The 144,179-nt window shown below is 35.4% G+C and overlaps 5 protein-coding genes, 2 long non-coding RNA genes and 1 pseudogene across 14 annotated transcripts in view; 3 read left to right on the top strand and 5 right to left on the bottom strand.

The window, feature by feature from the left end:
- Positions 1-25,818: 25,818 nt before the first annotated feature.
- Positions 25,819-32,635, bottom strand: LOC130469790 (uncharacterized). The gene is made up of 9 exons (XM_056839268.1): positions 32,620-32,635; positions 32,501-32,508; positions 31,949-32,387; positions 31,610-31,875; positions 28,620-28,838; positions 28,444-28,545; positions 28,252-28,350; positions 26,249-26,299; positions 25,819-26,163 (listed from the first exon to the last, which is right to left on the bottom strand). Exons 1-9 carry the CDS (start codon positions 32,633-32,635, stop codon positions 25,864-25,866), a joined length of 1,500 nt encoding a protein of 499 aa, XP_056695246.1. The 3' UTR covers positions 25,819-25,863.
- A 536-nt stretch (positions 32,636-33,171) lies between these two features.
- On the bottom strand, positions 33,172-35,439 carry LOC130469791 (uncharacterized). The gene is made up of 3 exons (XM_056839269.1): positions 34,580-35,439; positions 34,385-34,472; positions 33,172-33,843 (listed from the first exon to the last, which is right to left on the bottom strand). Exons 1-3 carry the CDS (start codon positions 35,437-35,439, stop codon positions 33,172-33,174), a joined length of 1,620 nt encoding a protein of 539 aa, XP_056695247.1.
- On the bottom strand, positions 35,439-37,184 carry LOC110801212 (uncharacterized). The gene has a single exon (XM_022006541.2). The coding sequence runs from the start codon at positions 37,182-37,184 to the stop codon at positions 35,439-35,441; it is 1,746 nt and encodes a 581-aa protein (XP_021862233.2).
- Positions 37,185-48,921: 11,737 nt separating this feature from the next.
- LOC110801211 (uncharacterized) lies at positions 48,922-54,270 on the bottom strand (annotated as a pseudogene).
- On the top strand, positions 54,066-63,344 carry LOC110801194 (26S proteasome non-ATPase regulatory subunit 4 homolog). Of its 3 annotated transcripts, XM_022006521.2 has the most exons (11): positions 54,122-54,280; positions 54,365-54,478; positions 54,594-54,699; positions 55,479-55,593; positions 55,671-55,880; positions 55,974-56,280; positions 58,151-58,274; positions 62,414-62,526; positions 62,692-62,760; positions 62,892-62,960; positions 63,057-63,344. In XM_022006521.2, the coding sequence occupies exons 1-10, from the start codon at positions 54,269-54,271 to the stop codon at positions 62,931-62,933; spliced, it is 1,212 nt and encodes a 403-aa protein (XP_021862213.1). In that variant the 5' UTR covers positions 54,122-54,268; the 3' UTR covers positions 62,934-62,960; positions 63,057-63,344. The 3 variants fall into 3 exon arrangements, with proteins under 3 accessions (XP_056696480.1, XP_056696481.1, XP_021862213.1); XM_056840502.1 differs by having other exon boundaries at positions 54,066-54,280; positions 62,892-63,344; XM_056840503.1 differs by having other exon boundaries at positions 54,116-54,271; positions 62,892-63,344.
- A 17,397-nt stretch (positions 63,345-80,741) lies between these two features.
- Positions 80,742-86,251, top strand: LOC130469122 (uncharacterized). Its single transcript, XR_008929495.1, has 4 exons — positions 80,742-80,839; positions 80,927-81,162; positions 82,120-82,387; positions 85,823-86,251. It is a non-coding gene; the product is annotated as an uncharacterized lncRNA (long non-coding RNA).
- Positions 82,488-85,408, bottom strand: LOC130469123 (uncharacterized). Its single transcript, XR_008929496.1, has 3 exons — positions 85,114-85,408; positions 84,346-84,495; positions 82,488-84,153 (listed from the first exon to the last, which is right to left on the bottom strand). It is a non-coding gene; the product is annotated as an uncharacterized lncRNA (long non-coding RNA).
- Positions 86,252-139,592: 53,341 nt separating the features above from the next.
- LOC110801202 (alpha-mannosidase) overlaps positions 139,593-144,179 on the top strand; it is a 13,939-nt gene continuing 9,352 nt past the window's right edge. The window contains exons 1-12 of one of the 6 annotated variants that reach the window (XM_056840504.1): positions 139,593-139,737; positions 140,883-140,966; positions 141,732-141,820; positions 141,912-142,086; positions 142,212-142,331; positions 142,421-142,507; positions 142,590-142,661; positions 142,785-142,898; positions 143,064-143,164; positions 143,346-143,439; positions 143,693-143,860; positions 143,996-144,085. In XM_056840504.1, the coding sequence (XP_056696482.1) occupies positions 141,928-142,086; positions 142,212-142,331; positions 142,421-142,507; positions 142,590-142,661; positions 142,785-142,898; positions 143,064-143,164; positions 143,346-143,439; positions 143,693-143,860; positions 143,996-144,085 (1,005 nt within the window). In that variant the 5' untranslated portion in view covers positions 139,593-139,737; positions 140,883-140,966; positions 141,732-141,820; positions 141,912-141,927. Of the gene's footprint in view, positions 139,738-140,059; positions 140,772-140,882; positions 140,967-141,731; positions 141,821-141,911; positions 142,087-142,211; positions 142,332-142,420; positions 142,508-142,589; positions 142,662-142,756; positions 142,899-143,063; positions 143,165-143,345; positions 143,440-143,692; positions 143,861-143,995; positions 144,086-144,179 lie in introns of those variants that run through there. The other 5 variants (XM_022006530.2, XR_008930665.1, XM_056840506.1 and 2 more) reach the window with 5 other exon arrangements.

Raw genomic sequence — 144,179 nt, forward strand, 5'->3', positions numbered from 1 at the left:
TAAAACTATCAACTTCAGCAGCAAGGCTTTGTTTATCTTGCATTAACCCTAATATGACATTTGTTTGCCAAGTTGTGGGTTCTTGTTCATGAATCCATCTAAAAAATATGCAACCCCTTCTATTTAGTTCAACATCATAATTTGGACAAGCAATGAACCTCTTTCCAGGATTTTCTTTTGTCCATGCCCTTTGAATGGACACTCTCAGTCCACAGTAGCACCTCTTAGGGTGTGAATTATCACCATTGGTGAACAAAGATATAGACTTGTTCATCATACGACAAATAAATTACTGTTTTAATTATTTATTCCTAAATATGTTCAAGTATTGTTAAAATAAGCTAACTTAAGATTCACAAAAAATGGCAGAAAAATACCTTTTTTTGTTGAGAAGAGTCAGCTATGGTGGAGCAACAGAGAAAGAACATAGAGCTGAAGATGGAGAAGAAAGATTTTTTTTTTTTAAGTGTTTAGTTGTCGTTGTGTGCATGGAATGTTAAATACTCTGTTTTTTGAGAGCTCAAACGACTATTTTTTTGTAAAAAAGCTAACTTAAATGGGTTTCCCTTTATTTAATTATTGTTAAAAGGTAAATGTAACTGTTTTTTTGTCGTTTGTGGCTTTTATTTAGTTTCCCTCTAATTTTAATGCATTTTAACGTCCGTTAGCGACGGAAAACAAAAAGCAGCATTTTCCATCCATTTTCAGGGACCTAAATGCTCCTTTTGAAACTTGAGGGACTAAACTGCACCTTTTGGCAAAGTTTAGGGACCTTCAGATTACTTTAATAATTTTTATTTTAATAAAAAAAATCACTAATAATGTATAAAATTATTCATTTAACCATTAAAAATGTTTACCTATCAACTTTTTTTTAAAATGACACTCCCTCCGTATTTTAGAAAGAGATACACTTTAACCGGCACATAGTTTTAGGAGAGTGAGTTGAATTTATTAAAATAAGATGAAAGTGGGGTAGTGGGTGAATTATTTATTATAGTAAAAAGATGATGTGAGTAAGTGTGGGCCACAAGAAAGAGATAAATATTAATATAATGGAAGTGGGGACCAAAATATGTCAAAAGAGGAAAGTATATCTCTTTTTAAAATACAGCCGTTTAAGGAAAATGTATCTCTTTTTTAAAATACAGAGGGAGTATAAAAGTTAGAGAAAAACTGAATAAAAGTTATGATGGTGTACAATAAATTTAGTGTACACCTTGAGCGTACAAGAACTTTTATCAGAACAATCCCTTGATAAAAAAAATTATAAAAAAAATTAATTATAAAAGAGATTGTATATTTTGACAATTTATTTACGAAAATACCCCTTGATATGATTTGCTCGCCAACCATGGAGATTGATTGGGCGGAGCTCCGCTACATTTTGAGGCGGTTTACACTGTGCATTTGAGGAGAAACTTACCGGGGGTACTTCAGAGCAGTAACAAAGTAGAGGGAAAAGTTATCCCTATATAACAGCAACAGCTACCCCATACGTACATACTCTAACCTACGCCTGGCAAAACTTACCGAACCCGAAAAACTTATCCGATTGATCCGATCTGTAACCTGAATTTGACCCGAAACGACGGCTAAATTTAAATTGAAATCAAGGAGATCCGACATGGAAGTGATTTGACCTGCAATGACCCGATACCAAAACGACCCAAACCAAAGTCACGCTAACCGATCTTCATCCAAAACCGAATTAGCCCGAACGGAAAATTATATAATTTAAATCAACCCAGTCAATCTAAACCGAAGACCCAAAACAATTTTGAACCAACGAGCAACTCAAATTTAACAATAATATACAAGTTTTTTATGTTTTTAATATTATTATTATTATTATTATTAATTTATTATTTTATTGTTGTTACCATTATTTTCTTTTTATTAACTTATGACCTTTTGTATTATAGGAAAAATTCTTGATGATGTTACGATAGTCGATCTCCATGTAAAAATACATAAAATGATATGTTAGTCTTGTAATTCCTATCTTTTTTTTTTTGGCTCATTTAAATAAAAATCATTCAACAAATGTAAAAAACAATAATGAAATCGAAACCAATATTAGCACATAGTAAATAAAACTAGTATAGCAAACTCCGTGAGATGCACGGTTTACAAATTATAACAAATATCTTTACATAGATTTAAACAACATATTATATTTAATGTGTAAGACTGGACATCTTTACATTAACATATCTCTATTCTATAAGGGAAAATGATATTTCAGTAATCACACTTTTGGTGTTCCCCAATCTAAAAGACTAAATTCCTTTGACATCCTCTTATCCTAGCAACCGTAGATTAAAAAACTGATTTTGTTTATCAAACCGAATTAACTTTAAAAAAAAAACTGATTATTTAATGCTAATTACCAATCAAGAAAATCAAACACATAATCCACGCAATTATTCCATTTGACATCAAAAAATGTCAACAAAAATTTAATCTAATTGTGTTTATCAAATTGATTTAATTTAAGAAAAATGATTATTTAATGCTAATTACCAATCAAGAAAATCAAACGCATAAACCACGCAATTATTCCATTTGACATCAAAACGTGTCAACAAAAATTAATCTCTGCTGCAAGTGAGAAAGCAAATTAAAAAGTCAAAAGTTTGTGAAATTCATCCGTTACAAACCTCTCCATAAAAGAAGCAATTATAATCCTACAATTCTCCTACAATCTCTCTTATTTTCTTGAAAAAAGAAATTATACAATCATTGTGAAATTCATCCGTTACAAACCTCTTCATAAAAGTCAAAAAAATAATATCCCAAAATTCATTAGAATTGTCAAAATCTAAAAGTTTAAATAAGGAGAATACAAATTAATCTTCTTACTTTTGCCATTCAATTTATTGTATTCTTCCATCTTCCCCTTTCTCTTTTCCGATCCAAACCCAGAAATTAAGTAACACCCATCAACCAAAAACTCAAAATGCACATTGAACAAAAAAAAAAAATTAAAGCCCAAGAAATTATACATCAAAAGGGAGATTAAATATTATAAATTCAATTACAATCTTACCACCGTTATCATCAGCGACGAAACAACGGCAGAGGCCCCAATAAATTGTTAAAAACCAATAAGAAAAGTAAAGAGTATACCCGGGCTTCAAGATTTGACTTTCGGATTCCAGATCTGGTACAAAATCTCACTCTAATCAAAACACCATCAGCAAATTGATTGGCGATGCGAAATGATGTGGGATACGATAGATTATTCGCTTAGCAAGCAATTTTCCGACAAACAGAGAAGAGAAAGTGAGATAAACATGGGAGGAGCCGAGGGAGAGTGAGACACTAGTTGAGAGGGAGTGTAGGGGGACTGGGGGAGTAGCGAGATGCAAACATAACTTAATTTTTATTTTTCAAGTAATTTTTGGGAGTGTAGGGGGACTGGGGAGTAACGAGATGCAAGTAGTTTTCATTTTTCAAAGATCATAAGTTAAGAAATACCAACTTGGCAAATTCTAGAGTACTCCCTACTCTTAAATGTTTTTTTATGGGATTAAATATTTTTTTGAGTTAATTTGTTGGTAAAATAATACTTTGTAGTTCTGTAGTAATTCGTATTTCATAGTAGTATTTTGTATTTTGAGATATAGTATTGTCATTATGAAATAAATTCAAGATTATATTGTTAGTAAAATAATATGTGTAGCTTTAGAGTTTTATAGGTTATTAATTCGACTTACTATATTTGATAAAAATTGATAATTTGAGAGTAACAATACTACATGACCTCCCATTTTAGACGACTTGACCCATGATATAAAATTAGTACCTCAACAAGTTTCATATCTACTATAACTAAATACTCTTCTGATTTAATTTAGCTCATATCATAACACTTATAAAAGCATGAACTTAGTTTACTATTCATGGAACAGTTAAATTACTATAATGCCCCATATTCTTCATTGTTTCACGCCTCGTGTAGGGGTTTACAGTTAAATATATAACATGATAGCGGAATAACCCCAAAGTTAGGAAACATGTATAAAGTACAGATTAAGCATAGCTTATATTTATAGCGTGTTTTCCCTTAGTTCAACTAACACGGACAAGAACTCCAATTGTTGTTCCTCCACTTGGTTTACCGACACGTTCAGATCCGTCTTGAGATTGATGGCTTAGATATCTTTCAAGATAGTTTGCTTTTGGGAAGAACACTCTAATGGAGGTATAGAGATAATTAGGGTTCTCTATTGCCTTAGGTTAGAATGAATAATGTAATTAGGTTAGGAAAACATAGGTATTAGGTTATTAAAATAACCTTGTAACCAACCAAGCTAACCGGCCAAAGCCAAGGGGCCTCGGCCGGCCAGCTTGGCCCAACGAAGCAAAGCATGCAGCGAGCAGGCTGCTGGGCCACGGGCCACAGCGCTGCTCCTGCTGCTTCAACACGCGCGGCCAAGGCATCCAAGGCCATGGGCCAGCGCTGCGCCCATGGGCCTTGGCCTCTTATTCTTGGCTCGTGGGTTTGCTTTCGTGTTTATGATTAAATTATCCTTCGAAAATTCATTTATCGTTTCATACTTAGACGATCCAATGTCGTACGATACGATTATTCTTTTCGCCTAGCTTACAAATATGCGCAACACGATGTACGATTTCACGATCCAATGTTAAATCGTATACTTATATTTTCCGAACTAATTTCCCGAAAAGCTATTAAATGAATTTTCGATTCATTTAATCCGGTGATCTGTTACATGCCAATGGTGTGACCTTATAGGTTTAGTCAAGAGTAAGTTGTGAGCCTAATTAGGATTAGAACTCACTGATCGGAAGCATTGCTCCAACCAGCTGTTCCGATCACTTGGTCTCAGCCAAAGCATTCCAATTCCTTTGTCTCTTAGTTTTACTTACTGAACATAAGGTAAGATCCAAGCCATCCTTATTAGGTCCAAAAGCGTTTCTCGAATTACTAAGTTCAATTGTTAAACTTTTACAGAAAGTCAAGCCTTAACCATTCTGAGCACGGCCATGCATTTTCACAGTATCTAACTCTTTGAGAGGCCTTGTACAACAACAACACCATATCCTATCAAAGATAGGAGGACAATGCCTTCCTGTAACTTATGAACAACTTACTTTGATTCATAGCTATCCCAAGTATTGCTTTTATAGTCTTCTTTTACGTTGCGACGTTTAGCGAGCATCAAAGCGAACTAATTCTCAAACAAGCATCCCTAACTACTCAGGTTTTGAGGAATAGGTTCCAATCACCATTAATGAAAACGACTTATGACATGACTTTAATTTCTTAAAGTGTTCTCATGGTAAATCCGATATGAATTCCAATAAGTATCTATGCAAATGATTTCCGACATCCATGTCCATCTAGTTCAAGAAACTGAACTGTAAATCAACTTGTAATATAATCTTCATTAGTCATTGTTCGTCCAACCATTCAATGACCTGGATTAGGGATCCTTTTGTGATTCAATATTCAAGTTCAATTATTTGTGTTTCTTTCTCAAAGAATCCATCTTGCGTCCCATTTGAATTTTTTGAATCACTTGGACTTCATCATTTAATACTAAACCAAGATTAAATGAAATATGAAATATAATTTCATAAATGATAAATATTGAAACCAAATGCTTACCAATTTGTGGGCCTCTAACCCAAATTAAGCATTTTAATGTTAAAGATATAGGCCTTTCACCCAATACTTAAAACATTCATGGAACTCAAACTTGAATCCATTTCTGGATATGAGTGTTGTATCTCATTTGATGCAGAGGTTTAGTTTATCATACGTTGCTATTCTAAGCATCTTTTTTATCGAAAGCGTTTCGATGTAAGATGAAAAGATCTTTGAATATATTTATAGAATGATCTAGTCTTTCATTTATTTTAGAATGATTCTCATATTTAAAATAGAAAACCATCCAGATAACAGACTTGTCATCAACCCGAGTTCATTGGAGAACTCCAAATATAAACAATTCCCCTTTATTGCTTACTGGACAATAATGAATTCATTTCAATAATGTAGAATTTGCAAATGATGTTTTCTTTTGGAGTACTCTAACTAGTTCACAGAGATGTGGGAGACACATCTTTCAGCCGAGAACTTGGAAACTGATCATTGATTCAGTTTTCCTTGCATCACATAGGGTTTTGAACCTATGTACCACCTTTTTATCACGACACCTAATTTCCCATGTATGTTTGTGGTTTGCCTAACAACAAGATCCAACTTTTGTTTAGGATATGCATGTAGCATCAAAACTTTAGTTCATCTTTATTTCCTCTTATCAAGTGCTCATCCTACATGTCCAACTGTATTGGATGTTTTTGACATTATTCTAATGACCTTTGATCTAGATCAAGAGAGATTGGTATAAGCTCGTCATAATCCAACACTTACGAGTTATCTTGGAGATCTATATATCACACTGTACATGATTGATTGTAATGCAAAAACCATTCACATTTTAAAATTTATCCATGTAATTTTAGCTTATTCAGTTTCACGAGATACCGAATTTTGCTAACATCTTGGCATTTCCATGTGATATAAAGTGAAGGTTCTTCTTCAAGTCCTTCATGTTTAACTTTAGTAATAACAACTTAGCTTTACACTTGGTTATAACATTCATTATTTAGATTTACTCATATGGGTTAGGAGTCTCTTTTGAGTATCTCAATTATGTTTGATTTAGTAATTACTTTTACAGAATCCAAACAACGCTTTGGATCTTATCCAATAGATCTTTAAACCAGTATGTTCTAAGTTTCGCCATGGTTCTAACATGGACAAATACGTTCAAATCTAACCATTTAGAATTTGAATGTCATTTTAAATAGAGAGATATGTATCTCATATATATAGAACCAATAAACTTGACTTGGCTCCCACTAAACTCCTCATCTACAAGATGATTCATATTTTCATAAAGCTATGATTGCTCAATAGCCTTGTTGAAAAATATGTGAAGGAAATATGTCCTTCACCCAAGGTGCATTAAGTCTAATACCAAGGTTCAAATTAATTGCGAACAATTAATTCAGTGAGATCAAGTGATCAGAACAGCTAGCTGGAGCAATGCTTCCGATCAGTGAGTTCTAATGGATATTGAACTCACAACTTACTCTTGACTGAACCTACAAGGCCACACCAATGACACGTAACAGATCACCGGATTAAATGAATCGGAAATTCATTTAATAGCCTTTCGAGATTTAAGTTGGAAATGTATTATACGATACGACCTTGCATCGGAATCGTATATCGTATCGCGAATATTCGTAAGCTAGGCGAGACGAATAAATCGTATCGTACGACGGTGATTCGTCGTATACGAAACGATAAATAATATATCGGAAATATATTTAATTGCGAATACGAGGAGCGGCCCACGAGCCGAGTGCACGAAGCACTCAAGGCCCATGGGAGCGCGCACGACTAGGCGAGCAAGCAAAGCAAACGCAGCAGCAGCGAGGCCCTTGTGGGCGGATCTGTGCGCGTGCGTGCGGGCCGAGACCACGACACAGCAGCAGCGCGGCCCACGACCCACTGGCTGTGCGTGTCCGTGTGTTTGGCGTGCGGGTTTGCTAGCCGGCCTTGCCTCATGGCTTGGTCGGTTAGTAAGGTTATGTAAATAACCTTATAACCTATTTTCCAACTTAGCAAAATCATAACACAATACACACAACCCTAGAAGAAAACAGAGAACCCTACGATAATCAAGACGGATCTGAACGTGTCGGTGAACCAAGTAGAGGAACGAAAAGTGGAGTTCTTTGTTCGTGTTCGTTGACATATTATTGTGGAAAACACGCTTCGAATGTAAGTTTGCTTAATCTGTGCTTTATACATGTTTCCTGGCTTTGGGGATTGTTCCGCGCATGTTATTATGTTTAACTGTATTCCCCTACAGTGGTATCATGAGGCTTATGTATTCAAAGAATGAATTAGTATGATTATTATTGTTTTTGCATCTGTCGAAAAATTTGGAATTTTTGTTGATTTTTCGGAATTTTTACGAATTATGGGATGAATTGCGTAGTTGGCTGTTCCGAAATAAAAAATATTCGCTTTTTTGAATTTTAAAACCCTAATCTGATGGAAATCGATTTTTTAAGATCAACTCATGAGTATAGAATTGCAAAAACAGGTCTCGAAGTATCGTTTTTTGGGCGTTTTTGTTAATTTTTTATAAAAATTAAATGTGTCGGACAGTAATTCAATTAAAAGGTCGACCTAAACTACTCGGAATTGCTTGAAATTTTGACACAATCTTGCTGGGTATGTTCTTGATCTATGGTATCAGATTTTGCCTTTCCCCAATTCGTAAAATTTGAAACCCTAATTGAATTTTAATTAATTTTGGTTTAATAATTCGGTTAATTGGGAAAGGGGATATAATTTCATGGGCCAGTGGCTAATTTTAAAAAATTATTGGATTAAAATTTTGAATGGTTTCGTTAATTTTAATCGCACTTAAACCAAATTATTAAAAATCTGAAATTTAATTGCTTCGGATGCACACTTGTCTGAATGACAAGTGGGAGATTGAAGGAAATATGTCCTTCACCCAAGGTGCATTAAGTCTAATACCAAGGTTCAAATTAATTGCGAACAATTAATTCAGTGAGATCAAGTGATCGGAACAGCTAGCTGGAGCAATGCTTCCGGTCAGTGAGTTCTAATGGATATTGAACTCACAACTTACTCTTGACTGAACCTACAAGGTCACACCAATGACACGTAACAGATCACCGGATTAAATGAATCGAAAATTCATTTAATAGCCTTTCGGGATTTAAGTTGGAAACGTATTATACTATACGACCTTGCATTGGAATCGTATATAGTATCGCGAATATTCGTAAGCTAGGCGAGACGAATAAATCGTATCGTACGACGGTGATTCGTCGTATACGAAACGATAAATAATATATCGGAAATATATTTAATTGCGAATACGAGGAGCGGCCCACGAGCCGAGTGCACGAAGCACTCAAGGCCCATGGGCGCGCGCACGACTAGGCGAGCAAGCAAAGCAAACGCAGCAGCAGCGAGGCCCTTGTGGCGCGGAGCTGTGCGCGTGCGTGCGGGCCGAGACCACGACACAGCAGCAGCGCGGCCCACGGCCCACTGGCTGTGCGTGTCCGTGTGTTTGGCGTGCGGGCTTGCTAGCCGGCCTTGCCTCATAGCTTGGTCGGTTAGTAAGGTTATGTAAATAACCTTATAACCTATTTTCCAACTTAGCACAATCATAACACAATACACACAACCCTAGGAGAAAGCAGAGAACCCTAATTCTCTTTGTGCCTCCATAGTGTGTTCATCCCAAAAGGCAAAGTATCTTGATCGATTGTCTAAGCTATGTCTGAACTTGTCGGTGAACCAAGTAGAGGAACGACAAGTGGAGTTCTTTGTTCGTGTTCGTTGACATATTATTGTAGAAAACACGCTTCGAATGTAAGTTTGCTTAATATGTGCTTTATACATGTTTCCTGGCTTTGGGGATTGTTCCGCGCATGTTATTATGTTTAACTGTATTCCCCTACAATATGGTCCAATTTCCACTTGCATGCTTTAATCTATGAACAAATCTCTTAAGCTTGCTCTTTTATCTAGCATCCAAAACTTTCACATTGTGTAATGTACACAATTCTTTTCTACAAGTCCAATCGAGGAAGGTGTTTTGTTTTCCAATTGCTATATTTCCATATGCAATGATTGCTAGATTTATCCAAAATAGTTCAAGCATTTCAACTTGGTGAAAAATATTTCAACATTATCAACATCGTGAAGTTATTTATAATCTATAACCACCAATGTAGCTTTTCTTTTGTATGTGTATACAATATCATCCTTGTATGTTCTGAAAACATGTTTGTAACCAATGGAAGTGAACCCTTTATGCAAATCAACCAAATCATAGATTTGATATCTTTAAGATGAAGATATTTCAGATTTAATGGCCTCGAACCATTTTATATGGTCTCGAGCCATAATTATGTTTCTAATGGCCTCAAACCATACTTGGGAATTTTTAATTCGTCGCAGCTAACCTGTAAGTCGTATGTTCTTGAAGCTCTTCCAAAGTCTTCATAGGTTAATTTAAGTCCTCAAGATATCTATGTATTTATCTTGGTTGAATTCTATTCCTTATACGATTTACCTAGGTGTTGAACATCAAACGTTAGTGTCTATAAAGACATTACTCAAGTCCTTTGAGTATTAAGTTTCTCTTTAAGCCCTTCCAAAGTCTTCTTGAAGCTTTCCCAAAGAATTTATGGGGGGAGCGCTTCCAAAGGCTCCTAAGTATCCTACATTTGTTTGTTGCTTGACTCGAAGTTATTTTGAGGTGACTTCGAGGTCGTATTTCTCCCACTTACCTTTTTGGAAATATGATGGTTTCCTAAAAGACACTACTCTAGAGAAACAACCATGTGTTCCCAGATTTATGGTAGAATCAATACCTTTTGTTTCTATGAGTCGCTTATAAAGAAACATATATCTAATCTTGAGTTCATTTGATGTAAACACCAACTCCCACTGGGTTTGATAACCCTAGATATATACACTGAAAAGATGTACTGAACTGAAGATCACTCCTTATGACATCTTATCTTTAGCTTTGACAACTTTTTTTAGTGTGATAGTCATTTGAGAGTATCATTTAGAAACTATATAGGAAAGTATTCGTGATTATCGTTCATTGAATAGATTTCTATTCCTCCATTTGGACATACCATATTTTTATGGAGCTTTGTTTGTTATAATGCCATATAAACAATCTTGATAATCATTCTTGGCTCATGCAAGCATCACCTTGACCCAGTCTAGATGTTCCAAAATTCTTGCCAAGTTAATTTTATACCCTTTTGTGAATTGCATTGAAGCATTTCACATATTTCACCTTGAGTAAATATAGCCATATTTTCTCAAATTATTGTGAAATAGGTAAGTCATAAAATCCATCTTTGGAATATGAAAGTAATTGTCTAGAACCTTCTAACAATAGTCCATTTCTATGTCATGTTCAACAAACAAGACCATGTGTCTTAAATTAGTCAACTTTCAAAAATCCATGCCATGGAATCTTAGAATATCGCCTTGTTGATATGGTCGTATGACATTACCAAATATATGTGGAACACAAATCAAAATATTTGATTTGAACCTTCTGAAGTTTGAATGTGAAGAGATTTGTTTGTTTATTAATCAATCATATGACTCAACCCATGAATGACCATTTCATTCAAATAAACAATCAACTATTGTTTTTGTTTACTTTGAATGTGAGTCTTTCAGTGTCCAAACAGAAAATTGTTTATGATGATTAATGGAACAAAATGCCATTAAGTTCCAGCCTTTTGAAGGACTTTAAAACAAACAGATGACCCTACAGCTAATGTAGCACAACTTTGCTTCATTTCCCACTTGTAGGTCAATAACCAGACTTATCTCCCGGAATTTGAGTTATTAACAAAAGTTAGAACCTCAAGCGGTAATCCAATACCATAGGAGTTTGTTTGCTAAGTCGTTTCTCTTAAACACAAGGTAGAAATAGAATTATGAATTCATTTCTTTTGTTCCCATTTCCTATCCTTTCTAGTACATTTTCTTATAGTCCAAAAGATTTTACTCTTTGCTTGATCTTCTTAATTTGTTACGTTTACAAAGTCCCTTTCCTTTTATACAATTTGAATGACCACATCCAATGAGTCTAGTTCATTATTGAATCAAAAGGAACTTGGTTGTTAACCATTGGTAATACACGAGTCTTTAACTCAATACTTAATTATTCCAAAACTACCCAATATTCTGAATATATGAGGTCCAATTAGTCTACCATTCATGTTTTAGTTTGAAAACAACCATGAAAATCACTATAAGAAATAGCATCCAAGATACGCTCTCAGTCTCCTTTCCTTTGAGAATTGCTCTCAAATTAGTTACCAATCGATCAAGGAAATATCGCAGTTCTATTATCCGAACGCAATAAAATTGAAGATATGTACTATAATTCATATTATAGAAAATGAAATAGCAAAGAAAACATTTATCATACTTTAATAACTTGAAATAAAAGTATTCATGCAATCATTAAAGCTCTTAAACATTTCATTCATGCAATAAAACATGGTCCATAATGAATGAAACGATTCCAAGACCCTAAAAGTCTCTAAGTCTTAAGCATGCTTTGGCTTGTCTTAAGTCTTTTAAGATTCTAGGTAAGAAAGAACCAATTGCTAGTAATTTCCAAACTGCTCTTGGTTAATAAATTAATTCCATAATTTATTCCATTGCCACAGCATATACCAATATTGTTTGAGTTGAAACCACAATCAACGTGTTCCTTTGGGATACCTGACCATCTAAGAATACTAAAATAACCCTCGCTTTGGCAAAAACCTACTATCTTAGGTTCTAAGATTATTGTAAGTGCTTGATTTGGAAGGCAATTTTTAAACTCAATATTACTTGGACCTAATTGTTTCTATGCTGGTTTGATTATTTAGTGAACTAAATCCTTAATCAAACATACAAACAACGCCTTCATGCATAATATACATTCATCAATATATAATAGCATAAATATATTTGGTGAACTAGTATGGCCCAAAAACTTGGTCTTGAAACATCCAATCTTCCCTTCACCTTGTTAGCTTGGCATCGTCTTGAACTCCATTCAAAAGCTAACTTAAAATTTTAAATAATCTAAAAGAACTTGAACCTAATAATCTAATTATTACATCAAAACTTCAATGGTACACAGACCATATTTAAAACTTTACAGTCAAAGATAAAACGGTACACAAACCGTAATTAATTCTCCTAGATTGGCCATACTAGTCACCTTCAATACCTGCAATACATAAAAATAATATCTATGCATTCATCCATTCATGTCCTAAAACGAATGGCCCAAGTAAAATTTGCAAGTATTTACATGATTAATTAAATCACTTTCATGTAAACGCGTCCTAAAAGATTAATCAATTCCAAATTATTAGTCCTTAGAAATATTCTAATCAAAAATTAATTTAATTAAAATAAATTTTCCTACGAAAATTAATCAAAATTAACTAATTTAAATAATTTCATTTAAACGGCTTCCACTCAAACCAATATTTAATTTGGATCTTTCAATTTTAAATATTTAAACTAGCTGCCCGACCCAAGTCAAATAAAATAAACTAAAGAAAAAGTCCACCGTTAGCCCTTTCTTGCAAATATGTGCCCAAAGCCAAAAAATTAGGCCTTGATTGTAACCGAAGCAAAAGTGCACAAATCGATGCAACGAGGCATGGGCTTGCGCCTAGCCATCGCTGCCCTGTGCAGCTCGTTATCATACGAGTATCAACCCTCTAGGCCCAATGTATGCGTTGCTTGATTGTGTAGCATGGCCATATGGACGCAGACTTTGTGCCACACGCAACACTGTGTTATCCAAGCATTAGCGTGCGCAACAATTGCAACAACAACATTAAGCCTTACCGCAACTCACTGCATAACCATGCCTGGTACGAGCGAGCGTTTCCTCGCCAATATCCCTCGCTGGCTCGCTAGCATATCACAAGACCATTGTACGCGCCAGCAACACCTACGTTCCATCGCTTGAGTGAGCGTGCGCTGGCTCGCCAAGCTCCCTCGCTGGCTTGCTATCGCTGCTCATTGACGAAGCATCCCTCGCTGGTGCGCGGGATCGCTCGCTGGCACTGCGTGCACACCCTTCCCTTCGTCTCGACCAGCTCGCACAACAAGCAGCCCCATGGCCCTAGCCTATGTGTTGTGTGATATCGGACAACAGCACTCGCCCAAAGGCGATATGTTTGCTCGTCCACACCAACCAAAATCCAAATTGTTTTCGAGACGAAAAACTATACGAATTATAATTTCATAAATTTAACAAAATCCAATCGTCAAAATTACGAAAAATAATTAAATAGGGCGACTTATAAAAATTTCACACAATTCAATTCATGAAAATAATAAATCTAGGCTAACTATTATTCAAATTCAATGAACGATAAACATCAAAAAAAATTTGAATAACTTTGATAATCCAATCCAAACATTTAAATCGTTCTAAACATTTAAATTTCAGATTTTTATCAAATTTGGTATAGGTGAACGATTAAAATTAACGAATCCAATCAAAATTTTAATCCATGAATTTTTAAATATGCCATTTAAACATGAAATCATATTCCCCTTCTCACCTAAATAAATTTTCAGATCTAACCAATTAATAAAATTAATTTTTGATCTAAAATCCACTTATCTAAGATAAATTAATATTAGGGTTTTTAATAAACATTCATGAACCAAAAAATTACCATATGTTCATAATATTATTAATGACAGTAGGACAAAAGTTCAATTAATTACGAGTTGATTTGGTCGAACAATTAATTGAAAAACATACCAAAATTAATGTTTTAATTCATTAATTAACAAAAACACCCAAAAAATTAATGTTTTTGAGTTGATTTTAAAACGCCATTTTCAATCAGATTAGGGTCAGAAAAGTCGAATTTCCGACACTTAACGAATTAAGAATTACTTTCTACGACTTATCCAATAATCCAGAAACAATTCGAAAATTCACGAAAAATTCAGAATAAATTTGACAATGATACAAACATGTAAATATTCTAATAAATACTTTAAATATATCACTACTAGAAAAATGACATTTATTTCGTCGTTAAAAGCCTTAATTTATGTCTTTAAAACCTTTAACGACGGCCATGATGTTCGTTGTAACAGGTTCCGTCGTTATTGGCTTTAACGGCAATGTTCGTCGTTAATAATTAATTTTTCTTAACGACGAATTACTGTTTCGTCGTTAAGTATTAACGACGGATTATCGTTCGTCGTTAACAATTAACGACGGATTATTGTTTCGTCGTTAACTTTTAACGATGAAATCATAATTCGTCGTTAAAAATTAACGACGAAGTTAGAACTTCATCGTTAAAAGTTAACGACGAAACAATAATCCGTCGTTAATGCTTAACAACAAAACTGTATTTCGTCGTTAAATGCTTATTCACTATGATCAATTAAACAATAACAACCAACATATCCCTTGTAAAATGTCCTTTGCAACGGGCCAAAAATTTGAATTTTGGCAATAACGACCTGTTAGGTTATGATACATATGACAATTCATAAATCATGCGGAAAAACCATAAAGCCAGGAAAGCATATTATTTACACATAATCATTTAGCATAGTTTAGATGCATACTCTTTGTTGCGTGCCTTCCTTAGCTGCGCCCGAACCGAACAAGAACAAGTCTTTAGGACTCCAAGTGTCGTCCCTCCGTAGATAGTCCACATCACGTCCGGATCCGCCTTAAGCTTGACCAACTAGGATCGCCCTTAAGGTACTTAGAATTTTCGGCACTTATTAGGCAATTGTATGACTGAATTTTTGCTCTCAAAAATCACTTTGAATACTTGAATACACTATGTAAATATGTGACCCTAGGCACCTATTGATAGAGTTATGGAAAAGGATTTGGAATCCTATTAGGATACTAATTTATTTAATTATAATCCTACTAGGACTCTAATTAAACAAACTAAATCTTTTAGGATTAGATTTAATCATATGACAAATCCCGGTAGCCTTAGGATTCGAGTAACACACTTCGAGTGATACGCTAGCACCGCACGCAGGCCTTGCGGCCCACGCACAGCGCCAGCCCACTCGTCGTAGCCCCGCGCGCGCGCCAAGGCCATTGCTGGGCCTGGCCTTGCGCTGGACCGGGCGTGGCTTGGCAGCGTGTTTTTGGGCGCTTGGGCTTGCTGAGCGTAGGCCTGGCTTCGTGCTGGGCCTTCGTCTAGCAAGTCTCGTCCGATGCTAATTCGTACGACGCGCTTCCGATTAAATTCCCGATTCCGGAATTTATTTCCGATACGAACAATATTTAATATTTCCGATTCCGGAATTAATTTCCGTTTCGAACAAATATTTAATATTTCCGTTTCCGCAATTATTTTCCGATTCCGATAATATTTCCGATTCTGACAATATTTCCGTTTCCGGCAATATTTCCGATTCCGGCAAAATTTCCATTTCCGATAATATTTTCCGATACGTACCATGTTTCCGTTTCCGGCAACATCTACGACTTGGATAATATTTACATTTCCGATACGATCCATATTTCCGTTTCCGGTAATATCATCGTTTCCGGAGCATTCTTTTCTTGCCTGTGACGATCTCAGCTCCCACTGAAACCAAGATCCGTCGATTCCGAATATCCATAGATGGAGTATTTAATGCCATTAAATACTTGATCCGTTTACGTACTATTTGTGTGACCCTACGGGTTCAGTCAAGAGTAAGCTGTGGATTAATATCATTAATTCCACTTGAACTGAAGCGGCCTCTAGCTAGGCATTCAGCTCACTTGATCTCACTAAATTATTAACTTGTTAATTAATACTGAACCCCATTTATTAGACTTAACATAGAATGCATACTTGGACCAAGTGCATTATTTCCTTCAGTCTCCCACTTGTCCTTAGGGACAAGTGTGCATTTCCTAATTCCTTTGTCGCTCGATGCTTGCTCTTGAACATAAGGTAAGAGTTGTCATCCTTATTATGTCCAGAGGTGTTCCTCGGTTTCAGAGTTCAACTGATCAAATAAACAGATAATCATAGCCTATGATTCATCCGAGCACGGCCATGCATTTCACAGTTTCTAGCTCTCCGAGTGGCCTTGTACAACTTTTAAGCATCTCATCCCGATTTATGGGAGGACAATCCCAATCTTGCGATCTTGAGATTAGACTTCGTTTGATAGGTGATTACCTGAGCGTTGCCTTTATAGCCTCCTTTTACGGTGCGACGGTTGGTCAACGTCAAAGCAACCAGTTCTCAAACAAGTAATCTCAAATCACTCAGGTATTGAGGATTTAGTGTCTAATAATTTTAATGAAATTTACTTATGACAGATTTTCATCTCTTACAGTAAAGTTTCATAGGTCTTGTCCGATACTAGTCTTCCCAAATTAAGTATCTATGCAAATGATTATGACATTGCCATGTCCACATAGTTCAAGAAACAGAACTATTAGTCATCTTGCATTCTAGTCGTCTAACGTTTTTCTATGCGTCCAATTTTATAGAAAACTCCGACTAGGGACCATTTTCAACCTTTGACATTCAAGTTCACTTGATAGACATTTCTTAGTCACAGGACTGGTCCTGACAGTCTATCTTGAATACATTGTTAAATTGAAGGGACTCATCATTTAATAAACCACAAATTAAATGGAAAAATGAATTCTCTTCATTTATTGTGAATGATTAACCAATAATGTTTTACAAAGATTTAAACTCTAAAACTTTAAAACATTAAACAGGGATATCAAAGCCATTCTCCAATATGCTTGATTCCCATAGCTGCAGTGTGCGAGTTGTGCTTCGCCTGCGGCAGAGGTTTAGTTAATGGATCTGATATGTTGTCATCAGTTCCAATCTTGTTTATCTCGACTTCTTTTCTTTCAATGAACTCTCGTAGAAGGTGAAATCTACGAAGTACATGCTTGACTCTCTGGTGGTGTCTAGGCTCCTTTGCCTGTGCAATAGCTCCATTATTATCACAATACAGGGCTATTGGTCCTTTAATGGAGGGGACTACACCAAGCTCACCTATGAACTTCCTTAGCCATATAGCTTCCTTTGCTGCTTCATGTGCAGCAATGTACTCCGCTTCAGTTGTAGAATCCGCAATGGTGCTTTGCTTAGCACTTTTCCAGCTTACTGCACCTCCGTTGAGGCAGAAGATAAACCCTGACTGTGATCTGAAATCATCTTTGTCGGTTTGGAAACTTGCGTCCGTATAGCCTTTAACAATTAATTCATCATCTCCACCATAGACCAGGAAGTCATCTTTGTGCCTTTTCAGGTACTTCAGAATATTCTTGGCAGCAGTCCAATGCGCCTCTCCTGGGTCTGACTGGTATCTGCTCGTAGCACTGAGTGCGTACGCAACATCCGGGCGTGTACATATCATAGCATACATTATTGAACCAATCAATGATGCATATGGAATCCCATTCATTCGTCTACGCTCATCAAGTGTTTTTGGGCACTGAGTCTTGCTTAGAGTTATTCCATGAGACATGGGTAGGTAGCCTCGCTTGGAGTCCGCCATCTTGAACCTATCAAGCACCTTATTGATATAAGTGCTTTGACTAAGTCCAATCATCCTTTTAGATCTATCTCTGTAAATCTTGATGCCCAATATGTACTGTGCTTCTCCTAGATCTTTCATCGAAAAACATTTCCCAAGCCAAATCTTGACAGAGTTCAACATAGGAATGTCATTTCCGATTGGTAATATGTCGTCGACATATAATACTAGGAAAGCAATTTTGCTCCCACTGACCTTCTTGTATACACAAGATTCGTCTGCGTTCTTGATGAAACCAAAGTCACTGACTGCTTCATCAAAACGTATATTCCAGCTCCTGGATGCCTGCTTCAATCCGTAGATTGACTTCTTTAGCTTGCATACCTTTTTAGCATTCTTTGGATCCTCAAAACCTTCAGGCTGTGTCATAAACACAGTTTCTGTTAAAACGTCGTTTAAGAAAGCATTTTTGACATCCATCTGCCGTATTTCGTAATCGTAATATGCAGCGATTGCTAACATTATCCGAATAGACTTTAGCATTGCAACTGGTGAAAAGGTTTCATCGTAATCCACACCGTGGACTTGCCTGTAACCTTTTGCAACCAATCTAGCTTTGAAAACTTCAAGTTTCCCATCCTTGTCCTTTTTCAGTTTGAAAACCCATTTGCTTCCAATGGCTTGGTAGCCATCTGGCAAATCGACCAAATCCCATACTTGGTTTTCAGACATGGAGTCTAATTCAGATTGCATGGCTTCTTGCCATTGCTTGGAGCTAGGGCTCGTCATAGCTTGTTTGTAAGTCGCAGGTTCATCACTTTCAAGTAATAGAACGTCATAGCTCTCGTTCGTCAAATACCTAAGTACCTTTCCGGTTGAGATCTATATCTTTGCGATCTACGCGGGGTAACATTTCTAGATTGACCATGATTCTCACCAGATTCTTCTAAAGATCTCTGAGTTTCATCCTGAATGTCATCTTGAGCATTCTCTAGAGTTTGTTGTTCGACTCGAATTTCTTCGAGGTCTACTTTTCTCCCACTTGTCATTTTGGAAATGTGATCTCTCTCCAAAAAGACACCATCTCGAGCAACAAACACCTTGTTCTCAGATGTATTGTAGAAGTAATACCCCTTTGTCTCCTTTGGATAGCCCACAAGGATACATTTGTCAGATTTTGGATGAAGTTTGTCTGAAATTAATCGTTTGACGTATACTTCACATCCCCAAATCTTAAGAAAAGACACATTTGGAGGCTTTCCAAACCATAATTCATATGGAGTCTTTTCGACAGCTTTAGACGGAGCTCTATTTATAGTGAGTGCAGCTGTATTTAGTGCATGTCCCCAAAATTCTAATGGAAGTTTGGCCTGACCCATCATTGACCTGACCATGTCCAGCAAGGTTCTGTTCCTCCGTTCCGACACACCGTTCCATTGAGGTGTTCCAGGAGGAGTCAATTCTGATAGAATTCCACATTCTTTCAGATGGTCATCAAATTCATAGCTCAGATATTCACCGCCTCTATCAGACCGCAGTGCCTTAATCTTCTTGCCTAATTGATTCTCTACTTCACTCTGAAATTCCTTGAATTTGTCAAAGGATTCAGACTTATGCTTCATTAGGTAGACATAACCATATCTACTGAAGTCATCAGTGAAAGTGATAAAGTAGCTGAAACCACCTCTAGCATTTGTACTCATTGGTCCACATACATCTGTATGGATTAAACCCAATAGTTCATTTGCTCTTTCTCCAACTTTAGAGAAAGGTTGCTTTGTCATTTTACCAAGTAAACATGATTCGCATTTACCATAATCCTCTAAGTCAAATGGTTCTAGAATTCCTTCCTTTTGAAGTCTTTCTAAGCGTTTCAAGTTTATATGGCCTAATCGACAATGCCACAGATAGGTGAGATCTGAATCATCCTTTTTGGCCTTTTTGGTATTTATGTTATATACTTGTTTGTCGTTATCTAATAAATAAAGTCCATTGACTAATCTAGCAGATCCATAAAACATCTCTTTAAAATAAAACGAACAACTATTGTCTTTTATTAAAAAGAAAAATCCCTTAGCATCTAAGCAAGAAACTGAAATGATGTTTTTAGTAAGACTTGGAACATGGAAACATTCTTCCAGTTCCAAAACTAGCCCGGAGGGCAACGACAAATAGTAAGTTCCTACAGCTAATGCAGCAATCCGTGCTCCATTTCCCACTCGTAGGTCGACTTCACCCTTGCTTAACTTTCTACTTCTTCTTAGTCCCTGTGGATTGGAACATAAGTGTGAGCCACAACCTGTATCTAATACCCAAGAAGTTGAATTAGCAAGTATACAGTCTATAACGAAAATACCTGAAGATGGAACGACTGTTCCGTTCTTCTGATCTTCCTTTAGCTTTGGACATTCTCTTTTGTAATGGCCTATTCCATCACAATAAAGACAGCTTGATGTGGACTTGTCCTGCTTTGATTTAGCATCGCCCTTGGACTTTCCACTTTTCTTGAACGGTCTCCTTCTAGCCTTGAGTAAATCTTTGGCTTCACAGTCCAGTATTATTTCAGCCTTTCTGACAAGGTGAACAAATTCTGCAACTGTTTCTTCTCTTGGTTCACTTAGGTATAGTTGCTTGAAGCGACCAAACCCACTGTGTAGTGAATCGAGCAAGATAGAGACTGCCATCCTTTCGCTTATTGGTGTTCCTAGTAGACTTAGGCGATCAAAGTATGAACGCATAAGATCCACATGGAACCTTAGTGGGACGCCTACCCTCTGTTTAGTGCGAAGGAGCTGAACATGTGTTTCTTGGACTTCCATCCTATAACACCTGTTGGGAGAACTAACCTTTAGACCAGACATTGATTCAATCAACTCATGGATGTTCAGGTCCCTGTCCTCCGTGCTTCCACGACAGATATCCCTCAGATTCTTGATGAGCGTAAAAGGTTCATAGGCTACAAACCTTCTAGCCCAATCATCAGGGATATTGTTCAGCATGAGACTCATAACCTTTTTGAGATCCGCATCCCAGGCGTAAAATCTCTCAGGGGTCATGTCTCTGGCATAGTAGCTTGGCATGGGATGTGATAGTACATACTCAAGTCCATTGAGTTTGACTATTTCAACTAGCTTAGCTTCCCATTCAAGAAAATTTGCTAGGTTCAGCTTGACCATAAGCTCAGAACCCATGATGATGTTTTGATTGTTGTTTGCCATATTTAAAACTACAATTGAAAAGAATAAACAAATAAATAACCATTCACAGTTTCTCTTAATAGACTTAAATTCTAGCATACATGCATAATTTAATGTTCATTAAGCATTTTATTCAAGTTATGTGTTCCGGCAGGTGTGAATAAAATGATTCCAAGATCTTAAAATCATTGAAGAACTAAGCACAGTTTGTCGACTTAATCCTAAAACATTTTAGGTAAGCAAAAACCTTTTGCTAATAGTCTAGAAACTATTCTTGGTTGATAGGTACGTCTAAGAACTTATTAGGTAAACCTATCGATTTTGCCACGACATAAAAGGACTCCTTACTTATATCGTTGAGTTTCACCAAAACTAACATGTACTCACAATTATTTGTGTACCTTGCCCCTTTAGGACCAATAAGTAACACCTCGCTGAGCGAAAACTATTACTAGATTGATGTAAAGGATATCCAAGCAAGTGTATATTTTGGCATGGCACCTTTTAACTCAATTTTTAAGTTTGGAACTTAAGGCTCTTACTATGTTGGTTAGATTTTAAGTGAACTAAAATTCTTAATCATGCAACATAATCAAGCTTTTGATCTCATGCATTTTAAGACATATTTAAAAGCAATAAATAACTTAAAACATGCATAAGATAAATGTGATCTAGTATGGCCCGACTTCATCTTGAAGCTTTAACTTCAAAGTCCGTCTTGAAAATCTCCGTGGGAGGCACCATTTTCTTCAAATAGAATAAGCTATAATTAAAACTAATTACAACTATTTGATGGTACGCATACCATATTTGAATTGAAAAAACAACTTTGGTACTTTAGACCAATTACATTCAAATTAATGGTACGCAGACCATATTTTCTATCCTATTTAGGCCATACTAGTCACTTCATAACTTGCAAAACAGTACATATACAATATATATACCATTCACCCATTCATTATCATGAATGGCCCATATAGCTGGTTAGTAAAACACATTATGCATCACATAAACATTTGCAGCAATTAATCAAGGGCACCAATAATCTACAAATTATTCAGTCCTTATTAATTCTAATCAAGTTGTTTTAACCTTAAGGATTTGTAGACCTAATCAAGAGTATATGACTAAAAAGGGCTCCCACTTAAACCAATAAATTCATATGCTTTACTAATTTTAAACATAAAAATGTATTTCTAGTCTAACCGGAAACATACAAATTTAATTAAAATTTAAAGCTCATATAAATTTATAATTGAATCCAAAATGTTTAATTTAATTTCAGTCGTATTTAAATTAATTCATGATTTTAATTTTAGTAAAATAATTAGAATAAATAAAATTTATTAAAATTACAATATTCAAAATTAAAATCCAAGAAAATAATTTAAATTATTAATTTTAAAATTAATTAAAATTACGTAAACTGAAAATTTCAAATCAAAATTTCAAAACGATCTAATCGCAACGCAACAATCCCACGCAACGCACGCCCATGGGCCACACGCACACAGCCATCGCTGGCCATGTGCGCGCAGCCCATGCGCTGCCTCGCATTGCTGCTGCTCACCATCGCAAGGCATCACGCGAGCTGGTGCTTGCTGCGCGCGCAAGCGCTCGACGCACGAGCATGCTGCCGCAGCCCATCGCTGGGCGCAGCGCTCGTCGCACGTCGCAACACGCACTCGCACGCCATCGCTGGGCGCAGCGCTCGTCGCACGTCGCAACAAGCACTCGCACGCCATCGTTGGGCGCAGCGCTCGTCGCACGTCGCAACAGCGCTCGCTGCCCGCGAGCGATTGATGCTTGGCGCAGCACTCGTGGCACGCGAGCTTACGCTCGCTGCGCGCGAGGCTCCGCACGCTTGCGCGAGGTAGTGCGCGCTGTGGCGCAGCTTGCTTGCTGCCCACACGCGACTGCTCGTGCCTTGCTCTCGCCCTCGCCCATTCGCCCATTGCACACAGCCCAAGACACAAGGCAGGGCTGCTGCCTTGTGCTCGTGCACCATGGCCTTGCTCATTGCATTAGTACCGCATGGGCGACGAGATCCCTTGCTCGTCGTCACATGCCCGCACTATACAACACCCCTTAAGGGTAACACGTAGCGTCCATTGCTTTGTGCGTGCAAGTTATACGAGCGAATCGCATAAAAATTTAAAATTTATATTCAAAATTAATGACAAATTAATAAATAATATTAATTTCATAATTTTAGGGCGAAAAATCGAAAATTTATTATTCAATTGATTTCCGATTAACATGGATTCAAGTCTAGGTCATAAAAATTTAAAATTTAACATAAATTTACAATTTTTATGGTGGTTTTTAATCATAGGTATCTAATTAAATTATAACTAATTATGAAAATCAAATTAATTCTAAATTATTCCAATTTTCAACAAATTAATCATAATTACAAATTAGATTGCATAATTAACAAGGCTAGGCATTCAAACTTGTTAAACATATACAGTAGGTCAATCAAAAATTCAAGATTTATCAACAAGAATCGCAAATATTTAATTTAACATCTTAAATTTACGAAATTTTGCATTCGAAAAACTAAAACCTCCGAAAAGTCATAGTTAGGCTTCGAATTTGAGAATTCTGGGTTCGGCCGAAAAAGATTATTTTTGTCAAAATTTTAGAATGCCTTTTACATGCGGAATTGACACAAAAATCACTCGATGTGGATGAGTAACGAAGAAACTGCCGAAAAACTACGTACGTATAATTAAAAAAACGCAATTTGCAATTAATTAACAATTACGAAAATTAATCACCCCTTTTAATTCTTGCAAATTTGTAATATTTAACCATGTTCATGCAATTTAGATTATGAAAATAATAAGAGGCTCGTGATACCACTGTTAGGTTATGATACATATGACAATTCATAAATCATGCGGAAAAACCATAAAGCCAGGAAAGCATATTATTTACACATAATCATTTAGCATAGTTTAGATGCATACTCTTTGTTGCGTGCCTTCCCTAGCTGCGCCTGAACCGAACAAGAACAAGTCTTTAGGACTCCAAGTGTCGTCCCTCCGTAGATAGTCCACAGCACGTCCGGATCCGCCTTAAGCTTGACCAACTAGGATCGCCCTTAAGGTACTTAGAATTTTCGGCACTTATTAGGCAATTGTATGACTGAATTTTTGCTCTCAAAAATCACTTTGAGTACTTGAATACACTATGTAAATATGTGACCCTAGGCACCTATTTATAGAGTTATGGAAAAGGATTTGGAATCCTATTAGGATACTAATTTATTTAATTATAATCCTATTAGGACTCTAATTAAACAAACTAAATCTTTTAGGATTAGATTTAATCATATGACAAATCCCGGTAGCCTTAGGATTCGAGTAACACACTTCGAGTGATACGCTAGCACCGCACGCAGGCCTTGCGGCCCACGCAGAGCGCCAGCCCACTCGTCGCAGCCCCCCGCGCACGCCAAGGCCATTGATGGGCCTGGCCTTGCGCTGGACCGGGCGTGGCTTGGCAGCGTGTTTTTGGGCGCTTGGGCTTGCTGAGCGTAGGCCTGGTTTCGTGCTGGGCCTTCGTCTAGCAAGTCTCGTCCGATGCTAATTCGTACGACGCGCTTCCGATTAAATTCCCGATTCCGGAATTTATTTCCGATACGAACAATATTTAATATTTCCGATTCCGGAATTAATTTCCGTTTCGAACAAATATTTAATATTTCCGTTTCCGGAATTATTTTCCGATTCCGATAATATTTCCGATTCTGACAATATTTCCGTTTCCGGCAATATTTCCGATTCCGGCAATATTTCCATTTCCGATAATATTTTCCGATACGTACCATGTTTCCGTTTCCGGCAACATCTACGACTTGGATAATATTTACATTTCCGATACGATCCATATTTCCGTTTCCGGTAATATCATCGTTTCCGGAGCATTCTTTTCTTGCCTGTGACGATCTCAGCTCCCTCTGAAACCAAGATCCGTCGATTCCGAATATCCATAGATGGAGTATTTAATGCCATTAAATACTTGATCCGTTTACGTACTATTTGTGTGACCCTACGGGTTCAGTCAAGAGTAAGCTGTGGATTAATATCATTAATTCCACTTGAACTGAAGCGGCCTCTAGCTAGGCATTCAGCTCACTTGATCTCACTGAATTATTAACTTGTTAATTAATACTGAACCGCATTTATTAGACTTAACATAGAATGCATACTTGGACCAAGGGCATTATTTCCTTCACGACCAACTATTCTGTCGTTAATATTGCAATCATAATAATACTATTTGCGCTTTTCAAAGCACCTACATTTTCCCTGTCCAACAATATAAATAACTATAAATCAATTAAACAAATTAAAATTTCATTACTCAAAATATTTTTGACAATAGAATTTCAAGTTATGTTAAATCAAAAATCACATCCCTTGTCTTTAAATTCTAAAAAAGCTAAAAGATAAGTAATTCTTGTTCAATCTAAAAGAACAAAATAAAAATCTAACTAGTTGAAACATTCTGTCTTGGAGTGCCATCTTTTGAAAAGCGTTGTAAGAACACTTCTTTAAATGCATTAAGCTCTTCTTCAACTGAACTCATGCGACTCTTAAGTGCATTGTTTTCTTCTTGTACCGTATCCACGCGATTGGTAAGAACATGATTTTGTTTGTTTGCCTCATTCAACTTAGATTGAAGTTCCACCCTACTAGGTTGTGGTCCTGATAATTCTTTAAGTGTTATTCCTCCTCCAAAACCCAAAACCCGATCACGAGACATCGACTTAAACACCTTTTGTGCTACCTATATAAAGAATCAAAAAAGTTAAATATCATGGCATGGGAAAGTAAAAGTAAAACCAAAAAACATATAAATGAAGAAAAAGTACCTGTACATGGGAAAGTGTTTGTTCTTCTTCCATTATTTTCTGAATTTCCTCCTACAACACATGTAACCATCTCAATTAGTATCATACACGGGTGGCTCTAATTAAAGGCCAATTGTCAAAGTTCTAATCTATTAGGTAAATTTCAAGATCCAACAATATTTTGTTTTGACATATCCAACAAATCCCGCACCCCAACAGGGCACCTCTCACTTTTTCTAATTCGTATATTTTCATTCAAAAGCTGTAAAAAACATGGAAAAGAAACTTCAAGAAATCACATATTCATGGAAAAGCCGGCTGCAGTTTGCTGTATTATATTCAGATTGTTAACAAGCAAAGTATAGGGTAATTTGAATTTTGAGTGTTGGTTTGGCTTGGTCTGATATGTTCGGCTGCCTTGTTTCAGCTCGAGTGTATTTTCTAAGTTCTTGCAGTTCTGTGGGAATCGAAACACTCACCCTTTAGTCCTCTCCCCTTCGAGTGGTGGCGAGCCTGGTGACTCACTAGACCACTGGTGATTCCCAAAGTTGTGTCACCCTATCATAAGCCTCTTATATACCTACCTTTTATTGGGGCTCGATATAGGTGTAGGTTTGTAGGAGGATGGAGGCTTGTGCTCTAGGTTACTCTATGAGCCTATGACCTTTGATTATGTGCTTTCTGTGAAGTTGGTATCCTGCAAACCTAATAGGGTATCCAGAAAAGACTAAGCATTACAATGCCAGGTTCTTTTAATTTAGTTCATTACTTTTGATGAGTCTGAGTGACAAAATTTAGGGTCATTATTTACCAACCTGTTCTTATAAGTTGTCTCGTTGTATAACAAAACAAAAATTTACCGGGCAACACGAAAGAATGAAGAAGCTGCCAAGAATGCAATGCAGCTTATATCCAAAGCTCAGCTCTTGGACGAAGCCAACGACGTTGTGAAAAAGCAAGATATTGAAATTCAGGAACTCGGAAATGTCCTTCACGAAAAACAACAAGAGATGGAAGAATTGTTATGTACGCAATAACTTGAAGGAGAGAAGTTAAAGGATGCGGAGACCAAGTTGGAGAAACAGACAATGGAGTGGTTGCAAGCACAGGAAGACCTCAAAAAGCTTGGTGAGGAGGCATCCAAGCACGTAGATGAGAGCAAGGAAACTATGAAAGATTTTCGGAGAGTTATAAGGCTTCTTGCTGATGTGAGATCTGAGTTGGTCTCATCCCAAAAGTCATGGGTTACCTCAAAACAGAAAATGGAGGAACAAGAGCTGGTTCTTGAGAAGCAACAGCTGAAACTAGATGATCAACAGGAAAAAATTGTGTCTTACATGAGTAGTCGGAAAAGTGCCCAACTAGAAATAGAAAGTGAAAGAGGAAAGCTCAGAGTTGCAGAGGCTCTGAATAAGGAATTTGAGCTTGATCTATCATTGAAGAGGGGTCTATTGCAGAATCTACTGGGGGAATTGGATGAGGAGAAGTGTTGTTTGCAAAAAGTAACCAGTGAAGTGTCTACTCTTCGAGAGGAGCTGAATATGAAGAGTAGTGAATTTGAAGAAAACAACAATCTTTTGGAAGTGAAGGAAAAAGAATTGGTAGAAGGCAGCATTGTTAGATAATTACAATTCTCTTCAAGAAATACAGTACCTTATTCAATATTATACTCCAACAATAGTATATAAATGATTGCTAACCCACTATAATAACAGTTTTATGTAAACCACATTCAATATTGATCAGGAATACCTTTAAAGCATCGTCAGTGAATATATAGCTTAAGGCTTTCATAACTACTCATTCCATTTAGCTCATGCTATTTTGATACAAAATTTTCAGTTATAATGTTGTAGCATGTAATCCACTAACCAGTCTACGGAATATATCTAACTATTAGCAGTTTGCAAAGCTTGGAAATCAATAATCACATTATATCTAACTATTAGCAGTTTGCAAAGTTTATTCTAATGAAAACGTAGTTTATTTCACCATAAACCTAACATAGGTGAGAAAAGACATACGTATTTTTGTGTCGTTTCTGCATTTGGGAGGTTAGTGCCTTTCTTGCGAGTTGCGTGGAATACATCTACCAAAGTTGGTTTTTTCCCCTTATTCGCTCCCTTCCACAAAATAACAAAGCACCAATAGTCAAATATGCTTTATCCACATATATCTCAAAAAACACAAAATAATACTTTAATTATCTTTCTCACCAATTCATCCCAAATGATTTGTCTAGTAGGCTTGCTCCCTGTTCGATGCATTAGCTCTTTTGCATAACTGCGCCTATTTTCAGAGTTCCTTGCACTCCTTTCCTGTAATTTATTTAAGTATTATCATCATTGCATATATAAGAAAAAAAGCATATCATGTAGTTAAGTGAATTTACCTTAAACTTTTCGTCAGAATAAACCTCCTTTATAAGCCACTTCCAATCCTTATCGTCATGTCCACTAGGTGGCTCACCTTTGTATGCAGCTTCTAAGGTGATTCCCTTTTTAGTGACATTATTCCTTAACAAGTCTGACCTCCAATTTGTCCATAACTCTCTCATATGGCCAAGGACATGTTGCTTGTAAATGTCCATGCTTTCATTAGTGAAGACATCCTAATGTAAAAGAAGTTTCATCATCATCATCATCAGTAAAGAAACAAAAGAACAAGAAGAAGAAATTTGTGCAATCTGTATCCAAATCTGCAAAACCTCCAAAACCTGAATCAGTTGGTGTGTTCATATTTGTGGAATGCAAAACCTTTCACGAAAAATAAGCTCTAATTTATCAGAAATTAAGTTAGTTTAGCAAAAATAAGTTCAGTTCAGTATAAAGTATAAACCATTTGAAATAACAATCTCTGATAATTGTTAAGTCACTGCACTCAGCTCATCACAGGCAGCTTCCACAGAAACTTAGTCAGTTAGCTTATTCCACATCACCAGAGTAATAGGTCGAGTATACAGAAGTAGGTTGTTAGCTTGGTATATGTGATTTGCGTAGAAGCTAATTAGGAAGAAGATTAATATTTGTCTACATTTGCATTGGGTTCAGAATTGGACTTCCAAATTCAAACCCGCATGACTTTTGGCTTGAATAAACAGTCTAATTAAAAGCTCTGAGCTAATATTGTTTCTTCACAAACAACACACACCTCTCTCAATTATATTCTCTAATGTACCAAAGTCTCAATCTTCCCGTCAGACAATCATTGCACTAGCAGCGTTACTCCCGACAAACAGGTAGCCTAGGGTACTACTGGGCACACGTGGGGAGTGCAAGAATAAACAACGAGAACATAGACATGCAAGGGGAAAGGTGAGGTACTGGCTATTCAAGTAAAACTTCAGATCAACTTTGTTATTAGCATTTTTGTTATTTATGGGTACATAAGGCACAAAAAAACAGATAATCAGTTTAAACACATTTGAAAAAAATACTATTGTAGAAGTACCAGGCTTCACTATATTGAAAATTAGTACAAGTGTAGCCTCTTTACATATGTTATTTAGCTGAGGAAGTGAGACAGCACGCTCCCCGAGAAAGCTTAGGGGAATATTCGAGAGAAAGAACTGCTAGTTGGGTGGAGGTAGACAGGAGGGGGAGTTTGGTGACTTTGATGGCATGGAGTAAAGATCAGAATGAAAAAGGAGGTCTTACTTATTAAAGACAAGAACCTTAACGCCAGTGACTCAGATAGGTGAAAAAACAGAACAGAAAGAGAGAAGAGATAACTAGTGAAAACACAAGAACCTTAACGCCATTAACTCAGATAGGTGAAAAAACAGAACAGAGAGAGAGAAGAGAGAACTAGTGGACAAGATGCCCTCAAAAAAATACATAAAGTCGTACTATGAAAAATCTTTCTTACGATAATGATCCCTATGCTAAACAAGAAGAATTGGAAAAAGAAGTTAAATAACTCTAACACCTTATGACAACTGGTTAAGCATTGCGATTGTGAAGTTAGGGTTTAGACGTATTTTACATTTACCTAATTGCTAGAATTAGGGTTTCGTAATTAAGGTTCATGCATACTACTCAAAGTTTCTGAGTTTTTAGGTTAGTTTTTTGGGAAAAATAAAACAAAAAGAAAAGGTAGTTGTTTCCCCAAGTGCATATCTAATACGAAGTAGGTAGTTTATGTCAAAAAATATCCAACTAACCATGACTAGTTCACCAGTCGCAAAGGCTTTTGAACCTGCTTTAAATACAAGAAAATTCTTTGTACCATATCTTTTTGTCCACCAAAAATAAGCACAAAGCAACGCCGGAGTCATAGAGTAAGATCTAGAAAACTACAAGTCATATCCAGTAACAAATGTCCTTCAACAAGTACTGTAACTGAAAAATTATAAAATTTATTCAAATGTTTAGAAACTTTGACAGGCTAACTGTAACTAAATGAATTTTTGGTATCTCTAGGTCTATGAATGGATGAGTAACAGAATAGAAAGGTTCAGAATAACCAGCAGTGACACAACTATCCAACTAGACCTAATTGCCAAAGTTCATGGAGTTTCGAGTGCGGAAGATTATTTTGTGAGGTTACCTGACACACTTAAAGACAACCGAATATTTACCTGACCAAGTTGAGAAGCTGGTTTCTGAAATGAAGCAGAAAAGAATCCGGCATGATTTATACTCCTACAATATTTGGCTATCTGCACGAGGCTCTTACGGTTCTGCTGAAAATATGGAGCAAGTTTTTGAAGAAATGAAGTTGGAACCAACAATTGTTCCTAATTGGACTAGTTTCAGCACTGTAGCTTCTGTTTATGTCAAGATAGGGATGCTTGAAAAAGCAGAAGAGTCCCTTAAAGACCTTGAGATGCGAATCACTGGGCGGGACAAGATGCCATATCATTATCTTATAAGTCTTTATACACAAACCAGCAGATGACAAAAAACCGATACCAAAGTTACACCTCCATGGATGTAAGCTTCTAATATAAGCCATTTTTAAATTTCATATAGTTTACAGCTTTGAAACATATATTTCTGTCAGGAAAAAACAAAAAACAAAAAACTGATTCATGTTATTCTTTTTGAATGAATATCAGGAATTGATGGGATTGGAGATTTGTGGGAATGGAGATGAAGAGTGCTTGAAGAGAAGACTGGTTTCAGAAGTTCACTTGGACTACATTTACACACAGCATCAAAACCCTTAATTTAAACCAGGACACCTTATTTCAAATGAAGAAAACAAAGTCTGATCTCAAACCTGAATAGGAATATCTAATATAAGAACCAAGTGATATAAATACTCTCAGTCGCTAACAAAAGATTTGACACCACTCTAGGCCAACAAGTTAAGAACAGTAATTCACATGATTTATAAGCAGGCCCAAACTGAAAGTTACATATCTAATTAAATTCTTACCGTGACGGCACTCCACATGTGTTCCTTTTCTTTATCTCCAACATCATCCCATTTGCGCACTCTCACCGGGCAGATGTTTGTATCTCGCACTATGATCCCCAAATGTCGTGCAAATACTTTATGATTTGTTCCAACAGCTCTATTGTTGTAGAAAGTAATCTCCAACTTCTCATCGGGTTTAAGCTTGGCAATTTCCTTGCATTTGTTTCTTCCCCTCTTTTTCTGATTCACGTTCTTCTCAGCGAAAGAAGAGCCCCCACCTTCAACTAAAACAAATAATCAATAGAAGTATTAAGTATGTAGGATAATCAAGGAAAGTTTATAAAGATAAACCATTACCGTTCACATCTTGAATTGTTTGAGATATCTCTCTCTCATCGACATGAACATTTTCAAGTATGTCTTCACAAGCCTCGTTATCATGGTTATCAAAATTCTCATTTCCATTTTGAATGTGCATATCCTCATCTTCTGATGAGAGCTCATCATCCATGTTTTCCTCATGAACTGGCTCAGGTGATAACTCCCAGCCTTCTATGTTATTCCTTGTGGCAGAAGGGTAAGTAAATAATGGATCGAAGGAAGCTCCATCAATGTTAACATCAGAATCATCCCCAGTAAGAAGCCCTTTGGAATTATTCTTTTGACCTTGAATGGGCTTTAATACCTCATTGCCTACTCCAGTGGATGTTTTAGCCCCAACTCCAATCCGATTAAAGAAGCGGTTGTAGCTTGTTTTTTGAAAGTATACATATCCGCTAACCTTTGTCCACGTCCCCTAGCCAACAATTGCGGTGGGACATAGTTCCTTTTAGATCCCAGCAAAGAGGTTTTATGTGATGGCTGAACCGTTTTCTCATGTGGACGGACTACTTCCTCCTTTGAACGAACCATATTCCCTACAATAAATGAATAAATATTTGAAGTACTCATAAACAATAGTATTATCTCAATAGCATGATAAATAAACCTAGTAATGTATAAAGGAAATGACAAATCGAGTATCTTACCGCTAACATTCTGCATTATGTGCACGAACCGGAAGAATATCAGAAAGTGCAAGTCTGCACGAACAACATTCAAAACACACATTAAAAAAAGGAACACATGGGAGAATGATCAAAAGGCATATTAATAATCTGATGTCAGACTATGTGAGCATGCATTACAGTTGTGTGAGCATGAATTTTGTCCCTTCTTCACTATACTTTGCTGAAAACAACTATGTAACCAAACTAGAAAACCTCACTTATGATATTATACAAACCCCTGACATTTGAAATATCAGATGAGGTGCAAATGAAGCAAGGTACCAAGGCAAATCAGAAGCAGTAAGTACCACCAAGCAAAAAACATGACTATTTAGAAATGAGCAGCAAAATAACAATAAGTATAACAATAAGAGTCATAATAACAATAACCAGTTGAACAAAGTCGTGGCCAAGCGTAAATGTGAAAAAAATTCAGAAACTATAAAATCAAAAAAATAAGAATTAAAAATAACTCAAAAGTTTAAAACAAATCCTAAAAGAAAATCTTTAAAGAAAAAATAAGTAATTGCACTATTCTGTTCTTAGCCTCTTCATGGGTCCTTGCTCTCCACTTATTATATCATCTGTCACAATAATTGGATCCACGCCATCCCTGCTTCTACAAACTTCATCACTAGCGCTTGTCAAAGAGGATGCTACGTATGTAGGTTTGAATAATTCACCGTGCTGATACGCATCACCTTCCTCATTATCATCATTTTCATCATAGTTGCGCGGTTGAGTCTTTGAAACGAGCTTCCAACCCTTATTTAGGTTGTCAATGGCATAGAAAGCTTGCCTAGCTTGACTAGCCAAAATAAATGGTTCATTAGTTTTTAATTGCTTATTGCAATTAACACTAACAACTCCATATTCATCAACTTTTACTCCCTTTACCTTATCATAAACATCCCACCATTTGCAACGGAATAACACAACTCGGTTTCGCCCAAGATACTGGATCTCTATTATATCTGTTACTACTCCATAATAATCAATGTTCTCATCTCCATCCCCTGTGTTTCCTATAACAACCACCCCACTGTTTTGTGTACTCAAAGACATTTCACGACTTTCTATGTGAAACCTATATCCATTAACAATATAACCACTAAAAGAAGTAACATATCGTGTTGGCCCACGTGATAATGCAAGCAAATTTTCCATTTCCATGCTTTTATTATTCTCATATAACCGCGCAACCTACCAAAAAGAAATATTTAAGAATTAATTTATTAATTTATAAAGACAGTTCAGTTCTGTTCGTTCACAACTGATCAATTCTGTTCTAATCAGATCAGAACTAATCAGAACTGTTCTGTTCTGTTCTGAACAGTTCTGATCAGATCAGAACAGTTCAGTTCTTGATTAGTTCAGTTCTGTTCGTTCAGAACTTATCAATTCAGTTCTGATCAGATCAGAACTAATCAGAACTGTTCTGTTCTATTCTGAACAGTTCTGATCAGATTAGAACAGTTCAGTTCTTGATTAGTTCAGTTCTGTTCGTTCAGAACTGATCAGTTCAGTTCTAATCAGATCAGAACTAATCAGAACTGTTCTGTTTTGTTCTGAACAGTTCTGATCAGATCAGAACATTTCAGTTCTTGATTAGTTCAGTTCTGTTCGTTCAAAACTGATCAGTTCTGTTCTGATCAGATTAGAACTAATCAGAACTGTTCTGTTCTGTTCTGAACAGTTCTGATCAGATCAGAACAGTTCAGTTCTTGAACAGTTCAGTACTTACTTCCATCTTGAACCAACTTTTAAAGTTTTTGCACCATTCCTCTTCAGAGATTCCAGGATTCGTCAATGCTTGTATTTCAGAATACTCTCTGTGAATATATTAATAAAAATTCATTTGAAGTGACAAACTTTATAAAAAAAGGAAAGGAAGTTATTAAGAAAAGTGAAATTAACTTAATAAAACTCGTTCTCTTACCTAAGAAAAGGCTGAACCTCATCACAATTCTTCAAAATATAAATGTGAGCGTCATCCAATTCCCCCTTCTCAAGATCTCTAACACTTGCAGCCCCTAGGCTTCGACCAGAATGACTAAAAATAGGCAGGGTATCATCATGACCTTGGCTATTTTCATAATTTCGATCAAGTCGATTAAATCGGGTCTCTATACTCTGCATATACCTAGAGCAACGATTCATGCACTCTTTTGCTACATAGCCCTCCGCAATCGAAGCCTCCGGATGAGCCCTATTCCTTATGTAAGACTTCAGCCTATACATGTATTGTTCTATTGGATACATCCATCTGAACTGAACTGGCCCTCCCATTATAGCTTCGTTAGCTAAGTGGATAGGTAAATGTATCATCACATCAAGGAAGGAAGGAGGAAAAACCTTCTCCAATTTGCAGAGAGTTATAGGAATTTGGGACTCTAGTTGCTTCAAATCATCCACATTAAGTACTTTCGCACATAATAAAGTAAAGAACAATGACAACTCAATTAATGCTTCACGTACAGGTGGAGTGAGAAGACCACGTATTGCTAAAGGAAGAAGATGCTCAAGTATTACATGACAATCGTGGCTCTTCAAACCCGAAATCTTAGCTTCCTTCGAGTTTACACAATAAGATATATTTGATGAAAAACCATCAGGGACTTTTAGCTCTTTCAAAAAGTTACAGAATGTTTGTTTTTCGAAGGAGGAAAAGGTATATGGAGCTGGAGGCATCTTCCATTTGTCCCCTACTTTGATAGGGTGCAATGTAGGCCGCAACCCCAAATCTTTCAAGTCATGACGTGATTTTAAAGTGTCTTTTGTCTTCCCTTGAATATTCATTATTGTCCAAGAACACTATCACATATGTTCTTCTCAATGTGCATCACGTCTAAATTGTGTCGTAAGAGATTTGTCTTCCAGTATGGAAGTTCAAAGAAAATACTTTTCTTATTCCAATTGTCCCCCCTAACTTCATGAGATATTTTTGTCTTCACACTTGGATCCTTAGACAATATAATGTTCTCGAGATCCTTAAGTTCATTAAGAATATCATCTATTGAAGAAGGTTGTGGAGGTCCTTCACGCTCGACTGTTCCATCAAATGATTTCTTATCCTTTCTCCATCTATGATTCATTGGCAAATAGCAGCGATGACGCATATAGCATTCCTTACCTCCGTGAGGTAGCCTCATTGACCGAGTATCCCTAAGACAACAAGGGCATGCTAGATACCCCTTAGTGCTCCAACCAGATAACATCGCATAGGCTGGAAAATCATTAATGGTCCACATTAAAGCTGCATGTAGCTGAAAATGACGTTGTGTTGCTGCATCAAAGGTCTCCACACCAACTTCCCACAGATCTTTCAATTCCTCAATTAGAGGCTGCAAATATACGTCAATTGCATCACCAGGACCTTTAGGACCAGGAATAAGCATTGACAAAATCATATTAGACTGCTTCATACAAAGTTCGGGAGGCACATTATACGGAATAAGGATAACAGGCCATATACTATATGATGTTTTTGAATTTGCAAAGGGTTGAAAACCATCACTAGCAAGCCCGAGTCTGACATTTCGAGGGTCTGATGCAAAATTAGGATGCTCTGTGTCAAATGACTCCCAAGCCGTTCCGTCAACTGGATGTCTCATTGTACCATCTTTCTTCTTTTTCCCATGATGCCATGTCATCAAAGAAGCAGTCTTGGAGCACATAAATAGTCTTTGCAACCTCGGTTTTAATGGAAAGTATCGTAGTGTCTTCTGAGGTATTCTCTTACCATTAGATTTACACTTCTCTTCCCCATTGTGTTTGTTACTCTTCCATCTTGATGCACCACATATGTCACAGGCATTCAACTTCTCATTCTCCTTCCAATAAAGCATGCAATCATTGACACATGCATCAATTTTTTGATATGACAAACCAAGGTCTTTCATTACCTTCTTAGACTTATTATAAGACTTTGGCAAATTTGATCCCTTGGGAAGAAGATCCTCCTTTAAGAAATCTAAGAGCATGGTAAATGATTCGTTGGTCCAACGACCCAAAGTCTTAATATGAAGAAGTTTTAAGAGGGCAGACATTCTAGAACTCTTGCAACCTTCATAAACCGGATCTTGAGAATCCTTCAACAAGTTATAAAACCTTTTGGCATCTGTATTTGGTTCCTCAAGATTACTATCATTCGAGGAAGAACCAACATTATTGCACTCGGGATATATATCCCGAATAATACCAAGCATTTCATCTAACTTGTTTCCATTTTCTTCCGCGATATTACCATCCCCATCATCATTCCCATCATCATCCCCATCACACACAAGTTGAGGCTCTTGCTCCAACCTTTCCCCGTGATGAAACCAAAAGGTGTACCTTTTGACTACTCCATAAACTAGAAGATGTTGTCTCACTTTTTCTCGGTCCCCAAACTCACCATTCACACATTCGCAACAAGGATAACGAATATTATCGGTTCCCAACTTTTGAAATGCATGGTCTAAAAAACTATTAACTCCCACTTCAAATGATGGGTCATTAACGTAATCTTCGATCGCCATCCAATCCTTACTAGGAGTCATTTTCCCAAAGTGAAAACAAAAAAGAAGGAAAACAGATAAAGGACCTAACTCAGCTTCAAAGAAGAAAAAAGAACCCAAATACTAATTAAGTAAACCTTAAGTGGGGATAAACCATAAGTATCTATATAAAACACCTTTATCAAATGCCTTAAAAAATATTAGTGACACCAGAATACAAACTATAGAACACACAAGTCTCTACTACCCATTATTCACACACAGAAGAAACAACTTAGAAACTTTTAACTTAAAACCGGTCAAAGAACACTGAACATAAATACTGAGAGAAACTAGAATTAGGACACGATAATGAATTAAACATTGATTTTTAAGGAGATAATAAGTTCTTAAGCAGATAAAAGAAAAGAGCTCTATGCTCTTTTATACCCAAAGGTCTAATCACATAAACCCCAACAATCATATCTCGAGAAATAGGCGTAGATCCTGCCTAGTTCTCCAGTGTTAATTCAAGCACCATTAATCTAGACATATATTTTTCTTTTTATTATTCTTTTTATTATTCAAAGTTTCTAAAGTTCAGGGATAGATATTTGTTGTCAATTAAATTAGTTAGTGGCAAGTTATTAGGAAGTCAGTTTATTTGTTTAGTTGTGTTAGTGGGCTGTTAGTGGAATATCAAACATGTAGGTTCTTAAGTTTTAGTTAGTCAATAATGCACTTGTTAAGGGTGTGTTTTACGAAGTATTCAACTAATTTTTGCTTATCTGAACTTAAATAAACTTATTTTAGTTGTAAATTGAACATGAGAGCACTTATTTAGTTGAATTCAAGAACATGGCAAAGAAATAACCTAGGTTGTATCATGCTTACACAGAAAATTACCCTACTCAATGACATAACTACAAACCTGTAATCATAGTAGGAATATTATTTACAGAATTACAGTAGTCATTTATAAAGTCAATAAACAAAGACTGACCTTTGCCAAGTCAATAATCATAACTACAAGCCTCTTTTTCCAACCTCCCACAATGAGTTTAAGACATGAAACTAGACAACTAAGCAGCCAAGGGAACTATATATCTATATTTACACAAATGGAAATCACATCATGTTAAGCACACAAGGGACTATATGGACACGAGAATGAGGCATGCGATGTGAAACAGGAACATTACTTGAGTTGGCGAGCATATTTTAGCAAGGGTTTTTCCATTCCCCAATATCCAGAGGCAATGCCTACATTCGTGCAAAAATGGGGGATTGGAATTTCGCTTAATTAAAGAACCTCCAACACAAAATAATAATATCTACAGGCAATAAGTCTTTGGCTGTAACACTGCCATTCTGTGTAAAATGGAAAAAACTTGAGGTAGTATGAAAAATACCATATAGAATAATAGAAAACAGGCAATATAATGCCCCCCTCCCCTCACAACACCTCCTGAACAAATTGAATTTGATGAAACTCTAGTCTAAACATCTATGTACAGAGTTCTGATTGGGCAGATTAATGAGCCATATAACGAATTCGAGCAAATAAATACTGAGATTTGAAAACTATTCAATGTACAAAAACTATTCAGCATGAAAACAGAGAAGCAGCAACAACAACAACTGGCTCAAGTGTTGCGTACTTGGGGTTGGGTCAGCTGTTACTTGGTTAATTGAGCGTAGGAGGCAGAGGGCTAAGAGTCTAAGACTAAGGCAGGCAGAATTCAATACAAAATTTAAGATACCATTTACACAAAAATTACTAATTCACAGTTGTTTTTTTTTAACTGGTCACTCAAATAACACAATTGGCCTAATGATCGAGTAGTAAACCAGTTTTGACTGTATTTAGAGTGCAAAGACAGCGAAATGGCAAACATGATTTCCAAAGACTTCACCAACAAAGCTAAATAAACGTAGGCGCACACACACAACAGACTCACACCAACTCGCCTATAATCATACGGGTAAAGACTAAAGACATATAAATTAGTTCAAAGTTAGTCGTCATCCATAGCAATTAGCCAAAAAAAAAAACAAATATTCTCATACACTTTGGTAAGCCGAAAAAATAGAGGTACCACAATTTCTCAAGAGATTAGAGACAAAGCATGTTCAAGATGGCAGGAGAATCTCTACTGCTTTATTGCAAACTATCCTATTCAATTATTCATGGCTCAGAGATCAGAGACAATAATATGTCATAGTTCTTAAGTTAAACCCCGGTAAACTGGACCCTTGACATATTTCCCACCCTTCAAAGCCGAGAAATACGACCCCCCGAAACATCAAACCTTGGCCAAAGGGAATAGTAGACCAATCAACAAAATTTGAAACTCCATGAAATATGGGTTTTACAAATTTAGAACCAATATCAGTAGAATTTGAAGCTTCTCCATGAAATTTCTAATGTAATTTCTTATCTTCCCAGCCATATAATTGCATAATTAACACAATTCATTAGCATAGAATTAAGAAACTATTTCAATAACACTAAAAGATAAGTGTCAATATTTTCTACAATTAGCAACAAAAAATTAAGCTTCAAAACACTTCAAATCGATAGCAAAACACTTCAAATCCTGACGAACTGTAGAGAAATTAATCAGATTCTCGTACTAACTGAAATTAAACTCAAATTAAGCATCCTAATTACATAATCTGCATAATTTTCTGCAATTATGAACGAAAATTTAAATGAAAACAAATTTGACGGGAAAAACAAGATTACCTGCCGATAAAAGAGGCAGATAAAAGAAGAAATAAAATTATTTTTGGGATAGTAAAAGTCCAAGAATTTTGACCTGAAGCAAACCAGAAGGCACACAAGAGCAGCAAAAATCCAAACGCATAACCTGGAGAGTTGAATTTACATTATCATCATCCTCAAACAAACTGATAATGAAAATTACAGTATGCGATTCAAAAAAAATCACGTTATGAAACCGTAAATTTAGAAATAGGGGATTTCATGGCCAAAAAAATTCACCCAAAATTGAAAATCAGAATTTTCGAAAAGGAAAAGGAGACATACTCAAGAAACAATAAGAAAAGCAAACCTTACCAATCGAATTCAAGAAAATTCTTCAACCTTCGAATCCAATAATCGTCAAATCTGGTTAAGGATTGAAGATTCAGTTTTCCCAATTCAATTTCTAGGAGGAATTGAAATTGAGAAGGAGAAATAGTCCGACTTTTTCTGAGTTTTGGTATTGACGCTTGTGAATAGGGTTCTGAGTTTTGGTATCTTTCTGAGGTTTTTTGAGTTTTGGTATCTTCCCAGTTTTTTTTGAGTTTTTGGTGAAAATCACCCGCTATCAAATCCCGCTTCCCAGTTTGCAGGAATAACGACGACAAGTTATATTTTTATTAAATTTTATTTTTTTTGCTGAACACATTAACGACGACGTTGGAATTAAATAACAATATGTTTATAGTTTTAGGCTTATTCATTAACGACCTACAGTATGCTTCTTGTTAATAAAGAGAAAATAATAGTTTTAACGACAGATATTTTAGTTCGTCGTTATTAATTTGTTGTTAAAGATGCTAATTCTAGTAGTGTATGAAGCTTATGATACCACAGTAAGGGTTTACAGTTAAATACATAACATGACAGCAGAATAACCCCAAAGCCAAGAAGCATGTATAAAGTACAAATTAAGCATAACTTACGTTTGTAGCGTGTTTTCCCTTAGTTAAACGAACACGAACACGAATAAGAACTCCAATTGTCGTTCCTCTACTTGTTCACCGACACGTTCAGATCCGTCTTGAGATTGATGGCTTAGATCTCCTTCAAGATAGTTTTCTTTTGGGAAGAACACTCTAATGGAGGCACATAGAGAATTAGGGTTCACTATTGCCTTAGGTTAGAATGAATAATGTAATTAGGTTAGGAAAAACATAGGTATTAGGTTATTAAAATATCCTTATAACCACCGTGCTAACCGGTCCAAGCCTAGGGGCCTCGAACGGCCAGCTTGGCCCGAAAAACATTTCCCAAGCCAAATCTTGAAAGAGTTCAACATAGGAATGTCATTTCCGATAAGTAATATGTCGTCAACATATAATACTAGAAAAGAAATTTTGCTCCCACTGACCTTCTTGTATACACAAGATTCGTCTGCGTTCTTGATGAAGACAAAGTCACTGACTGCTTCATCAAATCGTATATTCCAGCTCCTTGATGCTTGCTTTAATCCATAAATGGATTTCTTAAGCTTGCATACCTTTTTAGCATTCTTTGGATCCTCAAAACCCTCAGGCTGTGACATAAAATAGTTTCTGTTAAAACGCCGTTTAAGATAGCGGTTTTGACATCCATCTGCCATATTTCGTAATCGTAATATGCAATGATTGCTAACATTATCCGAATAGACTTTAGCATTGCAACTGGTGAAAAGGTTTCATCGTAATCCACATCGTGGACTTGCCTTTAACCTTTTGCAACCAATCTAGCTTTGAAAACTTCTAGTTTCCCATCCTTGTCCTTTTTCAGTTTGAAAACCCATTTGCTTCCTATGGCTTGGTAGCCATCTGGAAAATCGACCAAATCCCAAACTTGGTTTTCAGACATGGAGTCTAATTCAGATTGCATGGCTTCTTGCCATTGCTTGGAGCTAGGGCTCGTCATAGCTTGTTTGTAAGTCGCAGGTTCATCGCTTTCCAGCAATAGAACTTCATGGCTCTCGTTCGTCAAAATACCTAAGTATCTTTCCGGTTGAGACCTATATCTCTCTGTGATCTATACGGGGTTACATTTCTAGATGGTTCTTAATTCTCACCAGATACTTCTAAAGATCTTTGAGTTTCAACCAGAATGTCATCTTGAACATTCTCTAGAGTTTGTTGTTCGACTCGAATTTCTTCGAGGTCTACTTTTCTCCCACTTGTCATTTTGGAAATATGATCTCTTTCCAAAAAGATACCATATCGAGCAACAAACACCTTTTTCTCAGATGTATTGTAAAAGTAATACCCCTTTGTTTCCTTTGGATAGCCCACGAGGATACATTTGTCAGATTTTGGTTGAAGTTTGTCTAAAATTAATCGTTTGGTGTATACTTCACAACCCCAAATCTTAAGAAAAGACACATTTGGAGGCTTTCCAAACCATAACTCATATAGAGTCTTTTCGAGAACTTTAGACGGAGCTCTATTTAGTGTGAGTGCAGCTGTGTCTAGTGCATGTCCCCAAAATTCTATTGGAAGTTCGGCCTGACCCATCATTGATCTAACCATGTCTAGCAAGGTTCTGTTCTTCCGTTCTGACACACCATTCCATTGAGGTGTTCCGGGAGGAGTCAATTATGATAGAATTCCACATTCTTTCAGATGGTCATCAAATTCATAGCTCAGATATTCACCACCTCTATCAGAATGCAGTGCCTTAATCTTCTTGCCTAACTGATTCTCTACTTCACTCTAAAATTCCTTGAATTTGTCAAAGGATTCAGACTTATGCTTCATTGGGTAGACATAACCATATCTACTGAAGTCATCAGTGAAAGTGATAAAGTAGCTGAAACCACCTCTAGCATTTGTACTCATTGGTCCACATACATCTGTATGGATTAAACCAAATAGTTCAGTTGCTCTTTCTCCAACTTTAGAGAAAGGTTGCTTTGTCATTTTGCCAAGTAAATATGATTCGCACTTACCATAATCCTCTAAGTCAAATGGTTCTAGAATTCCTTCCTTTTGAAGTCTTTATATGCGCTTTATGTTAATATGGCCTAATCGACAATGCCACAGATAGGTGAGATCCGAATCATTCTTTTTGGCCTTTTTGGCATTTATGTTATAAACTTTTTTGTCGTGATCTAGTAAATAAATTCCATTGACTAATCTAGCAGATCCATAAAACATCTCTTTAAAATAAAACGAGCAACTATTGTCTTTTATTAAAAAGGAAAATCCCTTAGCATCTAAGCAAGAAACAGAAATGATCTTTTTAGTAAGACTTGGAATATGGAAACATTCTTCCTGTTCCAAAACTAGCCCATAAGGCAACGACACATAATAAGTTCCTACAGCTAATGCAGCAATCCGTGCTCCATTTCCCACTCGTAGGTCGACTTCACCCTTCCTTAATCTCCTACTTCAACTTAGTCCCCGTGAATTGGAACATAAGTGTGAGCCACAACCTGTATCTAATACCCAAGAAGTTGAATTAGCAAGTATACAATCTATAATGAAAATACCTGAAGATGGAACGACTGTTCCGTTCTTCTGATCTTCCTTAAGCTTCAAGTAATCTCTCTTCCAATGCCCTTCTTCTTGCAGTAGAAGCATTCAGATTCAGAAGTGGGTTGGCTCATCTTCTTCTTTTCAGACTTGGTGCCCCCAGCTTGCTTAGTTGGGCTGGCCTTCTTGCCACCTTTCTTAGCATTCCTCTTCTTACCAGATTTCTTGAACTTGCCCCCACGCACCATAAGCACAGCTTGCTTATCACTTTTGAGCGTCTTTTCAGCGGTCTTCAGCATACCGTGAAGCTCAGTGAATGTCTTGTCCAGACTATTCATACTGTAGTTTAGCTTGAACAGATCATACCCGCTATGAAGAGAATGGAGGATGGTTTCTACATCCATTTCCTGAGAGAGTTGTTGATCCAGCCGACTCATATTCTCAATGAGTCCAATCATTTTGAGAACATGTGGACTTACGGGCTCGCCTTTCTTAAGCTTGGTCTCAAGAATTTCCCTATGAGTCTCGAATCTTTCGACTCGAGCCAGATCTTGGAACATGTTCTTTAACTCACTGATGATCGTGAAAGCATCTGAGTTGATGAACGTTTACTGTAGATCTGCACTCATGGTTGCAATCATTAGACATTTTACATCCGTGTTGGCATCAATCCAACGATTGAGGGTTGCCTGAGTGATCCCGTCGCCTGCGGCTTCGGGCATCGCCTCTTCCAGGACATACTGCTTTTCTTCCTACATAAGAACTATTTGCAAGTTCCTTTGCAAGTCAAGGAAGTTTTTCCCGCTCAACTTCTCCTTTTCGAGAATTGATCGGATGTTGAATGAATTGTTGTTTGCCATAGTTAAAACTACAATTGAAAAGAATAAACAAATAAATAACCATTCACAGTTTCTCTTAATAAACTTAAATTCTAGCATTCATGCATAATTGAATATTTATTAAGCATTTTATTTAAGTTATGTGTTCCGGCAGGTGTGAATAAAATGATTCCAAGACCCTTAAATCATTGAAAAATTAAGCACATTATCTATTTAGACTCAATTCTAAAATATTTTAGGTAAGCACATTCTTTGCTAATAGTCTAGAAACTACTCTTGGTTGATAGGTACGTCTAAGGACTTATTAGGTAAACCTATCTTATTTGCCACGACATAAAAGGACTTCTTACTTATATCGTTGAGTTTCACCAAAACTAACATGTACTCACAATTATTTGTGTACCTTACCCCTTTAGGATCAATAAGTAACACCTCGCTTTGGCGGAAAACTATTACTAAGATTGATGTAAAGGTTATCCAAGTAAGTGTTATTTCGGCATGGCACCATTTAACTCAATTTTTAAAGTTTGGAACTTAAGGCTCTTACTATGTTGGTTAGATTTTAAGTGAACTAAAATCCTTAATCATGCAACATAATCAAACCACAATCTCATGCATAATTAAGACATATTTAAAGCAATAAATAACTTAAAGCATGGATAAGATATAAATGTGATCTAGTATGGCCCGACTTCATCTTGAAGCTTCAACTTCAAACTCCGTCTTGAAAATGGATTGAAAACTCCGTCTTGAATTTCACCATGGGAGGCGCCATTTTCTTCAAAAAGGAGAAGCTATAATTGAAACTAATTACAACTATTTGATGGTACACGGACCATATTTAAATTAAAAACGTTGGTGCATTAGACCAATTTTACATTCAAATTAATGGTTCGCAGACCATATTTCTATCCTATTTGGGCCATACTAGTCACTTTCCATAACCTGCAAAACAGTACATTTACAATATACCATTCACCCATTCATTTATCTATGATGGCCCACATAGCAAGTTAGTAGAACATATTATGCATCACATAAATATTTGCTGCAATTAATCAAGGCTTCCAATAATCTACAAATTATTCAATCCTTATTAATTCTAATCGAGTTGTTTTGACCTTAAAGGAATGTAGACCTAATCAAGAGTTTAATGAGTAAAAGCTCCCACTAAAAACCAAGAAATTTACATGGTTTACAAATTTTAAACATAAAATTGTATTTCCTAGTCCAACCGGAAACTTACAAATTTAATTAAAATTTAAGCTCATATAAAATATTATTTAAATCCTTTAATTTATTTTCAGTTGATTAAAATTAATTAATTTGTATTTTATCAAGGTTTTAATTTTAGTAAAATAATTAGTATAAATAAATTTATAATAATTAAATTATTCAAAATTAAATTCCGAGAAAAAATTAAATTACGAAATTAAATTTAATTAAAATCGTTTTCAACCGAAAAATTAAAACGAACCAACGAACCAACGGGCAAATCGTTTTCAACGCTCGCTGGGCGAGCCAGCGCTCACTGCCCACATGCGCGGCCTCGGGTGCTTGTTGCCTTCGTCTCGCCTCTCACCCACGTGCACACAGCACACACCACACATCAGGGCAGCCCCCGCGTGCGTGTGCCATGACTTGCTCGTTGCATCGTACCGCATGGGCGACGAGTTCCCTTGCTCGTCGTCGCATGCCCGCACTATGCAACACCCCTTAAGGGTAACACTTAGCTTCCATTGCTTCGTGCGTGCAAGATTCGTGAACGATTTTCATAAAAATCAAAACTTTTATAATTTAAATTTATTGACAAATTAATAACTCATATTAATATCATAAATTTAGGCGAAAAATCAAAAATTTATAATTCAAATTAATTTCCGATTACTTTTATTTTCATGGATTCAAATCTAGGTCATAAAATTTTAAGACTTTTCAATTTTAACAAATTTTATGGTGGTTTTTAATCATAGGATCCTTATTAAATTGCTAATTAATTATGAAAATCAAATCAAATTCTTTAGGTTGTATAATTAACAAGTTTAGGCTTTAAAATTGTTAAACATATACAGTAGGTCAATCATAGATTCAAGATTTACATAGAAGATTCGCAAATATTTAATTTAACATCATAAAAATTATAAATTTTGCGTTCGAAAAATTAAAACCTCCAAAAAGTCATAGTTAGGCTTCGAATTTGGGAATTCTGGGTTTGGCATCAAATCTTTGATTTTAGTCAAAATTTTAAAACGTCGTTTACATGCGAAATTCACTATAAAATTATACGATTCCGACCATTATTGACTAAACTGCCGAAAATCCTGCGAACATATAATTAAATAATCGCACGAATTTGCAATTAATTACATACAACGAAATTAATCATCCCTTTAATTTATTGCAAATTTATAAAATTTAACCATGTTAACTATAATTGATTATGGAATTAATTAGAGGCTCGTGATACCACTGTTAGGTTATGACAAATATAAAACATATATTTCATGCGGAAAAACCATAAAGTCAGGAATCCAAATTAATTGCCACATAGTCAATTAGCATAATTTAGGATACATACATGTGACGCGTGCCTTCCCTAGCTGGTCCCGAACCGAACAAGAACAAGTTTAGGACTCCAAATGTCGCCCCTCCGTAGATAGTCCACAGCACGTTCGGACCTGCCTTAGATTCAATTAACTAGAATATTATCTAAGGTTTTTTGTTATTCGAAAGCTTAATTATTTTGGCAAATTATTAAGTTAGTTTAAACTTAAACTATATGAATACTTATTAATTGTGATGTATAAATTGTGATTATGAATCACCTATTTATAGGGAGGAAATATCGGACTTAGATTTCCACTAGGATTCAATTTACTAATTCGATTAGAATTCTAGTTAAATTAATCCATTAGAATTTAGTGTTTAATCAAACATTTAATTCTTGTGGAATTAGGAAAATAATTAATCGAGCAATCCTAAACGACCAAGGATTCATAGCATTGCACAAGCACACACACACGCAGCCCACGAGGGGCGCTGTGCGCGGCTCAGCCCAAGCAGCGCTGGCAGCACGCGGCCCAGCTTTTTGCGCTGCTGCTGGCCTTGCTTGCTTGCTTGCTCGGCTGGGCCTGCCTTGCTTGTTGCTCGGCTGGGCCTGCCTTGCTCGTTGCTGCTGTGCGTGCGGGCTTCGCTAGGCGCGGGCCTGGCTTCGTGCTGGGCCTTGCGTCTAGCAAGCTCGTCCGACGATCATTTCGTACGTCGCGCTTCCGATTCGTTTTCCGATTCCGAAATTCATTTCCGATTCGAACAAGTTTTTAATATTTTCGACTCCGGAATTTATTTCCGATTCGAACAAATATTTAATATTTCCGATTCCATAATTTATTTCCGATTTCGACAATCCGTTTCCGGCAATATTTTCGATTCCGGCAATATTTCCATTTCCAATAATATTTTCCGATACGTACCATGTTTCTGTTTCCGGCAACATCCACGACTTGGATAATATCTATATTTCCGTTACGATCCATATTTCCGTTTCCGGCAATATCATTGTTTCCGGAGTATTCATATTTTGCCTTTTGACGATTTCAGCTCCCACTGGAACCGAGATCCGTCGATTCTGAATATTCATAAATGGAGTATTTAATTCACTTAAAACTTGATCCGTTCACGTACTATTTGTGTGACCCTACGGGTTCAGTCAAGAGTAAGTTGTGGATTAATATTATTAATTCCACTCGAACTGAAGCGGCCTCTAGCTAGGCATTCAGCTCACTTGATCTCACTGAATTATTAACATGCATAATTAATTAATATTGAACCGCATTTATTAGACTTAGCATTGAATGCATACTTGGACCAAGGGCATTATTTCCTTCATAAATAATACGGATTTTTCATGAAATACCCCTCAATTTTCACGAAATTCACCAAATGCCCCTCGACTTTCAGAAATTCACCAAATGCCCCTCACCTTTAATATAATACCCAAACTACCCTTAATAATGACGCGCCGTTAGTCCTCCGTTAGCCTACTTTCTAATTCACCAAATGCCCCTATATTGTAACTTATTTCACCAAATACCCCTAAAGTTAACTATAATTATTATTTCTATTTCCTCTACAATCTACAATCAATCGAAAATTAGTCTCAAGTCCCAACCTACAACACACTACACAAGGCATCTAAATATTTCCAAGAAGACATTACCTTGACCGACCTAAGAGAAAAGGAAAGAAGTAAGCATCAATATGATAACTAAACTAATGTTCCTCTAAAATTTAGCTAGCAACAGTAAATGGGTCCTAACCTGTGGCACAAGACACTAGAAAATTTCCAGACCGACACCACTCCAATATATTAAGTTTCGGCATAACCCAAAGTAACGCCTCTGAGAGTGGCCAACAAATCTTGAACTTACCGTGTAACAAGTAAGAATTCAGAAAATGCGAAGCAAGTATCTTTCGTCTTTGCTATACACTAAGCACTAAGCATAAAGGTTGTATAACATCATCATATTGATAACCGATAACCGGTGCAACATTGAATAGCTCATAACCATGACAACATCTTTGCAACTCCATGATTATTGAACAAGCTCTCCAAAAAGGTTCAAAGGTACCCACGGCCCATATGAAGATATGGTTCGGGTAAAAGCAATCAACACAACAAAACACACAAAAAAGACTCATAGTTCCTGTAGCACCCCAAAACATGTAAAGTCAATGACTCCCTAAGCAATCAAATTTCAACCCAATAAACACAATACACCATGGGAATAAACAGAAGATATCATACAACAATATATGACAATAAAATTGTAAAATCTCAAGTAATATGCCTGATAAGAAGGTCCAAATGCTAATCCAGTTAACTTAGATTTATCCTCCTTTGGAACATTCTTCATCAATTCATCTTGCTTCACCTCAATAATTTCCGTAGGTGGCTGATCCTTTCTCCTCCTCCCACCCAAACTAGCAACGCCTTCCGCCCCTCTCATCGCCGCCGTCGAAGCCATTTCCCTAGATGAAGCAACATTGTACCAATTGTTGCAATCATCCCTCATACCCACTTGAACTTCCTCCATAAGCATCATAATTAACATACCCTTGAATTTGATCCACTTCATAATTAGACTCCCCCACCAAATTCTACTGATTACTACCAACATCAGATCCAAAACCCACTTCATTATCCACCCTATTAATCTCGGAGTTTACAGGGGCCGATGCTGGTCCCTCGGTTTCGACAATTGATCGACGCCGCGACCCCAGCGAAGGCGGCAACGCGCCGAGCCCGGAGTTTTTCGGTGTTGGCATCCTTGAAAGGAGGGATTTAACAGAAACATCTTGACCCAATTGTCGTTGCCTCTTTCTCTCTCTCTCTCCTCTTTGTCTTCTTCGTCCTCTTCATCATCGTCAACATTGGAAGTTGGGTTTGGAACAAGAGGGCAAAATTGAACAACCCTTTTGGGATTAGGAGTAGGAAGTTCGCCAAAAATCCCTTTCTGAGAAATCAATGGAGGTTGAAAACCCAGGACATAACTTCACCAATACAATCCCTACCAAAATTTTGAAGCTTTTTGAGTGATTGATAATTGCAGGTATGGCGGTTGAATGTTGAAGAACAGGGGAGAGAGAGAGAAGAAGTTTGAGAGTCGCGTTTTTTTTAACTGTGAGGAAGAAGGAAGAGGCTGGGTGAGGGGTAAGGGCCCAAAAAGAAAAATAAGCGCAAAACAGTAAAAGACAACTAACGGCGACTTAACGTCCGTTAAGTGTAAGGGTAGTTTGGGTATTATATTAAAGGTGAGGGGCATTTGGTGAATTTCTGAAAGTCGAGGGGCATTTGGTAATTTCGTGAAAATTGAGGGGTATTTCATGAAAAATCCGTAAATAATAAGCCCCAAGCCCTATTCATGTAGCTTCTCTAGACGTCCATGATTATTTTTCATTTTCTTTCCTTCAGTGCTTTTAATCTATTCACTTTTTAAATCGTAAAGTTACAAGTAACTAAACGCTCCGCCCAATTTGACAAGTTATTTCAAAGTTGGGAGGTACAACGAGAAGGGGTGAAAATGTGGCATCTTTCAGGCTATAACTACGGGTTACATCAGGAGATTTTCCTTTTGATATTAATAATAACAGAAACCAATACTTTTTGCATATAATTTAATGTTGTATAAATCTATCATGGAACGTGAAAAGGTCGATAACAGTCTAGAATTTGGTGTCAAACAATCCAAGAAATCATGTTAAACCCCTATTCAAGAATTTCTCTGACATCCTTTCTATACCCCAACCGAACCAAACCCGAAAATAGCAATAAATTTCAAAGTTTACAATTTCAATATAACATTAACAATCAAAGTTCACAATTTCAATTTAACAAGAAATTAAAAAATTGCGAATTTATGTAAAAACAACTAAAATTGGGGCAATAAATAGATCTAGGGTTTAAAGAAAGGAAGAGTTGTTGTACTTGTGTCAGTGGGCCATTGACGCCTGTAAGTTACAAGAATTTCGATGGTGTTGATGGCGTCATAGCGGTGAAGAGAAGAGCATGGCCTTGGGGGTAATGGAGAAACAAAAGAGAAGTAGGGGCGGGTAATGGAGAAACATAAGAGAACCAGAGAAGTTTTTTTTTTGTTTTTTTGCAAAGTAATGAATAACTAATTCCTTCTCCGTATGAGTTTCGTGCGTTTAATGGGAGGTATTAGTTTAGGTAATTTAATTAATTAGTAACGACTTTATTTATAGTAGTTATTATTATTTAGTCTGAGTTCCAATTTTGATTATTATTTATGTTAATTAGTAACCAACTTTATTTATAGTAGTTACCATTAAAAAGTCCTAGTCGAATTTAAATTAGTCTTTATAACTGGCATAATAAGGGTTAGTTACGAATAAACAATTTAGTAACTGGCTATTTTGAAGCCCATTACTACTAATGTGGCTAATGGATTTTTTGGCTATTATTTATAATGACATATTTAAATGCCAGTTACTAATAGTGTTTTTGTAACTAAACTTATCTCAACAAGTTACTAATGGGGGGTTACTAATAGCACTTTTTCTACTAGTGTTTACTTACATTGTGTTCAAGGGAAAACATAATAGCCTAACCCGAATACATAAAACCTTAAGTAAAATCCTAGTTGGTTGAACCTAAGGCGGATGCGAACGTGCTGTGGACTTTCCACGGAGGGGCAACATTTGGGGCTCTAAAGACTTGTTCTTGTGCGGTTTGGGAGCAGCTAGGGAAGGCACGCATCACATTATATGTAACCTAAATTATGCTAATTGACTATGTGGCAATTAATTTGGATTCTGGCTTTATGGTTTTTCCGCATGAATTATATTATTGTATTATTCATAACCTAACACATATAATTTTCTTTATCTCTATTTTACTATGCATAATTGTGTTGACCGGCATACTTGTCAAACACACAACACTCACAATATCTACCCAATGTTGCAATTCATTTCATCTTCCTAGTTTCTATTTACTAAGGTCATTGATTACTTGGTTCCTATTTTCAGTATAAAGTAACACTATTTTTGACCATTTAGGATTTAGTTACAAGACATGAGTGGCCCTATTTGATAGGAAAGATTGCAAGATTCCAGTGGCCTTCACCGAACTTCGTGTCGTAATGCTTACTAAAACTTCTATGATCATGTTCTTATGGGAATAAAATAATAGGCAGTTCTTGCCAAGCAATATCACTCCCTTCCTCTCTCATATGCCAAACACACTCCACTCGTTATCAATACAATAGGGACTACACTCCTGCAAGTTCACAGCTGATACAATCAAACACAATGAGCTGTTTGATTGGGTGACTTACAAGTTAGACAAACTTACCGCCGCGACTACTCTTACAAGTAATGTTTTAGCTACAAGATCTTGCAATTCCATAAGGATGAACATTAATTAAATAAAACAACATTATTTTATAGAATCTTCTAAGTATCATATTTAAGTGAAGACTGTCAAGATGCCTACTTTAACACATTCAGAAAGTGTCAATGATATGAAGTATACTTGTGCATTTTACAACTTGTACATATGCTCACTTTTGGTACTTGTACATATGCTCACTTTTGGCAAATACAAGATCTGGGTATCTAGTTGTAGTTTTCACACACTTTCTAGAGAAAAACAAAGGCAAGCAAAAATAGAAGACAATACCTTGTTCCCCGTAACGAGCAGCCAAAACATCAGGTGGAATCCCTTGCATTCCATATATATATCAATGTCGGTTGCTTCCCTTTCAGGTTTTGCATTCGGCACCCTACACAAACACAAAAATGAAATCATATATAAAGTGTTTAACATGATACCAATGATAAAAACAGGCGTCCTGTGCATGCATCGGATCTACATCGAACTAAAAAACATACTGGGCTACTGTCCATGCATATAGTAGACAAGCTATTTTGAAAAATATAACTTATATTAAAACTCTTCTTTTACAATTGACCTCAATTCCACACTAAAAATGTAACAATTTGGGAGATTTTAAACAAATTCACCCAATTCACTCAAAAACCACAAAATCATTCAATAATTTAATTACAATTCTAATCAAATTTCCTAACATTTCCAAATTAAACATATGAAACCTATCAATTAAGAACACGAAATGCAAGAATAAAGAATACCCATTTCACCAAGTTCTTAATTTAATAAACATAATCAATCTTTACATTTAAGATTCACAAAAAAAAAAAAAAAACAGAACAATTAAAGTTCATGAAAAAAGAATAAGAAACTTTTTTTCAAAAAATTACCTGAATTGGCATGAGATTTCACCAAGAAAATAGAGAAAGAATGATGAAAGGTGATCGACTCTTCTTCTTCGCCCGCTTGCAGTCAACTCTAGAGTTTTCTCCAAGCAAGATGGGGGAGGTTGTAAAGCCTAAGGAAACATGCGGGATTGGTTTTTACTGTTGTCTCATTCCCATGTCCCCAATCAGAGGTCTCATTCTGTTTTCCCCTCTCTCTTTCTCTATGTGTATTTATGTTTTACTATATTCATATATAAACACAACCCCCTGTACATGTATATCCTTGAACGACGATCAAAGAACAAGCTCGCCAATTTAAATCTCCTCGATGATGTCGCCGGTTTGGAGTAATCAGCCGCTCCATTCGTCGGCTTTGGAAGCGCCTCGAATGCATTCGATTGCGAGTACTTTGGTGGTCGTCCAGCTTCTGGATGAAGTCGAGGTTGATGATGAAGCAGATTGTCTTGATGAGTTTGTTCGATCAAACAACATTTTTTCTGAGATTTGAGTTTTGTGGAGAGAGGATTTGAGTTTTGTGGAGAGAAAATATGAATATTGAGGAGGAGAAGGAAGAACATATCAAAGATGGAAAAGAAAGGAACTCAAACGTGGCAAAGAAAGGGAGTAAGGGTAAGACTGATATTTCACTATTTTAAAGAAAATTCAAAGAAGGAATTGAGGGGTGGGGACGTCATTTTACTGTTCCAAACTTGATGGTTTTTTTGTTTTTATTTTTTTGATGGTGTTGCTTTCACTAAGGCTCCGTTGGGTAGGGCGTAAAACATTTTTACGGAAAACGATTTTTTCCTTTTCAATCATTTTACGTTGTTTGGTTGGGTAAGGGATGTAAAACAATTTTCACGACTCCCTCAAATGTGGAAAATACTTTTCCATTTGAAAGGAAGGGAAACCACTTTTCCTTCTTTCCTCCTTACCTCCCTCTCCTTTTTTTCCCTCAATCTTCACAATTTTCTCCCATTTTCATTCAAGTTACCAAACAAAGGAAAACTAGTTTGGAATTGTGTTTTCCCTTGAAAAATGTTTTTCATGGAAAATCATTTTACAATGAAAACGTTTTACGCCCTACCAAACGGAGCCTAAGGTTAGATTTGAAAATTGAAATTACAAGAAAATGGTTAATACGAGAATAATGTTCTCCCTATAAATCCTTTCCTCCTGCACAAGTAAAATACCCAGTTCGTGTTGTTATTGTTCATCTCGAAGACTCCTCACCTTTCTTCCCTACTGAAAATCCCCGTCTTCGATCTCCTCATTTGCGAATTGTTTCTCCTCATCTCCACCATGGTGCTCGAGGTTTCCCTACTTCTCAATTTCAACTCGAAGGAGTTCCAAATTAGGGTTTCCAAATTACTAATTTTCTTTTGATTGGAATTTCAGGCGACTATGATCTGCATCGATAATTCGGAGTGGATGCGAAATGGCGATTACTCGCCCAACAGATTTCAAGCTCTTTCCGACGCTGTTAATCTCATCTGCGGCGCTAAAACTCAGGTTTCTTTCTCTCTCCTCTCTGCTCGAAAACCCTAATTTACGATTTCGGGATGTAATTTGTTATATTTGGAGTTGATTTTATCGATTTGGTACTAATCAATATGATTCCTTGCAGTCTAATCCGGAGAATACTGTGGGAATTCTGACCATGGCTGGAAAAGGTGTTCGTGTTTTGGTCACTCCCACCAGTGATCTTGGAAAGATATTGGCTTGTATGCACGGTTAGTTTCGACTGATTCCTCTGTAATTAAGATAAATGCTTGGTTATACATTTCACTGGATTGATATGTGTGAATATGCTAGTCAGAACGCATATATCTTATTTAATTTTTGTAGCATATTATCTAACTTCGCCAATTTAAGAATTATCACAGCGCGTCTAGTTAGGTAAATTTTCGGGTTGGAAGAAATTGATGGGTGTGATGGCATTTGGTTTCTGTTTATCTGTGTAGCTATGATTATTCGGCTATTAACAATGCCTGTCGTTTAGATAGAAGTATTGGCTGTTGGATAGAGTAAGTAGACTTTAATGTCGATGCATACTTTTCCTCATCGTTCGAAAGACTGTCATTGTCAAGCTCTTGTCATATGACGCGGGGAAGAAGGGTTTGATGTTGATCCTTGAAACTGGGTACAAGGTAACTGACTGCACGGAGTTTTATCAACAACAAGTAATGAACTGAGATTGTTTATAGAGTGAGAAGTGATGATATAATCGGGTTCCCTTAATCGCCGTTCTTGATGATAATGTATGTCTTGGGAAAACCTAAAAAAGCCAGCTCCTGGTTTCTTTCTTGATGTGTCTTGGTCCGTAGACTCTATACCGCATCAGTTAAAAAGGAGATTATTTTTTAAGCATCCGAAGTTCCAAACATCTTTTGGAAAACTAGATTGATTACTAGTAGGACAATGGGGGGAATGCCAGGGTTGTGTTTCTTTTGTAATCCTCCGCTCCTCTTTGTAGAAGCTTGCTGAAATAATTGCTATTCTCTGGTTCCAGGGTTGGATATAGGTGGTGAAATGAACTTGGCGGCTGGAATTCAGGTGGCCCAATTGGCTCTTAAACATCGACAAAACAAAAAACAGCAACAAAGGATCATAGTATTTGCAGGAAGGTTGTTATTCTTGTTGATACATTTCATTGTCTTGACGTTCTAGTTTACATCTTATTAATCCTTTTATGTTTGAGCAGTCCTGTCAATTATGACAAAAAAGTATTGGAGATGATTGGGAGGAAGTTAAAGAAGAACAGCGTGGCACTTGATGTTGTTGATTTTGGAGAAGACGAGGAAGGCAAGTCGGAGAAACTTGAGGCCTTAGTTGCTGCAGTAAATAACAATGAAACCAGCCATATTGTCCATGTGCCTCCAGGTGGCATTGCCCTGTCTGATGTGCTGATAAGGTTTGTGATTAATGAAGAGAGAGAGAGAGAGAGAGAGGTGTCACTTGTGTAGGTTATTGAATATTCTCTGATTCATGAATGTGTCTTTGACAGCACTCCAATATTTACCGGAGATGGGGAAGGAGGAAGTGGTTTTGCTGCTGCTGCTGCTGCGGCTGCAGCTGGTGGTGTTTCTGGATATGATTTTGGTGTGGATCCCAATTTGGATCCTGAGTTGGCTCTTGCTCTTAGAGTTTCTATGGAAGAAGAGAGAGCAAGGCAAGAAGCAGCTGCAAAAAGGGCTGCAGAAGAAGCAACTGGACAGGAAAAAGGAGGGGAACAAAGCTCCCAAGATGCAACTATGGGGGAAAGTAGCAATGCTGCAATTTCGGGAGCTGATAAGAAAAATGACATGACAGAGGTATGTGGATGTTGTTGCATTGGCTTAGACTTAGTCTATGTCTTTATTCTTTTATTTTTTTGGTATAAAGTTTTGCTGTTGCTTTTCCTTCTGTTTGAAGTTAACTCATCCCTACTTTGAAAGGATAAATTCATGATTGGAGGTTTTATTGGTTTCTTAGATGATACATTGACTTAGTCAACTGAACTAATGCATGATGCCTGTGAAATATGAGACTTAACTCATAAAAGCAGTAAAGGGTGGCACATGCACTATGAGAGGAACTTTCAAGTGCAAGAGATTTCACAGAACTTACCCTTGGCTTTTGTTTGAAACTGATTTTATGTGTCTCCAACATATCTTATTTTGATACTACCTCCATTTCACAATACATGCATCGTTTCTATTTGCACATTAACCAATAAAGTGGGTAAATAGTTGTAATTGGACAACTTTGCGCATGTGATTAGAGGAAAGTACCCCATGTGCTCCCTTTTTTAACCGTGCCCTTTAACAAAAAAAGGGATTAATTTCATTTCACACATTTTACTTGTAATTTAAGTACTCCAGTACAATTGGATAATTAATTTGTCCGCTTTTAGGCTGCTGGAAAATTGTGACCTTTTTATTTTTTGCTGATTAGAGTTAACTTTTCATTATTGATCTTCAGTTATTAATTAAACTTGAATTGTTTTGTTAGCAATAATATTCTGCAACTTCAATAATACGGAAATCTGAAATGTCAAAAAAAATATGAGAACCAGTTTTAAAACATCACAAGCACAACAAAGTTGGTTTTAATTGAACACATCAAAATTTGATTCTGAAGGTATCAGTGTTGCAGTAGAAGGCAACAAAATCATGGGCAGCTTATCTCGCATCAAGTACGTGCCGAGTAGAAGTAGCAAGTAGCAAAACCAGATCTAACCGGTCTTTGTGCTTTCCAATTATAATTTAACTCGATGACAATTAAAGAACAGAAGAAAACTCGAAGAACAGGAACCAGAAAATTAGGGTTCTTCATGATTTGCAAGAACAACAATGAAGCAAATTGAAATTCATTGTAGTAAATCTGTACAGCTGAAATGAAAGCAAGGCTTTTTTTTTTTTCTTTTGCGATTCGCAAAAGTGGAGTAAATGGTGATGAGATCTAAAGAGAGAGTTCAAGAAAGGAGAGAAGATTTTAGTAGAAGCACCCATAATTTCAAGAACATTAAGAACATGAGTAACTGAATGATGAGAGAGAAAGAGTCAAAATGATTAAATGAGCGGGGAAATGGTTAGAAGTAGAATCTAGAGTGGGTATTTTACTTTTAGGGATTAACGAGGGGCTAGATGGTGAATTACAAGACTGATTTGTTAAGGAGTTAGTGGAATAAGTACGGGTAATTGTGTCAGTTCACGTGAAAAAAATTACTAAAAAAGGAAACGATGTATGTATTGTGAAATATCCAAAAAAAAGGAATACGATGCATGTATTGTGAAATGGAGGTAGTATGTTAATAGTCTTTCGCCCCGGCCGATGCCAGTTCATTACATGAATGATGATAATTATGCTTTTGCAAAATAATAATTATTGATTCCTATTTTTATTAGAATGATTTTCTTCATTTAATTATCATTTATTATATATTTTGTAAAAGATATCACATAGCCTAGTGGACAAGTTATTAGTGTTCAACCAGGAGGTCACGGTTTGAATGTTGTTTATATTTAATTTTAAAATTTAAGGATGTGAAATGGAATGACGCATGTCGAATTGAAGGAGGCGAGCGCCACGTGGAAGATGGACTTTCTTAGGAACACTTTTCAATGTGTTACAGAGTAGTATAAATTGTTATAACATGTCTTCTATTTATTTTTGCAAATGGCTAACGCATGACATCTACAGGATGATGAGAATGACCTGCTGCAGCAAGCACTGGCAATGTCAATGGATGATCCTGTGTCCACTACAATCGTGCAAGATACAGATATGGCAGATGCAGCTGGAGATGATCAGGACTTGCAACTTGGTTAGTTTCTTTTTCTTTCTCTATTTGATTGCGCTTATTGAGGATGGATAACCTTTTTCAAGCCCATCATGGACAGTGTTCTTCCACGGTTACTGTGGCAATATTATACATTCAGTGTCAGTTCCATGAAATTAGAGATAAACTGACACATCCTGAGGAAGATTAGACAATTAGGGTTTCATTTTCTGGTTTCCAAGTGAACCATGTATATCTTGTACTCGCTCTAATCAACTTCTTATCATGTAGAATTGAAGAAGGAGTAATTTTTTCTTCTTGTTTTGGGAGTATTGAGGGGAAATTATTTAGAGAGAAGTCACTTGTAGTGTTACAAAATTTGTACAGTTGACTCTCGTCTGTTTAGACACTTTGGAGGAAAACTTGTGGGCAGTTTGCTCATCACAGGGGAAAGGAGGGGAAATTTGGAGAAAAGGTTGAGGAAAAGAATCAATCAATATGAAAGGAATTGATAAAGGGAAATAAGAAACAGCTTATTGTTCTTTCATGTTTGGATGATGGAAAAAATTATTATGATTCCCCTTCCATCCCTCGTGCTTAACACCCCCTTTTGCGAGAGCAGGGAGATAGAGGAAATAAATTCAAAGTAATGGGTCTAGAAAATAAATGGGAGATTGTTCATGGTAGTTATTGAATTATTTTGTTACGGGCTGTAATGTTGTATGTAACTGCTTCAAGTTCAAAATCATTACTCCCTCCGTTTCAGAATAAGTGCCATACTTGCCTTTTTCAACACTTTCAGGGGTTGTTTGGTTGACATCAAAAATTGGGGGAAGTGAAAATTCATGGGAATTTATAGATTGGCTAGTTTGGTTGCCATACAAAAGTAAAAAGGGAGGAAGTTGGAATTCATGGGAAGTTTGAATTCCTACAAAACATGGGAATTAAATTACCTAGCCTCCCCTTGGTCCATCAAAGTTCATGGGAATTTCTAATTTCCATGTTGGAGAAATTCCCATGAATTTGACAAGGGAACTAATTTCCCTTGAATTTCAACTTCCTATGGGAATTAAATTCCCATGTCAACCAAACAAGTCCTTAGTATAAGTGCAACACTCCCATTTTTGGCAACTTCAGTTGGTATTTTCTTCTACTATTTCTCTCTCCTCCCACTTACCCCATTACCTTTTGTTTTACTTTCTCTACTTTCTATGTGAATAAAATATTACTTCACCATCTTTATTTATTATATCAAGTACCCACTTCCGTATTTAAATAATGAGAACAAATAAGTTTCTTAAACTCCGTGCATTATGAAGTGTTGCACTTCTTGTGAAATGGAGAGTATTTTCTCTGGAGAGTATCTGAAGCACAAAAATATTCAGCAGCTTGAGTTTTGGTGATTCTGAAACTTTTCACATTTTAAAATGTCCATGCACCATCCATGCACCTAAATGTTAAGTTACCTGCTTCTCATCTCCAGGGTTTTAGTACAAAATTCTAAATCCTAATTCTGTCAAGTGAAGGTGAACTGAACTTTTTTAAGAATGACGGTCAAGCCTTTATTAGGGAGTAAGGGTTATTAGAGTGGGTCACTGCAGTTTTTACATCGACGTGTCAACAAGTCATTTTTGGTCTTTTTATTTCAAGGAACTATTGTGGACCTTGAACCCTTTTAAAGAAAATTACAATAAGTAACACCAACTTTGGCTATATTGCATTGAACTCATCACTTTTAATCAATACTGGCATTTCCAATATGAATGTTCCATACTACGTAAATCTCAAGATCCAGGTATCACTGTTTCCAATTTTTGTTACCCCAGTGAGCTCCTCAGCCCCTACCAAGCGACCACCATAAGCTGAATTCATACCATTACCCTTGCTGTTGCTGTTGGCATGGAGGAAACGCTGCTTAGCTAATCATTGTTTTGTTTTTTGTAAAATTTTGGGGTAAATTAGGCAGCTGGTGGATTTGGGTTACAGAGCTAGTTGTCTACCTGCCAGGTGGGATTACACCATTACGTCTTTGAGTGTGGAAGGGGTGGGGTAGTTGCTGTCAATGCGGAGAGGGGTAGGCTGTGTGAGTGGAAATTGTTGAGAGGATGTGAAGGGGGGCATGTGGTGGTGGCATTGTGGGAAGATTGGAGATGGTAAGGGTAACTTTATTTGGGGCCGAAGTGTCAAAAAATCTACCTGGAACTTAAATCCTAGTGGAGTAAGTAAGAGTGCTTTTCGAGTGATCTTAGGTAGTGTTTTGTTTGGTAACTTGGAATTCATTTGAATTATGAGATTTCAAATGAGGAATTTCAAATTTTGAAATTGAATTCCAAATCAATTGTTTGGCAAACACTAATAATTTGAAATCCAAAATTTCCATTCCACCATAGTGTTAGGGAATTAATTGGTATTTCAATTCTGCATTAATATTTTTAACTGCTTATTTCAACTTATATAGGAAGTATGAACAATTAAATCCACAACATTGCTTGAAAAAGATTGACAACAAAATTGTCAAATTCTCCCTAATAAATTAGTTTACAATTTGATAAAATTGCTGTTGGCATGGAGGAAACGCTGCTTAGCTAATCATTGTTTTGTTTTTTGTAAAATTTTGGGGTAAATTAGGCAGCTGGTGGATTTGGGTTACAGAGCTAGTTGTCTACCTGCCAGGTGGGATTACACCATTACGTCTTTGAGTGTGGAAGGGGTGGGGTAGTTGCTGTCAATGCGGAGAGGGGTAGGCTGTGTGAGTGGAAATTGTTGAGAGGATGTGAAGGGGGGCATGTGGTGGTGGCATTGTGAGAAGATTGGAGATGGTAAGGGTAACTTTATTTGGGGCCGAAGTGTCGAAAATTCTACCTGGAACTTAAATCCTAGTGGAGTAAGTAAGAGTGCTTTTCGAGTGATCTTAGGTAGTGTTTTGTTTGGTAACTTGGAATTCATTTGAATTATGAGATTTCAAATGAGGAATTTCAAATTTTGAAATTGAATTCCAAATCAATTGTTTGGCAAACACTAATAATTTGAAATCCAAAATTTCAATTCCACCATAGTGTTAGGGAATTAATTGGTATTTCAATTCTGCATTAATATTTTTAACTGCTTATTTCAACTTATATAGGAAGTATGAACAATTAAATCCACAACAGTGCTTGAAAAAGATTGACAACAATCCCAAATTCTCCCTAATAAATTAGTTTACAATTTGATAAAATTGTCATATGCATCTAGAAATTGGAAAAGTAACTGCAAAAAAAAAAAGAACCTAGTGGTTGTAATCTTCTTCCCATAACAATTAAGAAAACTATAAATGATCCACATCAAATATCTTTTTTGATACCAGATCTAATTTGATTGAGAAAAAGGATATATAATTCATTCAGGAAACCAAAAACTTAGATTAGGGAGTAAGGAAAGCAGGACATTCTGTTTTGATGTTGGGAGCATAAACCGGATGGATAACATATGCAGTATCCATTTGCAGTATCTAGAGGATTTGGATTATTGTCCTAACTGATTGACGCCGCAATTGAGGACGACCTAGTCTCGTTGCGATGAATGTGATCGAAGATGATGGATCTCGGAAACGGCGGTCGGCAGTGAGTTAATAAACGGTGGTCAAGGTGGTGGCCATGGAGAATTGGTGTTTGAGGCGGTGGAGGAGAGAGATTGAGTGTGTTTGGGAGAGGAGAGAGAACAATGTGTCTGGTGAATAGAGAAAGGGAGAGATGAGAGACAGAGGATGAAGGAATTGAAATGACGGGATATGGGGTTGAATTTCAAATTCATCAAAGTGAACGCATTTCTTTAATGGCTTGGATTTGTTCCAAATCCAATTCCAAAATTTAGGAGTTTTCCAAACAACCCAATTGGGCCAAATCCATAATTTCAAATGAAATCCATGTTCTCATTACAAACAGGCCATTAGGGAATTTCAAAAAACCAAACAAACATAAACCAGGAATCGAGAGTAACTCCCATTTCCTTTTTCCTTAAAATATCCACCCAAACAGGCGCGTAGGAGGTTATTTCCTTTGATAATGCTGGATAGAAATACTCGACATTGCCTTTTTTTGCCCTTAAAATGGTTGCTCAGAGTCGGAAACATTATAAAGTTTATTTTCCTCCTTGAAGATATCATATTTGTTCGTTCTGTTTGTTAACCCCCGTTATGCATGCAGCTCTTCAGCTCTCTGTGGAGGAAGGTGCAAAAGAGTCAACAAGTCAGTCAAGTCAGACAGATATGAGTAAATTATTGGCTGACCAGTCTTTTGTTTCGTCAATACTTGCTTCGGTACTTAACTCCAACTTCCACCTTTTGCGAATATGAAAAATGTTTATGTTCGATCTTATATTGCTAGTTCTTGAATCAGACTTCTCCTTTTTAAGTAAGAATTTGTTTCCAGCTTAGGTATATGGTGTGATTAGTTATTTATAAAACCTTTTGTTTTTTTGACAGCTTCCCGGAGTTGACCCAAATGATCCCTCGGTGAAGGATTTGCTGGCTTCCATGCACAGTCAGTCTGAGGTGAGCTAATTGACTAAATCCTTATTATCATTGCCTCGTTGTCAATGCAAAACTACTCCTAGATATTTTCCATTCTGATGGCTGGTTGTCGATTTAAACGTCGTATCTGTGACTGGTATGTGGATTTGCAGAAGAAGGATGAGGATAAGCCACCAAGCGAGGAGGAGAAATAATGTTGCAATCTGTTTGTCCACTCCTAGGTCTGTTTAATGCTGCCTAGCATGTTACAATCGAATTGGTCTTTTGATAGTATATGGCTTTGATATGTTCTGACGTTGTAATTTTGTCTCGAGAAGGGAATGTTGCATTGTGGCCTGAAAGCTTTCGGCATGAAGAGTCTCAGACGAAGTTTTTAGTCCCATATGCTTGTTCTATTGCACACCGAGACAATGTTCATTTCTACATTGTTAATGTATTGTTAAATGAAAGTAGACCCCCCTGGGTTTTAGTTCATATTTTTCTCCAAACTGATGCAATTGGTGTCAAGACCTTTCTTTCTTCTAGTTTAATTGGAGAATTGGTTTTACAAACTGATGCATGCAAACTTCTGGACCTTCTATAGAATTGTTTTTTTAGCTGCCTCACTCATCATCCAATAATTTCTTTTCCTTTTTCTGACCTTCAATGGGAAATTGGAAATTAACCCTTCTACAACACCATTTAATATTATTGGCTTCTACCCATTTCAACTGCAACCCATGGGATAGGTTGGGTATAATGTATCTCAGGCTCTCAATCTTGACTAGGTTGAGTTTCGCACCATATCGCAAAATAACCATGTGGCTGGCACTCGATAATGTATGTTTGTATCACGAGATCAAATGAAGAAATAAGGAGAAATGTACAAGCTGCAAAAGAAATACGGAGTAAACAGGAAAAGAATAAAAAAGCGAAAGAGGGAGATGACCTTCCCACACACCACCGGGGAAAAAAAATGTGATATCCGGAATCTTAAATGATCAGAGCGGTTTGTCAAACCCTTAAATCCTAACACTTATAGAACTTTGAACTTTTATTACTATTCAACCAATAGTGCAATTACCTACATATCTTCGGTTGCTAAATGTTTCTGTGAAATGCTAGAATAACGATTTTGGAGCAAATTTTTTTGTGTAAGACTGTCTAACGGTTAGACCACTTTTTTGATACTAACTAAATTAGTGTAAAACATAAATAAAAGTAATAAAATCATAAATAGTTGAATAACAACATAGTTAAGGTATAAAGACAAATAGTTATGTTTATGAGTCGAATAGTTATTATTTTTGAATAAACTTATTATGAATAAAGCTCATAAAATCTTAACTAATTAATTAATCTCCTTGCTTAACTAATCAGTTTCATTGTTTAACTAATTGGTTCAGTGGTAATTGGTTCTGTTTTATAACTAATTGGTTTCGTTGCTTAAGTAATTGAATTTCAGGCTTAACTAATTGGTTTCAGTGGTTAACTAATTAGTGAAAGTGCATAAAAGTGGTCTAACCGTCAGACCGTCTTTCCTAAAAGTTTGTATTTTGGAGAGCTTAATGTTGCATGTGGGCATGTGGAATGTTTATAAAACGTATTTATAATCTCATATTATCAATTACAAGCAAATCGAGCTTTAGCTTTGTTTTTTTAACATTCACCTTAAATTTGTAAATTTCATTTTATGAAACAATTCTACAAAACATTTATTTTAATCTTGGGGGATCGTGCGCGCTAGCGCATGGTCCAACGACTAGTATAATATAAAGTCTTGAAATTGACTTAAATTGAGTTGAATAACGTTTCAATTTAAGCTCCTTAAATTTCATGTAGTTTACCTTTATTTTATTTTTTAATACCTTAAAAATTAAAAAAAAAAAAATGCTTGATGCTATAATTATTTTGTTAACTTTTACCTCGAAAAAAAAAAATTGATTCTCTTTTCCTTAAAATAAAAAAGATTTCAATTTGTATAAAGAGAATATTTTTTAAAATTATAAATATTTTTTATATTTGATAACAAATATAACCAATATAAGAATAATAAGATTATCTTTTTTATATTTGGTAACAAATATAACCAATATAAGATTATATTTTTATAAAAATTTAATCCATTGTACGGAGTACGTAGTATGACTTTTATAAAAAATTAAAAGTAGTATATTTATTTGTTTTTCGTACTTGCATAATTTGAATACAAACAAATTAGAAAATCAATCAAGTATGAATAAGAATGTATTAAAAAAAATTACAATAGTACTCTATGACATTTTAACAACTAAATGCGATAAATATAACCGTCATTGATTGTACTATTTTATACGTAGTATATTTAGCAACTAAATCCGATAATTATCACCACTATTGATAGTAATATTGTACTACTTAAAAAAAATATGTAACTTCTTTAAACATGAGAAAAAGTATTTGTATAATCTAATCTATCTACAATTTTACTACGTAATTCCTAAATTTTTTAGATGCATCTATTTGATTTTTACATTGGTTGTTATATTCACACATAACTCTATTTTTTCTGTTTTTTTGTGATTATTAATATTTTATGATGAACATAGTCATGTACTCCGTAGAATTTTGTTGGATTTTTCTAAATACTTACATAACACTACTATTTTTTTAAATAAGATTTACTAAATGATAATTTAATATATTAATAGTTGAATTTATTTTTAACAACCGTGAAAATAAAGTTGTTTATCAAAAAAAAGATGGAAGAAGTCGTAAACAAGAAAAATGATGTGGGACTAACACGTAGTCCTCTCTACTTTAAAAAGCTCCGCCAAATATTTTAGGCTGACAAATGACTTATATTTTAGTCAATTTTTAACAAACATATGTATGGTAATTTGACGTGGAGCTAATAAATGCCGATCCGATTTGCCTTTTTTATAATATTGGTGAATGGTGACTAACATATAAAACATTTAATATAATTTGTATATATATTTACTTAAAATCTTCTATTTACTTATGGTAATAATTGATTTAACGAATTACTTATTTACTCATGTCCATAAATTTCTTAATTTAAATCTATATACTCCGTACTATACTAAAAGAGAGACAAATCGATGTAGAGATGTCAAATGTCACTCTATGATTTTCCTCTCTTATAACATAAATAATGACTAATTGTAAGTGCTATCAAGTTTTGTTTAGAATTGTGTCATATACTTAGTACGGATATGTTCGAGCGTTCCTTTAATATAGAAAATCTTATAATAATTTAACTTGGACTATCAATTATTATTATTATTATAATAATATCAATAGTTTAATAATTTGTGTCATATAATGAATACGGATATGCATAATAAAGTTAACTATTTATTTAATGTATTTAACAAGGATGTCTCAAACATTTTATAGGTCTCATTATCGTAATATTTTTATACGGAGCACGGATAATAATTTATTCGCTTATATTATTAAAGTCTTAAGTGCATGTTGATTGAAGTTTTGACTAATATATCGTAATCAACTATGTCCAAAGTCATAAGATTTAGATGATTAAGCTTCCTTATTATTAATATGTTTGCAATAACAAAATACTTTTTATGTATTAATGTAAATGATTACAATATCACTAAATTTCGTGCAAAATAAAATTTATATATGTAAATGGTGAATCACACTTGATGATGGGGCGAGTTTGGATTTTAGATTGGTCTGACGACAAAGGTAAACATAGATGATTGACTAATGTTGACTAACAAGATGAGATATTTAGTGGATGGGTATAAGGATAGCATGTAACCACCTTGGTGATGGGCGAGTATGAATTGATCGAATTTAAGAACACTCACCCAATCCTAATTATGTATGTCACTTTTAAATATTTTTTTTTTTCAATATTATAACTAATAAAATCTATTTGAAACTTCGTAATAAACTTAAGTCAATATATTTAAAATTTATTTGAAAGGAAAATTGGATATTTATCGAATATAGGGATGTCAGATTGTTAGTGGGGCGGATTTTTTGGGAGATCTCCTTGTGCATCCGCCCCAAGTGGGCGGCGATGGACGAAAGTTTATTGGGTAATGGGGTCAAAAAATGTATTTGTCGCAGGTGAAGGGGCGATGATGGATTTCAGATTGTACCTGTCTGAGCCGCTCATCTTTCATCTAACTTACATATTATAATGGTTTTGTTTATTTACTCAGTAACTCTAATCAGACAAACGAATTTTCGAAGGCTATATAATAGAGTTTTAAAATTCAAAACTCTCTTACCAAAAAAAGGTTGGTGTGGATACACCGGAATGGGGTGATGAAGAGGTGATGTATTTTATTTTGTACCTCTCGAGACGGGGGTTGGGAGAGGTGTGTATCTTTCTTTTCGTTGATGGATGTGATGAAGATGAGAATTATAGGTGAGTGCTGGTGTGCAGGTATTGCCCCGCCTCAAAGTCATCTGTAGCTCAATAAAGTACCTGGTCTAGATAGTTGTTAAGTGATCACCAGGTTGACAAGTGATTGTGCGAGTATTAAGTGAGTATTAATAACGAAGTGAAAGGAGGGTGAGATAATTTTATGCTTGACACAATTGGTGAATGGGAATGAAAATAATTTTATCTATGTACCTTTATTTGTTTTAATTATTTTAATAAGCAAGACACCGAATGAGCAATAACAAATTTATCCATTATTAATTATTTTTTATTTGAAGAATCTATAAACTCTATATTGATCATAATTATTGTCTAACTACTACAAAATAGGCTTATAGCAACGCCATTTTATGCAACAGTTTCATTGGCGTTGCTATACTATGTCTATTGCAACAGTTAAACAATTACTCCGTATTAACTTGAGAAAAGTTTGACACTGGAAAAGTGTTACTATAGAAAAATTATGGCAACAATTGTATATTGCAATTATTTTATTGCAACAGTTTTAATTTTTTTAATATTTCGATGAAATATTGTAAATGTTTTTGGCAAGTATATAGTAAAAAAATAAAAAATAAAAATGATAATATTCGCAAGTTATTGGAAATTTTCATATACGGCTTTTTTTTTGGTTTCCCTCCCTTCCCAACCCATCTGTTTCACGAGGAAGTATAAGTCACAAGTGACTTGTGTCCATATGGATACAAGTGGGATTAAAATAATGTAAAATGAAAAATAAAAAAAAGAAAAGTAAATATCTGATAACGGAGTCCGTTAGGGGAAAAGGGGGGAAAGAAAAAGGGGGAAAAGAAAAGGGTGGAAACAAATTGAAGAGAGAGAAACACCTTCTTCTTCCTCAATATTTCTGAAAAACATTCTGATTTTCTTATCTCCTCACCATTTCTGCAGAAAATCCATTATTCAAGGTAAGGTCTCATCCCTATTATCTTTTGGTTGTTTTTACAATTTTAGTTAGCTGTTAACAATTAGGAAAAACAAAAATTGGAATCATAATTGTTGAAATTGGGATGAGAATTGTGAACATTCGTAATTTATTGTTATTGATTATTGAAATTAGAATCATAATTTATGCTTACACATGACCATTTGCATATTTACGCTTATTAATTGTTGAAATTCGAATGATATTTTTAACGACTACGTAGCGTTAATTTCATTGTTTTGCAAATAAGTTGTTGAAAATGGTGGCAATTGGATTTTTTTTTTTGAAATTTATGGTTTAGATTTTTGTAGATTGGATATGTTACTTTTCATTTATTAGAGAAAAGAAATCAGGAAGAGAATCCACCATATCACAGATAGTTGTCAAACTCGGCTCTGTTCTACTTTGCTTATGTATTGGTACTGAAATTATATGTATCGATAAATCGATAATGTATAATCTTGTATAGGTATTGAATAAATGGGAAAAACATGGATTTGATTTTGCAAAATATTGTTATTGGTTGCTTTGCTTATGTATTGGTACTTAAATGTTATGTATCAATATTATATAATGTTGTATTTGGTATTGAATAAATACGAAAAACATGAACTTGATTTTGTAAAATATTGCTAATGGTTGTTCTGCTTATGGTTGGTGCTTAAATGTTATGTATCTATATAATGTTGTATTGGTATTGAATAAATGCGAAAATGATTTTGTAAAATGTTGCTAATGGTTGTTTTTCTTATGTGTTGGTACTGAAATGTTTTGTATTAGTACTATATAATGTTGTATTGGTATTAATATATGCGAAAAACATGGACTTGATTTTGTAAAATGTTTATAATGGTTGTTTTTCTTATGTGTTGGTACTGAAATGTTATGTATTAGTACTATATAATGTTGTATTGGTATTAACATATGCGAAAAACATGGACTTGATTTTGTAAAATGTTGCTAATGATTGCTTTTGTTATGTGTTGGTACTGAAATGTTATGTATCAGTACTATATAATGTTCTATTGGTATTGAATAATGAATATATGCGAAAAACATGAACTTGATTTTGTAAAATATTGCTAATGATGGTTTTACAACATTATGCAAGAGATAACGGGTAATTATCTTCTAAGGATGAGAAATACGGAAGAGAATGATGGTTCCTTCTACTCCCTGGATGTCCATGATGACACCTCCACAAGAAATTTCAGAGTGAGACATGTTGGTGTTTAGGACGTTTATATTATTATCACGGTGTATGGTTGGATTCATTGTTTTGTGAGGAACTTATGTTGTATTTTGCTTTTGTATTCTCCCATTTGGGGCATTTTATATTGTATTTCTATTAAGTATTATGACGTGCTCTCGCTTTTGGATTCTCCCTTTTATGGACTAATGAGTTCAAATAACTATAGGAGTAATCACATTGTGTTGTCAATTACCTCATGAATGTGACATTTACCCATAGAACTTCAAAAACCTCAGAATATGACACTTAACTCATTCAAGTTGGAATACTATATTGTATTGATACTTATTTTAAAGGAAATAATGCATTTACAGGTCAAAAAGGGACTCATTAACACTCAATTAGTACACTTGGCAATCATAAATGTACCAAACTGTGTTGTATTGGTAAATATTTTTAAGGGTTTGTCATAGTTTTAAATAAATGTTAGTAATATTAAATCCGTGACATTAGAAAAGGTTAATATTTTTATAAGAATATAATAATGAAAAACATTAATAATTAGAAGTCATAACCGTTCGATCTAGTTTTAAGGGCTTATCATAGTTTGAAATAAATATTGGTGATGTTAAATCTGTGATTTTAGAAAAGGTTAACATTTGTATAATAATAAAAATAATTAAAAAACGTTAATAATTAGAAGTCATAACTGTTCTTCTAGTTTTATTTGAAGTTACACGTCAACTATTAATATTTTTGTATCTCATATTCTCATGTGTACATTATACGATAATAACCATAGATTACGTTTAATTTACTTGTTACACTTAAAGAGTATAAAGTTTGATAACCATAGGTTGCATTTAAGTTACTTGTTAGTATCTGGTTCAATCCCATATGTGTTTTATAAAATGATTCACTTTATACTATATTGAACACTATATTGTATTATACTTATTTTATAGTGTTGAACCCTTTGGTACGAGAAATGTACCCTCCTTTGTTGTATTTGCATTCATTTTTATGAAATGACCACTTCATATACTTCGTATTAGATAAATATTACGATTAATCGCAATAATATGTCCTTTAATTATGTGATTTGACCCATTGGCCATTAAAGTTAGATTACAAAATTAAGTGATTTGACCTTTAATTATGTGATGTGACCCTTTTTGTATTAGTACAAGGTTTACATAATATAATACATTTACATTTCAAAAAGGGACCCATGCAATCTAGGTTGGTACCCTTTACTATTAGAAAGGTATCGACCTTTAATGTATTAGAACTTAGTTTTAAATTCAAAGACTTAGTTAATTGTAAAATAAATACTGATAATGCTGAATCTCGCATTAGAAAAGGGATAACAATCACTTATTTGAATTTCATTCTTCAATACTCGTTTTGTTGATAGCAATAGATATGATTGCGATTGGTAATATTAACATTGGTAATATTAAATGTGTGACATTATAAAAGGTTAATATTGGTATAAGAATATAATAATGAAAAACCTTAATAATTAAAATTCATAACATACGCCTAGCTACTTCAATAAGATGGTCTCGTATTGAACTACTAACATTTTTTATTCTTTTATTCAAAGACTTATCTTAGTAACAATCAAATAAATATTGATAACGTTGAATATCGCATTAGAAAAGGGTAATGTTGTATAAGAATATAATACTCCGTAATAAAAGAACGTTAATACTCAATATTAGTAACTCTTAACTGTTCCTTTTAGACAAGATTGTAGTTAACTAGTTACTCAAATCAGTAAGACAAACTATTGATACTTTTGACGCATTAGCTGCTTATATATGGAACATACTATTACAAATTAATTAGTTAATGGTTGGTTTTTCACATAATACATTCCTTAAATTTCATTTGTATTTTATGAATAATAATGTCTTTGATTCTTGAAATAGATAAAGCATTGATGTTTGTGAATTTTGGTTTAATAAATAGTATAATAACATTGTTATGTAGCAATAGGGTATGTATAATTTATTTGAATTTCCTTCTTTAGTCTTCATATGAATTTTATGAAATGATTCACTTCATATTATTTCTTATTAATCGCAATCACATGCCCTTTAATTATGTGATTTGACCTATTGACCATTGAAGTTAGAATATCCTTTTTATATTGGTACATGCTCTACATGATATAATACATTTACATGTCAAATAGGGACCCTTGCACTTAGTGTTGGTACCCTTTACTATTAGAAACGTATCATTGTTTTATGTATTGGAACTTAGTTATAAATTCAAAGGCCAATACCTTTTACGATGAGAAACGTATCATTGTTTTATGTGTTGGTATAATCCTTTATTTTAAGTAAATTAGTGCTAGTGTAACAGTACTATCTTGTTTATGTTGTGAGCTTGTGCAATGTAATGGTTCGTTTGACCAAGAGAAGTTATTGAAATAATATGTGGGTCGTTAAGAAACAGAATATTGTCTTAATTGGTCATAAATATATGTCATTACAATAATATTCAATAGACTTCCCTATTAAATTCCGATTACTAAACTATTACACTTTAAATACTAAACTTGTTCTCATTCAATAGTAAGTTCACATAGAGGGTTGAAGTTAATTTCCAAATAGGACTTCACCAAATACCACCAAAATTCCAATCGTGGATTACGGGATCATCATCGAGTCCCGCATTTGAGTACCAGTCTAATTCTTCATACTCTTCCATCTCTTCCATCACTTTCATGCCATGATCGTGCTCATCAATTGGCGGGGGTGGTGGTGGGGCGGTTACTGGGATGGCCCTGGCCTCCGGTAGATTCATTAACTGATGTTACAAAAAGTGTGCATTATGTTATAATATAGTATACGTACCAAAACAACAATGCATTTAGCCCAAGACATGCACCACTACAACAAGTACCATTATCACAAAAACAAGTACCATTCCATTTATAACAAGTACCATTATCACAACAACAAGTACCATTACCAAAAGGAGTGAAATTTGTGTCAATATATTTACTACAAGTATATTTACCACAAAAACAAATACCATTATCACAACAAGAAGTACCATTCGTTTTATAACAAGTACTATTGCCACAACAACAAGTACCATTACCAAAAGGAGTGAAATTTGTGTCAATAACATATTGGAATTTCGACATATTAGAAACTTGATAAACATTACCGCTCTATGAAATTTGACAACAATTTAGGACTTTGGTTGTTACCAAATCACCAACTCTTTTTGGAAGGTTGATGAAGCACATAAAGTTGCAAAAGCTAGCACATTGCATGTACAAGTGTAACCATAGGAAAAGTAGCTTGTTGTAGAGCTGACAGAATAGCCTTATTATTGATCTGTTTAACAAGCTTAACTAAGACCAAACTCATTCCAGTACTCTCTTAGACCAAAATCATTATGATACTAAAGTATTAACAATCAAAATCTCCAATTGTTGAAACTTAAAGAAACCCAATCCCAAAACCCCCCAAATTACTACACAAATTTATCTCTCCTCTGCCTACTTGTAACATTCTAGCTTTATCTTAATCACACAACCAAATTCAAAAATACCCCTAAATTCACAACAATTGTAGTTATTTTATCCCTAAATTCACAACAATTGAAAATCCTAACCCTAACCTTGAAAAGATCCATACCTAGAATTTTTGAGCTATAACAATGGTTACTGTAGTTGAATTAACAAAAAATTTAACAATTTTCAAAAATATAAAGTGGAATGAGATTAAAGTCATGAAATTATTTATAAAATAGGGATAAACTTACAATTATTAATGGAGATGAGTTGAGAGGAGAAGCAATGTGGGAGTTGAGAGGTCTGGTCGACAATGGCAAGGACTCGAGGAGAAGAGAGAAATTGCAGGGGCGAAGCTTCAAGAACAAGGAAGACCACTTGTCTTTTAATTTTCAGAAGATTTTTTTTTACATTTTGAAAACACTCCAACTGTAATCCCGTTACGGAGTCCAAATCAGCTTGTGGGGTTCAGTTATAAAAGCATATGAAATTACATTTTTAGCCACTTGTGGTTTAGACAGCCTCTCTGTTTCACCCCAAAAATCCCTTCTTCACTTTCATCTGCTTCGTTCTCCTTCATTTGCTTCTTTCTTGTCGATCCTATTCATCATTGTTTCTGAAGCAAAGGAGAATTGGAGATTGGGGGTTTTTGAATTGGAAATTGGGTCTATGAATTGGAGATAAGGAAAAGTTGACAAATTGCGTTTCTGAATTAGCGAGAAGAACAAGGTTAGTTGGTATATATCTCTTCAAATTTGGTCTTAAGTTCACAATTATGCTGTTTAATTAACTGGTTATGAATTGGAATTTTTTTGTGTGGTTTGGGGCCTAAATTAGGGTTTCTTAATTAGGGAATTCTATTGATTTTTTATTCGTGTGTGTATTTGTTAATTAAGGATGAAGCATAGTATGATTCTGTTAATTAGGGATGAAGCATTGTACACTTTATTTACAACTTTTTTTTTTAAAATTCCACAATATGAAACAGTTTTGTGATCGGTCGATGGATTGTTTTGGATGATTTTGATTATGAATTTTGGTACTTCCCGTGGTAATATATATGTGCTGCTATTTTTTTTGGGTTGTTCGGGTGTTGCTGGTTTCGTTCTATTCAGGTATTGGGTGTGGAATCTGTGTAATCAATTATCATTGGTAGATATGGTGTAATGGGGAGCTGAGGTAGGGTAATTGGCCTGTGCGTTTAATGTAGTTGGTTAGGGTTCTGCTGCAGGTTTGTGTAGCTGCTTCTGCAGACTGTGCTGATCCTCGTATCACTGCCTTCAAATACAAACAACAAGAAAAAAAACTAATTAAGAAGAAAGATCAGGAACCTGTTGAGACTATTGTTAAATGGAAAACCTGAAAAAGACATAAGTGAAAAAGTAGCAACCCGAAACTGTAAAATCTGATGTCACATGTCTGAGAGATTCAATTTCACACAATCATAATTAATCTAATAAGATGATTTTTTTAGATTCTGCAAGAATTTCCATAACATCATTACATAATCCTCCCCTCTCCTCAGCAAACGGAATTCAGGACACAAATATCAGGTGATCAAAGCAAATCCAAAACTCCTTCTGGGAATACAGTAGTTGGCTCATGAAACAAAAGTGTTCTGTTCTAGTAACACTACTATCAATAAAGCTTTGGAATTTAATAACTTTACCATAGGAAATATTACTAAGGAGAAACAATAGTGATAAAACAAGGCTTAAGTAAATTGGACACCAAGGAGTTAAAATCCTTGGAAAATGACAAGTACAAGCAGGGAAAATACGAAGATGCATTGGTGTTATATGATTAGGGGGCAAGTCTATAGTGGCTTATTTTTCAATTCCCTCATCTAACTTGGTCTAACTGGTGGACTGCATCTTGTGTCCGTGTCAAAATTTGATTGTTATTCTGTTTAAAATTTTCTGTTGGTAACTGTTTTTATTTGCTTTGTGCATGTCATTCTAAGTTTGTACCTGTTTCTACTGCTTCGGAGATCCGATCTTGTGGAATAATGAGTTGATCTTTTAGCTGATGTTGTTAAGATGTTCCTGGTCTTCTCAGTTTTGTTTGCTGCTCTAGTTCTGTTTGTTCAGTAATGTTCTATCTGGGTATAACCTGAAATGTTGACTTGTGTGTTCTAATCCAAAGTTGACCATGCTGGCTATCAACTGCTACTTTTGATCTGTTTTTTTCTAAGTTGTTTGGCTTTGTAGTGTTGATCAGGTCTGTGATCAGGTATAATCAATGTATGAGGTTAGTAATTCATGAACATAACGCGGTGATAACATCTTTTCCATATTATCCTACAAAGTACAACACTCTAATTTGGAAAAATCATTTTAATAAAAATACATGATGAGCCTTGCTCCCACGCTTAGTAGAAGGCCAGCAGCTTGCTGCTCCCTGCTTCTTGAGCAAGTTAGCTGTTATTTATTCTTTAGAACCAACCCTGTTAAACTATTCTTTCTGGCCAGCTTAACATGCAGTGAGATACATATAGTTAGGATTAAGCCCAATTTACCAGGTTAACTATCAAAGAACATCATATTATTACAAAACACTTCATATTTTTACCAACATCAATGTAAATGAAAAGAACATTTAAAAACTTCAAAAAATTAGAACCGAAGCAGGGCTCTAAAAACAGAGATTTCTCAAATGGTACCATAGTGTTATAATTTATAGCATACTTGAAAACCTTTTACTATTAAACCATGTAATAAAATCTAAGGTTACGAAGGTCTGAACAAGAAGATTTTTAGATTATCGAAGTCCAAATCCAATCAAAGCAACAAAGGTGATAATAATCATTGAAATGGAGCAAGTAATCACCTCGATCTATTTCTCAAACACTGGCCTCCTATAGAAGTTGTGTTGGTTGAATTTCTTGTTCTGTTTCACTGAGAAATGGGTCTGCATCCCCTTATTCACGCCATCAAACTAGCAACAATTCTTTCATAGCTTGAGAGAATTAAAAGTAGACAAATGGAAGCAATTAAAGCCTGGACATAGTTCGACTAAGCAAGATTGGTGTTCTGGACCCGTGGTTAGTAATGTTTTATTATAAATCTTTAACTTTTTCCATGGATCAAGACTACATAGAAATATTGCAAGCATTTAGATAAGCTGTAAAATTAAAGAACACGTGTTAGAGTTGCATTGACAATAAGTCCATAACTACATGTTGCAAATATGTTTAAATTTTTTACCTATTTAACTAATTCATACCCAAATTTAAAACGGTGTTTTATTTATAGAAAAAGGATTTTAAATACACCTGTGTGTTATAAAAAAAGGATTTTCTTCTTATAGAAAAAGAAATTTCATTTTAAATACTACTCATCAGCCTAAAATACACTTCTTATATGAGTTTGATATTAAATTTAACGCTAGTGTTACTAATATTATATATTTCAGGTTTTAGTTTCCTCTCAATTTTTATTTAAAGTGTTATTAAATGAAAGTGCTTCCTAAACTTAAATAATGATAAAACTAAATAATAGATGTCATGATAAACTTTCTTGTAGAGTTATAGTGTGATAAGTTGTTCCGAGTTATTTGTCACTGGTGCTTGGTGTTTCACGAGTTTTGTTCAATATATTAATTACTGGGTATTCTGCATTAAGAATTACTCAAACCTCATGCCATCTATTTTCCTAATGTGTGAATAATATACAACAGAATGTAGCCTTTCAAGTACTGAGTTGTGATCCTTCTTCTCTTATAAGAATATATAACTTCTTTTGTGTGTTGCTGATGTTGTGTAATGCGAGTAATTTTTTTTTTTTTTGGGCTAAATCTGGTATGCATCAGTTTCGTTTGTGTTACTACTGTTTGCTTTTGGGTTGTTTGCCTAAGTGAATGGTTATAAATGCTAATAGTGGCTGCAAAGTTAGTTTGAGGAAGCATGTCTATATTTTTTACGAGTCTCATTTTTGTATATAGGTAGCTGTGTCCAATATTGACCTAGCTAACTGGTTTTTGTGGTTGGTTTTGCTATTGTTTATATAGCTTTTAGGCTACCTTTATTCTTTTAAGCTTTCAACTTGGTTTTGTTATTGTTTGCATGGCTTTTAGGCTAGCTTGTTACTCTATGTCTTGTTCTAAAAGGTTTATTTTATTTTTGTAATATGGATGCCTGATTATGTTGATTCCATATGAGATGTCCATTTTCCCAATATGTACTTACATAGTTATAATTTCTATATGTTATTTTGAAGGCTTTATCATTTAGTAGACCAGTCTTGGCAGGAGTATGATTAATGGCTTGTGCCTTTTTCCGCAACTTCACATGTTTTTCTACTCCTTTTAAGATTTATGTGCCTATTTGTGAACAATATCTCATGAGCATGCATGGTTGTGTCATTGAGTTATGATTGTATAGCTGTCGTACCTTTGTGGTTTGTTTCACAATCTCTTATAGGTAACATTAAGTTTGTAGCTTCTCCTACAACGGTTTTGAAGCTAAAGTAGTGCATGTCAGAAAACCTCCAAAGAATATCTCATCATGAGACAAATTTAGGATTTATTTGTATAAATTAGATAATTCTTATTCCAAACAAATCAGATTTGGAGATATATATTTGTTTAAGTTTCTATATTCTCGATTTGTTTATTATTTCAAAATTTCTTGTGTTGGATTGAAATTATTTTTCGTATGGATTTGGAACAGGGTTTAATTAGTTTCATTTTTGTGGATAGTTCATTTTTAAATGAAACTCTGCTGAATTTTCCACTTTCTCTGCCAGTTTTGTTTCATACTTTTGTAATAGATAAGGGCCTACGATGGGAGTCTTGATGAATTCACATGAATTATTGGGTATTGAAAAAAAAGTTGTCCTTTACCCATTATTCTCAAGGTTTATATTTTGTCATTCAGAGCTTCTTTTTCCTCAAGTATTTGGATTTTATTAATTGATAATAAGCTTTTTATAAATCTATTACACTTGATTTGTTTTTTCTGCAGGATGGTGCTTCTATTCAAGAATTTCACGCTACTTTAAATATGTGAAGATTTATAGGGTTTTTGGCACATAAATATTAGATGGATTGTAAAAAGTAGAGCTATCAGACCATTATTACAGTTTATTTTTATTTTTATGGAAGTAGTTTTAGAACTCATTTTTTATTTAATTATTATTCAGATAATTGTAAAAGATATTATTTGTATGAGTTTAAGCTATTTGAAATGTATACATTTTTGTTATGAAACTCTTATTATACATCATTCATATTTATTATATGTATATGGATAACTAAATCCATTAGAGAACGTAGCTTTAGACTAATTGAAAGTGTTGTCACTTTGCTCAATTGAAAGCGTTTTCATAAAGTCCATTGAAAGCGTTGCCATAATCAAAGTAAAAGTGTTGCCATATTCAAACCAAAAGCGTTGCCATAAACTCAATAGAAAGTGTTACTATAGTTACAACTGGATGTGTTACCATAAGTGTAAGAAAGCGTTGTTTTAGTTTTAAACTTCAACCAACAACAAGCTATTAAGTGTTGCCTTAAATGTATAAATGTTGGCTTAAGTTGTTGAATAATTGTTGCCATAGGTTAAAAGTGTTGCCGATAGAAAGCGTTGCCATAGTTATTTATGACAACAGTTTATCATAATTGTTGCCTAAATTCGGAAAACTGTTGCCATAGACTTATAGCAACGCCCCCTATTGGTAACGGTTTTTAAACCGTTTCTATAGGGCTATTACAACGATTAATTAATATATGCTAACGGTTTATTGCCGTTGCTATAAGCTTATTTTGTAGTATTTCATAATAATTTTATTTAGATTATAAATCGTGAATCGCACGGGTACTATACTAGTTACTATATACTAAAAGACACACCAGGAATGACACATGTCATCTCCGGGTGAATCCTTAGTATTTTCCTTTTTAAAATACCCATTTAAATTATTTATAATCTAGTTATTTTTAAACCAATATTTGCAAATACAAAATAATAATATAAAATACAAAATAGGAATAAATTGCACAATAATAAAAAATAGCAATAAAAAATATGTATAAATTCAAAAGATTACAAAAAAAAAGAACGTGGAATTAAAAAACATGTACATTCATGTGCGTGAATTCCCTGCAAAATAGGGACAACATGGAAAAAAGCATATAGTTATGCTCATCAAAAGATTAAATAACCTAAACGAATAAAAATAATAATCTTTGAAATTTAATGACATAAACGAATATGTAATCAAAACATGAACATGAATATGCTAATCAAAAGATAGAATTACTTAAACGAATAAATTATATAATGTACAAAACAGAAATTAGAAATCTAATCCCTAACAAATAGGTAACAAATAAAAAAAAATACACGAAAATCATTCCCAAATAAGAATTAAAAAATAAAATGAAAAATAGATAACAAATAAAAACATAATATATGCTGACAAATTTCAGAATATACAATCCAGTAATCAGCAGTATATAGTACATACACCCTATATATATATATATAGGACCAGGTTCCGGTGAGAACCTCCCTTAAGATGAGAACCTCTCTATGATGAGAACCTCTAGCAACCGTTAGATTGAGATAAAATAAGCGGCCGAGATTCAATCTTAATCCAACTCCCAAAAACAAGCTGACTTCTTTCTCAATTTCGCGCCCTCTCTCTCTCTCTCTCTTCAAACTCTACGCGACTACGCTCTTCATTTTTCTTCAAATTTCCGAAAAAATTTGTTGCAAATTTAGGTATAATCTGTCAACTACTAGCTACAATTACACTTGATTTCTTCTGAAAATCTAAATTTCTAAAGTTTTACATTGATTTCCAGCTTCAATTTAGGGTTCGTCATCGTTTTGGGGCTAAATCAAAGACTAATGGTTTAATTTGGGGAACCTACTTCAAATTTTTCTACGACACTGTAAAATCAAGATCAAAATCAGGTACTCATCTATTTTCGAACAAGTTAAATTAGGTTTTCTAATCTTATTCGTTTGTTGATGCCGAAGAGTACTTGTTTGATTTGGTAAAATTACTTTAAAATTCGTCTGCGATACTCAACAATTCACTAAAATCGAGCTCAAAATAAATCAGGTATTATTAGAATATGCTTAAAATCGAAATTTCTTTGTTATAATTCCGAATTTTGTGATTTTTATTCAATTTTGTCGAGTGTTTTTTGCGCTGAATTTTGGTATGAGTTTGCGAAATACTGCGTTAAGTTAAATTGGACGGTTCTTTAAAGATATATTTGTATCAATTTGGAATTATTTAACTGTTTTAGTTGTGTATGAATTATTAGGTGTTTTAGTTGTGTATGAATTATTAGAGCTCAAATACATGCTTATTTCAATGCTATGGAGTATTTAACAATGTTTGTGAAGTGTGAACTAATCGTGTCTGGTTATATTGAATAATTAAAACAATTTTTTCAGTTGATTTCATATCTCTAAAACCGCTCATCAAAAGTAAACTACATCTCTGTAAAAGTAAGCTAAACCTCTCTAAAGGTAAACCTAAATCTCTAGAAAATCATATGACTTAATGGATTTGTTGTTGCTTATGTAGCCTGATGTTGATGATGCTGTTGTTGGTTACAAAATGAAAACCAGCTGTCCTGATTGCCTTCTTAGTTGAGGGTGATGCTATTGTTGGTTACAAAATGAAAGTAACCAAATTGACTAAAAGTAAACTTAATCTCTCTAATAGTAAACTCAATCCCTCTAAAAGTAAACAAAAAAAAAATCTCTCATGAAGTATTCTTTTCTCTTATTTTAAAAAGTAGATCGAAACTTGGTAAGAGTAAATCAATTATGCTCAGAAGTAAACTCGTGAGGTTGGTTTCCTGGTTTTGAATTCTTATGAAGACTATTATAGAAATGGATGATTAATGGATGGTGTTCTGTTTTGTTCTGTGCTGCTGCTGCTGTGCTGCTATTCGGCCTTTGTTTCTGCCTGTCTTTTTGTGTATGTTCTAAGCCTGGGATGCGGAGCTAAAAAAACGTGCAATGTTTAGAGATGTTGATAAAATCTCTCAAAGATAGAGGTAAGTGCTTGTGGCTTGGAGTTGGTTTTTTTCTGGCTTGAGTTTGGAGTGTACGTTTTGTGAGCTTGTTTTGTGACTGCTTAGCAGCAGACCAACATCAGTGTGACTGCAGTTTATTAATGGCTCATTCCCAAGAACATCACCTTACATAGAGGAATGCCAGTTTCCGGAAGCTCTTGATCCCATGGTAGTGGCAGGCAGCATAGTGATATGCAACTTCTCAGCTGGATTTTACAACCAGACTTCCTCTCTCACTTCCATCATCAACACTGCAAATATCTTGGGATTCACGGGTTTCATCCTAGCTGCGAATCCTGCTTATGGTAATTTCATTGCAGAACCAAGGCCTTTCCATGTGCTTACTCAATATCTAAGTACGCACTTTTCTGAAGTTGGAAATAGTTGATAACGAAGATGGTGTGTTGACCCAACAGATAAAGTAACCAGATTGTGCATAAGTAGACTAAATCTCCTCAAAAGTAAACAACATATCTCTAAAAGTAAACTAAATAATAACGAAACTTCAAATATAATTTTCTCTTAAATATTTTGTGAAAACCTATTAGCTCAAATGGTAGAGCAATGTGAAATCGCACATGGATGTAGGTTCAGATCCTACATAGTTCATAATATTTAAATCTAGAATGGTGGATAACCATTTTAATTTCTACATAAAGTTTTAACAGTTCATCATGAAGAACTTTGTTTTTCCATTCTGTCTCTCAACACAAAGCAAGAACTTGTCCATTGCTATTGGTTTATCAAGATGTCATTCATTAACCGGCATTGTTCATAAAATCATGTGTCATCACAGATAATTGGAAAGAAGGAATTTCTTCCATACCAGGCCTTATGATTGACATTTCCTTTTGTTTCAGTCTCCTATATTTCAAAAGTGTACTGAGTATTACTTTTGTTACAAAGTTTTCTTATTCTTTCCTTTGACATTGTTGGTGGAGGACTTTGTTCAAATACAATTGATTGAAGCTCCCATTGCCTTTGTGCTGTGCGTAGCTTACAAGTTACAACCTCAAGTTCATATGGTGTAGGTCGTTTAGGAATTTGAACCGAGATGCTGATGAAGAAAATGCAATTTCCCATGATGCATGTGCTTGCAGTTGGCGGTTTACTTTTAAATTAGTTCCACTTACTTTTTTTTTGTTATTTATCTACTTTTAAAAATGTGATGCAACTAGAGATTTTTTGTTTATGTGAATTACTTTAAATCAGTTCATTTACTTTTAAATTAGTTCAATTTACTTTTTGTTCAATTGATACAGGCTGCTGCAGGTTTGGGATTGGTGTGTCTCAGATGAGCACCTAGTTCTTGGTATACATCAGTAGTATGAAGTGAGGGAGGAGGACCCGGCTACCAGCTCACCTTCGAAGAAGGCCTACTAGAAGCAGCTGAGGGAGGTATTCAACATGAACAGGAAAAGGATTCTTGCGTTCAAGAACAAGCCACCTACTCCTGTTGAGTTCATGCCCCAGGAGTATGCTTCTGTCCACCAATCTAAGCCCGTTAAGCCTCGCAGACACATCCCTCGGGTAATTTCTTATGCCTATTTCTATATCAAATCCACAAAATCGTTTATGTTTATCGTTGTTCGTTTAATTGGTTGTTTTGGTTAACGTAGGATAAGAAACCCTAAGCAGAAATTGTTCTGCCACTTGCAAACTTCTGTTTGTTCTGATATTTTGTTAGTAGATGTACTTAAACCTTAGCTCAAATGGTAGAGCACTATGCATATGCATAGGGGATGTAGGTTCGATTCCTACATAGGTTGTTTCTTAGAGTAAACTTTTAAAAAAAAGAGATTAAAAGTAAATACAAGAAACTAAAAAGTAAATTGAAATACCTCAAAAGTAAATCAAAATATATCTAAAGTACACATATAATTATTACTTTTGTTCAATTTTTTTTTGACGGTTACTTTTGTTCAATATAGGAGTAAATAAACTACTCGTAGAAGTAGTTATAACTGATTCAAAAGTAACATAATTATCAAATAGGAGAGTTCACATCATATGCGGAGTACTAAATATTGCCTATGTAGGATTCGAACATACGTCATTGTGCAATGCACAAAGCTCTACCAATTGAGCTAATAGGCTACAATAAGGAAAATATGTGGTGATTAATAAGGTGGTGTGTTGACACAAACAGATAATGTAACTGAATTGAGCGTAAGTAAACTAAATATCTCCAAAAGTAGACTAAATCCCTCTAAACGTAAACAAAATAATAATGAAACTATTATAATTTTTTTCTTAAATATTTTCTTAAAAACTAATAGCTCAAATTGACCATGAACTGCTCAGAAGCAGACAACAGCAAGCAGAAAAAACAAATATGTACCGACCTGCTACAAAAGTCAACCTTGAAAAGTTGACTTCAGCTTCGAACATCCTGCATCAGGTCTGCAACAACTAGCTACTGCCAACAGACCTGCGCAACCAGCAGACCTGAACGTGGGTGCCTAGCTGGTCAGAACAAACGCTGCCTCTACTAGAACTAAAACCGCGTTTGCAAACAAGACTGCTACAACATAGAGAAGAACCTAAAAAAATTCAGGAGTAAATAATAGGGACTAGGGAGTATTAACTTAAAAGTAAATTAAACATACTCAAAAGTAAATTAAAAATACTCAAAAGTAAATGAGAAAATCTCAAAAATACTCATAAGTAACAGACCTGCAGCAACCAGCCGACTGAACAACAAGCCGACTGAAACGCGGCTGCCTAGCTGATCATATTAAAGGCTTCATAAAGTCTTCAAACATGACAGCTACAGCTACAAGAAGAACACTAAACTAGAATTATAGGTATCGTCCATTTTTCTGATGTTAGGTGGTTGCTAAACTCGCAATCCATCAATGAGGATTAGAAGGAATATGCTGATATGCCAAGAATATGCAAGGATGACATCTGCGTATGACTTGTCAGAATCAGATATGATCAAATTTCCTAACCCTTAGAAGATGGGAATTAGAAGTGGTCAAACAATATTAGTCATCTAACCCTTCTTTGTTTGTTCAATGAAAACGTGCAAGCTTTTATTTGCATAATTTTATCCAACTAATGCTCAATTTACCACGTAAATATCTTTCTTTAACAGTTTTTTATGCTAGCTATTAAAATTTGATATTCAGAATAGTCATGATACCTGAATGGGGATATGTCCGCAATGACTGCAAATGATTGTAGAAAATAAAAACTGCTTAATCTCAGGAAGTCTCTTATCTTCAAAGTTGGATTGATCTAAGGATCATTAAGTTAGATCAAGCTAGACCTGAGAATTTCGAGCTGGGAGTCTGCAATCACACAAAATTGTCCATAAATCACACATAATTGTTTTATCTTATTCGGTTTCCAAGCATCAAAACAACTTAACCAAACATGCTCTTAAATTAAATAACCATGGCACAATCACGAGGTTGACAGTCTTTGACGCACAAGCACGAATATCCGTTGTAGCTTAGATAGAACACAAATCCATTACTTACCTTGATAATGACTCTGGAATCATCAGGCCATATAAATAACAACATTTGTACTTGTTAACCAACATTCACCAAATCTCTAATTCTGGAAACCACCTGCTACCAGTACACTCCCTCCTTGACTTCATGCATCAACAAGAGCCCTAAAGCAACCTAGAACCAAGCAACAAAAGGAGTAAAGAATTCAGTGATGCAGTAGCAGATAACATTCAGCAGCAGCAACAAACAGTCAAGCATCAACAATAGAACTTGCAACCCATCAATTCCTCACAACACACCAAAATTGCACAACAAAAACACAACCTAGGCATTACATTTAAGGCTAAAGTGCAATCAGTTGTCGAACCTATTACTAGAAAAACTTCATCCCATACTAATCCCATTAATTTTACAAGATTCCACGAAGCACTCACTTTCTAAACTATCACCTTCAAGCTACAAAATTCGAGTAATTTCTTATCAATATTCAACGAATTGAAATCAACTAAATTTGAGTACATGAAATTAATTGTAGAAAATCAAAAGCAAAACCTAATTCTTTCAATTAGTAATTAAAATCGCTAAAACTAAAACAATATAGCAATATAAAAGCCTTAATTGTAGCAATTGAAGCCGCAAAAACGAACAACAAATTCGCAATTTGAAAATACCTAATTTGAACATGTAAAACATAAAAGAATCAATCGAAACCTTAATTAAAAAGTCATCAATAATTCGAGCCCTAATTAAAAATACAAAAAATGAAAACAAATCGAAAAAAATAAAAAGTACCTGCGTTCGTGAATTGAGAGAGACGATCGCAAAGAATATGAAGGAATTGCAGGACGATAATCGAAAATGTTGGAGAAGATGGAGATGTGAATCGAAGCTCTCAGAGGATTTGCTGAAGGAGACAGAAAACGGGGGGAAGAGAGAAAAAAATCTGAAAATTGAGAACGAAGGGGAGGTCATTCAAAGGCGGTGAAATTACTCTATTGCCCTTATTTTTTGATTTGGTCGGACAAGATATGGGCCGTTAATTTGATTGATCTAAGGGCTAAGATTAGTTCTCAGTTCTCATCTTAAGGGGTGGTTCTCACCAGATCCCGATTCTACATACACATATATATATATATATATATATATATATATATATATATATATATATATATATATATATATACTCCCTGCTCATCCAACAATAATATCAAACATATATTAACCTTTACGTTATTTGTGAGAGAAAAAAATGGCAGGAAGTCATAGTCTCATTCACAATATTAATCCCTCCATAGAAAACGTAATGATACAAACAAGGGTTATCCAACTATGGAAGTTCCTGCCTTCAATTATCCGAGTGAAACGTATACTATTGAAATGGTTTTACTAGGTGTAGAGGTAATTCCATCATTCATATTGTTCTATATTCAATGTTTATATCCGTGAAATAGTATGTTGCTAACTATTTTATTTTTTATTTTTTACTTTTATTGTATACTAGGGAGGCAAGATTCAAGCTTCTATAAAAAAGGTTTTTATTGCGAAATTTAAGGATGCTTTAACCCAAGGAGAGGCATACGAAATCTCAAATTTTAGTGTTGGAAAGAATGTTGGAGACTATAAACTCATGATGCATCCATACAAAATTAACTTTAGAATGTTTACTCAAGTTGTAGAAGTGGTTGGATCGATCATTCCTATACACAGTTTTGATTTTAAGTCTTATGAAGCACTAAAAGATCTAGAAAACAGTGTGTTAATTGGTATAAAAATCAACTACATTATTAAGTATTATATTTATTTTAGATATATTATTTACTGTTATTATCGGTTTTTTGAAAAAAAAAATTGTATTGGATATCTTTCTGGAATATTATCAATTGACCAATTTATTAGAGATGGAAACCCACAAAAAATGCTCAATATTCAACTAGAGGATTTAAGTGTATTTTTTTTTCTTTTTTAAGGAAAATAATTATAATTGTTGTACTGACTTTGTTGTGTTGTCAATTTAAGGAAAAATTTATTGAGTTGCACTTTGTGGAATCAATATGCTAATCAATTGACAGAATACTTATCTGGTCATCCAAATTGTCAAGTTTTTATTGCCATCCAGTATGCAAAAATCAAGGCTTTTCATGGTATATATTATTTGAAGCATCTATACAAAATTAACTTTAGAATGTTTAATCAAGTTGTAGAAGTGGTTGGATCGATCATTCCTATACACGGTTTTGATTTTAAGTCTTATGAAGCACTAAAAGATCTAGACAACAGTGTGTTAATTTTTATAAAATTCAACTACGTTTTTAAGTATTATATTTATTTTAGATATAATATTTACTGTTATTATCGATTTTTTGTAAAAACAGATTGTATTGGATATCATTCTGGGATATTATCAATTGATCAATTTATTAGAGATAGTAACCCACAAAAAACGCTCAATATTCAACTAGAGGATTTGCAGTAAGTGTATTTTTTTCTTTTTCAAGGAAAATAATTATAATTGTTGTACTGACTTTGTTGTGTTGTCAATTTTAGGAAAAATTATTGAGTTGCACTTTGTGGAATCAATATGCTAATCAATTGACATAATACTTATCTGGTTATCCAAATTGTCAAGTTTTTATTGTCATCCAGTATGCAAAAATCAAGGCTTTTCATGGTATATATTATTTGAGTTGTATAAACGCCCCGATTGTCATTTTATGTATTGTTTTGGTTTTGCTTTCTTATATGGTAGTTTATATTCTTCAACCCTCAATTGTTTTTGTCATTTTATTTTGCTTTTTTTTTCCCGGTTGAAACACATTCATCGGAACTTACAGATTGGTATTTTACCTTGATTTATTAAACTTGGTATTTTCATCTTTATTATGTAAGAATAATGTATGCATGCTCAAACTTAATTTCCAGATTGTATTTCAATCTAAAGTGACAAATACCATGCAGATTTAAATTTAATTGTAATTTATCATAATATAATATTTAGTACTAAAATTTTCTCGACCTTGTATCAACAATTTGTCCTCAAAATTGATTTTAAATTCTACAACAGCCCATCTAATCGCAACACTTGACTATTTTACACGCAAAAGTCATACTACAAACAAATCGAAGACTAAAAAAATCTAAAATCTCATTGAGATCATCGAAACAAACTAAATCAGAAATATTCATATAATTTCAAAACAACATGCAAACGTTAAATAAATGATCCTACTCGAACTCTACAACAAAAATACTCATACACAATCCAGAAACACAACCTTCAACAATTTCCAAACACTAAACATAATTAACCAAATAAGCACAACCAAATCATTCAAACAGACTATAGACCCAACACATACTCCCTCCGTCGCAGAATAGTTGTTACACTCTCCTAGGCACACAGTTTAATGCGATAAGTAGTAGTGTGGTTATCAATTGTTATTTTATTGAAAAAGTAGATGTGATAGGAGTTAGTGGGGTATTTTTTTAATTGAATGAGAGAGGGTGTGGGGACAAAAAAAAATTAGTGGGAAGAGAGAGACAATATAATAATTGTGGGGTCATTCCTAATTTAGAAGTGTAGCAACTAATCTGGGACGGACAAAAAAGGAAAGTTTAACAACTAATCTGGGGCGGAGGGAGTAATTCATAAGCATGATCAAAAAATTGTTAAGAAGTTATAAGAACCCGAGAAGGAAAAGACCGACATACCAAAAACAGTATTGGTAAGATTCATGGCGACCTGATTCTTATCAGCATCATAACTTGATTCAAATTTGTGTCCCAAACAATTATGAATGTCAATTGATTACTGCATGTCACCAAGAATTCTGAAGAGTTGCAATTGAGACTCATGAGGTCATTCTGTCAACAACATCTTCGACCATTAAGGTCTAGGCCACTGATTGAATGTTGTTAAGGCATGCCCTCCTTTTCCATCAAAATAGGATAGATATGACTTGATGCATATTGGATCATCATGAATTTTCTTGGAAACTCAATTGATTTTAGTTGAAATTTGAGAGAAGATTAGAAGATGAATTAAATTTCAATGATCAATGGTGTGTTTGAGAAGAATAGAAGATGAGGGGTAGGTGGAAAATGATGGCGGAGAGTCGGAGACAACCATATATATTTAAGATGATGTATTGATTAAAGCTGGCGGTGGAAGTCTCAAAGCCCATTGTTTTTTTTTAACTTTTTTGTACAACAATTATTTTTTGTCCAAAAATCCAAAACTCCTTACATTTTTTGTTTATATCTTTATTAAGTTATTTATAATAATTTATAATAATCTGTTAATATATTTAAGTTATGGATGCATCATAGTTTTGGTAGCAATTTGCCATGCACGTCTTCACGGGACCAAATTTGAAGAAAGTACTACGGAATATCTATCTATATTTAATACATAGATATTTTTGTCCACTTCTTCCACTTTAGTTATATTTAAAAAGTTTAGTGGTATAGAAAAATATATTGTATTTTTTTTTATTGCATTGTGTTGGAAAAATATATTGTTAGATCGTTATATTTTTAAATGTACCTTCTCAATTATTTTTAGATTACCGTGCGTGGCACGAGTCCTAAACTAGTATATATATAAAAGAGGAATATTTGCTGAATTATTAGAGCGCCACGTAGGATTACTAATGGTTTCGGCCAATGAAAAACAAGATTTCTAATTTATTTTTGAATTAAAAAAATCGAGTGTCGGCTTGCCGCGTAGATAATTAATTAGGTGCCACATAGATATATAGATTAATTAATTACTAACATATACAACTCCACCCTAAAACAAACACTCAAATAATAAAAAAATAAATCTAAAATAAAATTTATCCAAAATCAATTACTAATCTAAAATAAAATTCAATCCAAAATCAAACATTAATCCAATATTAGAGCGCCACGTAGGAAATCTAATGGTTTCGTCCAATGAAAAATAAGACTTCAAAATTAGTTTTGAATTAAAAAAAATTCGAGTTCCATGTAGATAAATAATTAGGTGCCACGCAGATATTTTTATTAATTAATTATTAATATTACGCATATACAATTTTATTCAAAATCAAACATTATAATAATCAAAAAAATAAATCTAAAATAAAATTCAATGCAAAATCAAAAATCAATCTAATCTAATATATAAAATATAGCAGTTGGTATATGTAAGAGTTTTATTTTAACATAACAATTTAATATAATCCGTGCATCGCACGGGCTAAAACCTAGTCTAATCTATAACTATACTAAAAGAGAGTCCCTAAAAGCACAACTGACACGTGTCGCTCTCACTCATTTTACATCACTTAAATAAATAAACTGATTATGTAAAATAAAAGTTCTATTGAAAATAATTTTCCTTAGGAAAAGGAACTAATATGGAATTATTAGATACAGTTGGAGCATATATATATTAAGATTTTATTTTTTGGTGATAATAGAAGATTTTATGAGGCACTATAAAAACATATTACGTATAATTTGGTTACTTATAAACTAAAAGGCAAGTAAACTTACCTTTTTAATGGAACTATAAAAAATATGGTTACTTTTAATTTGTTAACTGTGCAACACATGTAGGACCATTAGTAATTGCATGGTTAATAAATTTGAATACATGACATATAAGATCTTTACTATACTACTATAAGGCTATATTATACTGTCATTCTTACTACGATTCTAAAGGAAACAATGCCCTTGGTCCAAGTATGCATTCAATGCTAAGTCTAATAAATGCGGTTCAGTATTAATTAATTATACAAGTTAATATTTCAGTGAGATCAAGTGAGCTATATGCCTAGCTAGATGCCACTTCAGTTCAAGTGGGATTAATAATATTAATCCACAGCTTACTCTTGACTGAACCCGTAGGGTCACACAAATAGTACGTGAACGGATCAAGTATTTAAGTGAATTAAATACTCCATTTATGGATATTCAGAATCGACGGATCTCGGTTCCAGTGGGAGCTGAAATCGTCAGAAGGCAAATTATGAATACTCCGGAAACGATGATATTGCCGGAAACGGAAATATGGATCGTAACGGAAATATAAATATTATCCAAGTGGTAGATGTTGTCGGAAATAGAAACATGGTACGTATCGGAAAATATTATTGGAAATGGAAATATTGACGGAATCGGAAATATTGCCGGAAACGGAAATATTACCGGAATCGGAAATATTAAATATTTGTTCGAAACGGAAATTAATTCCGGAATCGGAAATATTAAATATTGTTCGAATCAGAAATGAATTTTGGATTCGGAAAAAGAATTGGAAGCGCAACGTACGAAATAAACATCGGACGAGCTTACTAGACGCAAGGCCCAGCACGAAGCTAGGCCCGCGCCAAGCGAAGCCCGCGCAAGCGCAGCAAGCGAGCAGCAACAACCCGCCAAGCAAGGCAGGCCCAACCAAGCACGGAGCAAGGCCAGGCCAAGCCGAGCAAGGCAAGGCCAGCAGTAGCAGTGCCCTTGCAATGGGCCGCGTGAATGCCTGCTGGGCCGAGCCGCGCGCACAGCACGCCCCTTCGTGGTTGTGCGTGTGTGTGTATGTTCGGGCAACGCTACGAATCCTTAAACGCTTAGGATTGTCCGATTAACTGTTTCCTAAATCCACGAGAGTTAGTTGTTTGATTAAACACTTGATTCAAAGGATTAATTTTAATAGAATTCTAATCGAATTAGTAAATTGAATCCTAGTGGAAATCTAAGTCCGATATTTCCTCACTATAAATAGGTGATACATAATCACAATTAATAATACAACAATCACAAGTATTCATATAGTTTAAGATTAAACTAACTTAATAATTTGCCAATATAATTAAGTTTCGAATAACATAAAACCTTAGACTATATTCTAGTTAATTGAATCTAAGGCGGATTCGTACGTGCTGTGGACTATCTACGGAGGGACGACACTTGGAGTCCTAAACTTGTTCTTGTTCGGTTCGGGAGCAGCTAGGGAAGGCACGCGTCACATGTATGTATCCTAGAATATGCTAATTGACTATGTGGCAAATAATTTGGATTCCCGGCTTTATGGTTTTTCCGCATGAAATATATGTTTTATATTTGTCATAACCTAACAGACTCTACGAATGACCATCTCAAATCATAAAATTAATATAAATTATATTCAAGCACACTTAATTAGAAAAACTAAGAGTATTATCAAAAAAGAAAAAATAGAAAATCTAAGACTTGACCATATTGGCCGTTCATATTAGGATCAAGTGATAATCCTTATAATTATTAATTGTATCAATTAATTTATCATAAATAGATCCTAAGTTTAGGATATATATATTAAGATCAAGTACTAATTAACTGTGCAATTGATCCTAAACTTGACCCTACAATTATAATTTTACAATTTTATAATTAAATATGAAACAAAGGTTTCTAGAACCTAAGATGACACGTGTAACTCTGTAGTTAAAAATTTTCCGCTCTTTTCTCCTTGCTTAATTAAACAGAATAATCATATATATAATTTAGTTAATTTATGACATCGTAATATTATGACTCAATCATTACCTAAAAGTAAGTATACCGGATAATTGAATATGTTTAGATTGGGAAAATTCATATAATACGCTGAAAATATTCTTCCTCCATCAAATATATATATATATATATATATATATATATATATATATATATATATATATATATATATATATATATATATATATATATATATATATATATATATATATATATATATATATATATATATATTTACGTATAACTTAAATACGGAATAAATAAACTAAATGTAAGAGTTCAAATATTATTAGGCTATGCGCATAAGCCTCTAATACTCTATTAAACCAAAAAAGTTATAATTTTATTAAAATAGATTATCATAGCTTAATTTTTCAATAACTAAACACTTTATTAATATAATATACCCGTGTAAAAATTGGGTGCAATAACCAAAAAATAAGCTCTAAACCATCATCACTACTATTACTTTTAAATTAGTGCATGTTATTTTATGCAATTGGTTACACTACAATCAATTACTAACAATTGCATTAATTATAATCAATAATACTCAATTTCTATAAACAAAAATCAAGCTCTCACAAATTTCTATCCATTTATATCTATATGAATTACACAGACTTTAAAAAAAATCCGGTGAATAATAAATTACTCAAAGGCGGCCCAAACTAAGTAAATACATGGGTTTTATTGTTTTCGTCACATTATTTTAGGGTCACTTTTATCGCTGGTCGTGGTCCCTTTTTCCCCTGCGCTATTGAATAGTAAGGTCACTGTTATCCTTGAGTAAGGTCACTTTTTCCCTTGAATAGTAGGGTCACTGTTATCCTCGATCCGGATCACTTTAATCCTTGATTAGGTTCTGTTAGGTTATGATACATATGACAAAACATAAATCATGCGGAAAAACCATAAAGCCAGGAAACATATTATTTACACATAATCATTTTGCATAATTTAGATGCATACACTTTGTAGCGTGCCCTCCCTAGCTGCGCCCGAACCGAACAAGAACAAGTCTTTAGGACTCCAAGTGTCGTCCCTCCGTAGATAGTCCACAGCACGTCCGGATCCGCCTTAAGCTTGACCAACTAGAATCGCCCTTAAGGTTACTAGGATTTTCGGCTAATAGGTTGCAAGTGTTTGGCTGATTTTGCTTCAAAATCTTACCTTTAGAATACTTCAAATCTCGATGTAAATATGTGACCCTAGGCACCTATTTATAGAGTTTATGGAAAGGAATTATAATCCTACTAGGAAATGGATTTATTAATTAGAATCCTATTAGAACTCTAAATAATAAATTTAATCTTTTAGGATTAGGATTTAATCAATGCACGAATTCCGATAGGATTAGGATTCGTTACGAACACGAGCGTCGCACGACTACGAGCATCGCACCACCCGCGCAGGCCTTGCGGCCCACACGAGCAGTCGCTGCTCGCAGCCCACGAGCACCTGCTCCGCGCGCGCCTACGGCCTTGATGGGCCTGGCCTTGCGCTGGGCCTGGCGAGGCTGTGGCCTTCGTGTTGGGCGCTTGGCTTGCTGGGCGCGGACCTGGCTTCGTGCTGGGCCTTCGTCTAGCAAGCCTCGTCCGATGCTAATTCGTACGATGCGCTTTCGATTAAATTCCCGAATCCTGAATTCATTTCCAATACGAACAATATTTAATATTTCCGATTCCGGAATTAATTTCCGTTTCGAACAAATATTTAATATTTCCGTTTCCGGAATTATTTTTCGATTCCGATAATATTTCCGATTCTGACAATATTTCCGTTTCCGGCAATATTTCCGATTCCGGCAATATTTCCATTTCCATTAATATTTTCCGATACGTACCATGTTTTCGTTTCCAGCAACATCTACGACTTGGATAATATTTATATTTCCGATACGATCCATATTTCCGTTTCCGGCAATATCATCGTTTCCGGAGTATTCATTTGCTTGCCTTTGACGATCTTAGCTCCCACTGAAACCAAGATCCGTCGATTCCGAATATCCATAGATGGAGTATTTAATGCCATTAAATACTTGATCCGTTTACGTACTATTTGTGTGACCCTACGGGTTCAGTCAAGAGTAAGCTGTGGATTAATATTAATAATTCCACTTGAACTGAAGCGGCCTCTAGCTAGGCATTCAGCTCACTTGATCTCACTGAATTATTAACTTGTTAATTAATACTGAACCGCATTTATTAGACTTAACATTATATGCATACTTGGACCAAGGGCATTATTTCCTTCAGTCTCCCACTTGTCCTTAGGGACAAGTGTGCATTACCTAATTCCTTTGTCGCTCGATGCTTGCTCTTGAACATAAGGTAAGAGTTGTCATCCTTATTATGTCCAGAGGTGTTTCTCGGTTTCAGAGTTCAACTGATCAAATAAACAGATAATCATAGCCTATGATTCATCCGAGCACGGCCATGCATTTTACAGTTTCTAGCTCTCCGAGTGGCCTTGTACAACTTTTAAGCATCTCATCCCGATTTATGGGAGGACAATCCCAATCTTGCGATCTTGAGATTAGACTTCGTTTGATAGGTGATTACCTGAGCGTTGCCTTTATAGCCTCCTTTTACGGTGTGACGGTTGGTCAACGTCAAAGTAACCAGTTCTCAAACAAGTAATCTCAAATCACTCAGGTATTGAGGATTTAGTGTCTAATAATTTTAATGAAATTTACTTATGACAGATTTTCATCTCTTACAGTAAAGTTTCATAGGTCTGTCCGATACTAGTCTTCCCAAAGTAAGTATCTATGCAAATGATTACGACATTGCCATGTCCACATAGTTCAAGAAACAGAACTACTAGTCATCTTGTATTCTAGTCGTCTAACGTTTTCTATGCGTCCATCTTTATAGAAAACTCAGACCAGGGACCATTTTCAACTTTTGACATTCAAATTCACTTGATAGACATTTCTTAGTCACAAGACTGGTCCTGACAGTCTATCTTGAATATTTCGTCAAATTGAAGGGACTCATCATTTAATACTAAACCAAGATTAAATGGAATATGAAAATACATTTCATATATGATAAATGTTCAACCCCAATGTTTTACAACCATGGGCCTCAAACCCATCTTTAAAACAGTTCATGGAATTCAAAGCTATGCTTGATTTCCAGTGCCACAATGTGAGTGTTGTTTCTCACTTGTTGCATAGGTTTAGTTATCATGCTTTGCCAATCTTAATATCCTTTTCATCGAATGTTCTTCGAGATAGATGATAAGATCTTTTGAGTATGTTTATTTTGTGATCTAGTCTTTCTTGCTACAATAGTGGTTCTACGCATTTTGCAATGAAGAACCATTAAGTCAACAAACATGTGATCTTCCCAAGTTCAATGAAGAACTCATTAATATAAACAACTCTGTTTTATTACTTCTTAGGCAATAAGTACTTTTACTTCAACTGTTTAGATTGCTAGTGATGATTTGTTTTGATTTACTTATCCAAGCAGTTCACAGATATGTGGAATACTTTCCAGCTGTATCTTAGAACATAGAAATTAATATTTTAATTTCCCACTCAACAACTCATGGTCTCCAATCCATGTTGCCATTTACAAACACGATGCTCTATAGCTCGTCCTTATCAATGGTTAACTCCAAAGGGTCTTGCTTGATCCTTTGCCAGTGTTTATGCGTGTAGCATCAATATTTAGCATATCTTTATTTCCTTGAATCAAGAATTATTCCTATGTACCTTTTCAAGTACCATAAGTATTCTTGATCTCAATCTAGTTGATCTTCACTTAGATCAATAGAGATTGGTATATGTTCGTCATGCCTAAAGTCATACCATACGTTTTTGGCGATCCTCATATTATATCATACATGATAAATTCTTTTGCAGAATAATTCCCAATTGAATTATATTCATGTAACTTTAGCTCATTCAATTTCAGTAAATACTGAATCCAGCTAAATTCTTTGACATGTAATATAGGTTAAGAATCTTACTTAGATTCTTTGATGTTTAACTTAGTAAATGCTTATACATAGTTCAAACATCCTTTACTTAGATTTACTCATATGGGTCAAATGTCTCCAATGGAGACTTTCGTGTTTGATTTAGTAAATGTCATTACTTAACCCAAAACAATATTATAAGATCTTTGTAAATAGATCTTAATAGCCAGTAAGTACTAAGTTTCGCCATGGTCCATAATTTCAAATCTAAGTCATTAGCATTTGAATGTTATTTCACAATAGAGAGATATGTCTGTGATACACATAGGACCAATTAAGTTTTACGTACTCCCACTAAACTTCTTATATATCTATAAGAGTCATGTACATTTTATGAAACTAAAATACTTATTAGCTTCACTAAAATACATTTCTAATTCCCAATTGCTTGCTTAAATTTGTACTTAGATTTCATAAGCTAGCTTTCCTTTTCAAGTATTTATTTGGATCCACAAATCCTATGACATACCATGTACATAGTTTCTTCCAACATTTGATTGAGGAATACGTTTTGTCATCCAATTGCCATATGTACCAATATGCAATCATTGCTTGATTTATAGACTTGAGCATTACGATTATGCATGAGGTTTCAACACAATCCATGTCATGAATTTGCCTGTAACCTTTAGCAACTAATCTAGCTTTGTGTGTTAACACAATTCAATGTTTGATGGTTTTTATCCTTAAAACCAATTTGCAATCAATAGGTGTTTAATCTATTCATGCAAATCAACAAAATTTCAATTTTGTCATCAAAACATTAAGTATGTTTTATGGCCTTTAACCGTCTAAAACATTGAGTCTATATATGACCTCTAACCTTTTTAGGGAATCTAGGTTTCGTCATAGCTTTCTTACAGGTCACAAACTCATTAATCTACATGATAATAGTTTGACTGCAAGTTGTAGGTTTCTTCACTATCTAATTAGAAGAATCGCATAGCTTCAGTGGCCTGAACTCCATGTTTCTTTACTATCTAATAGAAGAATCTCATAGTTTCAGTGACTTGAACTCTATGCCTACTTGGGTATAGAACATCAAACAATAGAATATCAATAGCCACTTGAAAGTCCTTTGAATATTCTGTTCTCCTTGAAGCACTTGTAAATTCTTCTAAGAGATGTCTATTCTTTAAAGCCACTTCTAAAGTCCTTAAAGAATACATGTTTGGATTTTCTAAAGAACTTCGAAAAGCCTCCTGAATGTCCGTTTATGTTTGTTGTTCGCCTCGAAGACTTTCGAGGTCTATTTTCTCCCACTTGTCATTTTGGAAACGAATCTCCAAAAGGACATTATTTCGAGCAAACAAACATTATGTTCTCAAATATTCGTGGTGGAAACAATACCCTTGTGTCTCATTTGAATAAATCACAATGAAACATATATCTATACTTGGGCCTTAGTTTGTTGAACAACAAACACTAAGCTCCCACTGAGTTTTGCAACTATTTAGATATATATATTGTTGAAAAGATATTCTGAAATTACTTTTCAAATAGCTTTGACGAATTTGGTTTAGTTTAGTGGTAGTTGAGCATTTTGTTTTAGAAATTATAGGAAAAGTCTTTATGATTCATCATTGATCGAATCAAGTACTAATTGACTTCGATTATTCCAACGTAGATATGTCATATCTTATGGAGCTAGATCGTGAAATTACAACACACAATCATTGATGATCATTCTTGACTTAAGTAATCATCAACATGATCTAACCTAGATCTTTATGATTTCTTGCCAAGGTTTTTATACTTCTGAATCTTTGAACTAGCCAAACAGATTCAAACTTATATCACATTGAGTAAATAAACCTATATTCACTCAAATCTGTGTGAAATAATAAAGTCATAAAACCTTTCTTTAGCTATGAACTCTATCGTCTAGGTGTTCTAACAATAGTTCATATCTTTTGTTACTTTCAACAAGTAAGACTAGCTTGTCTTGAATTGATCTAGAAATCAATCAACTTTCAAAAGTCCATCAAAATAGAGATTATGAATGTTAACTTGTTGACATGGTCTAAGCAACAATGCCAAAGATTAATGGAACTCAAATCAAGGGGTTGATTTGAACCTAGTAAAGTTTTTATTGTTAAAGAGTTGTTTGTTTTAATCAAGCATATTGACTCAACCCGTAATTGACCATTTCATTCAAATAACCAAACAAACATTGTTTTTGTTTTTCTTGAATGTGAGTCTTTCTGTGTTTGAAAACAGAAATTTAGGTATGCTGATTATGGAACAAAATAGCCATTAAGTTCCAGCCTTTGAAAGGACTTAAAACAAACTAGATGACCCTATAAATAATGTAGCATTGCCATGCTTCATTTCCCATTTGTAGGCCATTAGTGTAGCTTAGCTTCCATTGTTTGAGTTATTACCGAAGTAAGAACCTCAAGCGGTATATGATACCAAGGAAGTTTGATTGCTAGGTCACTTCTCTTTAAACATTAACTTATAGGTAGAAACGGAATTGTAAATTCCTTTCATTTGTTCCTTTGTTTTCCTATTTCTTGTACCCTTTCTTATAGCCTTAAGAATTGAATTCTCTAGTGTTGACTTTTATACTTTGTTTAGACATGTCCAATGTCACTTCAACAAAGTTCTTACCATTTATGTTGAATATTCTGTTTCAACTAGATGATCTTACCAGAAGCTTCTAAAGTTCTCTAAGCATCGATCTATTCGAATGTCTAGGGACCAGACTCATTCGAGAATTAAATGGAAAAAATATTTTAGGTTGTTAACCATTGGTAAAGCTGAGCGTTTAAACTCAATGCTTTATGATCTCAAAACTACATTGTATTTTGAATTCACAAGCACCAATCGATTCTCCATTCGACTTTGATACTCGAAAACAACCATAAAAGTCGCTAAAAGAAACGTACATTTTAAATTGCTCATTTTCTCTCATTTCCGTGAATCGTTCTTGGATTCACTACCAATCGAGGAAATTTACTATTACCTTTCTAAAAGGATTTATTGCAGTGCAAGATATTTAATTATAAACAATAATTAAAACATATATTGAAGCATGCAAAGTCTAAACATTTATCATGAGTAATAACTTGAAAATTAAAGCAATCATGCAATTTAAACAAGTCATTAGCATTTTATTCGATTTTATTGTTCCGGCAGGTGTGAATAAAATGATTCCAAGACCCTAAAACCATTGAAGAATTTAGCACATTATGTATTTTGACTCAATTCTAAAACATTTCAGGTAAGCAAAAGCCTTTTGCTAATAGTCTAGAAACTACTCTTGGTTGATAGGTACGTCTAAGAACTTATTAGGTAAACCTATCGATTTTGCCACGACATAAAAGGACTCCTTACTTATATCGTTGAGTTTCACCAAAACTAACATGTACTCACAATTATTTGTGTACCTTACCCCTTTAGGACCAATAAGTAACACCTCGCTGAGCGAAAACTATTACTAGATTGATGTAAAGGATATCCAAGTAAGTGTTTATTTTGGCATGGCACCTTTTAACTCAATTTTTAAGTTTGGGACTTAAGGCTCTTACTATGTTGGTTAGATTTTAAGTGAACTAAAATCCTTAATCATGCAACATAATCAAGCCACAATCTCATGCATAATTAAGACATATTTAAAGCAATAAATAACTTAAAGCATGCATAAGATAAATGTGATCTAGTATGGCCCGACTTCATCTTGAAGCTTCAACTTCAAAGTCCGTCATGAAAATGGATTGAAAACTCCGTCTTGAATTTCACCGTGGGAGGCGCCATTTTCTTCAAATAGGATAAGCTATAATTAAACTAATTACAACTATTTGATGGTACGCAGACAAATTTGGTGCATTAGACCAATTACATTCAAATTAATGGTACGCAGACCATATTTTCTATCCTATTTGGGCCATACTAGTCACTCCATAACCTGCAAAACAGTACATATACAATATATACCATTCATCCATTCATTATCACGAATGGCCCACATAGCTGGTTAGTGCATCACATAAATATTTGCAGCAATTAATCAAGGGCACCAATAATCTACCAATTATTCAGTCCTTATTAATTCTAATCAAGTTGTTTAACCTTAAAGGATTTGTAGACCTAATTAATCAAGAGTTTATGACTAAAAGGCTCCCACTTAAACCAATAAATTCATATGCTTTACTAATTTTAAACATAAAAATGTATTTTTAGTCTAACCGGAAACATACAAATTTAATTAAAATTTAAAGCTCATATAAAATTTACAATCGAATCCTTTAATTTAATTTATTTCAGTTGAATTAAACGAATTTAAATTAATTCAAGGTTTAATTTTAGTAAAATAATTAGTATAAATAAAATTTATACTAATTATAATATTCAAAATTAAAATCCGAGAAAACAATTTAAATTATTAATTTTAAAATTAATTAAAATTATTTCCGAACTGAAAATTCAAAATTAAATTTGAAACGACTCAATCGAGACACGACGAGGCACTTGGCCTTGCGCCCCAAGCCCCATCGAGTGCACGAGGCTTAGCGCCCCTTGATTGTTCGTACAGCAACACGCAAGCAACCACACGCAACGCAGCACTGCAGGCCACGCTGCGCGCGCGCTTGCTCGCTTACCGCGCCTGCAGGCCACACGCAACGCAGCACTGCAGGTCACGCTGCGCGCGCCCGCTTGCTCGTCGCCTAGCGTCTGCTTGCTTGTTGGGCGTGGCAGCGCGCGCTGTGGCGCAGCACGCTTGCTGCCCACACGCATCTGCCACTGGCCTGCGCCTTGCCCTTCGCCCTTGCCCACTCGCCCATATGCGCACAACACTCGACACAGGGCAGCGTGCTGCCTTGTGCTCGTGTGCCATGGCCCTTGCTCGTTGCATCGTACCGCATGGGCGACGAGCTCCCTTGCTCGTCGTCGCATGCCCGCACTATACAACACCCCTTAAGGATAACACGTAGCGTTCATTGCTTTGTGTGTGCAAGTTTTATGAGCGAATTGCATAAAAATTAAAAGTTTTATTTCCACAATTAATGACAAATTAATAAATCATATTAATTTCATAATTTTCGGGCGAAAAATCGAAAATTTATTAATCAATTAATTTCCGATTAACATGGATTCAAATCTAGGTCATAAATTAAAATTTAACACAAATTAACAATTTTTATGGTGGTTTTTAATCATTGGTACCTAATTAAATTATTAATTAATTATGAAAATCAAATCAATCAAAGATTCAAGATTTATCAACAAGAATCGCAAATACTTAATTTAACATCTTAAATTTACAAACTTTTGCGTTCGAAAAACTAAAACCTCCGAAAAAGTCATAGTTAGGCTTCGAATTTGGGAATTCTGGGTTTGGCCGAAAAGTATTTTTCTTGTCAAAATTTTAGAATGCCTTTTACATGCGGAATTGACACAAAAATCACTCGATTTGGTTGAGTAACGAACATTCTGCCGAAAAACTGCGTACATATAATTAAATAAACGCAATTTGCAATTAATTAACAATTACGAAAATTAATCACCCCTTTTAATTCCTTGCAAATTTGTAATATTTAACCATGTTTATGCAATTTAGATTATGAAAATAATAAGAGGCTCGTGATACCACTGTTAGGTTATGATACATATGACAAAACATAAATCATGTGGAAAAATCATAAAGCCAGGAAACATATTATTTACACATAATCATTTAGCATAATTTAGATGCATACACTTTGTAGCGTGCCCTCCCTAGCTGCGCCCGAACCGAACAAGAACAAGTCTTTACGACTCCAAGTGTCGTCCCTCCGTAGATAGTCCACAACACGTCCGGATCCGCCTTAAGCTTGACCAACTAGAATCGCCCTTAAAGCTACTAGGATTTTCGGCTAATAGGTTGCAAGTGTTTGGCTGATTTTGCTTCAAAATCTTACCTTTAGAATACTTCAAATCTCAATGTAAATATGTGACCCTAGGCACCTATTTATAAAGTTTATGGAAAGGAATTATAATCCTACTAGGATATGGATTTATTAATTAGAATCCTATTAGAACTCTAAATAATAAATTTAATCTTTTAGGATTAGGATTTAATCAATGCACGAATTCCGATAGGATTAGGATTCGTTACGAACACGAGCGTCGCACGACTACGAGCATCGCACCACCCGCGCAGGCCTTGCGGCCCACACGAGCAGTCGCTGCTCGCAGCCCACGAGCACCTGCTCAGCGCGCGCCTACGGCCTTGCTGGGCCTGGCCTTGCGCTGGGCCTGGCGAGGCTGTGGCCTTCGTGTTGGGCGCTTGGCTTGCTGGGCGCGGGCCTGGCTTCGTGCTGGGCCTTCGTCTAGCAAGCCTCGTCCGATGCTAATTCGTACGATGCGCTTCCGATTAAATTCCCGAATCCGGAATTCATTTCCGATACGAACAATATTTAATATTTCCGATTCCGGAATTAATTTCCGTTTCGAACAAATATTTAATATTTCCGTTTCCGGAATTATTTTTCGATTCCGATAATATTTCCGATTCTGACAATATTTCCGTTTCCGGCAATATTTCTGATTCCGGCAATATTTCCATTTCCATTAATATTTTCCGATACGTACCATGTTTTCGTTTCCGGCAACATCTACGACTTGGATAATATTTATATTTCCGATACGATCCATATTTCCGTTTCCGGCAATATCATCGTTTCCGGAGTATTCATTTGCTTGCCTTTGACGATCTTAGCTCCCACTGAAACCAAGATCCGTCGATTCCGAATATCCATAGATGGAGTATTTAATGCCATTAAATACTTGATCCGTTTACGTACTATTTGTGTGACCCTACGGGTTCAGTCAAGAGTAAGCTGTGGATTAATATTATTAATTCCACTTGAACTGAAGCGGCCTCTAGCTAGGCATTCAGCTCACTTGATCTCACTGAATTATTAACTTGTTAATTAATACTGAACCGCATTTATTAGACTTAACATTATATGCATACTTGGACCAAGGGCATTATTTCCTTCGGGTTCACCTTAATAAGTTTTTTTTACTAAACTTGGTGTCACATGTGAAGTACCTCATATACAAAATTGTGGTACACCGAGGGCACAAAATACCTTTAATATTTATTAATTTCTCAAAACAATTTAAACACAATAATTATTTGTTAACTTATGACAATTAAAGATGACACATGTTTCTTTGTGGTTTCCCCTCTCTTTTTCTCTCCCCTAATTAAGTAAAATAATAATTATATATATAGTTTAGTAAATCTATGAAAATTCTATCTTATTAAATATGTTGTTTCTATTATATTACTAATTAAGTAAAATAATAGTAAATTTTGTATAAGAAACAAATAAGATCAGCGGCATATTTACTAAAATATTTGAATTAAAATATTTGTATAATAATTACTTGTATAATATATACTAATTTAAGTTGATAGGTAACCAATCAAGCGATACATGTATTTTTTTTTACTTTTTTTTAAAAGTTACTCCATAATATAATACTTAATTTTTAAAATGTGAGCATGCTTAAATATTGCGTATTACACTTATTGCACATAACTATAAAAGGACAAATGACATAAATATTGTATTATACGTATAGTCAAATACCATAATTAAATTTTATAAGTGTATTCCTACAAATGTTATAAACATTTTTTGTTGAAATCACAAATGTCATGAAACACAATTTAATATGTCAACACTATCTTATTATTATATACAATAACATATAATAATGTAAATAAACTTAAATATTACATGAAAATCTTAAGGAAAAAATGGGACGGGCTAATAAAATCTCTTATGATTTTCCTACAAAAACTTTCTTATATTAAACGGTGATTTTTTTCGTTATGTAATCATTTAAATAAATAAATTATATTTATATATAAAAGAGAGGTACCTTTGTAATTATAAATTGGTTATATTATAATATAGTCAAACAGAGGTATGCTTTTATTTTAATGTAATTGAGGTACACAAGGTAACAGTTTAATCTCTTCATTTAAAACATTGATTAAATTAATTTCCACATGTCATGAAAGATGTGGTGCAATATCCATGGTGTTTTATCAACATAAAAAACAAGAAAAATCAATAAGAGGTATCATATACGTGCATGATTGTTTAATGATGAAAATGACACAAACTTATAAGATAGATGGGGAAGGGTATTCTACAGCCAAAAATTGATGCAAAAGTCAATTAAATAGGATATATTTAGTAGATTAAGTAATAATAATTTTTTCTACGAGGAGAAAATATAAAAAAGATATTGTAGCTTTTAATGATTTGATATAATATTTATCTTTTGATATATTCATTAAATACACATTTGTCAAAAATAAGTCTTCCTCCATTTCATAAGTTATACTCCATATCAACTTATTTTATTATTTTTAAAGGGGAATTGAAATTATACCAACTTACTCTGGCAATACGTACCATAGAATATCAATTGAGGAGAGAGGGCATAAAAGCAGCCACATTTTTTAGAATTAAAAGAGATATGATATTGTATTTGTACGACAATGTCGGATTCAATAAGGTTTAGCAAGTGAAGTAAGGTGGATAGTATAATAGGGGATAAACCTTGACAAAACAAGGAATAAAGAAAAAAAATGGAAGAATTTGAAGGAACGGGTTTCAACGGGAAGTGGGAAGAAAATTAGTGCATTATCTAAATAATAATAACAATGTTACCTAGGATTAAATAATACGGATTATTAAGTATAACGAAAAAGCTATTGTCCATTGGAAGGAATAAATATTCTCAAGATGGAACACTTAATATTTTAACATAGTTATGTAATGCAAACACTATCAATAATGTTGCCTAATTTAATATAATTTTATTATTAAGCTTAATTAGTACATGAAAAATTCCTAGCATTTAAGAGTAGATACATATTTAAGCTGCCAAAAAAAAAATATTTAAGGGTGATCAAGAATCAAGAAGACTCACTAATGTATGCTTAATTATTTTTTTCGAACTTTTTAAAAAAGTAATTGGTAGGTAAGGTATGTATTAATCTGGACAGTATGATAAGTCGAGCTAATAAGGTGGGTGGAGAAGCGGATGACAGATATTAGTTAGGTGGGTGGATCTAGAGAGTGTTGTAAGCGGGGTTTGAGATTTTAAGGGGTAAGGTACGTTTTAATAAAAGTTAGCAATTATCAAAATAAAGTATAAGTGACTTTTTAGTTTTTACTTCTATCAATTCTATAATTTTTAAATACTCATTTTGTCAAATAATATGTCAAACACAAACTAAATACACACAAATTAGATGTATATTACTAAATAAAAATTGAAATTAACGCATCACATCATTTCGGGATCTGCAATATGGTAATGCAATTAGTTATATTAGATCCCCATACGTACATGCCATCTATACTAAAGGACTGTGATGATTAGTTTCGTAATGTGGACAATAATGTAAATTTAAGAAGTGAATTTTTATGTTATTACAAGTTGTAAATATTAAAGCGTAAAACTTTCACATCTACTATATAAATTAATTATTTATAATATGTAATTATATAAATTTAAATGTACGAGTTTATATCATCACTTATTATTTATAACTTCAACTTATTGAGAGCTTAATGTTTTAATTTTATAAACCGTGCAATTGCACGGGCACTATACTAGTCTATTACTATATACTAAAAGAGACACCAGGAATGACACGTGTCAATTCCTGGTGCGACTTTTTCCCGCCAAAAACCACTTTCCCAAAAATAGTAAATCTGTTTGATTTTATTTTTATTCTCTATCTTTTTTTTATAAACTATTTATGTATGGAAACAAAATTTAGTTTATAAATTACGGAAATGAAAAATACGACGTAATAATAATTATCCTAATTTGGTAATATTTTAGTCAAATCTCTATATTATTAATGGAAAATATATCACTTAATATTTTGGTCAAATTACCATATTAGCATTTTAAATATGCATATTAGATGAATAAATTTAAACGAGTATGTTAAGAATGTTATAACTATGCAGTAGTTTGGGAGATATTCAGTTAAATATTTTGCTAAAAAAATGATCAAAATCCGTACATGCACGGGATCTAATCTAGTTATATACTAAAAGACACACCATAAATGACACGTGTCACATCCTCTTGAGCCCTTCATATTTTTTTTTCCATTTATCATTTTTTTTCGCCAAAAGATTTTACTATATTTTAAAAACTCTTTATCATTCCTTTTTTTTATAGAGAAAATCATCCCTTACAAAATTCTTATTCTTTATCAAAATTTTATTGCCTATAAGTTAACTATATATATATATATATACTCCCTCCGTCCCTTAATACTCGCATCGTTTTGACTGAACACGCTTGTCAATGCACAACTTTGACCACCAGTACCTTTACCTACATACTATAAAAACTTATAAAAATATTAATATTTTGAATATATATATTAAGATGAAGCTAACAATATATTATATACTAAAATTTATTTTCATATACTAGAAATAAAACAGGGTCAAAGTGAATTATTTGAATAGTGCAAAAAGTCAAAACGGTGCGAGTATTAAAGGACATAGTGAGTATATGTTATGGAGTAAATAATATCTTTACATTATCATTCATTTCAAAATATGGCAACATATATATTTTGTACTACGTAATATTTTTGTACCGAGAATAATGTGCCACTCTTTTGCGAGAGTTTTTCTGGCACATCTTTTTTACTACCAAAATGGATAACTGTAACTATCAGTCAATCAATCAATCTAGTATTTTTTTCGCCGAAAAGATTTTTCTACTACCTCTGTTCTTGAAAGTTCTTTACGCTTTACGCTTTCCGTTTTAGCCCGTTCCTGAATGATCTTTACATTGTATTTTATTTCATTTTCAGCATATAATTCACATTTATACCCACATTTGGCCCACGACAACATGCACTTTCCAATACTTTAATATTAACTTTCTTCCACTCACATTGTTGGATAATTTATAGACAATTATTTCCCATTTGTTACCCAACCATCACATGTTCACCAAAGTTTCTTAATTAATGTGCAAATAGTGACCGTATAGATCATTTAGAAACGGAGGTAATATATTTTAAAAAAATCTTATCACCCCTTTTTTTTATATAGAAAATCATCCCTTACAAAATTGTTATTCTTTATCAAAATTTTATTTCCTATAAATTAACTGTATACATATAGGGTTTATTCGCGAGTCTTTAATGGAGTTAAGGTTGCCTCAACACCTAGTGGACATCGTAATGCAGTGTATTACATCAGCAAAAATGCAAATCTTGTGGAACGGAGAACCAATGGAGGGGTTTAGCCCATCCCGAGGCATCCGTCAGGAGGACCCCCTTTCCCCATACTTGTACGTGATTTGTATGGAGAGACTAGCTCATCTGATTGATCGGGAGGTGAGTATCGGTTCCTGGAAACCAGTTAAAGCTAGCCGGCATGGACCTACTATCTCTAATTTAGCCTTTGCAGATGATCTCATATTATTCTGTGAGGCTTCTGCAGAACAAGCTGTTATAATGCAACGCTGCCTTAACTTGTTTTGTGAGGCATCAGGTATCAAAGTGAGCATCGACAAATCTCGAGTTTATTTTTCTGATAATACAGACTTTTGGATTAAAGAGGCAGTTTGTGGTGTGCTGGGTATGGAAGCTACAGAAGATTTTGGGAAATATCTAGGGGTGCCTACCATCAATGGTAGAACATCAACTAGAGACTACCAATATCTAGTGGATAAGGTGAATGATAAACTTTCTGGTTGGAAGGCTAAAACAATATCACTAGCAGGACTTGCCACATTGATCCAGTAGGCTCTAAGCTTTATTCTTTTCTATGCAATGCAATCAACAAAATTACCCCGGACTACGTGTGATGATATTGATCGCGAAACTCGTAGCTTCTTGTGGGGGGAACAAGAAGGGAAGAGGCGGGTCCATCTGGTGGCCTGGGACACTATTGCAAAGACAAAGAAAAATGGGGGGCTTGGTATTAGATCAATGAGACAAGCTAACTCAGCTTTTATGGCCAAGCTTGGATGGAGAGTTTTGTCCGAACCAGAGTCCTTGTGCTCTAGAGTTCTCAGAGCTAAATATTGTGACAACTGGTTTGACATAGATATGTTTAAGGAAAAGACCAATGCCTCGAATACGTGGCGAGGTATCCTTAGCAGTATGGATGTGGTCCACAAGGGCACAAACATGGCTGTGGGAAATGGCTCAAAGACATTCTTTTGGCACCATCGATAGGCCATAAAGGAACCTCTAATTACACTGGCTAGTAGTGAACCACCCTTTAATGTTCAAGATATGACAGTCAAGGAAATATGGGATCCGAATGTAGGGTGGAAAACAGAATTCTTTGCAGAGTATTTATCAGATACGGTACTAGGTGAAATAGCCTCATATGACTTAATTGAGGATGAGGATGTTGTGGATGAAGTGTACTGGAATGGCTCCCCGTGTGGGGGATTTACAATAAGTTCAGCCCTTAATATCATAAGAAATGAAGAGGATGCAGTGGGAGAGAATTGTAACAAATGGAAGGAAATATGGAAGCTTCTAGCTCACCAAAGAGTTAGATTTTTTATGTGGATGCTAATCCAAGATAGCCTAATGACAAACCAAAACAAATACATTCGGTCCTTGACTGACGATCCGAGGTGCAAGGTGTATAATGCAGTGGAAGAAACTTCAGAGCACATCGTACGGGAGTGCCCAGCAGCCATTATCTTGTGGCAAAAGCTTGGGTTCATTGCTAGAAATGTAAGTAATTCTTTAAACTTTGAGAATTGGATTATGAAAAATATGGAAGAAGATGGTGCTGGTAGAGGGAATGAATGGCCACGAGTATTTTTGGTTACTTTTTGGTGGTTAATTATGGCGTTGGCGTAACGAGAGAAGCTTTAATACTACTCTCAACATTCCAATATACCAAGTCAGCTTCATCTTTGCACGAGTTGGTACAATTAAGAGGGCAATGGAGAGAAACATAGGGGGATTTGATCAACCTAAGGGGCAACGCCATGAGGTATTTATTAGGTGGATGGGCCCGAGAGAAGGATGGGTTAGGTTGAACACAGACGGGGCGGCAAAAGGTAACCCAGGTCGTGCCGGTGCAGGAGGTATCACTAGAGGATATCGAGGCGAACTACATGAGGCCTTTGCAATGAATTGTGGTATTTGCTCCTGCACAAAGGCAGAACTATTAGCAGTTATGAGGGGTCTGTTGGTAGCTTGGAATGGTGGGCATAGGAAGGTCCACAGTCGATTCAGAAGTTGTTGTTCGTATGTTGGCGGAAGATACTCAAGCCAACTCTCCATATATTCACATTGTCAGGAAGTGTAAAGCTCTTATCTCCCGTACTGATTGGGAAGTCAGTATTGGGCATTGCTATCGAGAGGCTAACCGGGCCGCGGATTGTCTAGCTAACCTTGGTGTTCAATCGGAGCAGAAGATAATCATGATAGAGGCGGTCCCAAAGGATCTTCATGCTATTTTATTGGAGGATATAAGTGGAGTGACGCGGCCAAGATGGGTCCCGAAGTTAGCTAGAGGATTAGGGTGAAGAGCAGAAGCTCCTGCTGCTGTTTACTGTGTTTCCTTAGTTGTTTGTTGCTTTATTTTGTTTTTCTTAGCTTACTGTTCTTGTTTTTCTCGTTCTGGGCCTGGCCCTCTATTTCACCAATATATATATATTGGTGAAATAGAGGGCCAGGCCCAGAACGAGAGATACCAAATAGATGCATAGTGGTATCAGAGCTCAGTTCTGAAATGGGAGACGAAGTAAATGATAATGCTAAGAGAGATGCCATGCTAGAAGCATTAGCTAGGCAGAATGAAGCATTGCAAGCTATGATGACTCAAATAACCTTAGAAGTGTTTAAAAAGAAACCTAATGAGGAAGAGAGAAGTTTTAAGGCAGATGATAGAGGATTAAAAATTATATATATATATATATATATATATATATATATATATATATATATATATATATATATATATATATATATAATACGAAGAATGGGAAGGAATCTCGATCGTACAATGAAATCAATCATACGACTAATATTTCGCGCGTGCTACAAAAACAAAACAAAACTGAGTTGTTTCATGCCTGCTCCAAAAACAGAAAATTGAACATTTAAACCCCAGTAAAATAAAACCTCACCCGTTCTCTCTCCTCAAGATTCCGGTCTTCTCATTTCATTTATCAGACCCTTCTTCTTTCTTCCATTAAAAATTATTTCTCTCTCCTCCATTTTTACATCCTTTCTAATAAATCAAACACAAAATGAGATCTTCTTTTCTTTATTGATACACCTATTGATGTTTCTCTACCCCAAGACAACCCTTACATTTGTTTTTTTTTAATTTTTAATTTTTTTATTTTATTAAGCTATGGAATTATTAAGAGATGGGAAACAATTTGAGCAAAACAATTGGCTTATTCTGTAGAATGAGCAAGACATTATGATCATTCTGTTTAAATGAGCAAAACATTCTGCTCATTTAAACAAAATGAGTAAAACATTATGCTCATATAAACAAAATGAGCAAAACATTCTGCTCATTTAAACAAAATGAGTAAAACATTCTGCTCATTTAAACCAAATGAGCAAAACATTATGCTCATTTTAACAAAATGAGCAAAAATTTGTTGATTTGGTCTAATGTAGATGATCAAATTTTATGTAATCAAATTAGCAAATTGTACAAATTGAAAACTATGTGTTCAATTCAATTGTGTTTTTTGATCAATTAATAGTATCTCCTATTAAATTAGCCATATTTTCATGAATATTGCACTTAGTTCTTTACGAAGTATTTTGGATACAAAAAAATGATGGTGGAGATGTTAAATACCATGGTTGAATGCCTGAGCAGGATAGAGAAAATTGAGCTTAATTATGGAATTTGGCCGGAAATACGGTGGTTTTGGTTGTTTGGGAGGACGAACGGAGAGGTGCGATAATCATGGAATTGAAGCTTTAATTATTTTATTTTTGTATATATGTAACTCGAATGTTTTAAATAAAGAGCTTTAATGGTTGTTGATATGGAAAAGAAGGGGAGAGAGAAAGAAATCAGCAGTTCGACAACACGTGCACTGAGTTTTGGGCCTTTTGGCAAAGTAACCTTTACTAATACGGAAGAATTATGCTCCGTTGGATTAAATTTATCGAACGGTCGAGATTCTTTCTCATTCTTCTCATTTTAAGGTGTCTTCTCATTTGAGTGTAAATCTCTCTCTCTCTCTCTCTCTCTCTCTCTATATATATATATATATATATATATATATATATATATATATATATTTTATACGGAGTAAATAATATCTTATAAATTAACTATTTGTATATATATATTTCCCATTAACCCTTGAAAAAATCTTATTTTATATTACTTAATGTAAATACTCTTTTTTAATAAATTTGTGTAAAATTTAAAATAAACAAATTATTTATTAAGATCCGTGCCTTTTACGGGACCTAATCCAGTTATTCTATAAATTTCAGCTTCTTAAATCATTAATTCTACCAAACAACTCATCCAATCAGACAACTTATTAGTTTCAGCAGTTTATTAGTTTCACCTACAACCTTTCCAGTTTCAGCTAACTTATCAGTTTTAGTTATATTTCAATTAGTTTTGCCAAACATGACGGAAATATAATTTTTTGTTATTTTTAATTTTTAACCGGACATACCTAGATAAACATAACAATCGGTCTTGCGCGCAACAGGTGTACGTTAATATTAACGTATACCAAAGTTTCCCACGTGCGAGATTATTAAACAGAAGAAGGAAACGACGCTATTGAGTAGAGAGAACAGAACACAAAACGCAGAACGGAGGAAACTAGAAGCCGTAAAATCAGAGGAGATAGAAGCTGCAAAATTCAGGTGTAAAAATAGGGTAAAAACTTCGAAATCGCGAAAAATCTTTCAATTCTGTGAGAAAATTCTACTGTATGCGCTCTTTTCTTTGCGATTATCAACCTTTACATCGATATTTTTGTTATCTACAATCTTCTGCAATTGAATAATTCTTTTGTGGTTCATTTGAACTACACAATTAAAGACCTAGATTTGGAAATTACATAAGTTTTTTTGGAGAAAAACCTAACTTCTGATATTAGTTACTTAATTTTGTATACTAATCTTCAATTTTCAATAAATTTATGAACAATTGGGGCGTCAATTTAAGCATTCGATATTTACTAATGATATTCTAGCACTAATTTGAAGGATGAACGGAATTACTATACAGTTGAGTAATGCTCATCCTTCTGATTTTTCAATGTTGAAGATGATTATATTACAGGTAATAGTTAACCTTATTGACTAATAGTTGGTGTAAATTGCATTAAAGTTATCTTATTACTTATGGGGCTGACTTCTTCTTGTACTTTTTCTTTTTTGCTGCTGATCGCTTCGCACAGCGATCATCTTTCTCGTCTTCCTCCCTTCATCTTCCTAGTCTCAATGTTTGACAGGTTAAAGTCGTATCACCTAATAAAAAATAACCTAAGTCCACTAGCTAGGTAGCAAGGGAAGTCAGGATCGAATCCACAGGGAAACAGGCGTTCTTTCTACTATCAATTAATTAATCTAGACTATTGGGAACAGGAGTTGGTTCGTGGTTTGTATGCTAAGACTACGAACGATAATTAAACGAGTATGAATCAATATATATTAAGGAATCTAGGGCATAGGTTCACCAACAAATAATAATCCAGGACAATGAACAATTACGATAATCGACAAGTAATTAATTAGACTAGCATGCTCTCTCGAATCGAGACTAATCATAGACTTAGAATTAACGGGCTCTCGCTATGTATTAACTCTAATTCCACCTATTGACACAAGCCTAAACATCAAATCGCATCTCTCGAATCTTAACTTGACATTGCATAACTACCACAATTAAACCTGCGCAAATCTAATTGTATAGTGAAATAAACCAATCAATAGGAATCAATTACAATGCCAACAATCATAACTATTCAATATCCATTCATATTAATCATGGATCCCCAAACCCTAGAAATTAGACTACTCAAGCATATTAACAATTGACAAAGCAATTAGAATGATTGAAAACATAATTAAAGCTAAACAAAGAATTGAAATAAAGAATAATACCTTAATTGAAGAATAAGAGAAAAAGAAAGCTTGAATTTTTATTGAAATTAAGTACTAAGTGTTTGCATAAATTTAGAGAGAAATAAAACTAAGAGAAATAAACTAAGGGTCTAATACTAGAAAATAAGATGCCCAACTAAAATAACTAAGGGCTATATTCATAGTTTGCCCATAAACATAAGGAAAAACTGGAAGAAAACCGCGGAAAAAAGGGCCCTGGGTTGTCGTCGCCCGGTCGGGCAGCCTTCCGCCCGTCGGGCGACCAGCTCGTAACCCGCCCGTCGGGCGCAGGTCTGCCCGCCGGGCTGAGAGAGACATTCTGGAAATCATCGGCACGCACCCGGTCGGGCAGCTTCCGCCCGTCGGGCAGACGTTCGCCCGCACGATCCTCTATCTTTAAAACGCCTTCTCTCCTTCGTTATTCGTTGGAATTAGGCGATTGACCACGCGTTGGAAAGATATTGAAGTCTAGAATCCAACCCGATTGGAATCACTTCATTTGGAGTTGTAGAACGTAAGTTATGATCAAAAGAGTAGATGAGTGTTGGTTTTCTACTTCTTTCACTATCCGCTTTGCTCGAAAACTCTTCCAACTCAATGTGTGTGCTCTCGAAAGTACATAATCTCTTGTATTGATTCAAATGAGTAGAAAATGCAAAAAATTATGCTAATTCCTACAATGATGAACCTGAAACTACAAACACACTACAAGGAGCACATTAGTACTAAAAATCGCTCCGAAGAGCTCATTTGAGATCAAAAAGTACTAAGGGACGGGGGTAAAAATACTATAAATTATGAACATATCAAACTCCCCCAAGCTAGATCTTTGCTTGTCCCTAAGCAAGGAAATCATCGATGAACACAAGACCAACTTCACCCCCAACATATTTCAAAATGATAAACATAATTCAAGGCAAAATCCAACGAGCATGCATCAATGTTAACCAATCAAATCCATCCAACCGCTAATCCACCTTAACAATCGTCACGCAAAGCGAACCAAAAATGCACAATGGAACTAGTGCTCACACACTCGTCACTCATTTATGTGGCGGATAAAAAATATACCCGTTCGCTCTCCTCCCAACATATAAGTGAACAATGCCCTCCCAAACTCACAACACTCGTGTGTCTAGAAAAACATACACTCAACCTAATAGTCGACTCGGAATGTGTCATGTCATAACTTGCATTGATAAACAACTATTTTCACATAAGTACGACTCTATGCACAAAGGTCGGAAGGTCTTCAAAGCTTGTAATGTTAGGCTTAGGTAAGGGTGCGGTAAATTTGGATAAAATGTGAGCTTAAAGCCTTGGCTTTGGGGAGCATAAATCCTAAATACAACCATGATCAACCAATATAATGACCACAACTCTCCCACTCAACACATGATGAAACAACAAACACCAACACCATACTTTCTTGCCTTTTTCACAATTATAATCAATCACTCATGAGGATATGAATTTGCAAAACTTGATTGAAACAACACTTTGAACTTTTTCTGAGAGTAATAGATTTTTTTTCTTTTCTTTATTTTTCAATCTCTTTATTTTTTTTCTTTTGGAAACCTTCACATTTTCTATTCTTCTCACCTCTTTCACTTCTTCATTAAATTTTTTTTTTCAAACAATACACATGGCAAGAAGAACTCCTTCTTCAACACTCACTTTGTGCTCAAAATGTAGCACACTACAACTCCCTCACCTCACTACTACTAGCTCCCCCAAGCTAGGCTTGGGACTAGTAACCAATGGAGTTTTCACGGGCTTGTAATGTGGCTAGTCACCGAATAAAGGGCACAAGCAACAACATGGGTAGAAAAGGAGGGAACAAATGTATCTAAATTCATCTGAAGGCTACCTAAATAGAAAAATGCCTTCGTCTCCTCAATGTGCATGTATATGAGTCATAGAACATTACTAATAGTTGCAAACCAATACTCAAAATCAACGATACACCAGGAAGCTATCACACATTCCTAACCATGTCAACTAGCCAAGCACCAAGTCCACAAATAGTTGGTCAGAGTTGACTCATGTGATGGCATCAAAGTTGTCAAATATTAAATCATGATTAACAAATCAACAATGCTCGTCATCAAGAACCAAGAATCAAAACAGTTTTCAATCAAGGGGTACAAGGAAGCATGGTTTTTGTATTCATCGGAACGTATTTTTGTTCTTTTTTTTCAAAATCGATAAACTACTCTAGAAAGCAATAACACATACCTCCCCCAAGCCAAACTCAGCAATGTCCTCAGTTCTTGAAGGAGTGGAGATCGAGGGTCTCAATCTTCATTGAACCCCTTTGGCTCTAACTCTTATGTGCATCTCGCAAAGAGGTTTGTTAGTAAATAACCAACCAACGAGCGCAGAAGCTTGTCATGCGCACTCGCACATCTTTCGTGCAACAAGACATGCACGATAATCAACAACAATATTTGCATAAAGTACGAATGAACTCTATGCCAGTAAGGAGTGTGATGCCTAAATGAAGAAGACCAAAAAGAAAAAACAATAAGAAAAGAAGAATAAGAAAAAGAAGGAAAAGAGAAAGTAGGCATACTCTCCTTATGGAAGTTGTTTTTGCAGACTATTGATTCTTCAACCTCAATGATCAATGAAATAACTCTCTCTGTGTTTTGGCATTCATGGTGGACAGGCTCTTCACCATATAGAGCTCTCTGCAAAGCATCCACCTCTTCTTTGTAAGTACTGTAAGTACCTGCAAAAGACTCACAAAGAGGAACATACTCTATTGGGTCATTGGGCTTTTGATTTTCGTGGGGAGGAGGAAGATCCTCAAGCAAAGGTTTTATGGGGAAAGAGAAGGGGAGTGAGACGGTGTAAACGGGGCTAAGATAAACCCTTCCTGGACTTGGAATATGAGGGGTAGGGGTTGACTCAACAACAAGGGTTTTATCAACTTCAACTTCCTCGTGGACTTGCTCTATAACATATGGCTTTTCAGTTTCAACAAATCCTTCATCCATTGATCCAACAGTCACATCATCATCCTCCAACTCATCCTCAACCTCTGTTATAAGTTCCTCCCACTTTTGGTTGCCTATGGGTTCACTCAGTTGACCCCCATCCCCAAAACAACTCGAATCATTATTTTCAATAATTTCTTGAACTTTTCTAAATCGCTCAAGAGTAGCCTTACTAGCTTTAATAATCTCATTAGTAGTCTCTTGAGATCTAGTACACTGAATCTCATTCTCAGATTTTAATCTTCTTAATTCCTCTAAGAAGCTATCTCTGCTTTCTGATTCGGGTTGAACAGGATTGGGCAAGGGTTCACAATAATACACTTGAGAAGCAACAGTGGAATCATGAGACAAAACATTGATATCCATGCAAGGGTTAGATAAGCCATTTAAATATGCATGATTGTCATAAACATTAGAATGCACCTCATTATAACAAGTATTCAAGGGAAAGGGGGTAGAAACATGTAGATTATGCTCATAATTTGGATTAGCACATGGAACATGAATGACCATTTCACGCTCATACGAATCCCTTGCAAACCACATATAGTAATTCCACATATCATCCAAAGACAAGGCTCGAAAATCACCATTAAATCTACTTTCTATCACATTCCTTGTATACTCATTTAAACCAACATAAGCAAAACCACAACAATCCCAAAGATTAAGATTTTGGTAACCAATAAAATCATTTAGCCTATCGAAATACACCCAAAAAGGCTCATTTACAAATTGAGGGAAAGAATAATATTCCATTTTTTAGGGGAAAAAAGTAAAAATAAAAAATAAAAAAATAAACTAAAGAAAATAAAATATATACATGGTCTCAAAGAACTGGAAGTTCTATGAGACTCAAGAAAATAATCTAGATCATAAAATTAATAGCAGAAAATAAAACCGTTTCCCCGGCAACGGCGCCAAAATTTGACAGGCTAAAGTCGTATCACCTAATCAAAAATAACCTAAGTCCACTAGCTAGGTAGCAAGGGAAGTCAGGATCGAATCCACAGGGAAACAGGCGTTCTTTCTACTATCAATTAATTAATCTAGACTATTGGGAACAGGAGTTGGTTCGTGGTTTGTATGCTAAGACTACGAACGATAATTAAACGAGTATGAATCAATATATTAAGGAATCTAGGGCATAGGTTCACCAACAAATAATAATCCAGGACAATGAACAATTACGATAATCGACAAGTAATTAATTAGACTAGCATGCTCTCTCGAATCGAGACTAATCATAGACTTAGAATTAACGGGCTCTCGCTATGTATTAACTCTAATTCCACCTATTGACACAAGCCTAAACATCAAATCGCATCTCTCGAATCTTAACTTGACATTGCATAACTACCACAATTAAACCTGCGCAAATCTTATTGTATAGTGAAATAAACCAATCAATAGGAATCAATTACAATGCCAACAATCATAACTATTCAATATCCATTCATATTAATCATGGATCCTCAAACCCTAGAAATTAGACTACTCAAGCATATTAACAATTGACAAAGCAATTAGAATGATTGAAAACATAATTAAAGCTAAACAAAGAATTGAAATAAAGAATAATACCTTAATTGAAGAATAAGAGAAAAAGAAAGCTTGAATTTTTATTGAAATTAAGTACTAAGTGTTTGCATCAATTTAGAGAGAAATAAAACTAAGAGAAATAAACTAAGGGTCTAATACTAGAAAATAAGATGCCCAACTAAAATAACTAAGGGCTATATTTATAGTTTGCCCATAAACATAAGGAAAAACTGGAAGAAAACCGCGGAAAAAAAGGGCCCTGGGTTGTCGTCGCCCGGTCGGGCAGCCTTCCGCCCGTCGGGCGACCAGCTCGTAACCCGCCCGTCGGGCGCAGGTCTGCCCGCCGAGCGGAGAGAGACATTCTAGAAATCATCGGCACGCACCCGATCGGGCAGCTTCCGCTCGTCGGGCAGACGTTCGCCCGCACGATCCTCTATCTTTAAAACGCCTTCTCTCCTTCGTTATTCGTTGGAATTAGGCGAGTGACCACGCGTTGGAAAGATATTGAAGTCTAGAATCCAACCCAATTGGAATCACTTCATTTGGAGTTGTAGAACGTAAGTTATGATCAAAAGAGTAGATGAGTGTCGGTTTTCTACTTCTTTCACTATCCGCTTTGCTCGAAAACTCTTCCAACTCAATGTGTGTGCTCTCGAAAGTACATAATCTCTTGTATTGATTCAAATGAGTAGAAAATGCAAAAAATTATGCTAATTCCTACAATGATGAACCTGAAACTACAAACACACTACAAGGAGCACATTAGTACTAAAAATCGCTCCGAAGAGCTCATTTGAGATCAAAAAGTACTAAGGGACGGGGGTAAAAATACTATAAAATATGAACATATCAAACTCCCCCAAGCTAGATCTTTGCTTGTCCCTAAGCAAGGAAACCATCGATGAACACAAGACCAACTTCACCCCCAACATATTTCAAAATGATAAACATAATTCAAGGCAAAATCCAACGAGCATGCATCAATGTTAACCAATCAAATCCATCCAACCGCTAATCCACCTTAACAATCGTCACGCAAAGCGAACCACAAATGCACAATGGAATTCAAGACTAGTGCTCACACACTCGTCACTCATTTATGTGGCGGATAAAAAATGTACCCGTTCGCTCTCCTCCCAACATATAAGTGAACAATGCCCTCCCAAACTCACAACACTCGTGTGTCTAGAAAAACATACACTCAACCTAATAGTCGACTCGGAATGTGTCATGTCATAACTTGCATTGATAAACAACTATTTTCACATAAGTACGACTCTATGCACAAAGGTCGGAAGGTCTTCAAAGCTTGTAATGTTAGGCTTAGGTAAGGGTGCGGTAAATTTGGATAAAATGTGAGCTTAAAGCCTTGGCTTTGGGGAGCATAAATCCTAAATACAACCATGATCAACCAATATAATGACCACAACTCTCCCACTCAACACATGATGAAACAACAAACACCAACACCATACTTTCTTGCCTTTTTCACAATTATAATCAATCACTCATGAGGATATGAATTTGCAAAACTTGATTGAAACAACACTTTGAACTTTTTCTGAGAGTAATAGATTTTTTTTTCTTTTCTTTATTTTTCAATCTCTTTATTTTTTTTCTTTTGGAAACCTTCACATTTTCTATTCTTCTCACCTCTTTCACTTCTTCATTAATTTTTTTTTTCAAACAATACACATGGCAAGAAGAACTCCTTCTTCAACACTCACTTTGTGCTCAAAATGTAGCACACTACAACTCCCTCACCTCACTACTACTAGCTCCCCCAAGCTAGGCTTGGGACTAGTAACCAATTGAGTTTTCACGGGCTTGTAATGTGGCTAGTCACCGAATAAAGGGCACAAGCAACAACATGGGTAGAAAAGGAGGGAACAAATGTATCTAAATTCATCTGAAGGCTACCTAAATATAAAAATGCCTTCGTCTCCTCAATGTGCATGTATATGAGTCATAGAACATTACTAATAGTTGCAAACCAATACTCAAAATCAACGATACACCAGGAAGCTATCACACATTCCTAACCATGTGAACTAGCCAAGCACCAAGTCCACAAATAGTTGGTCAGAGTTGACTCATGTGATGGCATCAAAGTAATCAAATATCAAATCATGATTAACAAATCAACAATGCTCGTCATCAAGAACCAAGAATCAAAACAGTTTTCAATCAAGGGGTACAAGGAAGCATGGTTTTTGTATTCATCGGAACGTATTTTTGTTCTTTTTTTTTCAAAATCGATAAACTACTCTAGAAAGCAATAACACATACCTCCCCCAAGCCAATCTCAGCAATGTCCTCAGTTCTTGAAGGAGTGGTGATCGAGGGTCTCAATCTTCATTGAACCCCTCTGGCTCTAACTCTTATGTGCATCTCGCAAAGAGGTTTGTTAGTAAATAACCAACCAACGAGCGCAGAAGCTTGTCATGCGCACTCGCACATCTTTCGTGCAACAAGACATGCACGATAATCAACAACAATATTTGCATAAAGTACGAATGAACTCTATGCCAGTAAGGAGTGTGATGCCTAAATGAAGAAGACCAAAAAGAAAAAACAATAAGAAAAGAAGAATAAGAAAAAGAAGGAAAAGAGAAAGTAGGCATACTCTCCTTATGGAAGTTGTTTTTGCAGACTATTGATTCTTCAACCTCAATGATCAATGAAATAACTCTCTCTGTGTTTTGGCATTCATGGTGGACAGGCTCTTCACCATATAGAGCTCTCTGCAAAGCATCCACCTCTTCTTTGTAAGTACTGTAAGTACCTGCAAAAGACTCACAAAGAGGAACATACTCTATTGGGTCATTGGGCTTTTGATTTTCGTGGGGAGGAGGAAGATCCTCAAGCAAAGGTTTTATGGGGAAAGAGAAGGGGAGTGAGACGGTGTAAACGGGGCTAAGATAAACCCTTCCTGGACTTGGAATATGAGGGGTAGGGGTTGACTCAACAACAAGGGTTTTATCAACTTCAACTTCCTCATGGACTTGCTCTATAACATATGGCTTTTCAGTTTCAACAAATCCTTCATCCATTGATCCAACAGTCACATCATCATCCTCCAACTCATCCTCAACCTCTGTTATAAGTTCCTCCCACTTTTGGTTGCCTATGGGTTCACTCAGTTGACCCCCATCCCCAAAACAACTCGAATCATTATTTTCAATAATTTCTTGAACTTTTCTAAATCGCTCAAGAGTAGCCTTACTAGCTTTAATAATCTCATTAGTAGTCTCTTGAGATCTAGTACACTGAATCTCATTCTCAGATTTTAATCTTCTTAATTCCTCTAAGAAGCTATCTCTGCTTTCTGATTCGGGTTGAACAGGATTGGGCAAGGGTTCACAATAATACACTTGAGAAGCAACAGTGGAATCATGAGACAAAACATTGATATCCATGCAAGGGTTAGATAAGCCATTAAAATATGCATGATTGTTATAAACATTAGAATGCACCTCATTATAACAAGTATTCAAGGGAAAGGGGGTAGAAACATGTAGATTATGCTCATAATTTGGATTAGCACATGGAACATGAATGACCATTTCACGCTCATACGAATCCCTTGCAAACCACATATAGTAATTCCACATATCATCCAAAGACAAGGCTCGAAAATCACCATTAAATCTACTTTCTATCACATTCCTTGTATACTCATTTAAACCACCATAAGCAAAACCACAACAATCCCAAAGATTAAGATTTTGGTAACCAATAAAATCATTTAGCCTATCGAAATACACCCAAAAAGGCTCATTTACAAATTGAGGGAAAGAATAATATTCCATTTTTTAGGGGAAAAAAATAAAAATAAAAAATAAAAAAATAAACTAAAGAAAATAAAATATATACATGGTCTCAAAGAACTGGAAGTTCTATGAGACTCAAGAAAATAATCTAGATCATAAAATTAATAGCAGAAAATAAAACCGTTTCCCCGGCAACGGTGCCAAAATTTGACAGGCTAAAGTCGTATCACCTAATCAAAAATAACCTAATCCACTAGCTAGGTAGCAAGGGAAGTCAAGATCGAATTCACAGGGAAACAGGCGTTCTTTCTACTATCAATTAATTAATCTAGACTATTGGGAACAGGAGTTGGTTCGTGGTTTGTATGCTAAGACTACGAACGATAATTAAACGAGTATGAATCAATATATTAAGGAATCTAGGGCATAGGTTCACCAACAAATAATAATCCAGGACAATGAACAATTACGATAATCGACAAGTAATTAATTAGACTAGCATGCTCTCTCGAATCGAGACTAATCATAGACTTAGAATTAACGGGCTCTCGCTATGTATTAACTCTAATTCCACCTATTGACACAAGCCTAAACATCAAATCGCATCTCTCGAATCTTAACTTGACATTGCATAACTACCACAATTAAACCTGCGCAAATCTAATTGTATAGTGAAATAAACCAATCAATAGGAATCAATTACAATGCCAACAATCATAACTATTCAATATCCATTCATATTAATCATGGATCCCCAAACCCTAGAAATTAGACTACTCAAGCATATTAACAATTGACAAAGCAATTAGAATGATTGAAAACATAATTAAAGCTAAACAAAGAATTGAAATAAAGAATAATACCTTAATTGAAGAATAAGAGAAAAAGAAAGCTTGAATTTTTATTGAAATTAAGTACTAAGTGTTTGCATAAATTTAGAGAGAAATAAAACTAAGAGAAATAAACTAAGGGTCTAATACTAGAAAATAAGATGCCCAACTAAAATAAGTAAGGGCTATATTCATAGTTTGCCCATAAACATAAGGAAAAACTGGAAGAAAACCGCGGAAAAAAAGGGCCCTGGGTTGTCGTCGCCCGGTCGGGCAGCCTTCCGCCCGTCGGGCGACCAGCTCGTAACCCGCCCGTCGGGCGCAGGTCTGCCCGCCGGGCTGAGAGAGACATTCTGGAAATCATCGGCACGCGCCCGGTCGGGCAGCTTCCGCCCGTCCGGCAGACGTTCGCCCGTCGGGCAGCCATTCGCCCGCCGGGCGCGCATACAAACTGAACAATCCTCTATCTTTAAAACGCCATATCTCCTTCGTTATTCGTTGAAATTAGGCGAGTGACCACTCGTTGGAAAGATATTGAAGTCTAGAATCCAACCCAATTAGAATAACTTCATTTGGAGTTTTAGAATGTAAGTTATGATCAAAAGAGTAGATGAGTGTCGGTTTTCTACTTCTTTCACTATCCGCTTTGCTCGAAAACTCTTCCAACTCAATGTGTGTGCTCTCGAAAGTACATAATCTCTTGTATTGATTCAAATGAGTAGGAAATGTACAAAAATATGCTAATTCCTACAATGATGAACCTGAAACTACAAACACACTACAAGGAGCACATTAGTACTAAAAATCGCCCCGAAGAGCTCATTTGAGATCAAAAAGTACTAAGGGACGGGGGTAAAAACACTATAAAATATGAACATATCAATGTTACTGCGCGTTGCCCCTAAATTCTCTATGCGTGTTGCATCCAAGCAGGCTTATATCTGTCGTGATTGTGGGTTAGTCATTATAGCTCGTTACTTGATGAAAATTAACCTTCACTAAGTTACTTGATCCATGCGTACCTGATTTGAATAAATCCGAGTACATGTTCTACATTGTGTATTTTTATTTTTGTAAGCCTATTAGCTCAACTGGGCTAGCACCGTGCAACTTGCGTGAAGATGTAGGTTCAAATCCTACATAGGCTATTGATTTTATTATGAAACTTCAGAAGTTAAAATTAGGCTTTTTAAGTAAAAAAAAAGGTAAAAGTTAGCATTTTTGAATTAAAAGTTAGCCTTCAAACAGTAAAAGTTAGGTGAACTCATATGAGACTTTTCTTAACTTTTACTACACCAGATCTAACTTTTATATTAATATTCTTAACTTTTACGGAGTATATATTTATATTTCTAATTTTTCATTTAAGTGAAACCTCAGAAATTAAAGTTAACATTTTTTAGTAAGAAAAGAGTAAAAGTTAGCATTTTTGAAATAAAAGTTAGTCTTCATGCAGTAAAAGTTAGGTGAACATGAGATTTTTCTTAACTTTTACGGAGTATATTGATATCCCTAATTTTTCATTTCAGTGAAACCTCAAAAATTAAAGTTAGGCTCCTTCAGTAAAAAAAATTTTAAGTTAGTATTTTTGAATTAAAAGTTAGCCTTCAAGCCGTAAAAGTTAGGTGAACTTATATGATACTTTTCTTAATATTTACTACACCAGGGCTAACTTTTATATTGATATTCTTAATTTCTACGAAGCATATTGCTATTCCTAATTTTTCACTTAAGTGAAACCTCATAAGTTAAAGTTAACCTTTTTTAGTAAGAAAAAGGAAAAGTTATCAATTTTGAAGTGAAAGTTAGTCTTCATGTAGTAAAAGTTAGGTGAACTTATATGAAACTTTTCTTAACTTTTACTACACAAGAGCTAACTTTTATATTGATATTCTTAATTTCTACGAATTATATTGATATTCCTAATTTTTCACTTAAGTGAAACCTCAAAAATTAAAGTTAACCTTTTTTTTAGTAAGAACAAGTAAAAGTTATCATTTTTGAAGTTAAAGTTAGTCTTCATGTAGTAAAAGTTAGGTGAACTTATATGAGACTTTTCTTAACTTTTACTACACCATAGCTAACTTTTATATTGATATTAATTGATATTCCTAATTTTTCAGTTACGTGAAACCTTATAAGTTAAAGTTAGCCTTTTTGTATTAACAGTTAGCTTGTTATAGTAAAAGTTGGTAAAGTTACATAAAACATTTCACTTATGTGAAACCTCATAACTTAGTTTGCAACTTGCAAGCATGTAGGCTATGCGGGGTTTGAACCCGCACCATGTACACAATTGCACATTGCTCTGCCATTTGAGCTAATAGCCTTAGTGTTCAAATATTTGCATATTGGGTATTAACTTTGACTCAAAAACTATAACTATTAACATGATAACTATAACTTTTACGAAATATATTGATATTCCTAACTTTCCACTTAAGTGAAACCTCATAAGTTAGCCTTTTTGAGTAAAAAAAAAAATTTAAAAGTTAGCTTTTTTGCATTAAAAGTTAGCCTTTATTTAGTAAAATTTAGGTAAACTAATATAAGATTTTTCTTAACTTTTACTACATCAGAGCTAACTTTTACATTGAATTTCTTAACTTTTACGGAGTATGTTGGCATTTCGAATTTTCCACTTAAGTGAAACCCCATAATTTAAGTTAGCCTTTTGTGTAAAAAAAAAAAGTAAAAGTTAGCTTTTTGCATTAAAAGTTAGGTAAATTGATATAAATTTTTTCTTAACTTTTACTATACTGGAGCTAACTTTTACATCGATATTCTTAACTTTAACGGAGTATATTGATATTCCTAATTTTTTACTTAAGTGAAACCCCAGAAGTTAAGGTTCGTCTTTTTGTCTAAAAAAAGTAAAAGTTATTTTTTTTTTTGCTTTAAAAGTTAGCAATCATGTAGTAAAAGTTAGGTAACTTAATATAAGTTTTTTCTTAACTTTTACTATATTGGAGCTAACTTTTACGTTGATATTCTTAACTTTAACTGTGTATATTGATATTCCTAATTTTTCACTTAAGTAAAACCCCATAAGTTAAAGTTAACCTTTTTGTGTAAAAAAAGGTAAAAGTTGGCTTTTTGCATTAAAAGTTATCGTTAATGTAGTAAAAGTTATGTAACTTGATATAAAGTTTTTCTTAACTTTTACTATACCAGAGCTAACTTTTACGTTGATTTTCTTAACTTTTACGGAGTATATTGATATTCCTAATTTTTCACTTAAGTGAAACCCAAAAAATTAAAGTTAGTCTTTTCGAGTTAAAAAAAAGTAAAAGTTAGAGTTTTTGCATTAAAAGTTAGCGTTCATATAGTAAAAGTTAGGTAAACTGATATAAGATTTTTCTTCACTTTCACTACACCAAAGCTAACTTTTACATTGTATTCTTAACGTTTATGGAGTACATTTATATTCCTAATTTTTAACTTAAGTGAAACCCCATAAGTTAAATTTAGACCTTTTGAATAAAAAAAAAAGTAAAAGTTGGCGTTCATGTAGTAAAAGTTAGGTAAAATGATATAAAGTTTTTCTTAACTTTTACTACAACAGATCGAGCTAACTTTTACATTGATATTCTTAACTTTACGGAGGGTATCAATATTCCTAATTTTTCACTTAAGTGAAACCACAGAAGTTAAAGTTAGGCATTTTAAATAAGAAAAAGTAAAATTTAGCCTTTTTGTATTAAAAGTTAGCTTTCATGCAGTAAAAGTTAGGCAAACTGATATGGATTTTAGAATAATTTACATAAACTATAACCTACAGAACCACAACTTTAACCCATAAAATTACAAGGTGTAAACTAAAACAGATTACATGACTCACATTAGCTTAAAGAAAGGGAGAAATATAAAAATTCAGACTTTTAGCAGTTAAAGTTAAGTTATTAAAAGTAAAAATTAGGTTTGAGATGACAAAAAACTGTCTTAACTTTTAGAACAATTTTCATAACTTTAACCTACATAATTAAAACTTAAACACAAAAAACTACAATGTGTCGAATAAAACAGATTGCATGACTCACATTAGCTGAAGAAATGTAGAAATATAAAGTCAGACTTTGTAGACACCTACTTTTGTCCCCATTCCCGAAAGGGAAAGGTTCGATGATGAAAACATAAATCTCCACTTGACAACGCATCTCCTATAAAATAACGAATCTCAATTCCCCTTTTCATTTCACCCGAAACCTGCTATTTATAGAAACCTGCTATTTATGGAAACCTGCTAAAAATAGTAACTGCCGTAATGGGCAGCTGTTAAAAGTGGCAAGTCATAAAAGATAGAAGCCTGTCAGAATTAGGTGTTGCACTCCAACATAAATCCTAAATGAGATAGAAAACTGCGATAATCCTATTCCTAATATGATTCGGAAATAAGAGTTACGTATTAATTAAAATCCTAACGAGCCTAGAGTTCGTAACAGGCCCAGACGCATTCCGTCATGAAATTGATACGCACTAAAAGACTCGATTAAGTCTCAAACACTACGGATTTCAGGAATCCGAATCTGACTAAGAAAACAGCCCAGACCCTATTTTCAACGCCTGGCTCTGGGCGCCGAAATCTTCGGCGTCCAGGCCTGGGCGCTGAAAATACCTGGGTACGTGTTTTTTCCTAACTCTTTGTGGATTATAACTCTTCAATTCTATCTTTCCACAAACTCTTTTCTATAAATATAGCCCAAGTTCGACGTGAAATGAGAACACACAATTCATATTCTGAGTATTGACTCCAACCCTTAGCCTAAGCCTCACGCTCCGAAATTGTTCACGCGTTCTGTCGCAATCGATCCATAAATCGAACAGAACGTATCCTGTCCCATAATTTGAGATTCGTTAAATAAAAAGGAGAAATAGCAAAGTCAAAGTGGTTAGTTTTCTGAGAACCGTGACGCACCTCTCAAGGGTGCGTCGTAATGTGTCCCTTTTCGATGATTTAATTGCTTTCCTCGCCTTTTTATGAACTGTTAAACTAACTAAATCTGATTGTTCTACCACGCCTAACAAATATAATATTTTTGGGAAATTGGATTATCATGCTAGGTCCCTTAATGCTATTTAAATCAGATAATCGCGATCGATCTAGTATTATATGTTGCATATTGCTAAAATCAACTCAGATTAGTTTAATAGCTAACGCATGTCCCTTCAATTATTTATGCTGAGCTAGTAAGGATATCCTGCCTCTGGAGTTATCGACGAGCGAGTACTCCTCTCGGTAGTTACAGTCCCCCGAACCCTCAATCTCTACCCTGCGGGTGTATGTTGAGAGATCCCCACACCAGGGATCACAAGGGAACCTACGGTCGTCGTGGTCAAACATAATTGCACTCCCTTTATGTCACGATAATCGGGTTTTGTCAGTTTTTCTCATTGTCGTTAAAAACTGAATGGCGACTCCTATATTACTAGTCAATTGGGTGTAAACTCACAGTAAATCCAATTACACTTGATTGAATAAAAAAGAATCGTCACACCCACGAGGGACGAGGTCACGCATTAGCCTCGTGCTTTTTCGACCCCCTCACAGACTTTTAGCGGCTAAAGTTAAGTTAGTAAAAGTAAAAGTTAGATTTGAGATGACGGTAGACTACTTAACTTTTAGAACAATTTCCATAACTTTAAACTATGAAACTACAATTTTAATACAAAAAAGTACATTGGGTGAAATAAAAAGAATGCATGACTCTTATTAGCTACAGAAAGGTGAAATATAAAAGTCAGACTTTTAGCAGTTAAAGTTAAGTTATTAAGAGTAAAAGTTAGGTTTGAGATGTCATAAGACTGTCTTAACTTCTAAAACAATTTCCATAACTTTAACACAGAAAAGTAGAAAACTACAATGTTAAAAGAGTGATTTCATCATATGTAATTACATCGTATCACTTTCATATACTACATGTCTTAGAGATAAAAAGAGTTTAAAAGAGTGATTCGTTTTAGGTTGAAACATGGCTTTGGCCTCTGTTTGTGGGTTTTTCACCCCTTGGTTTGTTCATCTTAATATTATCTTTAGTATTATTTAAAAGAAATACAAATGTGAATTTGTCAGGTTTTAACCCGCAAATTCTTCGCCCCTCTTCCTCGTCCCTATCTATGACAAATTGAATTCATTTGTCATGTTTACCCGCAAACTCTTCGTCTCTCTTTCCCGCAAATACACTGGCCATGATTCTGGTCTCTGCCCTCTCCAACGCATAGGGATTGGCCTCTTCATCGCCACCTTTCATGGTCTCGGGCTCTCAGTTGTACTCATGGAGAAACATAGAAGAGAAGCTGCGGTACGCCACCAAAAACTCCTCTCAATCTTTTGGTTCTCGCTGCGATAAATACGAATTCGACTCCATTTCTTTACCGGAGCTCATACCTAAACACCAAAATCGAGTCCTCGAATTCCAATTTCGCAAACCACAATTCGAAAAAATTGCAGACAGTAATCAAATCTAATTGAATAGAAAACGAAATCAAATGAAATCGACATACTTGAATTGATAATTGAATCAAAGTCTTCATTCTTCAATGAAAATAGGAGAGGAGGGAGTGTGAGGAGAGAGAGAGAAAGAGGGGGAGAGTGTGAAACAGAATGACGAGAGAAGGGAGAAAAAAAAAGTTAATGAGTATTTCCTTCTCACACGTGTGAGTCCACGCAAATTTGATGGTGCAGGCGTGTGCACCGTGCTCTAGGTACACCGGAAACAAAACGACATAAAAAACACATAAAACGCGCGTGTTTCATTAAATCCCGGGAACAAAAGAACATTTTCCTTGAACAAAAGAACAATACCCTAGAACAAAAGAACATTAAAGGCTCTATTCTTTTCAGCTCTGTAATTCGCGTTTTTTATTCGATTTGCTTTCTTCTTGCGATATATATTCTTCTAGATTTTATGTTTTGAACTCAAATTGTGAAGGGGAGAGAAAAAGTATGAACTGGGTTTTCTAAAATGGTTCTTAGAGAGTGCAAATACGATTGTGCAGGGGTGTGTATGTTGCTCTTGGTGCACTGGTGTCCAAACGACACGCGTCAAATATAAAACGCGGAATTCTTATTAAATCTGGAGAAGAACAAACGTTGTTTTTTGTTAAAAAAAAAGAACAATGACTGCTCTGTTCTATTCTGGTATATGCTCTGTTCTATTCAGCTGTGTTTTATTATGTTCTTTTGTTTTTGCTCCTTTTTGCGGTTATATCTTCCTGTATTTTTCATAATTTTGAAATCAGAATTTGTGAAGAGGAGAGAGAAAATGTGGTAAACTGTAAATTTGATTTTAGAGAGAGAAAGTAATGGAAAATTCTCAGATATTGGTTGATTTTTCTACTTCAATATCAAATTTTATTGATTCTTCTTCTTCAAATTTGAATTCCTCAGCTGATAATCAGATTTGTGAAGGTAATTTTTAATTTTTTTAATAACGAATTACATGTTTTGATGATTTTGATTTCGCAGTTATCGTGTTTTTTTATTATTTAGATCAGTTTGATTTCTCAATTACTTTGATTAATGTATTTAGATTATATATTTTGATGATTTTGATGATTATGATTTCGCAATTATTTCGCAGTTCTTTTGGTACTGTTTTGAAATTCTTTATAGTTGTTCGTTTCTCTAGGCTTTGTTGTTGTTCTTTTATGTACTGGTAATGTTCTTTTTTATTAGTATTCACGCAGATTTTAAATGTTCTTTTCTTTTACTTTTGTTGTTCTCGTATGTTGCTTTTTTTCCCCTGTTTTGAAATTCTTTATAGTTGTTCGTTTCTCTATCTTAATATGTTCGTTTAGGCTTTGTTGTTGTTCTTTTATGTATTGGTAATGTTCTTTTTTATTAGTATTCACGCAGATTTTGAATGTTCATTTCTTTTACTTTTGTTGTTCTTTCTCATATGTTGCTTTTTTTCCCCTGTAGTTTTCTATTTTTATTAATTTGTTTTGTTCTTTTATTTATGGTTTATGTTCTTTTTAGGTTTTTCAACGTTTTTTTTTATTTTTTCAAGTATTATTATCAATATTTGATTATCTTGTTATATTTACCCTGGATTTTTCTCATGATGTTCTTTTTATAAAATTTTAAATGAGAACGAATATGTTCTTTTCATATTTGTACCAAAAAAATAAGTGCACCATTCTAATTATGAACACTGCTTATTATTGTGGGATCTTTTACGGTGCTGACGTGGCACGCGTTCCTCGGAGGTATCAAGTATGACCTGGCACGAATTTCCGGCAACCTGCAAAACAAGAATATTCCCGTAGGAATATTCCCTCCGATGCTTAAGTAAGTATAAGCTAGAGAGATAAGTAATTTGTAGAGAGAAGGCAGAGCAAAGATAAGTTTAGGTTGGTGGGAATGAATTGAATGTCCTCTTACCTAGGGATCTGCACTATTTATAGTGCTAGGGTTTCTCGGGAACTGGTCCTGCATGATTGGGTGTTATGCAAGATCAGGACATGTGTCCTGCTAAGCTTTTGGAGGCTTGGTTTAGACCAAGTGGGCCTCTTAATTGTTTGGGCCTTATTCCTTGGAATCCTTCTTGAGTAGGTGGATCCCACGACCCACTGATGGACCTTGGCCCTATGAAGTTGAGATTTGCCCGCTAGGGGGCTTTTGGGCCTTCTTTCTAGGCTTTAATGGTACAACCAAGTGACATTCTTTTAGGCCACATCATTTGCCCCTCAAGGAGGATGCCCTTGTGGGGTAGGCTGCTTGATCGGAGGAAGTGCCACGTGTGAGGGCTTTTCAGAGCTTAGATTTTCCTTTAAAAGCTTCAGTACTTCTTTCATTTTTCTTTTGTTACTTTAGAGCAATTTTCCTAGAGAGAGAAAGCAAATTTCGTTCTGCCAAAGATCTGCTTGTGTTTACGCTTGAGTGTTCTTGGATTCGTTGTCCAGTGTTCTTGAGGGTTTAGAGGATTTGTCAAGACTTCTCATCGGTTTGATCATTTTCTGGTAAGTTCTCTATCAAAACTTTGTTTTCTGTATGCTTATGGGCCCCCTCTTTTTTATTGTTTATAGTGTTCTGTGGAGGCTTCTTGGGGGTTATGACGCCCATCTCTTTCTTTCTTTTGCTAAAGTCAGATGTCCTGTCCCTTATGCAGGACGGCATGGCTCGAATTAGACAAACAGCCAACGTGCGTGCATGGGATGCACCGCGAGAGGGGGACGATATGGTTCCTTTTTCGAACCCGTCCCAAGGAAATAGGAGTGGAGTCCGTTCCTCCCGTAATACGGCACATTCTCCCAGAAGAAGGAAGAATGTGGCTTGCCGTCACCGCGTTCCACGCGAGGATTTTGAAGATGACTCCTCTAGCTCTTCAGACGAGGAGTTTGCAAAAAACCTTCCTCCTATGGTCCGGGGGAAGGAGGACGTCAATCTATTTCCTTCCGACATCTTTCCCAGCATGAAATGGCTGAGGTACCTGAGGGAGTAGGGACGTGACTTTGAGCGTTTTCTGCTTCTGCCCCCAGGTTTTAGTCTTAGGAGCCCTCGACCCCATGACTCCGTGGACCAACTCTCTCAGGGAGAGGTAGCTGTCTATACTGCTGCCTTTAGGTTGGGTCTTAGATTTCCTTTGCACCCCTTTGTGATGGACGTTTTGGAGGGGTATGACATTGGCCTTGCTCAATTGACGCCTAACTCCTGGGAAAACGTTTATGGTTTTATTGCCAAGTGTGCTTTGAGCGGCATCATCCCTTCCTTTCCTGCTTTCCTTTGTCACGTAGTCATTGCCCCTTCTTCCCGTTCTCCCCAGGGGTGGTTCACCCTTTACAGCCGTCGGGGATATAAGACGGTGGTGGGTAAGACTTCTAGTTGGGTTTGGTGGAGAAAGAAGTGGTATTTTGTTCGAATGAAAGACCTCTCTCTTTCTAGACGTCTTTCTAGGTGGAACCGTCGGCCCCGCTATTTGTATAAAGCTGATGCCTACCCTCGCCTTTCGTCCAGAGAGTGGGGTCTAGTAAAGCCCCTGTTCCAGGCCGAGATGTATCGGCTGTCGTCAAAGAGCCATGCCTGGGTGCCTAATGCTTGGCTTCCGCATGTCGGCCAGTTTACCAATATAGTCTTTCTTTCGGCCGTTGGTTTTGTTCCTATTTGAGTAGAGGTAGTTTCCCATAGATTTTCACTCAACATCTATTTTTTTTTTTAACCCTTGGCTTTGTAGGTTCTTCCATGGATCGCCTATCCCCCGAAGACGAGGGCGTAGTGGACGTACCCGCTTGGCTGTCCGAGGTGTACACTGAGGACATTCTCAAGGCCGTGGAGGCCAAGAAGAAGGACTCCTCAAAGAAGTCCAGCGAGGGTGCCTCTGGTGACGTCGCCAAGGTAATTTTTCTTTATTATTTTTAAGTTTTTGCCTCTGTTCGTTTCTGATCATGATTTGGTCGCTGACTTCCTACATCTTTAGGAACCCACTTTGCCAGCTACGAAGAAGCGTCCTGCATCTTCGACGGAGGCTCCTAAGCCAAAACGGCCCTTCTTTAAGAAGATGGGTACGGCCGATGTTGCCACAAAGCCGTCGGTACCAAAACTGTCCGCTCCCCTAGCTGAGGGAGAGGTTCTTCCTACCCAGACGTTCATTCCTCCTCCTGAGCAAAAGGAGGTCCCTCCCCAGGTGGACACCGAAAGGGATTTCGCTGCCGGAGCACCTGCTAACAAAGTAGCAGTCGAACAGGCTGAGGCTGCGGACGCCACCACCTCGTCCAAGGAGGACAAGGGTAAAGGCAAAGAAGCTGAGGCTCCTTCTACTGATAATGCCTCCACTTTTCCTGCAGCTTCGCCAATTGGTTAGTGTTTCTGTACTTTAAATCTGTCGTGTCAAGTCGGTATTTGCATGATGTTTGATAATCTTGGCGTTTGGATCAGTTGAGATGTTCAAGCGGATGCGGCGGGCCGAGGTGGCGAGCATCCCCCCTTCTGCCGGTTTTAGCTCAGAGGCGAAGGATAAGATCCTTGCGGACGTGTATGCGGCCATCCCTGAGGAATATGTGAGGTCACTCCCTGGGATTGACTTGGGATTCTTTGGGTCCATTCAGTCCCTCGTCCTTGATGTGAGACACTTACTCCTGGATCTCTGTATTTTATGATTATATATGTACTTTTTTAACTCTATTTTGTCTTCGGCAGGTTTTCATTCGCTGTGCCGAGAGTAGGAACTATCTCTTTGATATGCATAATGAGATGCTCAAGAACAAGGACCAGATCGAGAATCATGAGCAGTATGCTGAGAAGACGGCCAGATTGATCAACTTGGACGCGGACAAGGAGATCAAATCCAAGACGGAAGCTCTAAAGAAGGCCGAGGAGGACGCCGAGAAGTATAAAGAGAAGTTGCTGGAGCATGAGGAGCGGTTGGCCGTGCTGAGAAAGGAATACTCTTCCGTCTCGGAGTGGGTGACTAATTTCTCTTCCAAGGTGAACGTTCTTGAGGGTCAGCTCAAGGCCATGCAGGGAAAGATTGAGGCCGTGCGCAAGGAGGCTGCAAGCTCTTTCAAGTTGGGCGAGTAGTCCATCTTGGAGAGTGCCCAAAAGGCGTGGGATGAGTCTATGGACGGGAAAGACTTTTCCTGGTTCAAACGCCGTATCTCCCACCAGATAGCCTTTTCGACGGCTAGACGCCTAGGCTTAGATCCCCCTGAGTTCGTCAGTGACGGGGAGGAGGACATGGAGGAAGACGAGGTGAACTCCCCAGAAGGCCAAGACGTCCAGGACGGGAGTTCTATTGCCCCTCATCCTTGAGCAGCTTTTCTCTTGGTTGGTTTGAATGACGCCGTGGGCGTTTGTAATAGCTTTGGTGCCTTTTGGCATTTATTTGATTCGGTTTGTTTGCGCCTTGAGCGCTATGTATAAACAATTCGTGCCGTTGTGCGCTTTATTTTATTTTAATTCCATCAGTTCGTTACTGATTTCTTGGGAATTCTTTTTGGGTCCATTTGTTGGACGGGAAACCTCAGTGTTTTAGGTGATCAGCCTATTTTGAGGCGCTAATCTAGGCCACTTCTCAGGCCGTCAAACGATTAGTCTCTTTAGACACCATCCAAGGAGGAGGTCTTATGTCTGAATGTTTGCTCTTGTTTGAGTCTTTCTTTTTTAGGCGCCTTTCGAAGAGGAGGCGTCATGTTGGATGTCTAAACCCTTTGTGTTTATTAGCACTGGGTATGTCTAAACCCTTCGTGTTTATTAGCACTGGGTATTGTTTATTTAGTAGATATTGACGCCACTATTTTAGTTTCTGGTGAGTTTCTTCACCCCTTAGTGTTCCTTTTTAAAGGTTCAACTGAGACTTGTATTCGTCAGATAAGTATTCATTTACTAAATCTCTTGCTAAATTCACCGCGTCTTAGGCGGGCATTTACAGGCCGTTTTGTGGGCTCTAGTACAATAGCTAGGCCGTTTTGTAGGCTCTGAGTACAATAGTTAACCTAATGATATTCTACTTTCAGCCACTTTTTTCAATTTTGACCGCTTCTATTTGGACGGGTTTAATTTCTTTGGCGACTTGAGGTTCATCTTCATGCTTTCGTTTTCCTCTGACTTCGGCAGAATCTTGCTTCCATGCTGACGGGTTGAGAGTCGTCAGATAACAGTCCCTAGCCTGTTGTTGATCTCCATGTATGGTGCCTATAACTCCATCATTGCACACAAACTTTAGAAGCATCAGATGGGTGACGACTACAGCCTTAATCTTGTTTAAGGTGGGTTGTCCCAAGATGACATTGTATGCAGTCAAGTCTTTAACAATTAGGAAGTCCACCTCCATCTTTCGCCCATTTTTCCTATCCCCAATTCGAACCGGCAGAGTGATGACGCCAACAGGGTGAATGATACTCCCTCCGAAACCAATGATGGGATAGTGAATTTTTTCGATGGTTTTGGGGTCATGTGCTAGGCGATTGAGGCATTCTAGACTCATTATGTCGGACGAGCTTCCCGTGTCTATTAGTATGCGTTTAATCCTCATGTTAGATATCTTGAATTCAACTACAAGGGGATCATCATGCGGAGTGGCTATCCGTCCACCATCTGACTCACATATTTCTATCCTTGGGAATGGTTCCATGGGCGCTTTGGCTGACAGCGGCACTTGTCCTAAGCGGCGAGCATAATCTTTCTGTCCTCTCATGGTGGGTCCTCCAGCGGCCGGTCCTCCAGATATGACGGCTACAAATCCTCCGTCGCTGTGTTGTCCCTTAGTCGGTGAGGCAGGTGACTTGTTCTTTTTGTATTGGTTTTTTCCAAAGCCATGAGCATTCTTCTGTAAGTAGTTCTTGAGGTGTCCTTTGGAGGCTAGGCCATCTAAAGCCCTTTTCAAGCTTCTACAATTCTTGGTTTCATGTCCTATGTCTTCATGGAACTGGCAATATAATTTGGGGTCTCGACTCTCAGCAGGAGATTTCATGGGGAAAGGTCGATCAAGGTCGTACCTTGTCCCCACGTCTTTTAGTATGGTGAGAAGATCTGTGATGTACTCAAAATATTCCCTTTCTTGCGGTCGTTCTCTCTTGTGCCCAGGAGAGTTGGTATCATGCTCTTTTGAGAGGGCCCATGTGCCATTCACTCGTGGGGATTTTCGGTCCACTTTATCCTTCTTCCCGGAGGAGTCAGTTGTTTCTCCAATCCTTCCTTCCTTTGACACGCTGCATATTTCTGTAGCATGGATAAATGCTTCAGCCTCGTCCAGGACCTCGGCCATAGTCCTTACACTCTTCTTAACCAGATCAAACTTGAAGGATCCCTTCTTCAATCCTCTGATAAAATTATCAAAGGAGACGCCATCAGGCAAGTCTGGGATCTGTCCAGCCTCTAGATTGAAACGCTTCACGTAGCTTCTTAGGGACTCGTCTTTCCCTTGTTGGATCCGTCCCAAATGCATGCTTGTTTTCCTTTCTTCCTTGTGTGCCATGAACCTCGTAGAGAACAAAGTTTGTAGTTCGTTAAAAGAGGCAATTTATCATGGGGGAAGCCGTTCAAACCATTTAGACGCCACTCCTTTGAGCGTGGCTGGGAAGTATTTGCACCAAGTGGCTTCATTGGTTCCCTGAACGTACATGTGATGGCGGTATGCGACAAGGTGCATATCGGGATCTGTGGTCCCGTCATAAGCTTCAATTGTAGGAGTTTTTACCTTGGGTTCCTTCGGGGCGTTCACGATCTCGTCAGAGAAAGGGGTACTCATGTGCCTTAACGTCAGGTTGTTGAACCCTTGCTGAATATGATAAGTTGGTTCACGGCGGTTGGATAGCAGGCGGGGGCGCATGCTTACCCTATTGGGCGTCATCTGGGTTGGTCCACGTGTAGTGGGATAAAATGGCGGATCTTCCATCACAGGAGTGGACCCGGTGTCTGATAGTTTAGATTCAGCCTCATAACGTTCTTGACGCCTTGAGGCTGGCCGTAAGACGGCTGGTGGGCTTCCCCTAGACGATGGTCGTATGACCGGTTCCCTTCGAGGTAAGAAAGTGGGGGGGTCACAGCCGTTTCCCGAGCGCTCAGGCACAGGGCTGACTCCCCTGCTTACTTGTGGACGAGAACCTTCTCCAGCCCTCCAAACGTTGGATCTGAGCGGCATTATGCTTATCCGATTGACGCCTAGACCGAGGGGCCTCTGTGGAGCCGTCCTCTCAGCACTGTAGATTAGCATGTTTTTCCGAATTTCATCTTGCAATGTAGTGCTCATCTGTTGTCGAAAGGTCTGATTCATTTGCTGTTGGAATCCTGTTAAGATCTCGCGTAGGGAGCCCACCGAGACTGGCAAATCTAGATTCTCGTCTAGCACGGCGTCTCGGACGCTGAGGCTTAGATGGCCGCCTGGCGGAGACGCCTCGGTTATTGGCTCTTCTTCTACAACCACCTCAGCCTGCATCCGTCGCGGTGTGTTCCCTGCATTTGCGATTCGATTGGCTTCTTCAACGTGCCGTCTCTCTTCTTCTCCACCAGTGTACTCTCTGTCAGAGTGTAGTTCGGCAATGACACTGTACCTCCCCACAGACGGCGCCAAATGTTGTGGGATCTTTTACGGCGCTGACGTGGCACGCGTTCCTCGGAGGTATCAAGTATGACCTGACACGAACTTCCGGCAACCTGCAAAACAAGAATATTCCCGTAGGAATATTCCCTCCGATGCTTAAGTAAGTATAAGCTAGAGAGATAAGTAATTTGCAGAGAGAAGGCAAAGCAAAGATAAGTTTAGGTTGGTGGGAATGAATTGAATGTCCTCTTACCTAGGGATCTGCACTATTTATAGTGCTAGGGTTTCTCGGGAACTGGTCCTGCATGATTGGGTGTTATGCAAGACCAGGACATGTGTCCTGCTAAGCTTTTGGAGGCTTGGTTTAGACCAAGTGGGCCTCTTAATTGTTTGGGCCTTATTCCTTGGGCTCCTTCTTGAGTAGGTGGATCCCACGACCCACTGATGGACCTTGACCCTGTGAAGTTGAGATTTGCCCGCTAGGGGGCTTTTGGGCCTTCTTTCTGGGCTTTAATGGTACAGCCAAGTGACATTCTTTTAGGCCACATCACTTATATTTCTTCTCCTTCCTCCTCTTTTTATTTATTTTTTTTTTATTTTTTTTTATTTTCTATATATATAATATTTCTCCTACTGAATTCAATCATTTCTCATTTTAAAACACATTTTAGAGAGAGAAAGAGGAGAGGTTTTATTTTCTCTCAACAAAAGAGAGATTTTATGAGAGAGAAAGTTCGAAATGCATTTTCTCCTCCTTCTCTCTCTAACATGTGATTTTAATTGAATTTCGTTTATCGAAAACTAGCTAATTAAGCAAAATACTAGTTTAATTTCGCTAGTTTTTGTATCTTTTTATCGATTCAAAGATATTGATGCTGCTGATGAATGTGCATCGGGTGATTAAGGTACACTTCCTTGTTCTTATTTCTATGTTCTTTTTAAATTCTAATGTTCTTTTTTTATAACATATTATTTCTGTGTCATCAGCATTGTTTGTTCTTTTATATCTTCAGTAATTGTTCTTTTACATATTTACAGTGTTGTGTTGAGTTATTTTTGATAAATAAAATAACGGAATTAAAACACATTTTTAATCTTAAAAATAAATTGTATTAGAAGTACAATAACTACTTTTAAAAGAACATACATATAATCTTTCTTTGAAATATAATTTTTGTCCTTCCAAGTATCGCCGTTTTATTAAAAGAACAAAAAGACCTTTTAAAAGAACATTAATCTTAAAAATAATGTTGTTCTTTTTTTATTAAAAGAACAAAAAGACCTTTTAAAAGAACATTAATCTTAAAAATAATGTTGTTCTTTTTTCCAGACTTTGTGGTTCTTTTTCATTTACATTCTTTAAATAAAATTGTTCTTTTGTTGTTCTTTTACTTTTGTTTATTGTTCTTTTCTTTTACTTTTGTTGTTCTTTCTCATATGTTGCTCTTTTTCACCTGTAGTTTTCTGTTTTTATTAATTTTGAGTTTTTTGTTCTTTTATTTTTAATGGTTTATGTTCTTTTTAGGTTTTTTGTTCTTTTATTTTTTAATTTTTCAAGTATTATTATCTTGTTCTATTTATCCTGCATTTTTCTCATGATGTTCTTTTTATAAAATTTTAAATGAGAACGAATATGTTCTTTTCATATTTGTACCTTTTATCTGATTTGTTAATATTAGTGTTTTACTTGATATGTTCTTTTCAGGTTTTTGTTAATGTTCTTTTTAGGTTTTTGTTAATGTTCTTTTGATTTACGTTATTATGTTCTTTCTGATTTTTTTGTTTTTTTTTTCTGTTGTACTTTTCACATGATGTTCTTTTTGAAAAATAGTTGTTCTTTTTATAATTTACCAGGAGAGAATATATTCTTTTCGTTTTTTTACCGTTTCACATTAGTGTTCTTTTCAGGTTTTGGTTAATGTTCTTTTCGTTTACTCTATCATGTTCTTTCTGATATTTTTCTTTTCTTTTGTTTTTTTGTTGCATTTTTCACATGATGTTCTTTTTAAAAAATAGTTGTTCCTTTTATAGTTTATCAGAAAAGAGAATATATTCTTTTCGTTTTTTACCTTTTCTTTGGTTTTTTAACATTAGTGTTCTTTTCAGGTTTTGGTTAATGTTCTTTTCGTTTACTCTATCATGTTCTTTCTGTTTAGTTTATATGTTCTTTTTCATTTTTTCGTTTTTTTGCTTTTTTGCGTTTTGTTTTAATGTTTTTTGAGTTTTATATTAGTGTTCTTTTATGATTTATTTTCTCCGTTATTTTCTCTCATTTTTTGCGTTTTTATTTTTGTTGCGTTTTATTGTTATTTATGTGCGTTTTTGGACAGGTGCGCCAAGAGCACCATGCACACCCCTGCACAAATCTGAGCATTGGTGAGTCCAGCCCAAAACAACAAAGGGCTGTTATGTAAATAAAATTTTGTGTAAATCTAATGGGACATACCTAAATTTTTTTTTTTTATTAACGGGACATACCTAGATAAACATTATCAGTGACACATAAGTCAGTTTTTTGGTTCAGTAAAAAACGCTGTAAGACACGACGGAGCACAACGTGAGCCAATTTATTACTTAGAACACAACTCAACACAAATCAAATTCGATGAACCGTCAAAAATCATTGCCATTTTTAGGGTAAGCCAATTTATTACTTCGTATTATTTTTAAAATTTATTTATATTAAGTGTTAATTTGTTATTCGTACTGTTATGTTTTTCTTTCAAAAGAACGGTTTGTTTCACTAGATGACTGAGTGCGGAGTATTTATTGTTAAGAGTGGGTTTCCGTCAAATTGCAAATGCGTTGAGTTGATTCTTTGCTGTTTTATTTCTAAAATCTTAAGCGTTTGATTAACTTTTTAGGGAAAATAAAAGCGAGTAAATGGGTTTGTTTTAATTGTTCATATATTGAGTTAGTAGTGTATTATGATGCAGAGAAAAACAAACAAATGGATTGGATTACTAGTCAGAACAACAAAATTGAACTCAAATAACATTTCACTGTCTGTTTTCTGTAAATGGGTTAGTTTTAGTTTGTCTACATTGCACATTAACCGACAACAAGTGTAATTATGGTTGAATACACGGTTTTGTTGTTCATGTGTGTGCGATTGATCAATATCGGATAAAAATAACCTAGACATTATCCCGAATGATAAGTAGTGGCAACTTTTTCCTTTAATGGTCCTTGAATATTCATAAAAAATGTTGATTAATTAGCTTGGCTGGTTGTGCAAGTTAGTAGTTTCTTTGAGGGACCTAGTTACTTTTATAATGGGCTGTTGAAAAGTATGCATAATTTGACAACTGTGTATACTGTGAGTCTGTGGCTACTGTTACATGTTCCTATTTATATAAAAGATAACTAATTTTTGGTTCACTCTTTTGATCAAATTTCTGGGGTTATACTACTTAAGCTTGTTGTGTAGTTTGTGAAAGTGGTCAGTTGGATTGCTGGATATGAAGAAACCTGCTATGAGTATTTCTGTTGTCCTTCTTGTATTAGCTGTTTTCTGCTCATTTGGGTCAATCTGTTGTATTAAGTACGATGTCGGTGCTGGTGTTGTTGATGGTAAACTGAATGTACATTTGGTTGCACATTCACATGATGACGTTGGATGGTTAAAGACAGTTGATCAGTACTATGTTGGATCAAATAATAGCATTCAGGTTAACTATGATTTAGTTTCCTTCTTTCCTGAGATCAGTGGGGGGCTTGTTTTGGCTGCTGGATTGTTGTTGCAAATTGCAATAGATTGACATTGTTTTTCCACTTTGTAGGGTGCTTGTGTTGAGAATGTCTTGGACTCGGTTGTGGAAGCATTGCGGCGTGGTCCTAATCGGAAGTTTGTTTTTGCTGAACAGGTTGGTGTACGTTTTGATCTGTGGATTTTGTGGAAGACTTGTAACTGGAATAATGTATCTATAATTGCTTGAATGTTTAATTATTGTCCTATAATTCCAACTGCTGTGCAATATACAGTTACAAACTGAAGGTGTTGAAAATTTCTGAGACTCCTGTATAAGCTTTGTATCTTTTACCTAGTTTATACAGAAAATTTTAGTTACTTTCTATTAAATGATCTAGCTGCCTGCCGTTCAATACGGGTGCATATGATAAACTAATGAGTAGTACTAACTTTGTAGTGTTACTTTGTTTTCTTTGTAAAATTGAAGATTACTCTATATTTTATATACATGATCAAGATCTCTAGAGAATTTTAACAGTACCTTTCTGGTAATTTTGAAGCGATGCGGGCAAAAGAGAAATTACATTAGTTTAGCTACCTCAGTGATAAAGCATGTGCTTCTAATTTGGATTGCTTCCATTTAACTGTTTGATAATTTTAGAGTAGTAATTAAAGTTAATATTAGCCAATCATTGGACCTAGATAAGGTATGGATGTAAGAGGAACTTGTCTATAGTAGCCTGACATGTTTAACAAACTGGGTTTCAATGCTGCCTCTTGAATGTTGTTCCTGCATATGGAGATGAGTCAGATGACAATGTTCGCTGCTAATATGTTTTATGCTATTATCGACTGACGTAGAGCCTTTGCTAGAAGTTAAGGGTATTCTTCATATGGAGAATCTCTGTGACAAAATGGAAACACTTCATATTTGTATCAGGCTTTCTTTCAGCGGTGGTGGGCGACCCAAGACAGGGAAATACAAGAGGAAGTAAGAAAGCTGGTGGATAGTGGACAGTTTGAATTCATGTAAGTGACAGCAGTGTGTTTTATGTTTTGTGATTTTGGTGCTAATAACACTATAATTTAGGTGTATCTCATTCTGTTATGTACAATGTAGTAATGGTGGTTGGGTGATGCATGATGAAGCAGCAACCCATTATATAGATATGATTGATCAAACCACGCTGGGTCACCATGCTATAAAGAAACAATTCAGCAGGATACCCCGTGTTGGATGGCAGATTGACCCTTTTGGACATTCTGCAGTACAGGCTTACCTTCTTGGAGCTGAGGTCCGGTTTAATCCTGTTTTTTCCCCGACAAATGATATTTCATTATCTGTATATTAATTGGATTAGTGCTTGACTATTAAATTGCATGGCATTTAGTCATTGAGTGAGATATTATGTTTATGTAGCTTGGGTTCGACTCAGTGCATTTTGCAAGAATTGATTATCAGGACAGGGCTATACGCAAAGATCATAAATCTCTTGAAACTATATGGCGTGGATCAAAGACATTTGGGAGCTCTTCTCAGGTTAACTTGTATTTATATCTGAAGCTCTACTCTTTTGTTACTTATATTTGACTTATTGTTTATTTCTTTTGCTTACTTGTATCTCCCAGATATTTTCAAATGCATTTCCTGTTCACTATAGTCCGCCAGATCAATTTCATTTTGAAGTGGAAGATCAGCGTCCCATACCTGTCCAGGTTTTTCCTTAACCACAGAGTGATAGCGTTTCTTTCTGCCTATTTCACCCAAAACCTTATTCGTTTCATGATACAATTGTAGGATAATCCCCTTTTATATGATTATAATGTTGTAGAACGCGTTGATGATTTTGTTCGTGCTTCCCTTAGTCAGGTAAAGTGTTCAAAGTTCAAACTGTTAACCTTTTCTTCTTTGATAATTTTGATTTCTAGAAGAAGTTGATTTCTGCAAGTTTGTCTATGTAACAGTTAAACTTGACAACCTGTTACCCTATAGGCTGAAGTGACTCAAACAAACCACATTATGTGGACAATGGGAGATGACTTTCAGTATCAGTATGCTGAGTCTTGGTTCAAGCAAATGGACAAATTAATCCATTACGTTAACAAGGTAGTGTTTCGATGGAGGTTACATGAGTCTAAAAGCAAACCAATGGTACCTTTAAATGCTTACTGGTTGGCTTGGTTGTGGTTTTGTACTCAATCTCTTAGAGATTTTTTTCTTCTTCTAAAATTTCGAGGCTGTGAAGACTTGAGTACTTACTGCATATTGTAGGATGGTAGAGTGAATGCTCTCTATTCGACTCCTTCTATCTACACGGATGCTAAATATGATGCAAACGAGTCTTGGCCACTAAAATCTCACGATTATTTTCCGTAAGTGATAGCTGACCTGCAATAATCTCTGTCTCCACCTGCGCCCCTCTGTCTCTCTCTTTCTCATAAACTCATGGTCAGACAAACATGCACACGCAGTTCAAATGCTTTGGATCTTTAATCTGCAGTAACATGAATTTTTCTTCAATAATGCTATTTCTGATTTCGTATTTGCTTACAGTTACGCGGATGGTGATAATGCTTACTGGACAGGATTTTTCACCAGCCGACCGTCCTTCAAGCGATATGTTAGGGAGCTAAGTGGATATTATCTGGTAGTTCTATTTTTTTTTTATTTCTTTATATATACAGATTTTTAGATTCATAATACAAGCGGTCTTGTCATTACCATTTTCTATTGAATTAATTTGCTTCATGAAACCTAGAGAAATGTGAACGATTCAACATATATGTCCTTGTTCCGTACTTGATTTCTTTAATTCTGTATTACACTTCTTTTTTTATGAACTTGACATGTGCCCCTGGGTGATTAGTTGAAATGTGCTTTTTATTGCGTGTTTGTAATAGGCAGCACGACAACTTGAATATCTTTCTGGAAGGAGAAGTGCTGGCCCAAACACTTATAGTTTAGGAGAAGCATTAGGAATTGCACAGCATCATGATGCCATCACTGGCACAGCTAAGCAACACACTACAAATGACTATATGAAACGCCTGGCAGCAGGGGCTTCTGAGGTCGGTAACTGACCAATATATATTTTTCTTTTGATTCTTGCTATTTCATTTTTACTTTTCTACTTATAAGAACATAAATTGGTCACCCTCTTATGTTAATTTCCTTATGTAACAAGATAAAATAACTTATTTTAGGCAGAAGCTGTTACAAATTCAGCTCTAGCTTGCCTACTGGATGGAAAATCACAAAGTCATTGCAATACATCCACATTTACTTTTGCTCAGGTAAGTTTGACTATTGCTTTCTGTTCAGGCTTTTCATGTACTTTCTCCCGGGCAGCAGGGAAATGTGGCTTTTCGAATTGTGGGATTGCCTTCC

Source organism: Spinacia oleracea, chromosome 3 (genome assembly GCF_020520425.1).
Source record: "Spinacia oleracea cultivar Varoflay chromosome 3, BTI_SOV_V1, whole genome shotgun sequence".
NCBI classification, from domain to species: Eukaryota; Viridiplantae; Streptophyta; class Magnoliopsida; order Caryophyllales; family Amaranthaceae; genus Spinacia; species Spinacia oleracea.

Coding starts and splice junctions, on each gene's coding strand:
- LOC110801194 (XM_056840502.1), top strand. Junction 58,275..62,413: donor TGATCAGGACTTGCAACTTG/GTTAGTTTCTTT, acceptor TTATGCATGCAG/CTCTTCAGCTCTCTGTGGAG. Junction 62,527..62,691: donor TTTCGTCAATACTTGCTTCG/GTACTTAACTCC, acceptor TTTTTTTGACAG/CTTCCCGGAGTTGACCCAAA.
- LOC110801212 (XM_022006541.2), bottom strand. CDS start 37,184: ATGACTCCTAGTAAGGATTGGATGGCGATCGAAGATTACGTTAATGAC.
- LOC130469791 (XM_056839269.1), bottom strand. CDS start 35,439: ATGAATATTCAAGGGAAGACAAAAGACACTTTAAAATCACGTCATGAC. Junction 34,473..34,579: donor GAGGTTCAGCCTTTTCTTAG/GTAAGAGAACGA, acceptor ATATATTCACAG/AGAGTATTCTGAAATACAAG. Junction 33,844..34,384: donor AAAGTTGGTTCAAGATGGAA/GTAAGTACTGAA, acceptor TCTTTTTGGTAG/GTTGCGCGGTTATATGAGAA.
- LOC130469790 (XM_056839268.1), bottom strand. Junction 28,546..28,619: donor ATTCTGACGAAAAGTTTAAG/GTAAATTCACTT, acceptor AATAAATTACAG/GAAAGGAGTGCAAGGAACTC. Junction 26,300..28,251: donor CAGAAACGACACAAAAATAC/GTATGTCTTTTC, acceptor CATGTGTTGTAG/GAGGAAATTCAGAAAATAAT.